This window comes from Platalea leucorodia (assembly GCF_965183815.1).
Source record: "Platalea leucorodia genome assembly, chromosome: 4".
Lineage (NCBI taxonomy): Eukaryota > Metazoa > Chordata > Aves > Pelecaniformes > Threskiornithidae > Platalea > Platalea leucorodia.
In genome coordinates this window covers 105,229,045-105,350,940 of record NC_138826.1, presented here as the reverse complement: position 1 = coordinate 105,350,940, position 121,896 = coordinate 105,229,045, and the positions used below count along the sequence as shown (strand labels likewise).

General features: G+C 41.2%; 1 protein-coding gene across 1 annotated transcript; it reads right to left on the bottom strand.

Annotated features, from left to right (window-relative positions):
• Positions 1 to 3,777: 3,777 nt before the first annotated feature.
• PLXNB2 (plexin B2) lies at positions 3,778 to 93,339 on the bottom strand. The gene is made up of 36 exons (XM_082308704.1): positions 93,220 to 93,339; positions 81,670 to 82,779; positions 79,763 to 79,945; positions 77,483 to 77,605; positions 73,592 to 73,692; positions 71,263 to 71,389; positions 69,370 to 69,520; positions 66,903 to 67,017; positions 66,072 to 66,174; positions 65,499 to 65,600; positions 59,852 to 59,944; positions 58,586 to 58,667; positions 54,081 to 54,253; positions 51,676 to 51,824; positions 48,547 to 48,655; positions 35,683 to 35,819; positions 34,892 to 35,059; positions 33,171 to 33,279; positions 31,200 to 31,427; positions 30,532 to 30,708; positions 29,932 to 30,071; positions 28,765 to 28,865; positions 26,238 to 26,467; positions 25,058 to 25,239; positions 24,249 to 24,315; positions 23,983 to 24,129; positions 20,474 to 20,630; positions 19,373 to 19,473; positions 18,387 to 18,471; positions 12,997 to 13,151; positions 11,041 to 11,201; positions 10,298 to 10,445; positions 9,730 to 9,794; positions 8,944 to 9,019; positions 6,881 to 6,955; positions 3,778 to 3,983 (listed from the first exon to the last, which is right to left on the bottom strand). Exons 2-36 carry the CDS (start codon positions 82,765 to 82,767, stop codon positions 3,879 to 3,881), a joined length of 5,523 nt encoding a protein of 1,840 aa, XP_082164830.1. The 5' UTR covers positions 82,768 to 82,779; positions 93,220 to 93,339; the 3' UTR covers positions 3,778 to 3,878.
• Between the last annotated feature and the right edge of the window lie 28,557 nt (positions 93,340 to 121,896).

Sequence of the window (121,896 nt, the reverse complement as noted above, 5' to 3'; positions counted from 1 at the left end):
CAGGCATCTTCCTATTAACTTCTGAAGGTGACTGTCTCATTGCTCTGACAGGTTACCTCTAGACAGAGGAAGAAAAAAAAAACCAAAAATTCCCCCATAAGCTTTTTCTAAGAGAAGACAACAGACTTGGAAGAAGTCTTAAAAGAAGGCAATCTTTGCTCAAGATCAAATTCTTTAGAGGGGACGCCCTCAGAGAACGGTTACACCATGTGCTTAGGTGCAAACGGGGAACCTGACTAGAACCGTAATTTATCCATCAGGGTAAATCGAGGTGTTGCAGCCCCAGGAAGCGTGTGAAAAGGGGTTTCCTGGTCACAGGCAGAGATTTTTTTTTTTTATGCCATGCCCATACTACCAGGGCACACTATGGTTGAAAATGGTTGCGTTACTAACAAGGCTTGAGAACCTGGAATGGTAAAGGACTGGCCACGAAATCTCATCAGTGCTGGTAAGTCCAGGGTAGCTGAATTCCAGGCTCAGAGCCATTTCAAGTCTTTATGCAGCTGGCTAAAAATCCTCCCATGTTACGGCAGTTTGGGACATTGTGAATTTATGAATTCCAGTTTGAGTTTCTGAATTCCGTGTACATTTTTGTTTATAGTGACGGTCTTCAAAAGGTTGCCGGAAAGGCCAGCTTTAGAGAGCGCGTGTAAACACGGCCCAGACTGAGCAGGCTGAGAAACACGTGTCCAACACAGCAGCCTGCAGAAGGGGGAGGCTCAAGTAACAGACTGATCAGAGAAACCATCTTGAGGAAGCACTATGCCTCACACGTGCAAGCTAGCCGAGGTCCCCTCCACCCATAACCGCTTGCTTATAAATCTATAGCATAGAGAGAGCGGCAAAAAGATCTACCAAGTGTCAGAGGGAAACTTGGCTCTAAGGAATAGAGAGTAGATTCCTGGCCAGAGACAAAACCCCAAATTCCTGTTCAGCTGGGCGACTTACTCCGTATTAGGCAAGCAGGGGCAGGGGCCTTGTCCCATCATCTGAGAGCTCTACTTGCTTGTTTGCCAGTGAGGAGACAAGGAAACCCTTTGGAGAGGCTGAAATCAGCAATGGGATTCAGACCTGCTGGTGGTGGTCGGCAGCCTGCACCCACCTCTGGGCTATGGCTGGGAGGTGTCCAAGGAAGGGAGTTTTGTTCACAGCTGCCGCTGTGGAGTAGAGTAGCTCCTGTTATGCAGCGAGAAGGTTCTTGTGCTCAAAGAGGTGCCCCTTAGAGGGGCTGCAGAGGGGATGAAAAGGAGGGAGACCCCCAGTGAGCCTTTTTTCTTTTATCTTGCAGATGAACCAGATGGCAGGAGCAGCAGAAACCAAAGGAGGAGCATGAAGCCTTTAAGAATCAGATTGCTAAAACGTAGGGAAAACTGAAGCCAAAAACTAGGCCTGGACAAAACAGAGCACCAGAGTGGAAAAACAAGCACAGGAGGAGCTTAGCCAAAAGGGGAAAGAATAAAATAAACCAGCTCAGTTCTTCAATTCAAATTGCAACTCTGTGCTTTCAGGAGAGGAGACTGAGAGAAACTGAAGAACTGGCATTAAGTCTCCTTTGTAGCTGCAGCTGCTCACGGTTATCTGCCGCCGTGTTCCCTGGCAGACGGCACTGCAGCACCGAAAGCCTGCAAATTTCCCGGGATGTAAAAAAGGGCACCAAAGAGAGACCAATGGATCCATCACGAACTCGCACACGCCTGCAGCTGCACTGCATCAAGTCACTGATGGTGGGGGACACGTAATGTTCCCTCTGAAAGCCCTGCTTGCTCAAGCAGGGCTTTCTGATCTGTCTGGAGAGATGCCGCTGAGCCTGTATTTTAATTGGCTTTCAGGTCCCAAGATGGATTTTCATCAGGCAAGAAGACCTCGCTAGGGGCTGTTGCACTACATCCTCTCTTCTCAGGAGTACGCTCATTTTTCAGAGCACATGCCCATAAAAAGGGCCTGATGTCAGGCTTACCATCTGCGGGATGTGCTGCGCTCCTCCATCACCAACCGCAGACTGACGGGCGCTGCTGCTCTGTCACCCCTGGAGGAAGCGTTACAAACCCCTTCCAGCACCCACCCCCCAATTCAGTAAAGATCCCGTGACACTTGGTGGAAAAAAACAACATTGTATTTGATTTACAATTAACAGGATTTACAAATAATGACAAAGAAACAGATTAGCCATGAAATTAGGATGCCTTTCTTGATGAAGGAGTAGCTGGCAAAGCACCTTTATGTAGAAGTCATGTACCTCAGTCCTACACAGTGTAAAATAACTTACAGCCCAGGCAGGTTCAGGAATGATTATACACAAACGCAAGAAGTCGAATACAAAACAAACCAAAAAACCCCCTCCCAGCCTACTGGGCAGGAAACCAGTTCTGGCGAGGCTTTTGATTTTTGGAAACTGAAGGAAAGGCCCACTGACAAATACGAGGAAATTTTCAAAAAGGGGGGAAAAAAATATCAACAAACAGTACAAGTCACTGTACGGCAACCTACTGGGCAGGGAGAGCGGGCAGCAGACACCGCGTTAGCGTGCTGAGGATCAGCAGAGTCCGGGCACTTGGCAGGACAACGAAGGAAGGAGTACAGATGGCAGCGCTTCATTAAAATGCTACTTTACTGCCAAAAACTTGCGAGACAAAGAGGAATAAAGTTCTCTGATGTGCAATACAGCAATTTAAGAAGACGTACCTAACTTTTCAATTTGTACGGAGCTTACCTATATTGTAAACACACACTTTCTGACAAGTTATTTCAATTGTCTTTGCTATGGGTTATGGTGTGTATTCAATCAAATGCAGCATTCCAAGGCTCAAAACTGAGTGGTTATCAATAGACGGGTATATGATTTTTCCAATATCATACTAGTATTTTACATCACAAATACAATAAAAACAAGTGATGGTATTTCTAGGACAGTTCCAAGATTCGAATAAAAAATCATCAGAACCATTCTAAAATAGGATATTATACATAATCAAACCATGTTAAACAGCACACTCTCGGCAAGCAGCTAATTACAAGCATTCTGCTGGTCATGTTTTTCACACAAAAGTAATTCAATAGCACATAAATATTTCTTTTTCTGATCTGCTTCTTTTTACAAAACCATTCATCAGATTCACAGAATTAGTACAAGTAAGGCACATTAGCATATATCATAAAACTCACAATAATAACAAAGAGTTGTAAAGATTTAAGGACTAATTCCTTCTTTGCAGTGATTTCTGGCTGAATGAGACATTATCAGTAGAACTCTCCTACATTGACATCACTCTTATTTCCGTCGCAGCCAACTGTGGTGGGTGCAATACTGTGCATCACCATGGACATAAATAATTAAATTAAGAACCGTGTGTGGTAGCAATTCCCACTCTCAGATCTCGCAGAGGAACCAGACAACGTTGTTCACGATGTTCATTATGAGCAGAGACTAAGTTTTAGAGCTATATGGAAGTCAATTTCCAGTTATCAAAATAAAAGGGGATATTGCATGTGTCTCTGTTATTGTTTTCCTAGTACAAATATTGCTTAACGTAGAAAGGATGCTGTAGTACTGAATTTACTTGCATAATGAATCCTAATTGCTGATGTCTCAGATTCTACTAAATTAAACGAACTACAGGTTTTCCTTCTTCCACCCCCCACCCTGCCCCCAACCAAAGGACTCTCTTTCCCACAGAAGATTCATTTACACACAACACAGCTTTTAATTAGAAGCATAATTTACAGTAAAAATTTTTTACATTACACCTCTGCTATCAAAAAACCATGAAATCTTTCATTTAAAGTTGTAATTATACATTAAAAAATAGAACACTATTTCCTTAACAGGAAGAATGAATTTGAACATCTTCAGATCAGATTTCTTTATTGCGGCTTTTGAGTCAAAGGTCAGTCACTTTATTCTCTAACGCAGCTGCTATTTGCTGTAAACGGAAGGCAAGCTGCATTTTTTGTGCAGCTGGATCCTCTTCAAGTGCATTTATAATCTGGAAGAAACAAACACAGAATGTTTAGAATCATTTAGCTTAAAATATACTACACAGTTCCCGGACCAAGTGTTTGATACTACTTTGGTTGTAAAGAGTCTTTTGCATTCACTCTGTACCAAAGATAGGTAGGCCTCGTTTTCTATTTTTACACAAAGGCAATAAAAATTATCGTCTCCATTTCTTTATCTGAGTTGCTGTAATGTTTCCCATTATGCTGGGATCCAAGCAAATTAATAGGTAGCACTTTATCTTGTGAAATACTACATTCTAAGATGGAGCAGACAGGGGGAAAAAACATCTTTATAGCTATTTAAGAAACAATGCTTTTACTTACAGTGCACCCTACAAGGCTTAAGGGTCAATTACCAGCAGTAATTAAGGCCCATCCCCATGAGCTTTGGTTATGGGAAGCTCCTGGGTGGTCCACGCACAGGCATTAGGTAGGGCAACGCAAGGTCTCTTGTGATGGCAATGTGATGAAGAAAATGGCCCGGCCACAGCGTCAGGGAGCTGCCAGCAGCTCCCCTTTGGCTCTCGCCAAGAAATGCTGAGACTCTGGCCCAGCACCACACAGCTCAGGAAGCAAAGAGCTCGTCAGAGGAGCCCCCCAGCATCCCGCACGCAGCCTCTGCTGTACGGAATACCTATGTAGGGAGGTATGACTCTAAGGCACAAGGGATTTGAAAACAAGAGCTAGAAAAGGTCAACTGTTATGAGAGGGCTTTTCTTCAAATAGAGTTTTTTAGGGCTTCTCAAGATCAAATTTCAAAGGTTTCGAAAGGTTTTCATTTCCACTGTCCTTTAGGGAAACTTTTCCACCAACTATTAGATTTCTCCATTAGGAGAATGTGTTACATGGCAAAACCGTTCCTTTTCTAGAACTGGCTTTATTAATAAAAGTCAGACACTGTAATCAAGCAGAAACCTTTAGCTCTGTTTAAATACTGTATAAACTTGCAAGTACAAGAACCGGAGAAATAGAGTTTGCCTGTCACTACCTGTGGTTCTTACTGCTTCTTGCAGATCATTCATTGACAGTGGGGATTGATGCAGTCAGTATCAATCTAGCCAATAATTTCACTTTGAAACTCAAATGCAATACCAGCCCTTCAAACACTGGGGCAAATTTGTTTAGAAATAATTATTTTAATGGATTTGTTTTTAAAGCGTGAAAACATTTTTACAAGACAGAGTTAATAAACACTTATTACAGTATTTAAATTGGGCCTAATTTAACTTGATATTGTTCCCCTAATTTAAACAATTACATCTAGCTGTAACTCCTCAAATCTAGAGTAAATAATTCATGATTATCTCTGCTGGTGAATATATCCTTCATCTAAATGTGGACAATTAGAATGTACCCACTTAGTCATTGTCAAGCCCTGCAGAGATGCAGAAGGTACAGCGCATGCTGGGAACCACTGCGTCAGTAATAAAGACAAGGGCAGCTGCAAAATGTTCCAATTTATGCAAATTAAAACATTTTCATGGAAAATAAATAAGCTTGATTAATTTTACTGAATGGTTCTTGACAGATTATCTCCATAACTCTGAATTAGCAGCCTTTTCATCAGATGCACCTTGTTGTTATACAGTGATGCGCATGAAAGGAAGAGCTGCAGCTATGCGCCGGGGTTTGCTGGCCTGCCACTGATGGAGTCCCACAGTCCCCACTGGTGGGACTCCCCCTGCGCCTGCCACCAAACGTGAAACCACGAGTGGCAGCAGGGACACGGAGGCGTGGAAGAATCAGCGCTTTACGCTTCATCTGTCACCCAGGGTCCCTGAGTGTTTCTGTAAGCGGTCAGGCCACAGATACATTCGGGAAGGTGTTGGAAGCCAGCTTGGTTAGCGCTGGGGATGAGGGCGAGGAAACCAACGCCGTCGGGTTGGCCTGCATTCCTCTGGCTGCTTCCCGTACAGACCCTTCATGGCAGGACTTCTCAGGCTGATTTGATTTTCCCTGCTTACATCTGGTTAAAAGCTGCGACAGGCTGGCTGCTCCCGTATAAAGCAGCTGCAGTGAAGCTGAGGATGAGACTCACTGCCTTTAGTGCGAAATATAAGTGAAAACATGAACTGTGCTGAGGTGCAAGACAAACCGAAGAGAGCTCACATGTGCTCTACTCCTTTTTGATTCAGCATCTGTTCTTACTTGGTTTGATTTAATTCTGAGAGTTTTCTGGAGGCATTCATTTCCATGGAAACCTTTGAATAAAAGTTTCCTTCTCTCTTTTTGTTTTCAGATTAAGTTTGGAGAGCCATAGCCACAGCCCAGCTACACTGGGATATTCTTTGTCCCCCTTTCCACAGGGTGTGAAAAACCTAAGAAACGTTTTGGACTGAATCTATGAGCTTCCTTTTGAATCAGGCTATATTCAACAGTTACTCTACTTTGGTTTACCTTGGGCAGGCACTTCATTTGGCACACCAAAAGAGGGACGGTAGCATGCATGGAAGTTTTAAGTGCATCTTAACTAATAAAAAAGGCATGGCCCCATTCCTACAAGCAAAACAAGTTTAATGGATTGTTACTAATTAAAAAAAACACTGGCTTGAAACCTGATATAGCTCTGACGACTACTTTTTCTTTGGTGCCATTCTTACGTCTTAATTCTTGGAAATTAGGATGGTAAAACTGAAGAGAAATGATTTTGAAATCTGTTTCTTTTTCAGATCTTGTTAAACTATCACTACCAAAACCAGATGGCCCATAATGAAATTGTTCATTTATAAGAACAGACCCTTGACCAGTGTAATTGCCTTTCTGTTCAGCATTGCTTTTACCTGATTATCCAGGGAATTCCAGAAGTTGTTCCTTTAGACTGATGTTAGCCTTCATAACTTTTTACCATTGATATTAAAAAACGAAAGCAAAAGCCTCAACTTACCTCATCATAGTATTTGTTAGTATACTGGTAGAGTTGGTGTAGAGCCACAAGTGTATTTAAGGAGTCGGTGTGTGCCTGTTAAACAACACAAGCGGGCAGCAAACGTGTCACAACATGATCACAGACAGCTGAAAGTTATGCACGTGCACAGCTGTTGGATACAGCATACAAGATTTCCAAATGCAAGCTCTGTGTCCTGTAACTTTTGTTAAATGACAGTTGGGGCAGAGAAAAGGGGTGAGAAAACTTTTGTTTGGTGATTTTTAGATGGAAGACTTTCCTGCTGGTGTTTTTCCAGCCTGCCCACAACTCTAACACGGGAGGTGGAAAATATTTTGAACTCTGAACGTCAAACCACAGACTGCAGCTCAAACATCTGTTAAAAACATGGCTATGTATAACTAAAGCATTTACTCAGTACAATCTACGTATTGTTAAGATATTAAGCACTGGTTCTGTCACTGTCATGGCTGTTTGAAATCCTTTCTCCAGCTCTTTTTAACTCTTTGAAATTATTCACACCTCACTACAGCAAAGGTGTAACTCATCAAGCACATGTACGTTTGAAAAAAGCCATCTGAATTACGAAGATGGAAAGGGGGGGGCGGAGAGAGACAGAGAAAAAGGACTTTAAATGAAGCAGCAGGAAATAACCCTTCCATTGCCTCTTCCTCCCTCCCCCCGACATTTAACTTCTTTAGTGAATGTGCTCTACCTGTCTAAACAGATGGTTTTCATTCAAACATACAGGATTCCAGTCTCTGGCTACACCTTTAGTTTTTTAAGTTAGTTAAGAAAATGAAGAACTGCAAAATATTGCTACTGGCATAAATGATTACCCAAGGCATAAAGCAGCAGAGAAACATCCATCTTTCCTTGCTCTATAAAAATGACTTCTAGAGCTGGTCAAAATTTGCAATGTTCGATCACTCCTTCCATAATAATTTTTATCATAATTTAAAATGTAAATAGAAAGGATCAACATATTCTGCTGATGTTAAAACACTCTATTGAATTTACTTTTAATCACTAAACATTTTAATTTTATATACATCTCAATTTGTGTAATAAATAAAGTGAACTGGAAAATGAAATGTTACCACAGATGAGTTTTGTAGTGAATGACTGACAATAGAAATGCTCTCATGAGGATGTTGATTTGCAAATGTTAGGTCCTAAGGCCACTGAAATAAACAAAACGCAAAAAATTCCCCAAACATCCTCCTTACGCTAGAACTCTTCAAGTAAATTAAGCAAATGAGCAAACCAGCCAGTAAGTACACTGTCTCTTTGCTCAGGCTAAACAACATCTTTTAAGACTGGTGAGGGCCCCTCCTGGTTCTCCAAGTTAAATCGAGTGCTTCGAAGGCACGAGCCTGCTCTAGCCAAGCTCAGCTGCAGAGCAGACAGGCTCTTTCGAGACTGAAGCAGGTTTTGTAGTCTTTGCTCCACCAGTCTCCAACCAGAGCCCCCAGCTAGCAACCACCCCCCTCTGCTCTTCTCCAGGAGAGGTAACCCCCAATAACCTATAAAGCCAAAAGAAAAAGTGCCGCTGAGCGAGCACATGGTGAGCTTCTCACATGCACGTTAAAGCAGAAGTATTGCCCTCATAGACAGCTCTAAAATAGGCTATACTTAACGTACGTGCCTCCTCTTTCATTTCTGGAATCTAATTTTTGCTGTGGTAGCACTCTGAATTCAGTCATTACTTGTTATCAGTATGATCAATGCTAAAAATCTTCTGTATGCTGTGGCGAGAAAACACAATTCAAGAGTGCTGTAATTTTTCCACAATGGATGTGAAAAAATCTGAACAGTTTGCTCTGGCACCTACATCACTCAGATAGATTAGTGATGATAACCATTCTGGGTTCCATTAATAATCAACATTTCAAAGGGCTGAAAGGCACGACTACACTAAACAGGAGTACTTCAGAGATTTATGAAATAACTCATTTGATGCTTGCACACACAAAAAACCCACTTGTTGAGTTAGAAAGCGAAGACAAACAGTGCTATACTTGGCTCCCATTTCAGGACAAGAAAATGGAATTTATTCTTACCCTAGAAATCTCTGCTAGATGGGTATTCATGTCCTGGTCACTAACTGGCACCATCTGACGAATACCTTTGTAGTAACTGCAACAGATGAAAACAGACTTTCCATTAGGTGAAATACATTGTGGTTTTCTGGTAATTCTGTTTTCAATTTCGCAATTATTTTAAACATCCTTCCTAATAATGCAGGAGATGCTCTGTCACAACAGGCCAATGATTCCTTTAGTAATCCTGCCTTCCAACAGTCATTAGTACCTTCACAACAGAGGCAAATCGTACCTGACTGTACAGGGCCATACCACAGGAAAGAAATCTGTTTGTAATTGCAGGTGGTCTTCAAACTTTTGAAGTCACCAGCTAGCAAGAGTTTTGTCCTGCGGCAGATCTTCCATGGTATTCACAGAATTGCCAATTAGTAAATTAATAAAGTCAGAGATGGATGAGAAAAAAATGTGTTTGTGAAAATATTTTCAGGATTTGATCTCTACTGAGTTATGGAAGTGCAGCATTGGTTAGGTAGATCGTATGCGTAACAACCACTGCAGAAAACGGCATGGTATTTTCTCCCGAATAAATCTATCCATCTCTCTGCACAGACACGAACACACACTGGGTCATAACGGAGCTCCGTTTCAACCCTGCCAACGCCACCACCAAGGGAATAGTTTAACATTCAGGCGTAAAATTTTTAACGTTTGACTGACTTTGACTACCTCAGCATTCGCTCTTCCTCTTACGCAGGTGTAAAGCCCTAACAACTCTGAATAAGCATGAAAAGAGTTTATACTTACTCTTCCACCATTTTCTTATAGTTAGAGATTTCTTTCGCGTAAAGTAACTTATTACTCGGAGAATCCTGAAAAATTTATAACAGAGAGAAACTTGGTTGATTTATGACCATCTCTAGGAAGCAAAAGAAAGTCAAGAACTTAAGATCAAGCCTTTATATTCACATGCACATGAGCTTTACAGATATTAACACTTGGATGCGTATTAACATTGGTGGGATTATTTGTCCTAAAAGGATGAAGTTTACATACGGCATTAGTGTTGAGTTTTACAAATATATCAATGCAAGATGATACTAAATTATTGGTAGACATGAAATAATCAGTTCTTAAACTTGCTTTTTATAAAAGCAGTTGCTATTTTCTCCTTTTTATAAATATCAACTGGCAGACTACACAGTAACACTGACATGTTCACCAACCTGTTAAGTGGTGAAATGCTAACTTCATTATAAAACTGAAAAGAAACTATCAAGGCTGTATCTCCTCAGAGAATGGGTATTGTCTATGAGGATGCCCTTTGTCTTGTCAGGCATGAGTGTAGTCAGGATGTAGAATGCAAATCACTTACTCTGCTTAATTTGTGCTCTGTTCTCGTGCAAGCATCCATGAAAGTCTGTGCAATGACTGACAAGGAAGCATCCACTACTTCATGAACATGAACATCAAAGATGAAATGGGGATTTTTCAGTATGTTTACCCAGAATCTGAGAGGCAGGCTGCAAAACAAGGAAAAAGATAAATAATCCTTTTTACACAATAGATGTTCTACAACAAGCAAATCACATGAAATTAAGTATGGGGTTTGCATTTTGATCTCCTCACAACAGTGAAGCTTAATTTTGTATTTCACCATTTATACAAGCTATCTGTTGTCTGGTCTCCATGTCTGAAAACCAAGCCTTTACATCTCTCACAGAAAAACTCATATGAGAAGAATCTCGAGTGCCCCAAAATAGCAAGAGAAGATGCCTGTGTGGTTAGAGAAACTACCCAAGTAGTATTTCATTAGATTTTGTGCTTTGACAGGTAAATCTAGTCCCATTTGCCTCTTGCTTTCCTCTTCTCTGAGGAAAGACAAAAACTAAAGTGGTCAATCTGCCAGTGACAACCCCATAGGTAGGCTGGTTTCATTTCTGCAGCTTCTAGGCTTACAGGGAATCCTTTGATCATATAAACATATTATCTCAATTAAAATGATTCTGAGAATTATAAATGAAATCTACTTTGATTTGTGGTAAGAGTACCAGTAGATACCTGGGAATTACACTCTCATTTCTCTGCAATACAAGTATTAGTCTGTTCATACTGTACCTGTTTGTTTTCCAGATATGAATGGTATCGTCATCCTTGATGTCATGTTTTTCTGCTTGCTCATCAAGAAAGTCAAAGAAGTATTTCACAGCTGGTGGCACCACGTGGTTCGAGTTCAGCACGCTATGAAAGAAGTCATCTACAAACTGCTGAAGTGTCCCCTGAAAGCAAATTTAAAAAAATCCATTACATTTGTGTTACAGGCTGAACTTCGTGCCATCCTAGAATCTTTTATTCCTATTGACACTAACATCCCGTAATCCCGTTGCAGTCACTGATGGCCTTCATCCGGAGGGCTAAGGGTACCGCGTGGCAAACACCAAGCAACTTCTTAGTGCAGTAGCCCTGCAAACTGCCACACAGCAAAGACCTTCTAGAGAACAATTTTATGTTCTAGCCTGAAAGGTGGCGACTTCACCAACTATTTTTCGGTTTGCACAGGAAGGTGTGCTTTCTGCTTGACAGAGGAACCAAAGAATGATAGAATAGAACAGAATCCTAGAATCGTTTGGGTTGGAAGGGACCTTTAAAGGTCATCTAGTCCAACCCCCCTGCAATGAGCAGGGACATCTTCAATTAGATCAGGTTGCTCACAGCCCTGTCCAAGAAGCAGAAACCGGTTGCTAAGTATACAATACATTTACACTTCAGGGTCGTTGTGCACATAAAATAATTGTTAGCCTTTTTTTTAATGGTTTTAACCTCCAGTTTCTCTGACTCCAGAGCACCATGCAATTTTTAGAAAGAGACTGAGAGGAAAAAGTACCAGTGAGTATTTGACTTTTTGTTTAAGGGCAAGCACTTTGGTCTCATCAGACACCCAGTCTGGCCCAGCTCCACTGGAGCCTCACGAGGAGTGAAGTGTCCCAGCAGGGCTGTGTGCTTGGTTGGATTCCTGCATCTGCCCGGACTTTAGAGACTGTGACCTCAGAGACTGTCCCCTTGTTTTAGAGATGACCCCATTGAGGCCACATGCAGTTCGCTCAGCTGGTTGGGCCTACGGGCACATTTGAAGGACTGCATCCTCTCTCTCACTGTCACTCCAGCTGTCAGCCTCAGAACAGGGCACGGACTGAGAAGGCAAGGAGCCCTAAGCCACCCTGCTGTCAGCAAGGACACACTGACAGCCCTGGGATTGTAGGGGTAGCTATGGTCCCAGCCATAACACCTCACGAGCTCTGTATGAGTTGGTAAAGATCCAGACTGGTAATGATCTATAAACTGGCTATTGGGAATAGAAAAGCAGTGGCTGCAAAGGAGTTATTAACAGAAGAGAGGGATGTAAGCATCTTGCTGGCTCTTTGTCCTGAGTCTACGTCATCTATGCACAGACTTTCCTTCACATCCACTTTCACACTTGGACAAATGGCCTGAGCTGGAGCCAGACCACTCCCATCTTCATGAGGAGCCTGGCTTTAGGGTCATTAAACACATTATTCTCAAGTCTTTCTGCAAGGAGGAATGCTTCGCAAAATTATTTTGCTTGTGATCCATTCTGCAGTATAAGCACTAAAAATACTCTAAAAGGACTATTATTATTTGAAAACATTTTTATTTTTCTAGGTTATACTGCAGTATTGGTCACACACAAGAACAGGGAAATACAAGGCTCTGTAACAGTTTATAAAGCATTTGGTTCAAAAGAAAACCCAATAAAGTATTATCTAAACAGGTGGCACAGAGGAGAATATCCATCTTTGTCTTGCAAGAAAAATCCTTATTTAACAGACACATAATCATGGTTCTCAGCTTTGATCAGGAGTTGTACTTTATCTCTTTTCCAGTAATGTTCCTTAGGGCATATTAATCACTTGAAGCCCTGAACACCAGCTTGTATGTACATGACACATATTCAAAATTGCAGCCAAATGCATGACTAATAGTTGCATCATTTTCTTTAGTTGTACCGCAAAAGCTATAGAAGTAAGGTGTAACTGTGGCACATCTGAGCCCTACCTTCACAGAAAGAAGTCTGGTCAGGTAGATTTCCGTAATAGCTTTGGTCCTCTCTTTTTCTTTCACGCTGCCCCGCTTCGATTTACCTTCATCTATTTCATCTACTGGCCGGACTAGATGCCAGACCTTATTTTCATCTTCCAGGAGTGCATGCCCTAGAAACAGTAATTGCAATAATTACAAAAAATGCCCCACACCCAAAACAGCAACACGAAAACATATGTAAGTATGTGTAAGATCTTTGTTCCCTGTCCTTAACATACCTGTCCTCTTGCCAAGAGGATCTAGATTTCTCTGTTCCCGTCCAACATATACAACTCAAGTACTAAGTGTTGAATAATACATAAGCTGAAAAAGCTTGCTTTTTGTCAAGAGCAAAGGGAGAGGAAGGAATCACGCAATAAGGAAACTCCTGTTTGGTCACGTAAGCATACTATGTGCATTTTTTGAAGTCCACACACTGAAGTACTCGACCCCTTTGTGAATTCTCGGAGACACGATCAAGTTACAGAAACTCAGCTACGTACTCCGGGTATGAGGCAAGATATTGTTGTAGCAGCTCTGGTGAATTTGGCAGTGGCAATTTAAGAATTTATCATCTCAACCTTTTTTCTAGGTATCACCATTACAATTTACATTTTTACCCTAACTGCTGAGTTCAAAGTATGGTACCTCAGTTCAAACCTGCCTTTATCAGCATTTGACCAGCACCACTTGACTTTGTAGCTGAAAGAAGGAAAAATGCATCCCTTTGCTGAGAGGATGCATGAGAATCTTTTGTTACAAACAGTTCTAAACAGTTCTAAAAGAGATGATACAATTGTTTTAACTTGCAATTAATATCCCTTGAAAAAAGATTCTGTGTCACAAACTTAGTTTCAAATCTCCTGGTTTTGCTTGCTCTTCCTTTAGTTTCTGAATTTTTATATCTACTTGGCATGGTCCCTAAAATCAATGGCGCTTTTCCAGTGGAAGTTACTGAATCAGTGCATTTAAAACCACTGACATCTTAAAAACTTTTCCCATAAAAATTGTGATTCAACCCTATTGCACAAATTATTTTGCATTACGGCTATGTTTTATGCTTTAATATACATATCTAACATAACCGAATCCCAGTTACAGCAGAAAATATCAGTTTCTAATTGCATGAATTTTGTCCTTTCAGATTTTTGACCACAGTAGTTTATTAACTAAGTTCCTAGGTACATTAAACTTACCAGCTTGCATGTATGTTCAATATTTTACATCACAGGGGAAAATAACATTTATGTGTAATCTGGCCAAGCCAACACTTCTGCTTGAATTTACTTTATATATCCTCATGAATAGCATTAGCTATGCAGTCTTCTGGGGCCTTTATTTCTTTTTAACCAGATAGGGAAAAAAATAAATCCCACATTAAATCATGTTGTCCTTTGAGAGTCCTGAATTTGACTTGGAAGTTCATGTGAATGAAGCAAGAAAGAAATAAAAGCTATCACTTTATTTTATTTTGAAGCAGCTGCGATTTCGCAATCAATACCATTTGTAGCAATCATCTGCCAGTACAGTAAGAACCACTGCTGGGCCTGCAGTCTGGAATTTTTTTTGCAATGCCTGTTCTTTACTTTTGTAAATTAATAGATCAAATCACGCAGTTAGAGCAGAAACTCTTTTCCAGCCTTACGTCAGTCACTTGGTACACTTCGGCTTCCTCCTTTGATTCAAAGGAATTTATCCTCTCTTTGCCCTCCTGATGGCCCAGTTTAACTTTGGAGAGAAGAGAAACAACCAAAGGGGTTTCCACTGAGATTACTGGCCCTTATGTGCAGCTTAATTTGGCCCGTGTTTGTTTAGCGACAACAGAATTGGCTACTAGTGAAATAGTAGTTATTTCCTAGGGAAGTAGGGATTAAGAGGCTACAGCTCAACCAGATGAACTTCTGCAAGACAAAGATGCCACTTCATTGCTAAAAATAGCAGGAAGAAAGAGGAACAGAAATTCAGAACATGGGACAACAAAACATGTCATGGTATGGTTGCTAAGAGAAAGTAACATTTCTATGAGATAATACTTTCCCCAATGCAAAAGTAGGAGGTGAAGAAAATAAAAGATAGGGGAAAACATCTCCTTTTTTATTGCAGTAGCCACATTATGCGTCAAGCTGTAAGCGGGGAGAAGACTGTGCCCACGGGGACAAATGCTGCGCCCCAAACACTTTGTCTTGGCCCTTGGGCATTCTTTGGCCAATATAAAATAACGCTGGGGGGGGTTAATGCCAAATATTGATGCAATGATTAATTATAGTGGTATGAACCATGATGGAGGCAAGGGAGATGGTTACAGGCAACGCAGCCCCTTTCCCCTCATGTGGCCTGCAGCAAATTAGCTTCCTTCCAGTCTCCTCCCGCCCTGTGAATATACCACTCCATAGAGGTGAAGGAAGGGCTGCCCTACACAGATCTGCTAATCAGTATTTCTGATCTGCAACCCTCTGTCTATTTTTATTCAGAATTAAAAAAGGAAAAAAAAAACAAAACAGAGAAAACCCCCAGAATAACAGAGCGTGTTGTTTTGGCTTATAGTTCAGTACAGAAATACTGGCATGAAATCATTGAAACCATTCTCCATCTTGATACAAATTAGTAATTGCATTTATTATTTCCAGAAGCAAAGGATGCTGCATTTTAATTTGTCACAACCTCCAGCTTCTAGTGTCTTCCTGTTAGAAGCTGTGAATCAAAAGCAGCATGGAAGCAATGCCAGGTTTTAGAGCAACATCTCTGAACATGGTTTTACATTTTTGTTCTGTGCAAAGCCTAGTACTTTGGCAGACAGTCAATGGCTTCAGCTGACACTTCTCAATGCAAAAGGTGCAAGTTAATGAGAGACTCTGAATAAAAGGAAAACCACTTCGTCACAAGCCTCATTCATAGAGCCGGGATAGGATTTCTATTTATTCCAACCCTGTAAATCCCTGTGTCATATAAATGTGTACGTGTGGGAGGGGAAGCCTGTGATCCTCTCCTCTCCTTTTTATACACATAGCATCTCACAAATCACTGTCGCTGCAGGCTCTCGCTTTGCACTAGCTTTGTAACATTTTATAGCTTTCCAAAAGAACAAATTGGCACCAAATAGCTCTGAGGACCCTTCAGCACTAAAGAAAATGGCCTAGCCTGGCATGAAACGCTGTCTTCCCAAATTTGTACACTACCACGGTGCAAGACAGGGTGTGGAGAAGAAACATGGTGGAAGTTGTCCTCACTCTGTACTTTGGGATCTGAATTCTCTCTGCAGATTTCTCTCTCACGTACAAGAGCCCTCATGTGACAGCACTATCCCCAGAAGTCTGCTTTTCCTTTACAATTTAGTATGCCACACATATAACTAAGGAGTTCATCTTGCAGTACAGATCATGTGTGTTCAAAGAGCTTCATCATACTGAATCACAGCTAAAGATATAATCATAGAGAAGGAGGAAAGAAAAAAGAAAACCCCAACAAAAAAAAGAAAACCACATGGTCTGGTCCTCTACTGCCTGCCACAAGGGTAGCGAGGTGGGGAGGATGAAGACTGGAAGCCCAGAACGGGAGACTGAACACCGCTCTGTGTTAAGAAAGCAAAGCAAGCTAAGGATGCCACCAGGCTCCATTCATGGTCCACTCCACTTCTTTAGAGCGGAGGCAACTATTGCCTCAGCAGTTATCTCAGCAATCAGTGCGACCACACTGAACAGGGGCTGGGAATCAGCTCCTCGCCTGGCTGCACTTCACTGCCCTCTGTATTAACCCAGATGGCTTTTTAAGTTAACATGCTGGGTTGGCACCTGCTGCGACAGAGTAGTCACCGCCTGGCCAATGGTGGCGGGCACTTGCAGTAAAGGGGTGAAAGGATGGCAGCAGAGGTGTAGCCATGACCATTAGCAGACCCTTCAAGGATGCTGGAAGAAGTCTCAACAGAAAGCATCCAGGAGAACAGAATAAAAAGTAAATGGCAAGTATTTCCGCCCGTCCTAATTTCCTGGCCAACACTCAACACAAAGTCTGCACATTTTTTTATTAAATAGCGATATATGTCAGAGCTATCAGCTGAGACCCATCTTCTTGAAAAATGTAAATTTCTGGCATATTATTTCTAATCTGTTTGACTGCCCAGCCCTTAAAACCTATTAAATCTAAGATTAGTAAATCTTTTTAAAGGAATGAAACTATTAGGTGAAGCAATGGCTTTTGCAATCAGTGCTAGACAGAAAAGCGTATCAATGAGTTCATAGAAGGAAGAATGATCTCAACAATTATCGTTCCATAAATCTACCTTCTACCTCATGTAAAATAACTGAACATAAGGATAAAAAAAAAAGAGAAACTGAACATTTGCAATGTAAAGGAAACACGTGTGACAAAGAACATAAATTTACAAGTAAATATTTCCATAAAAATCTGAGTGCATTGTAGGCTGTAATGGATATTGTGTCTCACGAGGTTTTGAGATAAAGGAAATTGGTCTAGACAGAATACTAACATGTAGAAGTAAAAGCTTTAAAAGATGGGTTGTAAGCTAACAGGTTGTCTTTTGTGTTGAGAAGTCCAGCATACTGTAGCAGACAGCAATATAAGAATTATGCAACAACTGCTTTAGTGATGTGAAAGAGAGGAAACATCATATGGAAATTCCTGACACTAACTTACAGCAGATTGCAAACCTCAAAAAGAAAAAAGGAATTGTGGAAAACGCTGCATCTAAAGAGATAACATGTATGGAATGAACAAAGCCAGCCAACAATCCCTGGAAAAACGAAGCTAGCATAGCTGGTAAAACATCACTCAAAGGGAGGGAGACACAAAATATGAACATAGAGAGATGAGTTTGCTAGGCAACATAGCTGTAAGAAATCCAATTAAAAAAATTATATCAGATCCATTATGTCACAGAGAGGGGAGCTGGTCTCTACTGTGGTTCATCTAGAACACTGCATTCCATTCTCAGTCTAATAAGAAGTGGAAGAAATTTGGAGAGGAAAGTAAGAAAAGGAAGAAGGAAGGAGAAAAAGAGCTAAAGCTTTGGAAAGAGGAAACGTATGGTTTGACTTTGGATGTAGTGGGATTAAGAAACAAAATATGAAAGGAAGTGTTTGCTAAGAGTGCTTTCTATTAAGCCAGGGTATGGACTTACAGCAATGATGGTTAAAGCCTCATTATTTAAGGCTTTTGTAATGAAGACAAAGAAAACCATTGCAAGTGTGCAGTGAGTAACATAAAACAAATAAGCCCTATATAGTCCGGTGGGGAATATCTAGCTCCACAGACAAGCTCGATAAACAAGATCCAGACAGCAGTGTCACTCTCTTTGTGTGGGTTTTGACTTTTAGTCATTTTGGGAGGTAGTGAAGCCACAAGATACTTACTTTCCCCTGGGACATCTTGCTGATTATCCTCTGGCTGCTGGGAAATTCCCATTTTTGATAAGATGAGCGTGGCACCATCTCGGACCTTTGAAAATACAAACACAGGGATGTTATTTGAAAGATGTGTGCACTGCTGAACCTCTTTCTTAACACCTAAACTGCAGTTTCTGTAATCTGTTGCAGGGAATCTAGACGCATGATTAATGGTGCCCTTCAAAGGCTTCTGGGGCAACTGGCTCTGCAATTCAGAACAGACTCCCTCCCCCTCCTTTAATAAGAGATCCCATCAACACCTCCTCTGAGAGTACTGACAATGCTAAAAGCATTTCCAAGACTTCAGTGGTTCCTCGATTTGGTGTGGGTGCCCTTTGTACAAAAATGAGGTTTATCATGAAGAATTGGACCTGTCTGTTTTCTGAGGGAAAACTAACTAACTTCTATCTTTCCTAATCAGGATATCTGTTGTTAGAAAGAAATAAGTAGCATACAAAGGGAAGATAAGTGGATTGGAAGTGCTTGGTAGAGTGCACAGTACGAAACCTAAAACAGACAGTACAAAACCATCAACATCTGCTCTCCTGACTGAGCTGTTGAACAAACCAGACCAACCCAAAATCTATTTAGCAGCAGAGCAAGGACAAAGATAATTCTCAGGGGTAGGAAGTGATAGAGAAAAGAAGAGATGAATACGAGGCCTAGCAAAAGGAGCTTTTGAATGTTTAAAGGGGAATTTGGATTTGGACACTGCGATGATGAGGAAAGCAAAGTGCTGGCATTTAGGTGACGTGTTTTTGGTAAGACATTTAGGCAGTATGTCTAGGCCTAGCCTTTCATGCTCCCAAGCTTTTACTGCCTAGACCCAGAGCTAGGGGGTTTTTTTGATTCTTTATGTAGCACAGAATTTTCTCTAAAAACAAATAAAGATTCTATTTATTACTAGAGAACAGTTAACAGATGCAAACAACTCCTCTGAGACACCTCCTTACATTATAATGCATTAGTGTGTTGATACGTTTCCATCTGCCATCTTTTTGGGATGTTAAATCCAAGTCTGAGAGGATCTGTGCAGTAGAACCTGGACGCCACTCTAAGGGGTAATTAAAATGAGAAAAAACAGTTTTTAACCATGTGCAAAAATAACTACTCCAAGAATGTTTAAGTTTAGAGACCTAGTGACGCATTGCGGAACATTAAGAGAAGTAATCTGGCACATGCCACGATGTGTGGTTTTTATTGCTTAATAATTTGGCCTTTATTCCAGAAGTTTGCATGAACTCTTCCTAACCATGCACATGACTTCTGATTATTTTCCACAGAAAGTTAAATTCCTTTGCATAGAATACTACAAATATATATAAGAACTGCTATCAGTCTAAAATAGAGGAGTAGGACTTTGTATGGAATAGAAAAGGCAATTTTAGGTAATTTATTAGGATTTTCTGAAGAGCAAGAATTGCATCCTCTACTTTCAGATTAAGGCAGTAATGAAGATATTGCAAAACTATTAATCGGAGCTTTTATTATGAGCTTATTAGGCTTTTTAAGTTACGTCTTTTTTTTTTTTTCTCAAGAAAAGAACCGCAATTTTGAAAGCCTTCAAGGAGGATGATTTTCAGAGGCTGGGTGGCTCATCATCTCCTAAAAGTGCAGCTCCTATAAGTTATAATTCTTTTGAATAACCATCATAAAGCAAGTCAAAATCAGTACCAGTTTCTGAAATTGCATCATTACTTCTCCATCAGTTAATTGTCCATGCTGTCATTATCACATTAATTAGTACCTGAGATACTGACTCTGTCAGACATGAATACATTTGTGCTAACAGTCATTAACAGGCTCTTTGCACACTAATGACAGTACACCCAAACTTTAAGAGTCAGGAAAAAGAACTCTGTAAGAAAGCATTAATTTTTAATGCATATTAAGATTGCTGCCAAATGCTGTATTTTTGCATCCATCTCAACATGAATTCAACTTTTAAAAAAAAAAAAACAAAACAATAAATTGCTTTTATAGACATTTTTGGGGAAAATACAAAATCGCACGTGTTTCACCTGCTCAATATAATGTCACAAGTAGCTACCTACCAAGAACTACACTCTCAGCTTTTGGCCACTGAGAACACGGCAGATTTCGATAGACTTGGTCTATTATCTTTTCCTTTACTTGTGATATAGTATCACAGTTCAGCACTTTCACAGGTATGGAATCGGTTCCTCCATCTTGCACATATACATTTACTGTCTGTAAAAAAAAGAATGTACATGGTTATTAAGACAAATCAGCACTGAATTACCTCGGAATCTGTTTTTCTAGGCGATTTAAATGCAAACAATATCTAAAATTCATTGTGCAATGACTATTGCACAGCAGCACACATTTGCAATGGGAGTATGGATTATTTGAGGGATCCTTCGCTGTTATGCAGCCAACCAGATATCGTAAATTCCAGCTAATTCCTCCCACTATGACAAAACAGAAAAGATGCAGAATAGATTTACTCATGTCTAATATGCTACTGTTATTGAGTCTTGGGAATTTATTAAAGAGGGATGCACAAGAACAAAGCAGCTGGACCACTGACTAGTTACATGCTTCTCATATAGCCTGGTAACCTGGAACATAGAAAAGCAAAAGTAATGCAGTGGCCAAACTTAACGAGTTCCCAATAATCATTTGAGCTGTACTTTGCTGGACTCCTAGAATACCGTGTGCTTTTGCCTTCCTTTATGCTGTGTTCATGGTTGTGGTTTTACTTCTCGAGTTGAGTGGACTAGGTCTGTACATGTGGTGATTTAACATGGCTCAACTGATGAGCAGTGACTTGTTCAGCTCCCATAACTTTACCTCCTGTGACCAGCTGTTCATTAGATATCTATAAATATGCACACACACACCTACACACACACACACACACACACATATATGTATATATAAAAGCCATTTGTATCATCTTTGGTGTTCAAAGACTTCATTTACTGCTTACTGTTGTCACAATAACTCTAATAGCTCCAGGAAATATACCTAAATAGTTTATGCTAGTTCTAAAATATTACTGTTTTCTGATAGTATTGACATGTTGTTGTTTTTTTTTTAATGTTAAAGAGAATTTCTTGAAAGCCTGTAATTTGCTAAATCTAGAGTGATTTTTTTAAAAGTAGCTTCGCTTTATAAGTGTCAGTTTTAATACAGACAAAAGCAAATGAGAAAACGATGGCCAGGAAACCTCCCCAGAAGGAAAAAACCCACCAAAACCAGATAGATGTTATGAAAAGCCTCTTTCACTAGCTGAATCGGTACAACAGCTCAGAGCCCTCGTGGATCTTTTGCCAGCCAGGTAGCTTTGGAGGCCGGGCACATCCGAAGCGTCGCAGCTCTCAGATACATATGGTCCTGCCAACCATAATGCCTGAATTTATCATCTAAAACCTCAGAAATAAACTTGCATGGCTGGTATTTTTAAACAGTGAAGAAAAGCTACGCCATACGGCAGTCAAATTAAACATGATTGCACTGTCCCTTGACAGAACTCTCAAACTAATCATGAGATTTCACCTTCCTTTTCCTATTAGCTTTATGGTAATTAGACATGATTTTGCTGCTGGTTCTGTATGCAGCACGTCAGTGTAACCAGTGATGCAAAACAGATTCATCTTTTAAATAAGAACAATTAGAGAGCAGACAACTGCTCTATACCATACTTTCCCACCGTGTCTCACTTTCAGGCAGAAGTGAACTAATTAACTCATGCTTTAACCTACCTTTGTGCACAAATGCTCCCTAACTGTTCATAGTTACCACAACAATGTCATCATCATGCCACAGATCCCAATAATTTATAGCAATAGTAACCCCCTTCATAATCTTTCATCATACATACACATACATATATCTCATCATCTTCCATGCATGCACACACATAAAATGTTTGTTTGATGGGAAGTCTGTAAATCTGGACCAAATACTGCTACTGTACAATGTTATAATGTTTAATATCTAGCTAGTATGCTTGTTGTGCCCACATCTGATTGCATACACAAATTTTCTGCTTTCACACTGCATTCATTTAGCTTAATTGCAGGCATTGGCTTTTTTTGTGAAAAGAAACAGATTGAATAAAGAATTATTGCCATTAAGTCTTAGACGATGTACACTGCAAGTAAATTTTGTTCTCCATATAGAAGAGAAAATACAACCAGCATTGCCAGTCAGTGTGGCTTCTATGGGTGGCACTTTCAGCTCAGATATGAAGATGACAACTCAACTAATCCCCAAAGTATCAATTGAACTTAAAATATTTCTTCTTGCCCAGCACACCCTTTTCCTCCCGGCAGTCTAGGTCACAGTCTAGTGATTCTGTGAGTGAAAGTCCTACAGCAATCTCCTCACATCAGCCCTCCCATCAGCATCCCTTCAGAATACACAAAATGGTGATTTTTTTTTTTTTTTTTTTTAAACCCGGACTTAATAAAGCTTTTTATTAAATTTCTCTTTCCACACTGCAGATATGTCACTGCATCTTTCTTAGTTGGAGACAACCACAAATGGCTCCTAACATGTCAATAAAAGAGAAATCAGAGAGGGGAAAAAAAAAAATCCTGTGTTGGTCTTTGAAGGACAATCTGTGCATCTTTGATATTCATTACACTTTATCATGAAGAAAACCAGCAAGACTGTCGGAAAGAGTAGAACTAGAATTTACGCTCCCTAAACAGCTAAAAAGTGGGCTGCTTCAGTTTTTTAAAAAGACAGTGAATCCATATGCTGGAGTCTGGTTGAAAAAATGGTGGAAATTTGTGGCAGTGAGCAGAATTAAGTCAAAGCAGAATTTGCAATAGAAGAGAACTGGACCATGGCACTGGTGATCAGATACAGGGGGTGGTGGAGCTCTGATGGGGAATTCCTGGGGGAGAGATGTCCACTTTATCCCACTTGAAGCATCTAACACGGGTCTCCAGAACTGCCTGTAAAGGCAGCTTCCCCTCACCACTGTAAGGAATTATTTCCTCAGGTAGAAATAAACCCCTTTCAATGCTAGTTGGGCTGCCCATGTTCGGGAGAGTTTGACTCACACAGGAAAAAGTGCAGAAATAGGTTCATAAAGTGTTTTGGAGATTGCAGAGCCATCTCACAGTACTGTAGAGGAGCTCATCCTGGTATACTAATAAAACAATCTCTAAAATGACGTTTGATATGCTGACGAGCAGTAATCACAAGGGAGAAAGACAACCCGAAGTTCAAGCATAATGTTAGTGCAAGAATTCTGCAAAAATCAATTGCCAGTTAATTTAGATGGGAAAAGGGAAGGAGCCAAACACCCCAAACACTGTTCAGACAGACTTTGAAAATTATGAAAGGGATTTACTGAAATGGATTCCACAGTGACAGGACTTGGATTTAATGCTGAGAAGATACTTTATAATTCTGTTTTTCTGCTTGGAGACTTGCTTTCATCAAACTATTGACAGTCCTGCCCGTGACCAGAATTTCTACGCAGATCGCAGTAGTCCAGAAAAGTATGTACAGACTTAACACCACAGGACTTAATTTTAAAAGAAAAAATGATTTTATAATATATCAATCATGCTCTGCTTACCAACTGTGTATACTCTACATCATCTCCCAGCAAGCCTGTGTCATTCAGTGTATACTTGGCTTTCTTTAGTACAGCATCCACTGGGCCTTTTTCTACCTGGTGTTTGATAGCCTTGAACAATTTATAAAGAGGCTCCCCGGCATTGTCCTGTTTAAAGCAAAGGAAATGAAATGAAATAAAGCAAAACCCAAAGATATACTCAATACAGTATGTTTAAGTATTATTGATTAAAAAAAACCCCACAGGCAACAGACTTCAACTCTTACCTTGAGGTACTGATATAAACAAATAGACATCCAGTTAGACAACATTCTCTCAACAACCGTTTCAGATCTGAAAAAAAAACCAACCCTGAGTATGGTAAGGGTACTTAATGACAAAGTTTTAAAGAAAAACATTGCTTTCTTGAAATATAATATTTTTACATGCTTAACTGCATGCACTCTCCTAATGCAATGATTTCCCTACAGAGTCTTGAGAGCATGTACTTGCTTTAGGATAAGTGCTTTGTATTGCTCATCATTCCCGGGTACCTTCAGCTCATTACTGAAAAGCACACATCCTTTATGCAAAATCGTAAATTGGGTCTGGCTGTAAGAGCTAAAAAATTAACCCAGTTGTGCAGTTACTGGGAAATAACCTACAGATTACAAAGCTACAACATGCACAGAGCAAGGTCTTTTGTAATTTATTTGGGATAACAACAGGGTTAAATACACTAGAGCAAGCCCTCACTGAATGCACAATGCGAGCTGATTATGTGTGCTCATTACGGAGATGATGTGTGGTATAAATGCTAGATCATTTGGAATAAAAATATATTAAAAAGTAAATGAAATGTTCAGTATTGTATTTTGAAGTAAGGTAGATGTTTCAGTAATCTTGATGCAGATTCTACACTACAGTATCTGAATAAGGAAATCTGTTGCCAGCAGTCCTGCCTGTGCCTTCCACAGCCATTCCTGGTGAGCTTGTCTTCCTAATATGCTTGGGCCAGGCTATTTCTGACTTTCACGGATAGTTGGCATTTTAATACAGTCCAAAGAACTACAGAAAATATGACAATCATTCAAACCTTCTTAGCATCAGCTTTGGGTTTTTGGCCACAACATACTGCTCCATCAGTTCCAAGAACAGTGTCCTCATGATGTCAGTATAGTATTCTAGTTTTCCATGTAAAGCAACTGTCAGTAAAGATGCAAAATACACTTTAGCTCGAGCAGAGAACTCCCTTTGGTTTTCCAGCGTGTGAATAAACTGAAATAGAAAACAAATGTAAAATCAAATCAGATGACAGGTTTCTGAAGAACCTCAACACTTATCTGCTCTAAGAAGACAAGCAATATTGTTTTAATATTAATCTCCTAAGCACAGAATGGAAAAATTTTCAGAAGTTTGAAAAAACTACTAAAAGAAAATGTTGCCTATAATTTGGTTTTAGATACACACACAATGTACTGGACTAACTGAATGAATGCTTATATACTTTAACTGAAGCCTTACCTAAAAAGAGTGCTTTAATTAAATGAAAAACGGTGTTCTGTGACAATTTTTAAAAGAGAAAATCAACTCCCTTCTCCCCCAAATTCCCAGTCCTTTCACATCAAATTACAAAGACACTAATCTAAGTAAACCTGGGAGCGCGCTCTCATCTGCCATAAACTGTAACACTACCATTGACTAGCTCAGCACTGGAGCGTCATTTAAAAAAAGAGAAAAACTTAGAAGCTTAAATCTATATTTAGGTGTCTGACAATCAGCTTCAGTTTTTGAGAGTGAGCAATTAGAAGTCTCTTCAGAGCTGCTGTGAGCACTCATCAGTCTTGATGAACAGGCCACTTGAGGAGTCGCTGCCTCTCTGGGACAGAGACCCAGCAGATGGCTGCCTGCAGGTGACGCCCGTGATGAACCAGGATGGAATCAGCATTCTCCAATCATGTTTCTTAAAACGCTAAACCAAACTTCTAACAGCAATTTTTATGCTAGATTGGGTAATATCTGTTTTCCTACAGCCACTGCAATGTTGACTAATTCCATGCTACTTGACCTGGCACAGAAATATGAACTTGCCCCTCCGCCCCACCAGGAAGCTCCGGCTGTGATGCCACACATCTGCAACAGTTACTGGGGAACCAGAACTGTATGAAAATCACTTACTTTTAATAATTTTGTTTCAGTTCTGCTTGCAAACCTACTGTCTTGCACACACAGGTATGCCTAGCTAAGAGAGAAGGTGAATCTACTTCAGTACTCACATTAATGAGAAATGATTTGCTATTGAGGAGGTTGGAGAACTGGTTCAAAGCCTGCTCCACAGTCTGCCGCCTGGCCTCAGGAATATCCAGCTTCCCCGTAATCATCACATCTTTCTCTCCGTCTTTGGAGGGCAAGAAGAAGACTCTGTCCGTGTAGGTTTTGTAGTCCAGTACTGGAATTCCAGCTTCATTGATATCATTTGTATGATCCTCCATCTCTATCATTAGATCTGGAATATGCAATACAGTTTAAAGGTTCATTTAAAAAAAGCCTGCAGCTTTTTTAGGCAACACGATCTCTTTGGGTGCCTTGTAATGGAGGAAAAGCAAGTCAACACCAAAAACTCTATTTCATCTCACATTTTCTCTTGCTATTTTTACCAATTATTCTGTTAACTATGACCATAGCTAATCCTATGGTGACATGAGGATAACTGCCTTTAGCGCAGATGGTTTCCTTGTTGCTGCCTATCTGAAAAAGAGCCTTAATGGACGTCTGGGTGAGTTCATAGATATGAATGTAGGATTGTAGCACAGAGCCAAAAGAAGACACGGCAATATTGTTTACTTTTGATGTTTTTTTTGTTTTGTTTTTTGTTCCCCCCCCGCACATTCTATTCCCTCTGAGTCTAGGTAGTAATAAAAGTTATTTTAAAAAACACATAGCAATCAAGGAAAGAAAGAAAGTGTAAAGCACGCTAATTTAATTGGAAGGAAGGGGATGGCAGGAAGGAAGAAGGTTCAATGGTTCACTGAAATTGATGGAAACATTTCTGTGGGACTCAAAAGCTCTGAAGTTCTGAAAAGGGACAACAATTAGGGAATCATCCTTTGCAGCAGCTATTCTAGCTGAAGGCTTTCCAAATACCCAATATTGCTGATTGACTAGAATACTCTGTTAATTAGTATAGTGACCTATTGTCTCAGCAATTTTATTGCTCTTATTCATTCATTTACCTCTTTGTTTTATAGCATTCAGGAAAGCTGAGGGAGAAAGCATCTTGTGGTTTCCAGCTTTGTGGTATTTGTACTTCCTCCCTGATGTCCCTTTCCTTGGCTATCTTTGGTCCCATGTATTTTAGACTGCACTTTGTCCTGTTGACATTACAGTTTCACAGCATGGATCCAGAACATGTTTTCACTTGAGTGTTTCATTTTACTGTCAGCCAAGGTGGATGCAGTTTAGGAACTGGATTACTCCTTGGATGTGCATTCTCCTTCCCCATTGTTTGTGCTTGGTGGAGCAGAGAGGAAACCTTCAACCCAACAGGCAGCAGGAGTCTGTAGCCCCTACTAGGAGTGTCAGCAAGAGAAAGGCACGTTCTCCTTTCAGAAACGGGTATGAAGTTCCATGGGAGAGGTGGCGAGAGGGAGGGCTGTTAACCTTGATCAATCCTCTCACAGTTCAAAATGCAATTTGAAATGAAGCCCATGTGGGAATAGTTCTTGATTCGAACATTTGCCTCTGGTTTGTGTCCAGAACTTGGAAGGAGTTGGTTTTCCAGAGAAAGCAAGCTGGTACAAGAAAAGAACATCCTGTCCCAGAAATGCCAGAAAAACAAGACTGGGAGAGGCTTCCCGCATGGCCAAAATCCTTGAGATACCATGAGCTTCTTAAATTAATTTCAAACTCTAACCTGAAATTGCTGTTTAATTCAATCCTGCTTTTTAGCCACTGTCAATATGAAATAATCTATTTCTCTTTAGAAATAAAACGTGGGATTTTTTTTAGCAGATATTATTTCAACATGACCCAACAGCAAGTATAATTCAGATAACGAGGTGACATTTCATGGTAATCATTTAGGCCAATATTTGCAATGTTTGCACTCAGATGCCTAATTTAAGCGTTGCAACGAATAGTTCAACATGTAGAAATGCTGAGCCTTCACACCTCCTGCTGCTTTCCCTGGGATGATGCCTCTACATTTACACAGAACAATTAGCTAGCTCCTCAAATCAAGCTTAAGATTCTCCCACGATAAACAGGGCAAAATGCTATTTCTTTCCTGCGAGCTTGCCAAATTATCGCTTTGTATGCTGATTGCTGCAAATAAATTTTGCAGCTCTGTATGTGCGCATACTTGGCACATACAGCCATTGTGCTAAATACTAAGTGCACGGTTAGTCACTATAAAACATTCTTTCCTCCGTATCAATGGCCACTCACATTAACGGCTATAAGTAACCCCAATCTTGACTAGTTTCTATTTCCCAGCTGCTAACTCTGTGCCTCCTTTAGACTAAAACTATCCATTTCCTTTAATAACCTCAGGTCCTTGTTTTATTTTATTTACGGCTTTCATATATAATAACAAAATATCTGCTATATGTCAATGTCAGTAATCAAGACTACTAAGATCTACTAATTATTTGTCAGTAATCAAGACTACTAAGATCTACTAATTATTTGTTCCCAGAAGACAGTTTTAGCAAGTTTAGCAAGTTTTAGCAAGTTAGCACTATTGCTCCAGCCCATCTTCTGATTGCTCAAGAGGACCCACAGGAGTGCAAATATCTGTCATACCTGTGAATTCCTTCTTGCACCGGTCTCTGACACTCTCCTCCAGGCCTTCAAGTTGTGATTTAATTTTTTCATACTCTCGTTCTGCTTGTTGGCTCTTGCGTCTTTATGGAATAGAGGTAAGATTTTAAAACAGTTACAAACTGCAAAAGTGAATAATTTGCAGCAGCTCTGAGTGGGAAACCAAGGGACTGGAGGACATTTTCCTGGTTTTGATTTCTTTTTAAACACTAGCAGCAGAAAGAGAATGGAGGAGGAGAACAGCAACTGTGAACCAAGTCTTCATTCTGTGTAAATCAACCTGGTACCATCACGGGCCTGCTGCTTCAGAGCACACTTGGGCCAGTGATTTAAAATCCAATAAGCAGTAGCTACAAATACTTTCAATCACGTATTAAGTACAGAAACTCAATTGGTATGTACTGAACAAAGATTGCTTGCAACATGTCCTGCACTGGCTCTGAGCCACCCTGGAGTGCATCTGGGTCTGAACTGAGAAGGTTGCAGGAGGGCCACGAGAACATCAGTGCTGTACAGCACATACTTCAGCATTGCTTCGGCTATATTGATATGCACCGTAAGAGTGAAATCCACCCCCTCCTGAGGGCAGTATGAGGCCCTCATTACTAACCTTAAAACTGAGCTGAGTAGGTCTTAAGTGAAATACAGACATTGTTCTGGCCCTTTGTGAAGCATGAATTTCACTATTAATCATGAAATTTGTGTGTGGGTAACACTTATCTCAGCTGGAAAGGCCAAAATGACCCCTTAGCCAAATCCATCGAGCTCAGACCTACAGTGCTGACTGAGGCAGCATAAATGCTGATGGATATGTATATGGAATACGTTATCTCCTTCACAAGAGGCACTTTAGCTGCCATTTCAAGAATGTATGTGTGCAACTCACTCTGCAATCGTGCGCTTGGTAAGCCTGGGACCAATTGTTGTGCTTATGTATAAAGGATGGATTGGGCTGACTGACAACAAGGAATTTGGTGTGCGTGAGAGGAATAAATTGGTGCTCATACATATTTCCAGCTGTAACTGCCTTCCTTAACTCTGCAGCTCATAAAAAAGATGGAAGATAATTTCTGTAGACTGAGCTGAAAACAATCAGGTAGTACCTTGAAAGCTTTAGGACAGTAAAAGCACCTAATTAAAGGAACTTACCTGTAACAGATGATAGAGAAGCCGATGATTGCTATCATAGGAATAAGAACCAGTGGCAAAATAAGATTCAGTGGGATGTCACTCACACGTGTATCATATTCTACCCTCCCAAGGATCCATTCCCGGAGTCCAAATTTCACCTAATTAGATAAGCACAGACATTTGTCTCAAAAAGTGCAAAGGGACAGTGGTTCACTTCTCAGTTGTACTCTAAATTCTTAGCAATTCTCACTAAGTGAATTTCTAGCTCAAATTGCCAAACAAAGGAAACATTTCTGAATATTTTATACTGAATTTAGGTCACTAGCACTTTATTCCATGATGTAATTTTATTTTGCTTAGCAGAGGAAGAAAAATCCCCAGCCTGTCTAGCTACAATTTTACATTCCTATGTAATGAAGGTAGAAGGCATTTGGCAGCTTGGGACTGCTCTTTACGTGACGTCTTCTATAGAGCAGGCAGAAGCTGGAGGAAGAAAGAACTGCAAGGAGTTTCTTCATGGTACTACAACAACTTTGGAGAACAAATTACTTCAATTAAGAAGCACTGTATCAGTGTCACTTACAGATGATATTAAATTCTATTGAAAAGGTAACCTACAATGAATTCAGGAAGGTTATTGATGGTATCTCTCTTCTGTCGTTTCTTTGGTTGAGGCTGTACTTCTGGTGGCTCACAATATAAATCCGTTTCAGTTAGTGTTTTTATGTTGCAAGGCTCATCACCCACAAAGGCCTGGGCCTCATCTATGGTCATGGCTTTGTTCAGGTTACTGCCCTAGACAGAAAATACAAGGCTAAGTCATCATCGCAAAGTCTTGGGAGACAAGAAGTCCTGAGTTAGAACTTTCCATTTGGATAATTTTTAGCAGCAGATGTGATTTGCACTGCAGCGTACAGAAGAGCAGAGGGGTTGGGGATTATGCAGTTCCTCTCCTTTCTTTCCTGGTGTGAGAAGAGATGTCCTTGGGACAGTCCTCCAGTCCTTGGGAGCTCTATGGCAGAGGGCATTTCCAAATGCTAGGCTCAGCAGCTGGGGGCATCTCCAGGAAACCCAAAGCATGGCTAAAAAGATAGCAACTGTCTCTGAGAAGGGGAGGGGGGAGGAAAGGGGAGCTGACAATGTTCATCATCTAGCGGAGGTAAGGGACTCTACCAAGCATTTTGGCTATAGTGCCAAACAACTGTTAGGGGTTTGAGAAAGGAAGGAAAAATTCCATACATGCTTCAAGGACAAAATGAGCAACCACCGTGTCTTGGCAAGTTTACCTTTGCATTAATAAGTTTGTTGACTTGTTTTTTGATGCCATCTGTGAAGTTTTCAAAGGTTGGGTCTGCAACATAGGCAAAGGAGTGGGTCTCATTTTTTACAACCAAATGATAATGATCCATTAGAATAATTGTGGTAATGTTATAGTTTTCTGGGTCTTCCACTATTGGCGGGGAAGAAAAAACCACCGTGGTTTCATTGAGTCTTGTAACAAGCTTTCCATCAAACTGTAAGAAACAGGACGAGAAGAACATGCACATTTTAGAGTTTGACTCATTCCTGTACATAACTGTTGATAACTTTAGACTGTAGAAATAAAACCACTGGATTTATATCCTCTCCATACAGCAGAAATAACATAGTATGAGGTATTTTCTGAAAAGAAAATGAAACAAATTTGTTGATGGGAATAAATTGTTGATTCATTATGTTCTAGCAGCTGCCTGCAGAAAAAGCTTAGGCTACAGATCAGTTTCCATTGCCTCCAAATTCTGCGGCTCTGGACCACACTGGGCTGATATCGTTAAATTGCTCTAAGATGAAGAGGTTAACGTGGCAGCTTTAATCAAGATCGTCTTCTGTACCATTAAGTATCTCACGTAGATTCTTTTCTACTGACACTGTAAAATACATCGTTGAAATTCAATACAATCACTAAGTGAAATTTTGGAATAAAATTTACCAATTGTCAAGCAACTGCTCAAGGTAGCAACTCAGTTAACCTGTCTTCCACCCCCAATTACACAAATGTTTTCATCCTAGAAACTCCTTCAGTCATTCAGTAACATCAACCACAGCCAACAACACTAATAGGAACCCTCAACATTTCTTCTGTCACCACCTCAGTTTCTCACTTTGAGAAACACAATTTCATAGCTTCTCCCCCACATTTCTGGTATTGCCATATAAGTGGAAGCAAAACAAAAGACTAGAAAAGTTTCCAGTCTTAACCAAGAATGTGTGCTGTACATAATGCCAACTTAAGCTAATGTGCTGAGAAGCTGCTGAGCACACATAAGGATGGGAGTAAGAAATGTTGATAAACACTATCAAGGATGCTCAATAGACTTTGAGATTGTCCTGGGAGTTAAGGTTATCAAGATAATTACATCTTGCAGTTTCTGGCCTAAGAAATGTAGGTGGTTTTCCTCTTAAAATTTTTAAGGATAGGGTTCTGATGGACCCAAATCCAGCTGGCTTTGAAATACTCTAAAAGTTGAATCATGCATATAATACAAAACATGCACATTACCAACTCTATGGATCACAAGACAGTCTTAAATTGGAGAGCCAGCCTTAGAAAAAGTCTTACAACATTCTTACTGCAAGATCACTTTTAAGTCCTCAATCATTGCATTAAATTGTGATCTTCATTAGAAGAGTGGAAAATTGAGACTATGGGTAATGTCAGTTGTTTTTAACATGAGATGCAAGAAGGACTTTTTTTTTTTTTTAATGTTATTTTTCACAAGTTTTTGTGAACATGCTATAGGTGGAATATGCATGAAGTGAGAAAGAAAAGACAACTTGGTTCACTGAGGTGTGAGAAAATAAAAGGCATTGACTGTGCAAAGCTGAGCACTCAGCATTGTCTGGATTTGGGACCTGTTTTAGGCAAATCTCTAAAGGTTGCAGGGGGAGAAGAAGGGAAAAGATAAAGAAAAAATAAACACTTTCAAATTCTGAAATACATCCACTTTACCACTCAAAGCTTAATTATTCTATCCTTATTCATACTGAATGAAAATAATTTTAAAGCAGAAGATTGCAAGGTATAAGTGAATGTAAGTCAAGATGGTAGAAGTAGGCTCTTCTTCCACGGAAACCCTGCACAGACCCAGAAATCCATTCAAACCTTATTCCACTCCAAGCCCAGTGAAGTCCAGTGGGCAAACTTAAATGCATTTTTTGAACAGATTATATGTTATGCATCCAGTGTCATGCCTTTGGGGGGAAAGAAAGAAAATTACCCTTTTCAGATTCAGTTTCCCTGCTTCTGGACGTTCTGCATATACCACCAACGAGAAAGTCTGGATGAGCTCAAACCCGGTTCCAGTTACTGTAATGTTTCTCCCTCCACTGAAAGGCAGAATTAAAAAAGAAGTCAAGTCATTGGCAAACTACCATAGCTATAGACTGCTTTATCCTGTGCTGCTACTGCTTCCACTGAAAACAGCTACCTAATGCCTATATGACAATTAGATATCCTACACAAAAGACTTCTGTTAAAACTATTGATGACCGCAGCAATTAAAAGCAGCAATGTCAACTTCAAACTCATTTTAAAACAGTAGACTAAAAAAGTACAAATTGCTTTGTCAGTATTCGTGGCTGTTCATTGATGCCTATCTTTGTGTGCTTTACTTCTCCAGCGTTTTTATTAAAAACACTCCACCTACCACACACACAGAGACAAAGGTGAGAGTGTTTTTTCCACAGGTCTGTAGGGACCTGGCTTTTTATTCCCTTTCATTTGCAAGACATTGTTTAAAAAATAATGCATTCGCATAAGAAGAATACATGCAAGTTGCCAGTGGGAATTAAAGTCATCAAAGTAACATGGATTTAGAGGGATAGCAATCCTCAAAGCAATCCATTAAAGTAAGCTTCAGTTTATACAGAGGAAAAAAAGAAGTCTCTTAAATTCCCTGGGGTAAATCACTATTGATCTACCAAAAAACCCCTTCAGGCCCCAAAACCACCCAAACCAAAATCAAAAGCAAGTATTAAAAACAAATCCTATTTTACATAAGTGACTACTCAATATTCAAGGAGGCAGGTACCAATTTCTCTAGAAGTCACAGCCAATTTTATTTTTAATGTCCTCTTTGTAAGGTTGTGATTTTACACTTCTTTTTACTGAAAGAAAGTGAAAACATCATGATCTCTCTCTGCCAACTGTCCTCCACAAGGCAGAAAGACCAGAATATTAGGGAACAGCAGAGACCAACGTGAGCCAAGGCCACAAGTTTGTCCCTGTATTGGTCACAGAATGACTCTCAAAACCAGAGGTATGCTACTAGGACATTTATACAGACGATTTGCCATTTTGCTGCAAATATAAGAGTGGCATACATTTCTTTGGTTTCACAATTAGTACTAGGTGAGCTTTTTTCCAGAAGGAGCAGCTACCAAATGGGGTGTTAATGAATACCACCATAGAAGACAGCATACGTTTTAAAAGCCTTATTGAACCCTTATCTAGATTTCCTAAAGAGATGCTTTTTCTCCTCATGGGATAAAGAGATGACAAGCCATAACCTTCCTCTCTTTCCAGCTTACTTATTAAAAGCTGAACAGAAGAACTGTTCGAAATCTTTTCTATCACTTTCAGATGACGATCTCTCCTTTAGACAGGATAAGGATTTGTAACGTAAAGATCATGTTGCCTGACATCATGCTGAAACCCTTCAAATCTCTTTCTTCGAGACATCTTCATTTAAAAGAAACTCATTACCTTTTCTGGTTTCAGGATTTACCTTTGAAGTGGGGATTAAAGTTTGGAAGTAAACAGAATACTTTCAAGCATCAGCTGCGGTTAAGAAAAATCACAAACTCTACATATCTGAATGTGTGCATGGCTAGAGTACAGGAGTTTTTATTTCAAACAGTTCTGTATGTAATAGGTTTATTATGTATTACAAATATTTTAACCCAATTGTAAATGAAGTTATGAAAAACATTTAATTACCTGCTGAAGCTATTTACTGGCAGGAACTTGGTGACAGTAGGGTTCTCACTGTATGAAAACCGCCCTGGTACACTAACTGTCGTGCCCCCATAGTCCATTTTGACTTCAACAGCTTCAACCTTGCTATTAGGTCCTGTAATACAAACGATCTCATCTGCAAATTCAGTGCTAGATTGGAGAAGAAAAAGAAGAGGAAACATCTTCAGTTACTAACATTATGGTGATTTGTATTCTTTATGGTAGTACCCCAGAAGGGCTCTGTTTTTGCTAGGCACTGAGTAGTTATGAGAGGAGACAACTCTTTCTCTAGATCACTTAGGATCTTTAAAAAAGATATAGGATATGAAAAGGAATAGTGTACAAACACAAGAACAATGCAATGTCAGCACATTTCATTTTCGGGGTGGGGAGAGAAGGGCAGCAATTAATAAAAGGAAAAAGAAGTGAGAGGAACAAGCCAAGGGGCACTAGAAGATTAAGATTTTATATGGAACCACTGAGGAGATGCTGAGCAAAAGCAGGGGTGGGTTTAGAGCAGCCAGTCAAGCAAAGAAAGCAGAAACTGGAAGATTTTGTGGATATCTGAGTTCTCCTACTTTGGTTGTTTTTACAGCTGCCTCTTCCAGCTGGAGTCTCTGAGAGTTTCTGTCTGAACGTTACGTGCAGAGCTCCATTGCATGGGATGAGTCACAAAGAGATAGACAATGGATTTGTGTAATTTCTAAAGGCCAGAAAAGGTCGGTGCTTTGTTAGGATACAGCTCTGTATTGTTAATTACACAGGGTACGTACACATTGCAAGGCTGGCTACCGACTGAAACTTGAACATCCTTCCTGGAACCAGTGGCCAGGTTTGTACCAGTGATGGTAAGCATGGTTCCACCCGCTTGTGGACCACTTTCAGGTCTTATTCCAGAAGGATGAGGTTCCTGCAAAGAGAAGATGGTCAAACTAATTAAGTAAAATAAAATTTATACCAGTATTAATTGGTATAGTAGCTAACAGAAGTTTAATATTACTACCTGAAAAATAATAAAATTAAAATAACGATGGACAATTCTTCTAAAATAAAACAAAATCTTTCATTATTCATGCTAAAGGAAGAAGTAACAGATGATGTGAACGTACTTATGTTTTTTCCATACTGTATTTTACAAGGCTTTATATGAATTTGTATCTTCTATATGCAATATGTAGAGTTAGCTGCCATTAAGTTTGTGAGAGCTTCCTGTTGGATTTTCTGTATTTTAAGTTTTCTCTCTTCTTTATGGATGACTCTATCTTAACCTTTCCTCACCTGTTCCTACACCCTGTGTCAGCAACAGGAGAGACAGAGCAAGGTTTCCAAAACTGGTACCGAACAGAAGAAATATTCATATTCCATTTGTCGCTTATGGCTCTTAATTGCAGTATAATCGGTATCCCTTTCTTGAGCAATGAAGCTTGCAAAGAAGGAAAATCAGAAAATGCTAAACTTTTCCTTGAGCACCTAGAATCTTGGAGAGGATTCTTAAAATCAATTGAAATAAGCAGACATGCTTGAAATTGTTACGAAGTTTGTTGAAAATATAAATTTCTCAAATAAGTTCCCTCCTTTTGTTCTCAATTCAGTCTTTGTTTCTGTGATTGTATTCCGGGAGCTATGACAAATACTGTAAATTAACAGTGAGGGCTTTTCATGAACAGTGTGATTTAATTACTTCATCTCTAAGTAGTCCCTGCTTCCAGTTGAGAAAAGCATCCTTATTCAGGACAAGGCTGAAGCTGCTGAATCAAGAGGATGACCAAAGCCACGCAAGCTGCGTGAGATGGGTTACCAGCTGGCTCCAGGCGAGCGCTGCCTGCCGACTCCGTGGCCTGGCCACGCCTGTGGGGCACGGGCTGCCAGGATGGCGGCAGACGTGCCGCAGCCCTCGCACCGGGGCGATGGCTGTTGTGCCTGCAGGCAGCAAGGTGGTCCCACGCAGCCAGCTGCCACGTGCACCGCCACGGGATGCCGGGTTCAAGCATGTGGCAGGGGCATTGCTACAAGGGACGCTGCATTTGCTAAAGCATACCAGATCAATGGCTTAGGTAGGCTGGGAACAGGTAATGCCTCTTCTGATGTATAACTGTGCTGCTTCATCCAAATTCAAACTCAGGCTTTCCTTAAATGAGTCTAATAAGCAATAAGTTTATTTCCCAAACTCATGTATGTTTGTAAATCACATCTGCTCTCCTCCTCTTGCATAATCTTGCTAAAATGGTTGACTGATAATAAAGTCCAGGCTTGGGGCTATTCCATATGAAACATATGCGAATAAAGGAAGAGCAAAGAAGTTTGAAAACTTCCCTTGCTGATGAAGGTTTCCCTGATCACCATCACACTGCACTCATCTCCCACTCTAAGGACGAAAAGCCCTACTCAGAAACAGACAGCAGCCAGCCCACACCTTACTAGTCATGCAGCAAAAACCTTTCCCCCATGTCGTTTTGCTCAGGCACAGACTGCCACCTCTGTGACAGCTTACAGCTAGAAATCTGAGGGCCCACGAACGGCAGGGAGGAGGGGGACTGATGTACCTCAGTTGGGTTCAAAGCTCGGTGAGCCATCGACAGGTTTTTAACAAGCAGCAGGAATCCATAAAAATGCATTCAACTGACCTCATGGTTACTTTACAAACTTGTTTTACTGAAGCACAGATATTATAGAACTCCGTACTTGCTGTGCTTGTTTTATACTTTCATGTCTGAGCAACTTCCCTCCGAAGGAATGCATCATTGTTCAGCACACTTCACAAATCCACGATGACAACTGTAATTTGCTCTCAAGTCATTGAGCTTTAGGAATCTGCTTTAACACTAATTGGGTGTCAATTGCTTTTCTTTCCTGAGAGAAATCTGTTTGTAAACCCTTCACTCCTCAAGATGCACGTCGCTGCAGCATATGACTGCTCTCATGTGTTAACCTTTGATTTCGTTTTAATTTAATACATCACTTGGGCTACAAGATTTTATGTAGGGAAGTGATTCAAAGTCATTTTAAATCATTTTCTAAGCAAAAAGAAGCCTTGATTCAATATAACGGAGTTGACTAAAACTTGCTCACTTCGGTCTATGCAACCCTCTCTATGCATACTCTTCTTTGGATTTAATTGCTTGCTGATTTAAGCTAAATTGAAATAAGTCATGCTATGGTAAACAAAAAGTTTGAGGGGGCCAGTTTTAAAAATCACACTTGAAGTTTAAATTAACACAAGTCTAGACATGCACTTCACAGAAAAACTCATTTGTGCTTTTTTGTAACACAATTCTGTTGCTAAAAAATTACAATCAAAATTGTATATAAAATACACAGTCAATAAATAGTTTATAAAAATGTATCAAATACAAGTATCAAATACAAGTGTAACCTTACCACATGGACAGAAAACCATACCTTTTATTAACTTCAAATTAAATCTTAATTGCTATAAATCGTTAAGCATGTTGGACCTCCGTATCATCTGCAGTAAAAATCCACAGCAATGATTAGCTGCATAACATGCCTGGGATAGCTTTCAGATGAAAGTATCCCCCAAGAACCGCTAAGGAATCAGTATAGACAAATTTGTTATCCCTGAACCTCAGAAAAACTATTTAAAACTCATAGCCTTTTCCCTAAATACTACCTCCACTGAAAGCCTAGCCACTAAGGACAGCCTTAGGAAGGAAAAGAACAAGAAACCCCTTAAAGCCAAGCCTTTAAGCAGAGACTTAGGAAAGAAAGGAAGAAGAAAAGGTTTCTGAAGCATCACACACCACTGTTCTCTGTAACCTCAGCATAAAAAATGAAAGGAAGCTTGCTGAGAACAACTGCTAGACAGCAGTATTCCTTTTTTCCTGCAAAAATGTGAAATAATTGCCCTGTTAAAGCTCTTCTGGGTTATCTGATGGGTAACTTTGGCAGGGCGTCAGCTGGCTCTGTTGCTAACAACCAGTAGACATCGAGTGAGTCATGAACTTGAAGCAGAACCATCCAGCACCATTTTCTGTGGGGGACCTTTCAGTGGTGGCCTACGTTTGCCTCCCTAGGAATAGGGATGTATAGGTAACCAAACAGCAAAGTTACCTCTGAATAACACAGCTGCAAGGGGGAAGTGAAACAAGTATCTGTTCTGTTTTCCCCAGAAACTGGTTTTTCCTTAGCAAGACTCCAACTCTGCTGGAAGTTAAAGCCCAGCCATGCCAGACAGAAGAACACGCCACCCACACCTCACCCCATCCACGGCGCAGGAACATTTCGGCTGCACTTGAGGCTGAATGGAAATCTGAGGCCAAGAACCACCCTGGGAGCTAACACAGGTAGCAGCCAAAGAGGAGGTGGAACAGTTATGTTTAACCCTTATATTCTCTTTAATCATTGATCTTGCAGCAGTTCCTCAAAGGACTATTTTAAAAAGGCTTAATTCAAAGTATTCATATTTAGCGTATTTAAAAGTAATTTTGCAAATACCAAGAGCTCTCCAGAGACCAAATAATGTGGATGTCTCATAAAGATGATCTAATAAGAAGCTGAACTGTGCTCTGTGTGCAGAGGAATTCTTCGGCATGACTGCTAAGACAAAGCATCATATAGTAACACTTTGTTACTGTAAACTTGTCAGGAAAATGATTTGATTAATTTTAACTTGCTATTTTCTGTTTCACATTTTCCCCCTTTCCCTTCCTCTTAAGGACCTGCCAGAAAAAATAAGTAGTTAAAATAAATTCTTAAGAATTTTAACAATTTTAATAACCATTTTATTGCAAAAGCAATGTGCTATGAGCAAGTTTTAGTGCTCTTCTAAAATATTCATGGATGGCTCAAAGAGCAAAGCTACATCAGCCCACCTGGTGGTCTTCTTAAGAGTACCAATAAAGAAAAAAAAATTGGGTCATCCAAATGCTCAACCAGAAAGCATTTTTCAAAAATGCAATTAGGTAGATAAGATCAGCAGAAGAACGATATTTCACTGAATGCCAAGATGATTTGAAAAAGTACCATCAGTGGTGGTACAAGCCTTCAACGAGAATCGTGTTACCTAAGGAGAAGGTAGCCCCTTCCCATGGCTGACATGGCACTCGCCAGTGGAACAGAGAGGTTCAGACTCTTGGAAGCTGCCAGGTCTAGGCTTACACAGTCTTAGCTTAGGCAGTCTAGCAAAGCTGCACCTTACCCACAGCTCTACGTTGCTTACCACAGTCCTGCATGAGATTCCTTCTCCTTGCAGAAGAAAATGAGGGGCAAAGGGCAAATCCTTCACTGCAAACGTTGTTTGAGGGATAATAAAAATGCTGCTTTTACCAAGAGGCAACCCCCCTTTAATTTGGACTCAATCCTGAGCAATACTGAATGTTCAGCCATTACAAACAGCACCGATAAACCTAGGACCTCAAGTGCTGTGAGATCAGTGATGCCACCTTTTCCAGATCCCCTCAAGGGTTTCTTCTCTCCTTGTTTCTGCCCTTTTCTCATTTCAGTCTCTGAAACAGAAGTACACCTACCGTCATAATAAATAACCCGCTTTCATTTTAACTCTCTGCACCTCAGGATCTTTGTTAGCTCAGTCAGAAGGTGCCCAGGGGAAGTCACACTTTCTGTAACATCACAGCACGGTGCACCACTATAACATCACACCGCAGCGCTCAGTGCAATTATGATGTTAAGCAGAACATTTGATTATGTGTCTTATATGGAATTTGGAGCAGTCTTGTAATAATTCTTCTGGAAAACGTCAGCCCTTGTGAGGACTTGGCAATACTTCATTTCTCATGGACACAGTAAAATTTAAACAACCCTGCAAACGCTAATTTAACCCTTGTTTTATAATTCCTTAAAGTGTAGAAAATCATAATTCATGCATATTTCAGTCTTTTTCTTATTTTGCTTGAAATGGAGGAGTGTTTTTTCTGGTCCATACTTCTCCTTTTGTCACCGGGAAAATATTGTTCATGTCTTCCAGGTAGTTTAATGTCTGAGCATAAATATTTTCTGCAATAACAGGCTACCTCATTATGTGGGGTTTTTGATAGTCTAGTTTAAAAAAGCCTGTTCCAATGTCTGTCAGTTGTTCAGTGGCCTGCTTCTTGGCGAGGCTGGTAAGCCGTCTCCCAGCAGAGGGACTTCCCACTGCTGGGACTCCCCACCACCTTACGCTCTCATGATCATGCCCTGTGTTTGTAGGAAGTGGATTTGCAGTTTTGGTAAAACATATGCACATCCACAGCTATGCTATTCAGAATAAAATACAATAGAATAGTTCAGTTGGAAGCGACCTACACCGATCATATAGTCCAACTTGTCAACAGGTGTAACTTCCTCCCTACTGCATCGTTCATCCTGAAGAAATAATTTGATCTCAACAGGATTTCTTGCTTGTAGGTCCAAGCAGATTGTAGCTTGTCAGTCATGGGAAATTTGAGCATTTTACATATCTTACATACAAACCTTCCTTAAATCCTACTTAGGTGTGAAAATGTTGAGTTCGAGATCTCAAAGTCCACCTGCAACCCAACTTTCCCATGTTGTACCAGACTGCTGGGTTAGTACTCCTGAACTGATAAGCAGCTTTCCCAGCACTTTGATAACCATTAGGCAGCTTTGCTGGAAGGATAATAATGCTACGAATAGGTTCTCTCTTCTGTTTTATAACTGATGTTGGTGCCCATCCCATTGATATGGTCTACCTAAAAGCAGTGGTTGTCTGCTCTGATTTGAAACAGTGAGACAATGGCAATTTCTAAGTCCTTCTACGTTGCTTATGGTATGTAACATTCAAATAGTGCTAGTTTGTTTGGCAGCAAATTCATTTATTCTCTTTGGGATACCAATTAATTCCCTTACGTGGCATTCGCATTCCTGCGGGCCACTGCCTTATCTTTGCATCAGGGACTAAACTGAGCTTCACAAACTATATTTTTTGGTTTCGCCTCACAGTAATGTCAGAGTCTTGCAACTGTATGTCCTCTGAGGTGCTTTGTGCTTCGTCAGCACAGAGGTACCGGAAAAAAAAATAGTACTGGCAAACCAGCCTGCACTGGCCCCAGTATGTATATGACTTCACACTCAGGCCATTTTCCAGTGTCCTGTTTTCTCCATCGCAGCCAGAAGTCTTTCCTTTGCTTGCTCTGTTTGTATCCTTTGCCTCCTAATTACAAGTCTGTTCACAGAAATGCTGATATATTTTTCATTGTAATTTCATGCTTTCTGCGTGCTAGAGGGTAAATTATCTCCATGTCTGTTCCACTTATAATCACATTTAGATGCGAACTTACTTATTAGCAGTGTACATGACTGCTGCTCTTACACAGCTACTGCAGACCCTCTGAGCATTCGCATTTCAGCTCTTACATTTCTTCATCCTGTTTATTAATCTAGAATGAACTTTTTGGTCTTTAATATTTTATGACTTGCAGTTAGTCTTTTTGCACAGTTAGGAAGGTGATCTCTTCTTTCTTCAGGTTTCTGATGATTACAATTTTAGTAAAAGATACCTTTTACAGCCTGAAAATGCTTTCAGAGAGCTCCCAGCATTTTAGATCTCTGTGGTCTGCTGGTGTCAAATCAAAGCACAGCTTTTACCTGGCTAACAGTGGGGTTACTGCTATTCTCCTTTTTTTATCCAGCTTCTTTGCAATTTTCCCATTAAAGATATGCAGGAGCAAAAGAGAACCATTCCCCCAGTTTCTTTTTCACTCACTCAACTTGCATTCAGGATCTGATCTGCCAGGCTGATTCATGTTCTTTTTCACTCAGTTTGTTTGCTTTGCAGCTTTCCTGGTTTACACCGTCATGTCCAGCCAACTCACTTCTGGTCCCTTGCACAGTATTCAAGAACAAGAGGAGTGTGCTCCTGTGGAGCATCACCTAGGTTCTGCATGTCTTCTTTTTTCATTTCTCTACTTTTCCACTCGTCTGTCACCAAGCACATCCTCAACTTTTTGTATTCCTGGGCATGACTCTCTAAATAGGGATACTATCTACTATAATATACATCTGTGGTAGGCAGTTTCTAGCCCAAGAACTACACCACTGAGATAAAAGTGCTTGCCCTTTATCCTTCACTAATGCAGAAAATCAAAGAGAGAAACAACCAGCCACCAAGGAGGCTACTGGTGGATCACAAGAGGGGCCAGAAATTCAGGAACAGTTGGAAGGCAACTGAAGAGAGGAGCCTAACGGAGATGCAAAGAAACCTTGGCATGAAGTCTACGCTTCAGAGGGGGATGCTGGAGAAAACACAACCATGCCAGACCACAAGCAGAGAGGCAACTGGGGAGGGAGAAGAGGATGGTGGCAGAGTATATCCCTGTGATGCTGTGAGAGATGCCAGCTGCAGCACAAGGGGAAACCAGCAACAGATGGATGTGTTCAAATGGACATGATGGGCAGCAAATGGCAAAGCCACCTAAACTCCCTTCTGCCAGCTCCTGTAGGCGGTGACCTCTGGTTGGGGGTTTGCCTTTGATGCAAGCGCACATCTTCACAAGTAGGAATGGGCTTTTGTGCTTCCACACAAGCAGAGCACAGGGATGCTGTGTCAAGGACCCAATGACAGTGTGCACACACATGGATAAGATTTTCACAAATGTACAGAGCACATTATTGCTCTGCATTTATCTCATCCATCCTTTCCTCCACAAGCAACCTTTCCCTTTCCTCATCCTGGTCCCAGCTCCAATAAGTTCTGGCTCTTGAAGTAGGTCTGTAAAACAACTAATTTGTTACCAAAATTATCTGCCCTGCACTGAAAGCCAAATTATTCTGCCAACCCTTGCATATAATGCACACAAAAATTAAAGGCATTAAAGGCATAGCCCATGAAGTGCCGTAGACTCCAGCCACCTTCTTGGAGGTCAAAATGTCATTTCATGGACTATAAAGGTAACTGCAGGAGCTAAATTAAGCTTCTGAACGAGGCATGCAAGTCATTAGGAACTGCTCTTTCCCCCTCCGCTTCCCTCCTTTCTCAGACTCAAGGGAGCCTGCTTCTTGTTTCTTCAGACAAGCCACCCACTCACAGGATATTCAACCAGAGAATTTCCATTGCGCGCTCTTGGCAGCCTGGCGTTCACCGCAGTGGCTGACCTGACCCACCAGCTTGCCTCGTCACAGCATCCACAACACAAGCCAGGCTTCAGTTCCTGGGTTATTTCTGCAACGGCAGAGAAGTGAGCTGAGTCCTGCCTTTCTGGGGCTGCTTTGTCCAAACCTCACACCATGTGAGCTGATCAAATGCTTCCAGCTGCTCCAGGTGCCCAGGCAGAGCATTTGCCTGGCAATGCATGTCGTGTGCCTGCTGTGGATGGGATGCTTATGCAAAGGGTTGATATTTTAAACAACTGTATTTTTTTGACTGCAGGCAGCATCTTTTTATCGTGAGGCAGACATCACATGATTTTCTGAAAAGACTGCAGAGCCTTGCTGACAGGTTTGATGGAGAAATGGAAGCATGCATGACTAGAAAGTCTGCATTATCATACAGTCAGTGTTCACTGGCAGCTTTCAAGCAGAACCATGAGCACTGGATGGTGGGACATGTATTTAAGTGCATAGCTCAGATGACAGAGAACTAAGTCTAATAATATCCACATGAGGAAGGGCCAACCGCTAAAACTCTCAGCCACCCAGGAGTTCTCCTGGCCCCTATGCAGGCTGACACACAAACAAGATGTGCTCCAGGACTCAAGAATAAAATAAGATCCTCTGGAAACAATTCCAGACTGCTGTGGATGTGTGGTTTATCAGCATCAATCATAACGGCAACAAGTACGTAATACCCCCCTTGCAAAAACCCACCCCAAACCCCCAACTACAGTGTAAAATGCATGTGTTGAGGTAAAGACTCAGGGAGAAAAATCAAGGAGTGAGCTAAAACCCTCCACAAAAGCCTTGTGGCACTAATGGCACTGCACTGGTGAAAGCTCCCAGGCCAACTGCTTGAAACATCAAGAAGAAAAGCAGAGGATGGATGGAGGTAAGAGGAAACTGCCAAGGTGGGAGTAGATTAAAGTGGAAGAGTGCACCTTGTTAAATATAACTGTGCTGTTCAGGTTCACATTCAAACTTCCAGTATGGTGAATAGTCATGTTCATGTTTGTTTTCAGATCAGACTCTAATTTATCCCCCTTTCTTCCTCTTTTTCGTTATTCACCTCATCTCGTTTAGGTAAATAGACTTCCTGATTTACTAAAAGTCATTATTTCCAAGCCAGTCCCTAAACTACCTTCAGCACCTCAGAAACGTATTACACTTTTGCAAGGCTCTACCTCTAATTTCACCATCTTATATTTATTTGAGCTTTCTGAAACCATAAAGTCTTTATAACCTGCACAGCCTAAAACTCACAGAACTGCTCTTGCAAACAGATGCTGGAGATCTCAGAACCAGCTGCAAGCTCTCGTTCTGGTGGCTCAAGTCTGAAGAGGAGGTATTCTGAGAAAGGAATCATGCTTGTATGGGATCAGCAAATCTGGGCCATATACCTAAGAAAAGCTCAACTCCTTCCTTTGATACTGCTTCTTGCTGTCATAGTAACAAGCAAATCAGATAAAATTAACAACAAATGAAAAAGCAGGACTGGCCTTTAGCCGTGTTACTGCTCCACCTGCTTAGAGACCAGCAAAGCTGTCAGTGCTCCAGATGTACTGCATAGCTGGATATGAAAATTTAGCATCACTTCATTTCTATTTCACTAAACAGGAGAATGGTTATTGCCTGATCCTGCTTATAGTGAAACAACAGAAATGTCAGTAGAGGAGAACTGAGTTACTAGAATTTAATTTCACTGGAATGGCTGGACTTGAACAGCACTCAGGTTGGATAGAGAAATCGTGGTGGGTAGGGGGAAGCGGAGCTTTCTTTCATTTCCTGTTATGCAGCAAATATAAATGAGCTGTTTACTGCACAGCACAGACTCTTGTGGACCAGGGCATTTTAGTTCAGAAATAATTCTAAATTGAAACCATGGCTTCTCTTTTACCTGGATTTTTGACCCATTTAATGGAGGTCTCATGCATTCCTTGGCTCAGAAATGTGCTGTGCAGGCAGACGGGGCAGAAGCATGACTCTGAGCCCTACGTTGTGCTGACTATTGATCCTCATCAATCCAGCTTTAAAAATGCATCTCATTGTTCAGACTGGGTATCAACAAGAGCCAAATGTCGTAGTACTTATAGACTCATAGAATGGTTTGGGTTGGAAGGGACCTTCAAAGATCATCTAGTCCAACCCCCTTGCCATGGGCAAGGACATCTTTCACGAGATCACGTTGCTCAAAGCCCCATCCAGCCTGGCCTTGAACACTTCCAATAATGGGGCAGCCACAAGTTCTCTGGGCAACCTGTTCTAGTGTCTCACCACCCTCATAAAAAAAATTCTTCCTTATATGCAATCTACTTGATAACTGACTATGTGCTTTTGCTGGTAGACACTAGTCACATGTACAAGGCTGAGACTGTGGGGAGTATGGTGACACCGCCAGTGTACATAGACACACTGGGCTGAGCGGCTGCATTGCCTCCTTGTGCACTTCTGCCCTTTGCCACCACACACCGCATTTAGAGCTGTCATTGCAAAAGCTGAAACTATTGTGCTTCAGGTGATCAGAGCACACAGTAAAAACAGTGAGAATTACCAGCAGGAGGGCAGCCAGACAATGTGCCAAAGCAAGGGGGAAATACAGAATATAAAATTTATTTCAGGAAGGCTCTTGGAAAGAAGATTATTTTCTTTCCTTTGTATATACTGAATAGAAAAGGTTTTAAACAAAGCACAGATTTTGCATGTCTGCTGAAAGAAGTCACCAAAGAACTGCCTGAAAACAACAGTGAAACAAGATTGTAGCTTTTAAGACAACGTCAACTGATGCGATTGTCTGCCCTGATCGTCTGTTCTCATGCCACAAGCGCTTGTGTCACACTTGTAGAGGTGCACGTGAACACAACGCCCCTGTACTGACTTTAATCCTACTGCTGTCCACAGTTGGCTTAATTTTCTCGTGGAACAAAGAGAAATGAAACTAGAAACTAATTTCACCATCAAGGCATGAACTGTATTACTTGCCATGGCTTTGCATTTTGTAAATAGAGTGCCCGTGGAAAGATTATTTGCAGTAAATAAAAATGCTCTTTATTGGCAGTTAGCTTAGGTATCCGATATTTCAGTAACCTCCATGCAGGCAGAGATTGGCCCAGAGGAAGTCTTGGACTTGCAGGAAAACCTCCACCTGGATGACGCCTGTGCACGGCAGCTTCTCCTAGCGCCGGGTGATCAAGAATCTTTCCCTTAAGTAGCCAAAAGTGGTGGCTGCTTATCTCGCTTCCCAGATGGGCTGAGCAGGGAATCACACCAGAACAAGTTCACAGGCTTCAAAGCCTACATGGGGGATTCAGATTACATTTCAACACACCCGGTAACTTCTTCATGTGGTTTTCATGCAAACCATGGGAGAAGCATAGGAGAACTGGTGTAAAACATACCCCACACAATGGGTTCATGTCAAAATCTCATTTCATGTAGGCCATGTCATAGCCTCTGTCCTAGAGACCACAAACACATAAACACAGGAGATTATGTTGTTCTTCTCTGGTTAAGACAAATGAGATCGACAAATAAAGACTTAATTATAACCTACATTTCCACAAAGGAACAGAGGACATTTTCAAGCAAAAAGGGTGTTTTTATGGAAAAATTATGGAAAAAACACTCCTAGCCTCTTTTGCAAAAACAAGAATATCCTTTTCTCAGTTGAGTGTCATTCTTGACTTATTCCACCTCTTACTGCTGACTCCTTTTCTTTCCTTCTCACAAGATAGCAAGAATTAATGAGACACAAGTTTAAATAAGGGAGAAGATAAAAGCCTAACCCACCCTTTATGTTTCATAGATTTACAGTTTATAGCTGTAATTTTAAGTATCAATATGAAGACAGAGATTATTTAAACCTCTCAACTATCACAGGCTCTTATAAATTTTGAAGACCTCATAGATACAGATAAAGCTACTTGCTGCTGAAACCACAGGCTAGACCAGCCATAACCTAGGGCCACATTTAGGGTAAAGCAATTAAGACACAAATGAAATTCTCCTTCATAGTGACACTGAAAACAAAGCACATGTGCAATATGAACACACATCACGCTGTCTGTGGCTCTGCATGCCATATTTTTGAATGAAATAAATTATTAATTCCTTACTTATTCTTCAGCTGCTCTGCATCCATTCTTGTAATTAAGAACATTGGCTAGACTAAACATAGTGATTTAAATAGTGCACCAACTGTGTGTCTAAAGAATACCTAACGTTTTGCAGTGCTGATTTTTTTATATTCAATAGTGACACTTAAGAGACATTGTGTCACTCCTGAATGAGTTTATTACAGTTTCTTCTCTAACACATCTTTTTAACTTCAATTGCAAACAACATCATCCTATTTTGAGACTCTGGATCTATTGATCAGAACAGATTTTTGGTACACCCTTTGTATAAAGAAATGCTCGAGCTAAGTGTTTTCTAACATACTTGAATGACAGTGCTATTGATGAAACAAAGTTTGTAAGGCAAACACAAGCCACTCTGGGCTTAACAGGTAAACTTCTAACTTAAGTCAGTCATGCACAAGGTATAGAACAGATCTCTGAAAAAAATGCACTTACCTGGTATGTAAACAGCACTTTACTTGGTGATTTACCTAATTTTCCGTTGATGTTAACTTCAATTTGACCTTGTTTTGGTTCATTCATTGGTCCAACTTGACATACAATCCTAGCAAGAAAGTATGTAAGTTTGTCTGTTAGAAGTAACAGCTGCAATACCAGTGCAATGCATGTGAGCTACTGCACACACCGTCAACAAAAGCACTAACTTTGCTTTATCCTACACAAGGTACTTGAACACTGCCTCAGATTCCCAGCAAAACCACCCAAGAATAGTTTAATCTCCTATCTAAAGGTAGGTAAAGCTGAAACCTGAGCACCGTATACAGCAACTACTTAGCAGTTAGTTAGTAGAGGTGCCTTCTACAGAAGACTCAAAATCAGCCCAGAAGTCAGAGTAACCTCTTCAACCCTACACAAGGTTTTCACTGGACCTGGCGATGTCCAAAAATCAAAGAACACCCCCACCACCCACCTTGATGTGAGAATCAGACTGTCAGCTATCTTATAACTGTGTATTTTAGCTGCTGATACTTTTGTTGTGCATCCTGCTATCTTTCAGCTTTAAACTACTGTATTTTCACACTTAACGATCAAAATCCCTTTAGAATTACTGTTCTCTGAAAAGAAATCCTCTGATAACCCTTGCAAAATCAGAGGTCAAGGAACACTGGCTGTGAAAACACTGCCTTAACTAACACTGCTGCTGAGTGACAGCACGGATGTTTAAATTTTTATTTCAAACAGGTGATCCGCAGAATATAAGCATGAAAATGCAATAAGGATTTAACACACTTGAAAACTGGGACAAATGCTTAATGGAGAGCTGATAATACAGTTAGATAAGGAGGTATACAATGTTTGCAGCCTGCACAGGCAGACAGTTTCATATAGGACACACCCTAAGGATCACTGCTCATTTCCTTCGCTCTTTCCCTTAGCAGTGCTTAATAGCATTATTGCTGTTCTTCCTCAAGCAGTGCATGACTGCTTAAAAAAAACACCTCATATAGAAAAAAAACCACAACAACCCCAAATTACTGGGTATAATGTACTTAAATTGGGACTTATAATAAAAGGATTGTCCAGTCCCTTTGCAGATCACTCCAGACTTTTCTGCCTGGGTACTGGCAAATGGACAAAATTCTCTAAATTCTTGCATGTCCTGGCATGTGTATGGCTGCCTGAGTCTGTTCCTCATCATCTCTCTACTGTATTCTTGGAAGTTGTATCTTCTTGTCAGGCAGAAACAGGAAACGGTGCCTTTGGAGGAATTTCTACCATATGTCAAGCTAGGGAAAGCAGTCGGGGGCCAGGGCCGGGGGGGGGTGTGTGCAGTAAACGCCGTACTGTGGTTAGCTGAGATTTTAATTGAGAAAAGTTCCCTCCCTTCCTCAGCGTTGGCATTGCCTCCCTTCCCCCACGTTACTAATGGAAAACTACAAAGAATGAGAACAGGACTTCTCAAAAGCCAGCAATTAAATCACTGCAGAGCCAGAAAGCAGCCTTAAGTGCCTTAAATTTCACCGGTCTCCTGCCCATGGAAGCAACTGTCTCCTAAAAATGACTAGCTTTTTACTGCAGAAGGATACAGGAGCAAAACTAGGCACTTTTTCTTTTTTAGTAAATTAAATAAAAGAAGGTGGTAATAAAACAAAAGAATGGAGGAAGGTAAAGACAGAAAATTAGATACCTATTTGGAGATTTTGAGTAACTTCTTTTTCAGGGCTTCCCTAATGGAGAACATCCTTCAAAACCCCCTAATTTGTTGATAAATGACACTGTGCAAGTTGCATTTGTTCTCACCCATTACCACACTGACAGAGCTTAGGAAACCAGTAATGTTGCTATGATACAAGGAACCAGTCATCTCAGTTCTGGCTCCTTTCCATGTATTTAAAAATATCAAAAAGCTTTAGAAAAAGCCAAGAGGCTGGGGAAATTCTTGTAAGGCTCTGCTGCAATTCAGTGCAGCTTTTGCAAACACTGAAAATAGGGAATGGGAAAAGATGACTGTAAAAGAGTTGGGAATTTTGTAGATGGTGATGCACATGTAATGCAGGAGTGATGGCGATGGATTTGGGAAGCAGTAAGAGATATATAGCTATACATACATTCTTAAGTCCTAGCGACCTGGGAAGCTTCTAAATGCCTGATCCACAAACTGACGAAAGCTAAGCATTTTTCAAAAGCTAAAATAATCACTTAGGTATCTTCACAATCCCTTTCAAAACATGCCACAGAAACAGCAAAAAGTTACTGTATTACAATTTAAATTAACTGAAGGGAAAGAAAGCCAATGTTTCAACTGCAACTTTAAATATCAAAAGTGAATGAAAGAAAAATCACACTGCTTAAAATATGTCATTACTCTTAATATTACTACTGAACCTTCATGCTATGCTTTTTATCAGCTAATATCAAAAGGGTATTTCCCTCTTGAAATTAGATGCTTGATATAATCTGTAGTAAACACCTAGATACCTAAAAGAATTTAGGCACTTTGTTTTGATTCTTGGCACTGCTTAAGAGTGTGACAAGCAATCCGCAAAACATCTACCAACCTGCTTAGGCAATTCAACATCCATGGACTTGTTGGCTCTGCGATGAAACTTAAGTCATCTAAAGCTAAACCAAAACTCTGGGCTCCCTCCCTGCCCCTAGGAAAGAAACTTTGTGGCTGGACTAAAACAAAAAGTTTTAAGCTTCCTCTTGCTTTGCCTACTTTCCCATAAATCTTGTATGCTTGGCTGCATTGCGGTTCAGATTTAGCAAAGATTTTAATGACTAGATGCACACCTAGAATGCCTTTAATTTAAAAACAAATAAATAGTCTTGAGATACCTGCAGTAATAGTTTATGAAAACTTTTCAAACAAACAAGGAAAAAAAAAAATCAATCAATCAGAAGCAGGATGGTAGTACACTATTGTAAATTTGTTGCTGTATTAGAATCTATAACAATTTTAAATAAACCCAGACATGTTACTATGAAACATTACAGGTGTATCACACTAGTTCTTCCTTCTATTGATAATCTTTTACAACCACTGGAAGATCATCTTCCCCTGAAAATGCACAGAAGTTCCTTTTTTCTTCTAAAGTCTTGTGAAAAATACCCAGCAATTACCTTGTGGAAACAGAATAGAATTCCTCTCTGAAAAGACATTCCTTGTCTGCCACTGTTATATTTTTTACATCTTCTGCTTTTATTCCCAAATTAGATCCCATTATGGTCAAAAGAATTCCACCACTTAGTGGTCCAGTTTTTGGCTCAATCTGTGATGCATGAGGGAAAGTAAAAAAAAAAAAAAGCAAAATTAAATACTGCAGTGACCATGTTGCTTTTCCATATTATTTAAAGCTACTTGGACTTACCCGTACTTGAAATGCAAAAGATGTTTCTTGTAGGACCCCCACAAAAACATGCCATGTAACTTTTTAATGTTAATTAAACATTTGCTAGCTCAGAACCAGTATTAATCAGGTGCAGATGTTGTGTCTCCTGTGGCAGACTGCTATGTAAAACCTCTTGCCTGGTGTTTACTCTGTTTTAAGTTTGCTTCTTCCACTAAAGCACTGTGATTTTGAAAAGCAAATGGATTGGGGTCCTCTCACAATCATTCCATGGAGCTTTTCCAGCATTTCTTTGCCATGATTTTCTCCCTTTAGGTTCACGTCAGAACAGTGCACCTTCCTAATACACAGTGCTGCCCCACATAGTGTCTTCAAAAGTTCCTCTAGTCCCCTGATCTTCCTTACTGCATCAAATGGTAGGATGTTGCAGTACATGGGCTGATGCTAACTAAATAATTTGCAATTAAAATGAGGACTGAGAAAATCCTGCAGTTGCAATGGACTTCTCAGGTTGAAATATGGCCCGAACAGGCACTTGAATTCTGAGTATTTGTTGGGAGACTAACCTGCTTTCCTATGTAATAATTGGAGCACCTCTAGCACAACCTTTTCAGGTCTTCAGCCTTGGAGGGCTGCAAGTTTACCATCAAGAAGAAGGAGGTTGCACAGTCCCAAATGCAGTAATTGGAAGCCAAACAAACACAGCTTCTGAATGTCTGCTCCATCAAAATCTTTCTTAGATCTAAGCAAGTCTGAGCACAGAGACATGGCTGCTGCTGCTTGCTGCCCAGCCCAGCTCCAGAATCACTTGCTCTGTTTTCCCACTGGTTCAACTTCCTAAAACCTCTGCCCACTGGCCATCCCTTTGCACTCAACTCATAAATAAAACTAGCTGAAAAATGACTCAACAGTTGGTGTAGATGTTTCCAAATATTTTGTTCAAATCTGAAGCGAACAAAAGCTTTGAAAAAACAAATATTTTAGTATTTAGTATTAAAACCACAACATGTACAAACAATATCCCAGGTGAAAACACATTTATTTTTCTTAATTTTCTTTTTCCTTCCCACTCAAATCATCTTTATCTGGGCAAAACTATTACACCAGTATTCTTCTCCACACTTGCTGTCGAGATTTCAGGGTATTTGCCTTCTTTGGCAGACTTCAACTGTTTACCTGCCATTTCTTCCTAGATACACCATCCTGGCCAACCTCATCCAGCATGCTGTCGGTCTGCCTGTACGCACACTGCACCTCTAACTGCGCAGCTTCAGGAGATTCAGCGTCTCTACCAATTTGAGCCACGGGTTTCAGAATTAAACAGTTGAAACATCCCAGTTACGACTCTCAACCCCTGCCACACAGTTACCACATTTGTGACAGCTTTGGGTACGTTCTCATCAAACGGTGTTTCAAAGTACTGATACCACTGTTGCAGCAATTTAGATTTGCCCAGTGGAAGTACATATCACTCTTTTCTCCACAATTATGCCCAGAAAAACAGCATTTGGCTTGTTGCTGAAAAGGACAAGGATTTATCACTTCTTGCTTTAGCTACTGGTCCACCAAGGTGGACAATGCTCGTCCCTTGCCCTGGGTGAACACTCCAACCACAGAGTCAGTCAGGGATGCACATTTGGCCACTCTGACTTCTTACATTCAACTTCTACAGCCTTGGGTTTGATTCCGGTCTGGACTGGAAAATATCACTGACACCTGGAAAACACATTGTGACACAGAAACAACCTGCTCCCTTATTAAATACTATTTAAAAGTCTAGTCTGAAGCCTGTCAATGAGCCTACTAAGTGCTTGTAGGTCCAGGAGCAGTGAACCTCTCTTATAGACTTATTAGAAGTAGAAAGGACTTCAGGAGAGAAAAAAAATCCATGCTAATTCCCAAGAATCATGTGCCACATTTAAGCGTACACTGCTAGCCCAGCTTCTGGCACGGTGAGGACAAGGCTTGAAAAACAAGGAGTCTCAAAGACTCCATTCAGTCTCTTATTTTGAGTCTTTACAAATCTCTCACACACATCACTACTGGCATTATTTCCTTGCAGCTATTTCAGAGGCTTACTTAACACCCTAGGAAAAAACTGCCTTTCAGTATGAGCTTGCTTGGATGCTTTCTCCTGAAAAATAATACACTGGTAGGGAGACAAAAAAGCAATCTTACGCGAGTGATTTCTGGATGAGGACACGTGTCGGTGGGAGGAACGCGACAGAGTTTTTCATAAACGCACTTGCTGGGCTTGCCATCTTCTTCACACCAGACACACTTATAGTCGCGATGGGCCGCGAGGCATAAGCTGCAGTCGTTTCGTCCGTAAGAGCAGTTGTACAGAGTCACTGAAATATGAACAGTAAATACACTTAGACATTTTCCTCTGTTTTACAGATATTCAGTGTGTTATAGGAAGGAAAACTAAATCTAGGTACAAAGCCTGCCTGTTGCTCAGTTGAGTCATGTGAAGAATATGCACACTCTATAGTTAACCCTTGAATGATGCTGAGAGAAAACTGTATTTTGCCCTGTATGGAAAAACCTGAAATCTATCCATGTGCAGAGTAGGAATAAACTATCAAGTAGAACCCAAATGCATTTTTGTCACTCAGGCATTGTCAAAATATTTAAGTACACAGTCCTTTCTTTGATTATCCTCAATGAATCTGCCTATACAACTGTTCAAAGACTAGTTCAAACAAACAGGTCCTCCTGGCGTACTACAAGTCAGACATGGAAGGGTATAAACTCTGTATGGGTGTCGGTAGGGACAGACATCAGCTGGCATGGGACCTCTGCCAGTTGTGTATTTAAAGAAAGAGAGCTGCCTTTGTTGGCCATTTCCAGGACATTTGGGCCTTTCCAAAATCATCGCTAAAGCCTGAACCAAATAGAAAGTTAACACTTACTGAAGTGTTATCCTTTGTTCAAGTTAATACCTCTTCATTTCTCCATTCTTCACTATTTTCTTGCTTTTGTTTTCTCTTTTGTCTTGAATTGCTGTCCCGATGTACGCCTTAATCCTTCTGTAGTGGGGTTTAATTCTAGTTTTTCTGAGCCAAGAAATCAGGTCTGACAGTCATGCCTCCCTTACTGATGAACCACGCACCAACTGTCCCAGAAGCTTGTTTTGGCCCCCATCAATCTCTAGCATGATGCACAGTCACTGAACAAAACTAATTTTCCCAAATAGATACAAAGCCTTGAGACATAGCTGGGTGGCTCAGCACCATAAGGAAAGCCTGGGCTTGCAAGAAAACATTTGGAGATGCACTTGAGAGCCAGCCCAGAAGAAACTTGACTGAAAAGATGCCACATGTTTCTCTAGGGAAAGCATGCAAGTTGCACAGATTACTCAGCGTGTGAGTGCTGTTCTTCCCTGGGAAGGGGAGCTGATTATTGTAAAGAGGGCAACTTCTTGCTCCCTCCTTTTCTGCTTCTTCCCTTCATCCCTGCTTCTCTCTATTTTTGGCTGCTCTTCTTCTGGCCATGCAGCCTCACCCTCTGGCACCAAGTCTCTGGCACGTGTTGAGTCTTCTTGTAAATCAACTTAACTTACCAGAACAGCAGAAAACTATCCAGGTTTCCTCCTGTGCTCTTTCAAGAGTTAAATGTGCTCACAAATGGGAGTGGGCAGTACAAGACAGAGACTCAATGTCTCCCCTTTCCAGTAGTGATAAGCTGTTTTATGTGCTCATTAAGTCTCAAGAAATGGTACCCTTCGTGACACTGGGTTTTTTTTCAAAGGAGTTTTATCCTTAAAAATGCAGGAAGCAAAGCAAAGTAAACAGAGGTGATCAGATGTGGGCAAGAGAGACGTGGATAAATCCCTTTGAGACTGCATATGGTAAAGGCCATCAAAAATGTCTATTTAAAGAAAGCTTTTATTCTCAGAGGAGCAGGACTCTAGGAAGGACACCAGCCAAAGCACCTTCCAGTCACTAACATTTTAATGCACTTGATATCTTTCTAGATAACAGCAGCAGCAGTAGCTTTTTAAATCTAATTCCATGAGGCTACCATGTCAGATTCCTACCGAAATGAAAAAGTAAAATGAGAATGCTGGTTTTCCATTATTTTTCAGCAGTGCCCTTATTCCCCTGCCAGGCATGAACAATATTACAGATGCCTAAAGCTTGCCTACAGCCTCTCTGCCACTTGCATGAGAGCATACACCCTCATAAGGGCAGTTTTTCTCTAAATGATGCATATTTAAAAACCTTGGCATTCAATTTCACAGCTAGTCTTTAGTAGAATAACATGTTTTTATTCTTTCCCTTCCACTGAGGAGATAATGCAATGATGAAGGCTGGTTTTAACCCTTCTTACATCTAATCAGCATATCCACTTGATTTCAAGTACGAGCACAAATGCAGTCGAGACATCATTGGAGGTGTATGCAAAGCCGAGGGACTTTGGCATTTTTAAGAATGAATCGATGAGAAAGAACATCCATTTGATTCAACCCTTATCTTGAATTCTCAAGGAATCGATCAGCACAAAGCAGGAGTAGCATCATTTGCTGCACAGACTGAGCACATCAATACAGAAGTCACTGAGCAACAAATATAGCCCAAGCACTGTTTTTAACAGTTTATGTGTTAACTATTCACTCTGTATGTTGGATGTGAATGTAATGCTGGGGAAGAGCACCAGACTGACAGCCCTGGTGCGTTGCTGCTTGCTTTTATAAGCAGAAGACACGGTGCGGGCAGCAGCAAGGGAAAGTTTCCTTGTGTCTACGCTGCAAATTGCTTTTGCAGGAACCAGATTGCTTTCTTAATCCAGCACTCTGAAAGGCTGCTACTGCACAAGGACTTGAGCAGGTAATATTGTTAAACAAATCTTCCCCTTGCCTTCCTAAACCCTGCATTTCCCACCCACACGGCCACATGGCCACCTGATAGAGCATGGGAATATGCTTACTGAATTACTTCATTATCCTTCATCAGCTGGACAGGGACTTTCATCCCATCCCTCAGTAAACAATGTCAGTGCTGCAATGTCTTGACGTCCCTCACATCCAGTTGCATAAATGCAATGGAGAAAGCTACGGCCTTAAAGCATTAAACACTCCCCCTGTTCACTGATCAGCTCATTAAATGTACCAGCAGCAAGCCACTCATTAGATTCAGGCTCTTATCCATCACCTTGAGATACCAGCTGTGAAATCATTGATAAAAAGGACAAAGGATAAAAGGGATATATTGGATTTCATACTGTTCAGAACCCCTGATGGCTTGAGATGTAAAAACGCTATCGTAACTTAGTATTCACTAAGTGTTATACAAAGAAAGGGTTCTTTCACTGGCAGGTTCAAAGGTGCTTCTCAGCAGCAACCATATACCCAAAGCCAATTCTTTTCAAGATGCATAAAAAACATCACGCTCCGGATTTCATATGGCAAGGAATTTTAAAAGCAGGAGAGAATTTGGATTAAAAAAATCCCTTTTATAATAAAAAGAGACATTTGTTGATAATTTTTCAATTCCTTTCTTGCAAGGGTTCTGTATTTCAATTTGAATGAGAACATTTCTTTAATAATTTATCTTCTTCTTTTTTTCTATGTTTTTCCCAGGCTGGGAAAAAAGATGTTGGGAATATTTGGTCAAAATTCTGCAGTTTTAAACACTACAGCCTTTGGAATGGAAATTAAGACAGTGTCAGATTGTAATGCGACCTCCTCGTAACATTCATGCCAGGTCCTCTTTTAAGTGCTTTCAACACTGCACACAGACCCACAGGGAAAAATCTTCTAGAAACACACTTCTATGCTACCAATAAGAAAGGGAATAAATTTAAATATTGTACAGATGGAAAAATATGGTCTGAAGATTTAATTGGCAGGGGAAATTACTTGGGGGCAGTATTAGTTTTCCTGACGTTGTCTCATCACACAAGTAATGTGTGTTGCCTCGCAGTTTTTGCAAGATTATGACTTAAACTTCAGTCCAAAGGAGTGTAAGGTATGTCCCAGCTCCCAAATACTGCTTGACTGATTTTGATGGAGCTTCGTCACCTCAGCTTAGGACTAGGCTCACAGACATAATTCCTTCATTGTTGTACATTGAAAGAAATAAAAATAAAGAAATAAGCAATTTATATCAGAGACCAAGTCTTTGTGCTATAAAACTCAATATAGTTTTTGTTGCCATAGAAATTAATGAATAAGTAATCAGCTGAAAGCACACCGAATGTTTCTGTGCGTTGCTGATTGCCAGCAGACATAAAGACTGCAGAACCTGTCCGAGCTGAGACCCAGCCGAAAGTTGAGATTTCAGGTGAAGTCCATACGAGTGGCAGTGAAAAGGATCCCCTTTCTGCTATCGGAGGTGGCAAGTCCATTGGGGAAGGCGAAATGGCCATTGAAAAAACATAAACCAAACTACTTAAGTCTGTTCGAACTGTGAAGCTTCGCTTATAAGACTGCCCTTCAGAGCAAATGCAAACTTGAAAATAATGGTAGCATATTTAAAACAGCCTTTAATACATACGACACTGATGTTTAATTCATGAGTTTAGTATTAGTAACTTTTGATCTGTCAGATTTAATTGTTTCACCCAAACCAGTAAAACCTACAAAGGTAACATTCTTATTCACATGACTCCAAATTAGGAAGGAATAGATTTCTGTTTACTGTAATTAACCTCCCTTTAATCCCGTATTTCATACTTACCCATCAGTTTGCTGTCAATCTTGACCTTATCTGTTCTTATGTATAAGTTAAGCTGTAGGGTTTCATTTGCACTATAGGAGAACTGGAAAAGATGACACGATAGAGATATTTATACCTTCATTTGGCAAGGTTAATTTCATGCGTTTTCTATGATTCTCAGTAATCAGAGCTGTGAAGGTTTTAGACACTATCCCAAACCTTATGGTCTTTTTTTCATCTTGGCCAAATACATTTATAGCAGAATGTTTTAATGAACCTAATCCTTCACAATCAAAATTTTCAAGTATCAAGGGACAGCAATATCTGAATACCCGCTTTTCATTAATTTAATTTAGATTTGGTTTTAAGTATCTAAGTAGCAAAGGTACTGTTCAGATTCAGTAAGTATAGCTGCTGACCCTGCTGAGTTCTCCCTTCCCACACCATCTGGCCCCATTACTTCTGTAGACACGGCAGACTTGCACCACATGGAGGGGAAATCTCTTGCATCTTTTGCAGTGCAACCCCCTCGTTATAGCCAAAGCACAAGGTTCACATGCTCCAAGACAGGAGCTTCTGCTCAGTTTGAAAGACAGCAGCAATAACAACTGGTGGGAAAGAAAAAGAGCAAAGAAAAATACAATGGCTTTATAAAGCAAATGCTTTGTGCTAGGCTCAAATGTGGCACAAATGCTAATTAGTTCTCAAAACTACTCTGTTAGCAAGCCTATAAGACATAAAGGTTAAAGTCAGCATAACATTTGTGAGTCCAACTTTCAGCTTGATAAATAGACTATTTTGTTGAATATTATTTCCTTTCTCTGTAAAATAAACCAGAGCGAAAGAAGCATAGCTAGTAAGTAGCCAAATGACACCATACTGTTACCATTCCCATTTTTACAGATGTAAAATGGGAAAGATAATGAATTGGAGAGGGAGACCTCTGAAATTCTCATCTTCTATCCTCAGTGATTTCATCAGATTGCATAAAAAGTGAAGAATAAAAGAGGAATGGTCCTGAATTCCTCCAGGGACAGTTCAATGAATCCATGGATTTCATAGATAGAGAAATAAAGGAAAAAGATCGAGGGCTTTGAGGGGTAGACCCCAGGAGCTCCGAGCCAAAGCTGCTGCCTTTGACTGCTACTGCCAAAGGAGAATCTCCATCAGAGCTGACTATCTTCTCTCAGGGAAACCAATATTATCCCTATATTTCTGGACACATGTGGCCACTGGAACTATAAGAACTGAATACATTTGGCAGGTGAATAATATTTTTGCATTTACCTCTTTACTCATGAATGAAAATTCTTCTTCAGCTGATTTATCAACAGGAGCTTCGAATTGAAATTGTCTGTTTCCAACTACAAATGTTTTATCCTATGGAAGAGAAAAGTTCAGCTTAAAATTTGTACAGCATCACCAAGTGTAATAAAATATCACCAGGCAATATCCTGTTCAGCACTGGAACTATAAGACCAAGTGGGGAAGGCTAACCAGTTAAATTAATCTCCTGAAAACAAAGCTAGTGAAACATCGAGCCAGCACAATCTGCTGCTTTGCTGCACCTTTCCAACATTCCTTAAAGGTGGAAGCACTAGAGCAGTGCAAATAAAGCAAGAACATATCTAGCACTCCATTTCAGGGAACAATAAGAAAAAAGCCAAGAGATGTGAATACTGGATGGCTTCACACATCAGATGTGTTATTAACAGAGCTGTGTGAGTTCTGCCCTTTAAGGTTTTCTCTGTAGGGATCCTGGGCAGAGCAGGAATGCAAGAATTACATGGGAAACCAGAATGAACATCTCTCAGACCTTGCTGGCTTTGTTTCTCCTGCCTCACCACGACTCCAGCTGTGTTTTCACAGGACAGTCTTTGATGGCAGCAGCAGCTTAAGGCTATTCCTGCCTCCTAGACACCTTCTTCCCCCTCTCTTCTCCCTAGGCCCTAAATCCATTCATTCCTGCCTTTAGGCTGCATCACATATCGATCTGCGCTGCACTGGCAAAACTCTCAGCTCGGTTGTTCTGTCATTCGATCTAGGAACTGAGCTGGCTAAAAACCAAACACACCACCCCATGACACTGTTTCTGTGCTGGGTCATTCTCCCACTCTGGCCCACAGCACAGATGTGCAAACAGCTTTGCCAGAAGAACCAGAGAAAGAAATAAGTAGCAAGGACATTTTCAGGTAGTAATGTTGGTAAAGACTTAGGAAATCAGAGCCCACTGGGGGACAAGACCACCTTCACCTTTTTAGAATGACTGAATACCTTGGGTTGGAAGGGACCTTCAAAGATCACCTAGTCCAACCCCCCTGCCATGGGCAGGGACATCTTTCACTAGATCATGTTGCTCAAAGCCCCATCCAACCTGGCCTTCAACACTTCCAATGATGGGGCAGCCACAACTTCTCTGAGCAACCTGTTCCAATGTCTCACCACCCTCATTGAAAGAATTTCTTCCTTATGTCTGGTCTAAACGTACCCTCTTTCAGTTTAAAACCACTGCCCCTTGTCCTGTCACTATAGGCCTTGATAAAAAGTCTCTCTCAGTCTTTCTTATACATCGAAAGGCCGCAATAAGGTCTTCCTGGAGCCTTCTCTTCTCCAGGCTGAATAACCCCAACTCTCTCACCCTGTCTTCCTAGCAGAGGTGCTCCAGCACTCTCATCATTTTTGTGGCCCTCCTCTGGACCTGCTCCAACAGGTCCATGTCTTTCCGGTGCTGAGGGCTCCAGAGCTGGATGCAGTACTCCAGGTGGGGTCTCACCAGAGTGGAGTAGATGGGCAGAATCACCTCCCTTGACCTGCTGGCCACACTATTTTGTGCAGCCCCAGATACAACTGGCTCTTTGGGCTGCAAGTGCACGTTGCTGGCTCATATCTAATTCTTCATTCACCAGTATCCCCAAGTCCTTCTCCACAGGGCTGCTCTCAATTCATTCATCCCCCAACCTGTATTGCTATTGGGGATTGCCCCGACCCAGGTGCAGGACCTTGAACTTGGCCTTGTTGAACTTCACGAGAACTTCACTTTGATGTCTTCTGTGGATGTAAAGAACTAGTCCCTGCTTTTGTCCAGAACCGCTTGAGTCTTGGAGTAAATGGCAAAAAAATGATGGTTACTTGATTCCTCTTTCCTTCTCCAAGGTTTAGTAAGTTGTCTCCAGCTGTCATCTAAGTTTTGCGTATGAGGATCTTATCCTATTTCTTTGTAGCTACTTCTTCAATGCTGGAATCACTGGTAATTCACAGGCCACTAGGTTTATCTAGTCAGCGCAATGGAAACTTTTCCTATTGCACCCTCACTCTGACAGGTTGGGTAGCAGACACAAGAGCCCACCAAGGTTTGGGGCTGAGGTGGAGCACATGCTTTAACCAGGCAAAGGGCCTGAATCCAGTCTCTGGGAGGTTTATGTTATATTGGGGAACAGACCTTTTACTACTTCCTTCTCAGAAGTTGCATATCGAAAATAAGCTACTGACTGAGCTCTGAAAAGCCTTTCCTGAAAGTTTTACAGCCCATTCTGCTTTACAGAAAACCCCTACATACTCCAAGTTTTAAAGCACCTTACAAATCTCTTTTTTGAGAAATGCTGCCTCGCTTTCCCTACTCTACATCTCAATATATCATATATTTTTCAAAAGTGTTCAAATTCTGCTCCTGCTGCATAAGGCTTTCCCACACAGTTAACAGAAGGCGCTGGGAGAGGAGGCGAGCTTTGGTGTATGTGACAGCTGCCACCTGGAGTGAACTGAAATCAGGAGTTGCTGTACCAGGCTCTTGAGCAGAAGGCCACAGAGCTCACACTCAGCAGTCTGGGTGCAAGAAGAGTCATGTAGCAAACACTGGGAAATAGGTTACACATCAGACACACATGACAAAGACAAATCCAAATGGGAAATTACTTTTAATGAAAATCTTTGGAGGGCTAATAAGCTTATCTTGATGCTGGTACATCTGTCTCTTCTACTGTGCCAGTCTTTCAAGGACTCAGCTGGAGAATGCCCCTCAGAAGTTGCATGCAATATGACTGATCAGTACTAAACTTTCCTCTCACCTGCTTGTCCTTGTTGAGGCTATTCCCAAGAGAAAAACAACAGCTTGGATTTACTTCTCTTTCCTTCTGAAATTCTTTCAGAGGAGGGAGGGGCAGAAAAACAGCCAACAGCTTCTCCTCTTTTAGTCTATTTCCCTCCAGTGGAAGCACTCATGAGGAGATTTATTCATTATACTGTAAGTGTTCACAAGTTAAGAGGCGTACACAAAAAGTGTGAGCTTATTCTTCCACCCTCAGTTCTGCAATAGCAGTTTTAGAAGCCATCCACATCTCTTACTCACTGGATAGGCCCAAACCTTCACTGCTAATCTCCGCCTAGAAACAGAGATGCTTATATGTATGATATTGGCTAGTGCACTTAGTCACCCATGATTAGGTAGGTTGTACACCACCCCTTAAAGCAAAGCACAGATTAAACTGAGATAATAGAGCTTCAATTGAATAGTAGTTCAAAGTGACAACAGAACATTCATTCTTGCTGATTCACTTTTTCTAAGCAAGAATTTAGGCGAGGAAAATGGATATATACCAACGTTCCAATCAATAAAGACCTTAAATGTGCTCATAGCTGCATGACTGCTACCTCCAAACACACTGCAATACCCAGCATATCCTGTGGCAAAATCGTTACACATGAGAAGCCACATGCTATTTTGCCTTTGGGCTGTGGGCCAACTCCTACAAAATATCCATCCATGGCTTCTCCTGAGACATCCTGCCCTCCACAAGATGTTTACCGAAGGCTGAGTGTAAGTTATGCCTTTACTCAAGTGAACTTCTAGTAACCGAAGTTATTGCTTCAGATAGCATGACCCCACAGGCATGAGTGCCTGTAGGATTACAACTATTCCATGCCTTATTTGTCTGTTTTCACATATACTTAGAGGTCTGTGTGTACAGCTGTAGTCATTGGGTGCCTATTCAAGTCCTGGCACTGAAGGCATTATTGTTTTGGCTTAAAAATGCACCTCTGTACCAGGATATATGGGGCTGCTCCCGTGACAGAGATGACATTCCCACATGGCTCTCACCTAAGAAAAATTATTCTGACATCATTTGACATTCATTGCTTTCCAGCATCTTTCCAGCCAAGGGCCTATGCATTCATCTTACTTCTTACAGAGACTTCAATTCCATGTAAGTCTTCCCAGTTCCAAGTTAAATAAATGCATACTAGGTCTGGTCTGTAGGCAAACTGTTAAACACTGTTACCCATGACACAGCATTCAATCCACAGGACATGTCTGCCTTTGTTAAATGTAATTAATACCTCACAGAAGAAAAAAAGGGCAGAAGCATTTTCATTCCCTTTTCTCTACTAGTCATTCAGAAAGATAAAAGTGCTTATTCACAGAATGATAAACTAGATGAAGGAGTTTTTGGATTCCTGCTGCTGTTTCTCCTCCTTGGAGGAAAAGGTCCCTCTAGATGTCAAATTCAGCACATCTAGATTATGCATCTGCCCTGAATTTGTTCTCGAGAGAGAATGGGCTCTTCCACTTATATCAAGGGAGCAGGGAAAGATTTTCCTCTCGTACAGAAAAACAGCTCTTCATAATGCTAAACAAAAGAAATGTGAGTAAATTCTCTGGAATACTTTTCCATTTTTAGCAAAGGGAGCTGTGGCCTTTAGGTCAAGTGCTGTGTCCCACATCTTGCATATAGCCAGACATCCTACCAGGGACCAGTCCTGGCATCTTGGAGAACAGATCAAATTCACCGAATTGCTTTTCTTTGTTTACATATATTTTAAGGTCTTGAAGCAAGAATGTTTATTTTTGAACATATGTTTGTATAGCATGGTCTTGATACATGTATAGTGTAGTGATACACAGCATGGTCTTCATATGATTGTAGTGCTTACAGGTTGCTTTTCACCCTTCTCTGAATACTCTTCTTACATTGTTACTCTCCAGACCTGTTTACCCTTTTCCATCCCTTGCAGGCATAGCAGAGGTGATAGAAGGACTTTGTAAGCTATACAGCACTTCAATTTGGCAAAGGAAAGAAAAAAACCTCAAAAAACAAGAGCCTTCTTTCCCTTGATAGATGGCTGGTAGGTAAAGCAATCGATGCCATCTCCAGCGTATCTATCATCAATTCGCATTTACACAAAGACAACACAGAAAAAAACAATGGAAACTAAGAACAAAACTAAGAAGTGTTTTTTCAGCTTCTTTTTTATCAAACTAACAATAACATTTTATGCATTGTCTAGGTTATAAAACAATTAAAAGCTTGGACTCAAACTCTGGCTTCTTAGAAGCTTTGTAATTTACTTTCTGGAAGGAAGTACTGAGAAAGAGAAGCCTTTGTTACAGCTGAGAAAATACCTGATCTTCTGATCTTCTGGTTTGACGGTCACACACACACACAAAAAAAAAAAAAAAAAGCGCAAAAGATTGTTTTATTAAAACTAAGAAACATTTAATTTCTGAGTGCATTTTTTTTGTTTGAAAAGTGAAAACTGAATTAAGCACACCAAGTGATGTCATTCTAGAACAAAAAAAGTATTTAATTAGAAAAAAGGTATGAAACATTCACAATTCCTAAATCTCCTCTCATTTCATTAGATGAAAAATAATTGCCAAGTGTTTCAGTAGGTCCAACTTACATTCTTTAACAGCCCCCCCCCGCCCCCCCCCCCCCCCCATTTAGTAGTGAAAATATTTTGCCCAGTTCTGATTCTCTCTTGGTGATGACTCTACCACAGTAAACAATATTATATCAAACTTGAATATAATTCAATTTTCAATTCTTTAAAAACAAGCAGGATCTCCAAGGAACACAAACTAATGCTTTAGTTTAGGGGTGTGGCTGCAGTTTAAGTGGAATTCAAATGACAGCTAGCTTTGAATTAATCTTCTTACCTGATAATAAGCTAGATGTCTTCCCTCAAAATACACCCTTGTTTGGTACTCCATAGGTATTATTGGACGATTTGGGTTTAGAAACTGCGGGCATTCTTCTTCCTGGGGACAGAAATATTTTATACATTATTCCAAAGAAAAAGTCTTATCACAACAAGCTCCAGTGGCCTTTGGACAATGGAATGATTGTTCTGAAGAACTTAATGCTTAAAATACAGTGACAGATTTGATTACACCCTTTCAAATTAGACATGCTAAAAATGACTGCAGCATATGTCAAAGCTGTGGGTGATTATCTTTCCCAGCCTTGAAATCTTGTTCCTCCCATTGAAGCGAAATAGTAAAAGGAACAAAAATATCCTTTCAGGAGTTATTCAGTCTCACTGCCCCTCCTCAGTCACACCCTTAAATTCCCACCCCCGCACTGTCACTAAAGAAAAAATCTTACACTTCTGGAGTTAACTTTAGAATCATTTTTAAATCCGTAATTCAACCAACTGATATGAGAGTAAAAGCAAAGAAAATATTGAAGTGTTCTAATAAAAACCTAATAATCTTATTTTTAAACATTACCATATTTTGTTTAATCACATCCTGTACTGAAGAGGACTCTTCACAGATATGTCTCTTCCAGTCCCACTGGCAATTCCATCTATTGCTTGCACAGGAATAGCATCTACAAATATAACATGATAGTCATGACAAACTGTCAGGCTTTTTCCCCCATTGACAAAAAAAGTAAATGAAATTCCGTCTTTATTCATGGAGGGTAGATCAATCTGTTACAGTGTCCTTACTATATTAAGCTGAAAACTTCATAGTAAGAACAGTTCAAGAACCCCAAAAAGCTATTTTCTCCCTTAAATATTTGAACAAGGATGAGAAATCTACAGCATCTCGCACAAACTTTGAAAGCAAGTCTGAGAGGACTGGAAATGATCTTGATCAACCTCCATACGTAAGACGGAACAAAGTGGGGTTTGGGCTGGCTGCGCCTGCCCTGGGGCAGCAACATCTTGAGCAGGGCAGGTGATGGGGGCAGAGTCAGCTTTGATGGTCCCACTCGAACGCACTGCAACCCAAAGCACCAATCTAACGTTTGAGGGAACAAGTAGGTAAGCAGATGTCCACAGAGCTCATCTGCAATGGCAATCCAATGAACTGGCCTTTAATTATATGTGCCATAAATATTCCCATTCCACATGGTTTATGTTACCGGCTCACCTGGTGCCCTTCAACCATTTATCAACTCCATTAAAATCTAAGAAAAAGGATTTGGACACTGGCAAATTTTGAGAGTGCCAAAGGCTTAATTATGAAATGATTGAGTAACTCAGCTACTAGTTACCTGAAACACCATGCTACAGGGTATAAACACCTAAGTTAAGAAGCTGAAATACTTACGGCTGATTTTCAAAAAGATACATTGCTTCTTCACAGTCATAAAAAGGGTAAGTATGTGATGCAAAAAATATCTTTTTCTTTCCAAAGGTTAACTGAAGTGGAACTGAAACATGATCTATCACAAAAGAAAAAAAAATTATCTAAGTGGTTGTTGAATTCTTTAGCTCTTGAGCTGAAGGATACAATGATAATACTTTTATTATTTTACAGGACATAAGCAAATATTTAACTATACTGTTGACACTCTGGATCTCATGACCTGTTATACTTCAGATCTACAAGATCTGTTTTGTCTTTTTAAGCTTTGCAAATTTTTCAGCACATGGTTGTCAGAAGAAAAGCAGAGATGGGATAAAGGGAAGAAGCAGAATTATAGAATAGCTTTGTTTTACAAAAGTGTTTCTCAGCGGTGCTTTCATCATGCTAGAATTTTAAAGAGTCTAGAAGAATAAGGAAAAACTGAATAAGGAGATAATTGAACACAGATGAAAACTGGCACGAGAACAGTCATTTTAAATAAAACATTTTCTTAAATATGAATATGTCTGCATGTAAAATTACTTGTTTCATTTGTGGATTAAAACTGTCATCGTCATGTGAATTAAAGCAAGTGATCTTTGTGGTTAATGCCCAACAGTGCTTGCAACGCTAAGTTACCACAGGCACTTGTGATCTTCAGTTTGCCGTACATGACTTCTCCACAAATGTACTTCTTGTCTGGATCATTACTGAACTAAGAGTGGAAAATTTATCTTCAGAAACGGGTGCTTTCCTCAGTGAAGCTGTTTGAAATACCTTTTGCAGAAATCATTAAGCCCTTATGACAAGCTATTTCACAAGCTATTGGACAATTTCAAACTCTCCTTCCCTTGAACAGGTTCTTCAAAGAAGCTGCTTGGCTGGACAGTGACCCCTGCACTGGGTCCCCTTGACTATTTCAGACTGGTAGGAATGCCAGGGGATTTCCTAACAACAGGACTGTGAAAAAGCATCCTTCCTCTCTAGAAATGTCCTATTCCTTTTGGAACCAACCACAACTAAAGTAACCCAGACTTTTCCAAACTCAATAGGTTTCCTTAACAGTAAGTGGATGGCGCAGGACTTTTTGTCACATGCTGCCGGAAACCACTGCTTGGGTTTGTAACTGTCTGCCTTCTGCTGAAGTGTCCGCCAAGCTTCTGAGCATCTTTATATTACTTTTGAACATCTTTTCAGATGGATCCCTGTCCGACCAACTCAGAGATGCATATTATTTCTAGGTGACTTGGTTACTCTAATGCCATCCCTGACAAGCTTCTAGTCTCACATTTTATGCTAGAAGACATCAAGATGTCATGTGTATCAACCCGGTCGCTTTATGTCCTGCTTTACAAAATATTTAGGGAATGTGAATTGGCCCTAAATAACGGAGTGCTGCTTTAACACTTAGCATAATCTGATACTGTGACACACCCCAGCTAGATTAAAACTTAAGAGTGAGATTTTACCATCATTACTCTTCCTGCAACTAAAACTGGATTCTGACCTGTTTCAGCCTTAAGAGAATTGAAACTTATCTTGAAAAGTGCTTCCAAGTACCTCTTTGACAGCTCATGGCTGTTGCGATACATATAAAAGGGTTATCCTCAGGGGTACCTCAGCAAGCTGCAAGAGCACCCTTTTTTCTTTTTTGTGTGTGGGTTTTTTTGTGGGTTTTTTTGTTGTTGTTTTGGTTTTTTTTCTTTTTGTTTTTTAAACTTGATATGTAATACACTGTGCTGTGTAACTAGTTTTATTCCATGTGTTTATGCATCAAGAGGCATGACCTTAAAGCATGAATAAAGCACTATCTAGGAAACAGCACAAGAATTATGGTTGGCAACATACCTTAAGCATATAATCAGTGGTTCAGAACAATGACACAGCCTTTAATTACACGATCACATATTTTTCCACTGGACTTACTATTGCAGAAGCTGGAGGGCACACAGTAGAAGAGGCAGAAGACTTTATGAGAGAAAGGACAACCTTGTGACATGGACCAGAAAACAAGCCACTGAACTACAGCAAAACTAAGAGCAAAACCAAGACATCAGAGATGAACAACTTCACATCTGAAGTGCATATGTGGCTCTTCTGGCTGCACAACTCAGAGTGATTAGGATAAGATTAGAGAAGCTGAGTTTCGTTTGTTTGGGACACAGAATAGCACCTCTCTGGCTCCTTGTCTATGCCTCCTGTTCCAGGTTCCTGGTAGAAACACTGGGAATGCTACAGCTTGTAAATACAGTGATGGAAAAAGTTTGAGCAAACCTTTTTTTTTTTTTTCAAATGTTTGAATGGACAAAGTTCAGCAGTAGACTATTTGGGGAAAGGGACTGGAAGAGGAAAAGAACTTGTATGCGGCTCATATAAGAGAATCACATTAGAAGCAGCAGGCTGTGTTCTTTCCTCTTACTATACATGAAGGGTAGCAATATTTCTTTACCTTGACCTTTTGGTGTTGGAGGTATTATATCGGGCGGATCACAGATAATAACCCCTTCTTTCAATTGAGCGGAGTGGGTTGTTTCACCAAATGTACAGAAAACCTCATCACTCTCAGTCAAAGCTGGCAATGGACTTACAGTCAGTTCCACCTGGAAACAAAATTTAAAAAAGATAAAATATTTGAAAGAAGCAAACGAAGACCAGTAAGATTTATGGCCAGAGAATTTCAACTGCTCTTTTTTTTTTGGCCAGCAGTGCTATTTTGTCTAGTATCACAGAAGATCGTTATCCTTTTCAATTTTTATTTCTTCCCTTCTGTTAATCTTTTCTTTTTATACCTCTACTAATTTTTCCAGGCTGGGTGTATGTTGAATTAGACCGGTCCAAAAACCTCTTGTCCTGTCAGTGCATTAGATCAGAACAAAAATGTCTGCACAAACACACCCAAAGCCTTTTATTCTTGTCCTCAGCATCCAGTTTAGCAACAGTAAACAGTGGTTAACACTTAAATCCTGACAAACTTAATTAAAATTACATTAACCTTAGGTTTTACTAGTGAATAATGAAACCAAGGCTGGATGGGCTGGAAAAGCTGGAGTTTGAAAGGGCTGAACAGAAAAGTGGCTTCCTCAAGACTGAATGTACATGCAAGAAAGCCACTGAGATCTATCATTACTGCTAAAAAAGGATTTCTGAAAGAGTGATGGTGAGATCTTAACCTCCTTGAGGAAATTATCAATATGGAGTGCATGTGAGTAACTAAAAGCAAAATAAAATGGGAAAATTTAGCAAGGAAAGTGGAAAAAATTGAAATTAAATTTTGGATGCTGTCCTTGATTTCATGCTTCAGGTGTGTTAATTATACACTTCAACTTTTTCCATTTTGTATTGCCAGTAGAAATGACAATCATCTCTTTCACACTGAAACCAGTCCACTATGTTACAAGCTGCAATGTTCTTTGGTGAGTAAAGGAATCATGAGGAGACAGCAGCATTAGTGATGGCACAGGCAGCATGTAAACGCTCGTTTGAAGTTGGGTTTGGTTTTTGTTTTTAAGTATTTTGGCCTCAGATGCTGATGTGAGACACCAGAGACTTGTCAACATAAGTTGACAAAATCTGAACTAAGAGAAGGTGTGGATTTTAAGTAGACTAGTTACACTCTACTAACATTTTTATTCAACATAAAAATGGCCTTAACACAATTCTGTTTACATCATTTAGGAATGGAATTAAACTGACTTGAATTGAAGTCTCTTTCTCATTAAGAGGGATTAAAAACCATTTTACTGATTTCACTTGCTGAGCACCCCCAGGAAGCCCTCAGTCTGCACTGGCATGCTCCGTTTGGAGTTAGAGCAAGCTATGACAAGTCTGGTCACACTCTGAACACTCAGTTTTGTTGCCACAGAGTCATTCTGCACGCTGAATTTGCCTTCTCCATGTACCCAGACTTCGCTGTGTAGGCAAATCCACCACTGATTTTAAAGCAACAGCTTATGGCTTCGCTGCTTACTTAAGTTTATGCTCAAGCAAGCTGAAAGGGCAGCATGAAATCTCCACTATCAATTTCTCTTTATGGGTTACACAACATTGTGCAACACTTTCATAATATTCAGATAAGTGTAAGTGCTTTATCATCCATACTAGTGCATCATTTTGGTTTACAGAGAAGGTCAAAAAGAGCATTTCTTAGAAGAAAACATGAACTGCAACCTGCAAAAACAGCAGGCAAGAAAGAGCGCTGTGAGAAACACCAGAGACTGAGATACCCAAAACACTATCCTATTCCTAGTCACCACTGTGCATAAAGAAATGCAGATATTCATCTTCCTGGTAGTCACATCACTGTGCTTTAAGAACATGTAGGGAAAGCACTTTCTTGTCATACCTTTGCAGGGGCTCTGCGACTCATATTTAGAGGGTTTGCACTAATGATAGTCATGCATGTGCCACTTGGACTCCATAGCCAGTGGTTCTCCTTATCAGCTGCTCCACAGTCTGCCTTCTTTGTGCACCTGACAAAACAGGAACAAAAACCAAAGCAAAGCAATATTATAGCTGGACTCTGCTTTCTCTGAACTACACAACAATTTCAGGATTAGAGACTGAAATTACAACACAAGATGACTGGGAATTTGCTTTAATATTGACTATTCAGGTTGCCAATAGACAACTTCTAATAGAATAAGTGGAGGAATAAGTATTGATGGTTTGAGATGTCAAAAGCAAGTGGGGAAACATATATCTATAATATTTTGGACACCACCTTGGATTAGACAACCCAAACTCACACAGAGGCAGTAATATTTAGCACAGGAGCCATCAGGCAATGAAGCCATTGCCTTATCATCTGAAACCAGACCAATTAATCTTCATTGTAATATAGAACAAACTCCTGAATGAGTGAGTGGGCACCGTCTAATTTTTCTGCAGGTCAAGTGGCAGACAGCTATGCGTTGCTAGTAAAAAGGCACCCGATGCATGAGAGTACAAACGCCATCGAGGAGTATCGCTGGGGACACACAGGCTTGTGGAGAGCTGCTGTGAAACCCTAGCACTAGATGTGTTACTTTCATAGCGAATGTTTTCACTAACTCCTGCCACTATCTAAGACCTCTCTCTGCCAGTGCACCATTACCATTATGGGGAGAGAACAGCAGTTTTGCAGCCTCACCAAAAATATTGGGAGATCTTCCCAGCTCACGTAGAAGAAGGACAGAAAGAAGACATGCTGCAGTGCAGAAGCTGCACAGGCGGCTACAAAAGCTTGTTGAAGTGTGTGTGGGGACAGTCTCATGCATATTCTTTCCATTCTGTGCAAAGTTTAGGAGAAAATGCTGTAGGATCTCTGGCTGCTGTAGCAGAAGATTATTAACTCATCGGGGGCTTTAACACGGTGCGGTTGCGGCGCAGTTTGGTCAACCCTGTCCTTAAAGATACCATTTACATACAGAGTCTACGTTCATAGAACATATCCCTAAACACACTATTAAGTGCTGTGTGTGATGATGAGACAGAACTTGCTGCAGATGAGAAAAACATTAGAAATTAAATGCTTTTTTTACCTCATTGGAAATAAATACTAGCAAATGCAAAAATTCATGTTTGCCTGTTCTCAGAGACCATTAATACTTTGAGATATTGAGGTCAGTGGTCATATCAGAAACCTGAAGGGAAATCTAGGGAAAATTGCCTTTTATATGATATATGACACAGCCTTCAACTCCCAGCAGCCCAGGAGGAGTTGGAGGTGTATATTCCAAATCCCCAGGTTTCATCCACAGCAACTGAAACCCAGGCTGGAAGAGTTGCAGTATATTACATAAACCTGCATGCACCGCATAAGTTTCTCCGCTGCGCTCCATATTAAGCTACACATCAGGCTGATAGGTAACTTAATGTGATAGTTCACATTTTCAGACAGGAAGCTAGAAGCCTGAAATTCATCTGCATACTATAATTAAATAGCCCCTTTGTTCCAACAGCAAGTACTTAGAATCACGAATTCCCAACTGCTCATGCCAAGGGGTTAATTAACTTAGTAGTCAAAAAGAGAGCTGCAGGACCGCTCTTCCCTCTCGCCACTCCAATCAATGAAGAGCGCAAAGAAGAGACATTCCAGAGCTGTTCAGTGCTGTCCTAGTTTACATGTGCTTGAATATTAATTCAGTTAACCTCTGCAGATAGCCAGCCAAATGCCACTTTCTGCTCTCCTACAGTTAGGTGAGGGTTCAGTGTAGCTACATGTCTTGATAGAAGACATTTATATAAAAACAGCGTTTGAGCTATATACTTTATTTCAGACATGAACAGTTTTTTCTCTTATGCTCTGTTTTACACTTTCCTGCTCTACTTAAAATGTATGCTATATTTTCTGAATTTTAAATAGGAGCACTCTTTTAATTCCTGGGAGAACATTTGACTGTACAGTTCAGAGAGTGATAATACATGCAGTTAGAAGATGTATACTGATTTTCAGTACCAGCAGAAAAGTATACATTTTCCCAAATTAATTGAATCTGCAGAAGTCAATGAGGACTTATTTGTGTGCACAGAAGATTGATATCAATGTCTGCATGAGAAAATTAAATCACTATCAGGAGCATAAGGCTGAGTACAAAAAGCTGGGATTGCTATGCCAAGCAGTAACCCACAGCACACACCAAAATTTGAGCTATTCCACTGCCTGCACCTGAGAAAACACCGGCAGCACTCACCTGCCCTCTCTCACGCACCAGCCGCAGTACGGATCCCTCGCTTGAGTACACTTCTCACAGTCCGAATATTTGTGGCAGTCCTGCACAGGTAGCCGATGCACCTGGAAAACCAAAAGTGAGGCAAACCGTAAGGGATCTGAAGAAGACACAAGGAGATGGGAACGTTTGTGGACAGGATTGTACAGCGCTGTTGCCTGTGGCAGCAGAAGACATGACCCTGTACTATTATGGTCAGAGCTCAGTTTGATTTTAAGAAAATCCATACAATACCAGAGTGTGGTTATCCCCCCCTTAACAAAGTCCAAATTTACACACTTTTCCTACTCTTTTTCTCCCCAATATTCTGTAATCTCTCTCCAAAGTAATGTAGGACATTGTTATAATCAAGAATCATGAGCAAGTCTCCAAAAATTGAGCTTTTCAGTCCCTCCAGTTATGTTACTTCTGGAATCCGCATTACAGCAGCCACTGCAGAACAGGAACTGCATGAACCACTCTCCAAATTCAAGAAACAGCTACTGCAGGACAGATGATACTTTCGAAAGGCTAACTTGGTACTGGATAGATAATTTTTTTAAACAGAATATCCTCCCATCCATATCGCTAGCACGGAGATGAAATCGTTTGGAAATGTGACCGTCAGGGGCACTTTTAGCCAGAAGGCATCTCAGAAAGTCTGCAAGCGTGAGAGAGCCAAGGCGCTTCGGGTTACTGCACTTCTCCATGCATAAGCCTCCACCATGCAATACACTCATGAAAGAAAATGGAAATAATTATGACAGGAAGGAGCAGGGAAAAAAAGCATCATCACTTCTCATGTCTCAGTCCCCCAGTAAATATATGGCTTTTGGTTTTGATTTCCTTTAATGCTGAGAATAAACAATTTTGTCTTTCTTTGGTGCACAGAAAAAGGAGCCAGCACACAACCATCCCTTTTAGTTATGCTGCTGAAATGATGCAAGAGAAGAACGGGACATACGCCTTCCTGTCGATGACTACGTTTTACTTTTAAAGAGTGCAAAATTCTAGCAACAGTAACTCTGAGATGTAAGCTTTCTTTTTTCTACCTTATTCTCTCATTTAAAACAACTGGCAATTACAAAGCTATTTTGAAAGCCCGAGTTTGGCCTTTTCTTTCACATTGAGGGAGTTCAGTCTGACTCAGTTAAGGAAAGTGTTAATATTGGGTGGTTTTCTTGCATTTATTAATAGAGAAGTTTACCTTTTCAGCATTCTTTTCTTCCACAGATTCTTACCTAACTGAAGCTGAGTTACTGGCACTCTGTTTCACTAACTGGTACCCATGAGTAATTTAATATCCAGTGACAAAGTATTTATTTCATAATTCTAGCAGTCAGAAACAAGCCCTAGAGATTGCCATCTCTGCAAGTTTTATGTAAACTTAATGGATTTAAAAAAAAAAATAGCAGCTCCATTTACAGCCAGCTTCAAAATGTAGAGAAACTAATTTTAGAGATTTTCTAATTGGCACTTTTAATCAAAGAGACTGGTAAAAGTTAAAACAAGCAAAGCTAGTGGTTGTGGTAAGTGATCACCACAGGCTTCTGCCGTTCTCCCAATATGGTACGTACCATAAGGAATCTGGGATCCTACCAGTGATGTTCACTTGTAATGAACCAGCATCAGCATGGCAGGGGTGGTACGCTCCTTTCCAAGTCCCCCAAGAAGCTGCAAGGGGTTTCTCCTCTCTCTGCCCAAGCTCTGGGAGCAGAGCAGGGAGGAGGGGGCTGACTTTAGAAACCATTTGCTCCAAGCCACCCACTGCTATTGACACAGCAGCAGAAGCTAGGAGGAGAAGGGGGAGGAGAAGTGAAACAGGAAAGCAAGAGCTTATTTCTCACGATGGCTCTTAACCTCAGTATCGTTATTTCCTATATTTCTCTCGATCTGATTTCTTTTTAAACGCTGCTTCAAGTTATCACCCACCACATCATCACTTTCACTTTGCTCAAGTGCTTACAGAGCCCAAGCAATTCATTTCCAAATGCTGAGGCAGGCGGCATCTCCCAGGCAGCTTAGCATTAAGCACACCTATCAGTGCAGCTAGCCTGCCCTTTATTGTTTACCTTATTTTAAATAACTCTAAACCATTTTAACTCCCAGGAAAGGGTTCTGATATCTCTATTACCACAGCTCCCAGCTGTGCTTAACCCAGAAGTGCATGTTTCAGCATTTATTCTTCTCCCCTTGCTTATGCCGCTTCGTTTCTCCCAGCTCCAAAGGCCTCCATTCTCCTCCTGTCTGTCTGCTTCTAAAAGTGGGTGGGACAGCTTATTGTAATTAACACCTGGAGATGACAGTAATGTAATGCCATTACAGAGCTCCCAGCTTTAGTTATTCATATTTAAGCTGAACAGGTTTTGTAAAAGAAAACTATTATTCACATTATTCAGAAACCACAGTGTCTACGAGAGCTACTAGGAAAAGATTAAATTGAAACCCTTTCTTATGCAGAAATTTTTCACTTTCCAAATTTAAACATTTTGTAGAGATGGAATTATTTTTTTGCAATTTTTCTCTGAAAAATTTGACTGTGGCCTTTCTAAATTCTACCAGTTCAAGCAGACTGTCACCAGAAAACTTGTCTTCCTTCGAGGTTGCTGCCATCCTTTACACTGCTCTGCAGCTCACGCCATAGCCTGGTGGGGACCTCAGGGCTTTTAAGCAATGGGCCAGCTTGTCAAACAGGGTGCCAGGCTGCCCAGGCTTTTGTGGACACGTTGAAGTTTGGAGTTCTGTTCCAAATCTGAACAGAAGCCAAATGAGAAGCATCAACTAGTCCAAAAAAAAAAAATGAAGTAACCTCTTTCACACAGTGTCATGTTATTAAATGCTTTATCAGCCACTTACCTAGCACTTTTTCCACTGTGGCTTCTAGCCTGAAAACCTTGAGCTAGAATATAACATTCCTGCAGCAGGAATTTGTATCAATCCTTTTTTAAAACAGACAAAGAACATTCTTCTCGCACTGTTTTCCCCAAATACTCTCCTTTCACAGCCTCTGCTCAATCTCCCTGTGTTACTACTGCCGGAGCTTTTTGCACATCCCATTCTGTGTCACTGTCAGTGCTGCAGATGGTCGCAGCCTGTCACCCACCCTGTCCCGGAGAGCTGCTGAACCACACGTTTGAGGCTGGCAGCTCCAGCTACCACAAAGAGAAGTGTCAGAAGAGGGTTACAGCTGGAGGTGAAGGAGAAATCTGGCATCCCTCTCATCTATTTGCTTCTTTTTCTTCCTTTCTTTACAAACCTCCATTGTGCCTCACCTGCCAGCACAGGGAAGGGGAACCTAGAAGAGACTGCCTGTGCCTTTTGTAGCAAAGTCCAACCTTTCCTGCTGCACTTGCTCAGTTCTAGCAGAAGCTTGAACAGAAGTGTTTCCCAAAGTTGTAATTCTCTCCATTGCTTCTTAGTTTTTGACAGTAAGACCCATGAAAATTCCTGGCAGCTTTACAGATGTGTAAATGCTATTACGTCATCTGCCAGCATCCTAAATCCTGAAGTACTCTTGAAAAGGACCAATAGCAGCTAGAGCATTCACTGGTACCCCACAGACACCACACCGAGCACTAGGGCTGCCTGACCCTGTGGTGTACTGGTGTCAAACATCTCAACTTCATCCTTCTCACAGACCCCATAAGAGAGCTTTAGAGGTGAACTCACTTCCCATTCCCAATTGTTAAGCATCAAGGATATAACAGTTCTCCAAGTCACAACAATCGAGTCCATCAGCTTGGACTTGAGAAAGGTCTTCATATGCACAGAGCTGGGGGAGCCCCACCAAAATGGGAACAACTGAGAAACGTACAAATCTCAGGTAAAGTTGCAGTGAAAGTGGACCTGGTCCTTAATACAAGCAGGACACATTACCTTGTCTGTGGTCATCACGTAGAGATTTTCTTGGGTTTGGTCAAGGACAAGGTCATTCTTTATGGGTTTGTTTAGCTCAATAGTAAGAGAGCTGTACTCAGTTGCAGTGGATGACAGGAACACCTATTTCATGGAAGAAAGAAAGAAAGGTGGTTAATGTTGGCTTTTTTTTCCCAAATATCATTATATCTGGCTACTGCCCTAAAAGACAATAAAAAATATTTCTATAAATACATTAACAACAAAAGAAGGGCTAAGGACAACCTCCATCCTTTATTGGATGGGGGGAGAAACACAGTCACAAGGGATGAGGAAAAGGCTGAGGTACTTAATGCCTTCTTTGCCTCAGTCTTTTATAGTCAGACCAATTGTTCTCGGGGTACCCAGCCGCCTGAGCTGGAAGACAGGGACGGGGAGCAGAATGAAGCCCCCATAATCCAAGAGGAAATGGTTAGTGACCTGCTACACCATGTAGACACACACACAAGTCTATGGGGCCGGATGGGAGCCACCCAAGGGTACCGAGGCAGTTGGTGGAAGTGCTCACCAAGCCACTTTCCATCATCTACCAGCAGTCCTGGCTAACTGGGGAGGTTCCAGTCGACTGGAGGTTAGCAAATGTGATGCCCATCTACAAGAAGGGCCGGAAGGAGGATCTAGGGAACGACAGGCCTGTCAGCCTGACCTTGGTGCCAGGGAAGGTTATGGAGCAGATCATCTTGAGTGCCACCACACGGCACGTACAGGACAACCAGGGGATCAGGCCCAGTCAGCATGGGCTTACGATAGGCAGGTCCTGCTTAACTAACCTAATCTCCTTCTATGACAAGGTGACCCACTTAGTAGATGAGGGAAAGGCTGTGGATGTTGTCTACCTGGACTTTAGTAAAGCCTTTGACACCATTTCCCACAGCAATCTCCTGAAGAAACTGGCTGCTAATGACTTGGATGGGCGTACACTTTGCTGGGTAAAAAAGTGGCTGGATGGCTGGACCCAAAGAGTTTTGGTGAATGGAGTTAAATCCAGTTGGTGGTTGGTTGCAAGCGGTGTTCCCCAGGGCTCAGTATTGGGGCCATTCCTGTTGAACATCTTTATCAATAATCTGGATGAGATATAGAGATATAGAGATGGATCTATATAACTACCTAAAAGGAGGTTGTAGCGAGGTGGGGGTTGGTCTCTTCTCTCAAGTAACAAGTGATAGGACGAGAGGAAATGGCCTCAAGCAGCGCCAGGGGAGGTTTAGATTGGATATCAGGAAAAATTTCTCCACCGAAAGGGTTATCAAGCACTGGAACAGGCTGCCCAGGGAAGTGGTTGAGTCCCCATCCCTGGAGGTATTTAAAAGACGGGTAGACGTGGTGCTTGGGGACATGGTTTAGTGGTAAACTTGGCAGTGATAGGTTTATGGTTGGACTCAATGATCTTAAGGGTCTTTTCCAACCTAAATGATTCTGTGATTCTATGATTAATGAAAATCCTGTGTTTACTCAAGTTCACAAATTCACATTAGGGAAAACATTTCAATTTGAAGTATATGGCATCAAAAGCAGTAAGCAAAGCGTAAAAGACATGAAAAGAAATTGCTCACTGCTCACAACAGGTAATATTTGTATTGGGTTTTTGGTAAATACTGATTTATTTTAGCACTGTAAAATTAAAATTCTCAACTCGGAGCCTTGCACTTGAAGGTGTTCAAATTTGTTGTCTTCCCTTATGGTAACCAACAATTTCAGCTTCAAATTTCAAACCACGTAGTGGCACATAGCCATCACTCCACTTCAAGCAAAAGAAGAAGGTGTTTGGTATTGCAGTCTTGACATTTTAACACCACAAACACATGAACCCTTGAGCTCTACACCACACAGTCAGAACTTAGCAGAGCTCCAGCTTGGGCTTTGTACTGCCATCTCTATTCACTGAATGGCCAGAATGATTACAAAATGAAAAGTTGCTCTTAAACTAGTATGGGCTTGAATAGAGATAAGGCTAGAGCAGCTGTTACATTTCCGAAGGCTGTTTATACAGGGCTCTCAGTAGGTATCTAATCCTTCGGGAAAAGTGTCATTCAGACGATGCTAATTCAGCCTGTGTATCAGAAAGCTGAGGTACATCAGAAATAACGTGGTTTTTCTTTGAAATTAAAAATACCAACCTCCAAGAGAATTTGCTCATGGTATGCGATCTTATAAATCCCATTTACTTTTAGAGTACAAGTATGCTATCACTACAGTTCGCGACCTTTTAAACACATTTGTCTTTTAACTCTGATTTGTTACCTTAAGAATTTTACCATCTGATGTTCCCAGAAAGGCCACGGTATGCCCGTTCTCCACAGCCACAGTGACAGCCGTGAGATTCATCCCTTCTTTTTGTAGTACCGGCTTCTCTATAACACCATTCTTACTTCCCAAAAGGTACGGCAAGTGTTCAGAGCCACAGGGGAAATTTTTGCTTGCATTCTAATAAGGAATAGCAATACAGAGCGATGTTAAACATTCAGATCACTAATTCCTAGCTAAGAATGAAGTGCAACCCTATTACCAGACAGTATAATACCCCTCAGACATAGAAGAGCAGAAAGAGAGAAATGGATTATCTGGCCATTTTCCCCCAGCCAACAGGCAGCAATCAGAAAGCAGCCTGCTAATTGCAAACTGCTTCAATGCTTTCACTTTCCAGGAGACATGGGGAGAGAAAATTTTTTGTTTCTCTTTCATTATAGCAGCACAGTTTAAAAAATAACCAGTTTATTTAATTAAAAGGAACATGTCATATAGATTGGGTTGACCAATTTTGTGTTGAAGACTGTTTTTTTAATGCTGTTTTGTTTGTTAATTTGCTGCTATCCATTGAAAAGCAACCCACTGGCAACCGCCTTGTGAAATTCAACACGTTCCCTCTTCACTATGCTTTAATCCTGAGCTGCAGGGAGTGGCACCAGAAGCAAGTTCATTCACACCTTGCCTTTCCTGCTATATTTGGTAACGAGACTGTCTTTCTAATTTGAAATCCACACCTCATTTTTGCCGGATGCCACGGCCACTCCACTTGTTGCATTCAGGATTTCTATGTTTGATGCTCACCTCAGACGCTGGATACTGCAGTGAGTAACACTGGTGTTTGGAAGCAAAGAGTGTTCTTTTGGCTTCTTATCAGTGCTAGTGACCTACCGTGTGGGAGAGGGCTGTGGTTTCATGAGATGAAGGATTCTGGGTCAATACCAACATAAGGTATTCCCATGCCCCATCTCTTCAGCTGTTCACTCCTACCCCTGGACTGTAGCGCACCACTTCTCAAGCTGTGCTCAAACACGTGCTTATGCAGGTGTGTAACTTGCTCAGGTTGGGGAATTAAGACATCCTCCTAAAAGCTGGCTGAGTTATTTTTAAGATGATTCAATTCCTCAACCCAGTTTAGGGTTGGCTGCAGTAACGAATGGGATGCACAAGTAGGGCTTGGGAATAGCTTGAGTGGTGGGGGCAAAACGTCATCAAGTCAACAGAGATGCTGACAACTGCCTCTCAGAGGTGCAGCCATAAATTGAAGAACAGTAGCTGGAGAGGTGTAACAGTGCCCTCCAAAAACCTTATAGACAAGGTAATGACAAGCCATAAAAAGAAAAGGAAGATGGCCATCATGCTATGGAAGTATTTTGAGCCAGAGCAAAATATGAACACCACCTGAATATAAGAAACATGAGTATTTCCAGTTATCTGAAAATTCAAATCCAAGTGAGAAACAACACTGAACTCCAGATATCACCTACAAGACTCTTAATACCATTTAAAAACATTACAAATATGTTGGCTGAGACCAGAATTGCCTACAGTGATCATCTGGAAGCTGATCATGGGCGTAACAAATCACTGTATTTGACTCAGTAATTTCCTTACCAGGAGGAACCCTTTAAAAGAAATGAATTTATGAAACCAATATTCATCTTTCAGAAGCAATCAAATCCTCTTTAAAAGACTCAAAATTATGACTATCTTGCCACTTCTTGCTTGACCTGTTCCACAAACCCCCAAACCACATTTCATTTCTACAGTGAATCCAGCTACTGAGTTTTCAATCATCTAATCTGACTATAGTTTAGCTCAAAGCCACCCAAAAACATGCAGTTGTGCATTTTCTACTAATTCTAAAACAGATCCTAAACCATCAGTTTTAGAACTGATATTACCAGTCCATGTGATGCACACGGGTTTTCTGTTGCAAAAAGTTTGTAAAATGAGCTGGTATTCTTTTTAGTGTAGCAATCGTTCCGGTTTTTTTCCATCTTTTCATTGATGTGCCGCAAGGAAAACACACACATGGCAGATTTTAGAGAGCCGTTATCTTTGTTTACTTTGCTGAAGAGTGCAAGAAGAACTTTGTCGTCTGAGACAGTATCTGTAGTTTGTCTCTGCTGAGCCATGCTCTCAGCCAGCTCTTCTCCTGGTGTAGTGACATAAGCAGAATGGCAGTGGTCGTAGGCACCATCATCATCTTTGCAACCCAAGTCCATTTCAAAGTAGGAATAATAATGGGCATCATCTTTGCACAGACGCGCAATCAGTGTGCGGTTATTGACGGGCTGTTTCTCTTGCTGATTAAAAATAAAATAAACATAATTTTTATCCTCAAAGACTGCCACAAATTGTTGTGTGCTTGACGAGTGATAAGCTGACTTAACAGCTGCTGAGTCTGTATACATTTCAAAAATGTCTTTTCCATCCCTTTCGTAGAGCTGCCGAGTGCTGATTATTATCCCATTATCATTTGGTCCATTCCCTTTCCCAACAAACAGCACTCGGTCGTTATTCAAGGAAGTGATCAATCCCACAGTCGATACATTCTCATCGTTGCTTGCTACAAAGGACTTTTCTCCACTAGTGTCTACATAATGCTTCACATTGCTAATGTCGTCTAGATCTCTGATGGCACAGATTCCCTTAAAAAGGCTTCCACACACCACAATTGTTTTATCCGCCTTGTTCAGCAACAGTAATTTGTTATAATTGTCAGTCAGTACTGCCTCTTTACATTGATTTTCATCAATGGGAGGTGTGCACTTTTTGTTGTCCTTTCTTGGACCTGTTTCTATAAACCTTCTTACATCCAGGTTTTCTGTAAGCTGATACAGAGCATTTACCACTCCCAGATAGATTATCCCAGTGTCATTATCCACTGTTAGGTGATTTAGCTCTGTAGCACTCTGAAAAAATTTCAGTTCCTCAGTTCTGGATAAGGTGACGCAGAAACAGCTCAAAATGCTCAGTGTCCAGATCCATAAAGCCATTTCTATTAACACCTAAAAAGGGAAAGAAAAGAAGAACATGAAACCTATTGAAAAATAAAATCTACACAAAATTCAGCAACATGAAGGGTTTTTTTTCTTTCATGATTTCAGACACAAATACACTTATACATGTGTAGACATCATGAAGATTATGGAAAGCCTCAAATCCTGTTAATTGCCTAGCAATTTAATATGTTGGGGAAGGATTAAACAAAGTCATATGTCTAATTGATTATCATATAACCAATTAGACAATCAATCCTGTGCTACAGCACAATGAGAACAACAGGCAATTTGAAACAACACAGAGTGCCAAGAAGTGGTAGTGCTTCTTCAGACAGTTTTATACTGTGTGAATTATTTATTGCTGAGATTTTAAAAATAAGCTGGAGGATCCCAGTGTTTCGGGTGGCTCCTCCTTAACAGAGGGGGAGAATTTACATACAAGTGTTTGAGACATTTGGTGTTGCAGGACTTTGCTCAGAAAGGGAAAAAACCTTCCATTGACTACAAGTAAGTCTGGATCTGGCTGCTGATGCTCTTCGAGAATGCGTTACACTAATCCTTCATCAGGAGCCCTTAATATGCAACGTTGCCTCTGACTGCTGGTATGCATTACAGTCCAACACTTACAATTCACTTGAGCACTGCAACGTAATAGTTTCAAATCTGTCTTAAGAACATCACTTAAGAGTTTTATGGGCTTAAGATTCTGTTACTGGCGTTTTTCCCCAGAATTTTTACTTCCCAAGCAGATCGTATGGCTGTTTGGAATTAGACAAAGACCTTCTGAAACTTATAAGAAGGACTGTAATTTCAACCTGAAGAGTTAAGTGAGGAGGCAAGTCCCAACTGGCTTCCTCATCACAAAACATTTTGTCAATGTTTTCTGCAAGTGTTTAGTTCTGAGAGCAGAAAACAGAAGGTGGCATGCTTGGACACACCAATGTTAGGGGGAAAAGATAAATACTGTTTGGAGGAAGTACTGAAAAACAATTATGATCCACAGTATTTTCATTTTCAAAGTTAGCCATCTGACTCAATAGTCTGATGAGGAAAGAACCTGTAAACTTAGAAGGAATCTCAAGTTAAATCTGAATATATCTGGAACTGTGAATAGAAAGGAAAAAAAAAAAAAAAAGCCCAGAAAAGACAAGAGAAACAAGGGCCACCAGGATGATCAAGGGTCTGGGAAGCCTGCCATGTAAGGATAGGCTGAGAGTGCTGGGTTTGTTCAGCCTTGAGAAAAGGAGGCTTAGAGGTGATCTCATCGCCATGTACCAGTACTTAAAGGGGAGCTATGAAGAAGATCGAGACTCCCTTTCTACAAGGAGTCACATGGTGAGGACAAGGGGTAACGGGTACAAGTTACTCCCAGGGAGATTCCGACTGGACACGAGAGGAAAATTTTTCACAATGAGAACAGTCAACCATTGGAATAATCTCCCCAGCGAAGTGGTTGACTCCGCTACGCTGAACATGTTTAAGACTCAGCTGGACGTGGTGCTGGGTCATCTTGTCTGGATTGTGGTAGAAGGGTTGGACCACATGATCCTTGAGGTCCCTTCCAACCTGGTATTCTATGATTCTATGAAACCTTTAACAAAGTAATCTAACAGGCAAAAGCCTCGTAGGAGGCGGAAAACAGCATACAATGCCAAAATGAGGAACTGAAAAAAAAAAAAAAGAAAAATAATAAAAATAATAATAAAGGAACCATGCTCCTGTGTCAGATACAGCTTCTGTTTTGCCAGCAGCAATAGACTTCGGTGGGATGTGAAAGAGAATTGCCTGAATCATCATTTATACTGGATAACCAAGGTTAAATGTCAACAACTGGGCTGCAAAAGTTTGAGCAGGGACGGAAGGACTCTTGTTGTGAGCACAAGCCATCTGCCAGATCCCCAAACCACCCCGGCATCGCCAGCAATGCAGAAAGACAACTCCTGCCCTCCAGCATTGACTGCATTTTGCTTCTCTACGGAGAAAATGCATGTGCAACAGTGAGAACAGTTTTTCTAAAAGCAGAGTGATTCTAACTTCTAAAAACCCAAAAACCTACTAAATGTAACTCAGGGTAATAATGAAGGCAAAATAAAAGGCTAACTTCCATCTTGCTTTGCTAAAGCTCCTATGTACCAAACTGAGTAACTAACTGTAAAATGAGGTCAAAGAAGAGACAGTACGCTACTGACAGCACAAGCCTGACTTTTAATGATAGGCTGACCTCATATGGCAGTGACCAAGAAAAGGCTAAGAATTACAACCCATTCTTCAGACACACGGACTTCAGTGCGTGCCTTGCAATGTAATGAAGTGTTGGACCTCTCTACAACAACCTTAGACCTGCTCTAAGGAACCCAGAAGAATTCTGATATTATTTGTCAGAAACTCCTCTTTTTCTTCCTGCTCCCAAGGACCTCAATTTTCCAAACAAGCTTTGATCCCAGCTAACATCTCTGTTGCTAAATGGTATGTCATAATGCATGTCATCTAGTTTCAAGTATTTTCCCTTACAGTTATCCGCAATGAAATAAAAAAACCCAAATTGACATACTACTGCAATGTCGCTTCATAAAAGTTTTATCATTCTACTATCTATTGCACAAGGATCAAACGCCGAAGAATTCAGATTCATTGTTCCTGTTTTTCCCACAAGGTAATTATTGTTAGATTATGATCATCTCTGCTCTCAGTCAAAAAAAGCCATAAATAGCTATACTTATAAAATATGCCTCAAATGAATGGAAAGTAATTTATTGTACCTTAATTTCTGTACTCAGTTCACCTCCATGTCCATTTGTTTCAGTGGATTAATAAAATATTTTGTCCATTTATGGCACCCAGCTTAATGAGACAGAGGCTGCATTTGCAATACACCTGCCTCCATCCCACAGGCAGAACAAAGAGTCTTGCTGGTTCATGCCAGAGCCAGGATTTAAGGAAAAGTACATTTTGCACCTCTAAATCAGACTCTAACAGGAGTAATTCATCTCTCTGTACAAAAATGGCTAATGCTTCCTCCCTACTATTTCCTGCCTCGTTTACTTATCAATTTTTTTACTTAAATTATTCAGAACTACATGCATTCTCCATTAATTCTGCCTTTTTTTTTTTCTCTCCCCTGGCATTTACTCCCTGCCATCCTGGTCTCATGCCAAACACCATCAGATCATCTCAGACCTCCATGCAAGGTAACAGTTCTTCATTCTCTGTACCTATTGGTTTCATTTCCCAACCCCCCTTCAAACAGTAAACAAAAATTAAACATGCTATGGAAAAGATCCAGAACTAAATTCCCACACACTTCTCAAATACCAGGCTTAAGGAAAGAAAAAAGCAAACAAAATGAAATGAGATGCACTACAACCACAGCTCATTCTCACCTGATCTTAACTTAATCGGGAAGTAGCAGCTGGAGGAATCCTGCTAGGACCAGCTGATGTGGTAGGACTTACAGGGCTGCTATTAACACAGATGCCCTACTGAGTTAGGTGCTATGGAAATGTATCAAGGAACAGTTTCCTGCTGTGAAAAACTTCTGTTTTAAATGAACAAGTCATGGAAACACAAGAGAAAATGAGTAAGAAGCCCAGGCTGGAGCATGGAATCCGAGATTTTCAGCACAGCAAACGTATTTCCAATGGCTTAATCACACACTTTAATTACACATGGGCCTGTGTGGCTTACTCAAAGTCATGCCCTGGTCCTGAGACCTGACATGCACCCTCTGACCTCAGTTTGCACTTAGTTTTAAGCCCTTGGCAGACTCAGAATAAAAGAAGCCCAACAGAGCAGTTGACCACATAATTTTTTTCTCTCTCTCAAAGTCTTGTCTCCATCCTGCCTCTTGCTCCCTGCTCCCCATGATATCATTAGAAAAATCTTTACCACTCTCCCATCAAGATTACCTGAATTGCAAAGTCATTTCCTTTTGGATTCCTCCATTTTTCATCATTGCCTTCCCTACCCCTTCCCCCATCTCAAAACATACTCCTCTCCTGATTCATATACCTTACAGACAACTGAACGTGATTTTGATGAGTATCCTAGAAGGATGGTGGTAATAATAAACACACTCAGAAAGCAGAAAAGATGTATTATAAAAAGGTGCATGTTAATTAAAAACAAAGTGTGGACAACATACAGCCCCTCCCCAGTCTCTCAGAGACACGACAGGTGACAAGGAAAGTGGGACGGCAGCAACCAAACACTTTAAAAGAAACCCACCCAAAAAAAGCATCTTGCCGCTTGCAAGAAATACGAAATTCTAGAAGTTACGTGCAGGAAACACAGAGCACCCAGGAGAACGCTTCATACACGGGAACTGCCACAAAGTGACACCGTGCTGGAGCGACACAGCTACCGGAGCTCTGCCCAACTGCTAGATCAATTTTAATTTAACCCATAACTTTATGTCTTTCTACTCAAGCAAGACCAATAACCTTAAGTAACAGTCTTCTTTAAAAGGCATGCAGAAAAAAAGAGCATCTACAATCTACAAGCACAAAGTGAGTTTCAAATTGCCTTCACACTATTATAAATACCCTTAAGAATTAGCACTAGCAACATGCTGAGATGGATGTGGCCGGTGTTTTCCTCCTTCACTGCACAATCCTCTGCTGTACCTGTATACAGGAATCTTCAGCTTTTCAGCCATCCCCAGTCACTTTTCTTTAGCCTTCAATATAACTTTAGCTTTATGTTACTTATTTTCTTACGTTCATTTCAGCTGAAGTGAGAGAGTACCAAATTTTGCCTGAAATTGGAATAACTGAGAACTAAAACAAGCGTTATTCCCAAAAACCATGGACAAGAAAGTCTTCAGCAAAGGAATAATCTCAGCAGTTTAGCTTCTGTGGTGTTTTCACAGAGTTGTTCTTCACTAACCATATACATACACAGTGAATTAAACTGTTACCTCGTCTCATCCAGACAAAGTTTTGTTACTTGAAATTCTGGGTCTAGAGACAAATGCTTCTGCCAAGAGAGGCAGGTACTGATACACTTTAACGGCATGCGATGCAGAGAACTGTGGTTCTCTCTGCAAACTATCCCCTTACCAGGGAGACCCCAAAAGATCCAAAAGACCATAAAATTGGAAAAAAAAATTGTAAAAAGACCCAAAACCTGCAACATAAAAAAGGTAAAAATCCTAAGAATGTCCCCAAATGGCATAGACATTTGGGGAAAGAGGAATGGGAAGAAATTTCTGTCCTCCTTCATTTTGAGTAACTTTGCTTTTAGCTTCTGATAGGTTTTCCACAAGTCAAAAAGAATTCAGCTTTAATTTTTAAGCTCAAAGGAATTCAGAACAGAAACTGGAGAATGTGTGTGAGGCAGGAGATGAGCAGATTTTCAGTTTGGATTTCAAAGCTTCTACTTCTGTGAGAACTGTAGGTAAACATGAGCACTCTCCTCCCCAGCTATAGCTTTTATTACTGTTTTCTAAAACCAATGAACGATGGAGCTCGCTGGTTCAGAGAAGGAATCACCTGGAAAAACACTCTGTAGGATTCAAACCTGTCTCCTAAGAGCACGGCAACACGCTGGAAAGGCTTTGGAGAGAGAAGAATGACTTCTTTTGTAGACTATGGCATTAGTAGAACCACTGAGAATAGTGACCATTGTGGTGGGTGTCCATCCCTTTAGTTGTGATGGTTTGCTATTAGCAGATGGGACCTGTGGGTCAGTGAGCTGCGGGAGGTCACTTTGCAGAGAATGAAAAACCAATATCCATTTCATTAGAAGTTGTGATAGCCTGTACTAACCAAACATAAAAGGAGTCATTTCCTTCTCTTTCACTGCTCCTCAAAACACAATTTGCTAAAATGTAGGGCGTCTTCATATGGGACAAACCATCCCATCTGGTCAAACTGCTGGAAAAGTGGCAAAAAATGGACAAATACTTACAATACAGACTCTAGTTCTGATGTGGAAGACAAACGTTTTGCTTGCTTTCACAAGGCAAATTCTCAATTTTCTTACATTTTTTGAATAACTTTCAATAATATAAGGTTTCTTTTTTAATATGTGTAATAGTTATACTGATATGGATCTTCTTTCACAAGGACTGCTTGGAAATCATGGATTTGCCAAGGAAATCATGAATGTTGCGCCCTCAGTCCCTGTGCATTCTGCAGGTGTTTTTCTGCAATCCCTGGGTAAAACAAATGGAAAACAGACGGAACCGCAAACGCAGGTTACCGAAAACCAGGGTTTCCTATACCATGGTTTCATCTGGCAAGGATGAGCTGTGGTGGGTTGATGCTGGCTGGACACCAGGTGCCCACCAAAGCCGCTCTATCACTTCCCTCTCCTCAGCTGGACAGTGGGGGGGAAAATACAATGAAAGGCTTGTGGGTCAAGATAAGGGCAGGGAGAGATCACTCACCAATTACAGTCACGGGCAAAACAGACTCGACTTGGGGAAATTAGCTTAATTTATTACCGATCCAATCAGAGTAGGGTAATGAGAAATAAAACCAAATCTTAAAACACCTTCCCCCCACTCCTCCCTTCTTCTCGGGCTTAACTTTGCTCCCGATTTCTCCACCTCCTCCCCCACAAGTGGCGCAGGGGGACGGGGAAAGGGGGTTGTGGTCAGTTCATCACACACTGTCTCTGCTGCTCCTTCCTCCTCAGGGGGAGGACTCCTCACACTCTTCCCCTCCAGCGTGGGGTCCCTCCCACGGGAGACAGTCCTCCATGAACTGCTCCAACGTGAGTCCTTCCCACGGTCTGCAGTTCTTCACGAACTGCTCCAGCCTGAGTCCCCCATGGGGTCACAGCCTCCTTTGGGCATCCACCTGCTCTGGCGTGGGGTCCTCCAAGGGGCTGCAGGTGGATATCTGCTCCAGCATTAACCTCCATGGGCTGCAGGGCGACAGCCTGCCTCACCATGGTCTTCACCACGGGCTGCAGGGGAATCTTTGCTCCGGCGCCTGGAGCACCTCCTCCCCTTCCTTCTTCTCTGACCTGGGTGTCTGCAGAGTTGTTCCTCTCACATATTCTCACTCCTCTCCCAGCTGCTGTTGCACATTATTTTTTTCCCCTTCTTAAATATGTTATCCCAGAGGTGCTATCACCATCACTGATGGGCTCAGCCTTGGCCAGTGACGGGTATGTTTTGGAGCCAGCTGGCATTGCCTCTTTCGGACATGGGGGAAGCTTCCAGCAGCTTCTCACAGAGACCACCTCTGTAGTCCCCCTGCTCCAAAACCTTGCTACACAAACCGAATACACCTATACCATGGTTTTAACTGGCAAGAATGAGCTGTACTCCAGAGTAAATCTATCTCTCGTGCCTGCAGCATCAGCAGACGCCAGCAGTGACTGGGAGAGGAGAGCGTGTACTGGACGGTTCCTCTGGGAAAGCGGCAACGGGCAAGAAGATCCTTACATCACTCTGGAGACTCTCATCTTTCAGAAGATCTGAGGTATCAGCAGCAAAAAGAGCTCAGATAACTCACTCCCTGAGAGAGTCCATTAACTTGAGTGGACACTGAGGCATCCCACAGCCTGGTTAGCTGGGAGCTCAAGGGCAAAGGGAGGCATTTGAAAGGGTGAAGCAGTGCTGCATGAACAAGGCCACCCAAAGAGAAATGTAAGGACTTCTCTTGACCTTTACTTACAACGTCATCCCCATCAAGCTTCCCACAAAGGCAGAAGATGAGTTTTGAGAATCTGTACCAAAGATTACTAAACCTTGCTCATGTCTCACAGTCTCCAAGGGGGTAAGGAGGGGATTAAACAGGGGATCTCATCCAGCTCCAGTACCTCTGGCAACTACAGTAAAACAGTATTGCCACACACAAACAGGCTGGCATCCCAAACAGAAATTTTTTCCTGTCCCAACATGAAAAATGTTTCTCCAGGCATTGTAATTGAATTAACAGCTGAGGAGCATAACTATTCTTCACAGTAGGTCCTGTATCCACCAGCATCCCAGCATCTCCACACCAAGGACTCTCATGAACTTGGTGCAAAATCGGCAGGATTGAGTCACAAGTTTAAGTGAGGCAAACAGCTAGCAAATTCAGAGTTCACATTAATATTATGTCATTAGCTTCAAGCTAAACAAATAACACTATTAGTAGTCTGAATCAAAACCTTTCATCCGTGCATACCTGAACTCCAAAGTATTTAATATTCTGATCCAGGTCCAAATTCAGAGCAAGAGGGAGCAACATGAGTCTTAATTTTTCAACTAGGAGTCGCTCAAAAGAGCATTAACAACAGGTAATGAGACTCAGAAAATGCATACTTACGTATTTTGCGATCGCACTCAAGAATTTCCAATAATGTGCTGTCTCTGCAACATCAGCAAGTAAACAAAAAAGAAGAGTAGCGCTTTGCAGATTTATATGCAGTCTCAGAAGCAGAGCCATGCTACACAAAGCTGAACTCTAATGAATTCCCTGGTTTATTACAGCCAGACCTGCCAGCGTTTTGATTTTGAAAACCTTTTATACCATGGATTCTGCCATAGTTCAAGGGTGGGTTTTTTGCTGCTCTTAGGAATCAAAACAAAAATTCTCTTAAGTGAAAGTATCTTCAAGAGTTCATAGTGCCAAGTAGCTTTAAAAAAAGTCAATAAAAATAGCTGCTGTGGAAAGACCTCATTCCACAGTATTAGCTACCAGCAATTACAGAGTATAAACCAGTCTGAGACACGGGCAGCTCATGCCAGAAAGGTCTTTTCAAATCCTAATTTTTATTATTGTATTTTTTATTATGAAGACAAGCGTTCATATTATCACCTCAAATAGGAAGGTTGCACATACACAATCCAGCCCCACTGATGCAGGCAGGAGCACACACAGGGAAGAGAAACACTGCATGAGAAGGCCTGCTGCGTTCCTGCCCTCCTGGACCACACCTCCCTTTCAGTTTGGCCTTCTACATTCATCCCTCCATCTTTTTTGCGTTCTCTCAGTAGAAATGAAGCACCCATTTTAATGAGGCCTCGCTTTCTCAGCGTTACAAAGATGTAGTTGATCCGCAAGAAAAGCAGCCGAGTGACATGTTTAAAAACAAGCAGCTGACTCGGCAGGAATCTGAACCCACAGAATCCCCTCTTTGACCTGCTTCATGGTTTTGTTAAAACCACGAGGTCTCCCAGCTAACAAAAATTTAAGTTTTTATTTTTTTTCCAAGCCTCATTGAACGCTAAGCCCAGTGATGCCATATGGACCAACACCCAGCTGCATCAGTCTGCAGTCAGCACAGACCCCTCCAGACACTCCCGAAATCACTTAGAGACACTTTCACGCTCCCTGATCCTGCAAACAGCCAAATCTAATTTGACCCTAAGTGTAAATACCTGCCGCAGCGTCTGAGCTGCCCGAGCTTCAAGGGGGGATGGCTCCCTGCAGCAACTGCTGTGCAAGGTGGCCACAGAAGCCCGGCAGAAGCCAGGGACTACCCCACGCCTGTCCGCCAGCTCTGCGCAAGCCGTGGGTTATTTTACCCATTCTGCAACTCGGGAAAACTTTTTTGTTTTCTTTTATCTGAGGGACCACCAGAAAATGAGAGTGAGCCTGGAGCATGGGAAGGAAAACCCAGGGAGTTAGGATAGCTTTAATTTGCTGGCTTTCCCTGCACTAATAAGGGTATTATGGCACAAGGAAAAAAATGCATTTATACTGATAGTAAAAGGACTCTGTGTCACCAGCTCCACACTACAACAACGAATTGCTTGTTTTCAGTGCTAAGGTCATCTTCAAGGACTGGTTTCGGACTTCCCCTGGAAGAAACAAGAAAGGAGGCGGATTTTTTTCCAGTGTGGGGGAATCTGAGCATGACCATGTGGAAACAAACACAAACTATTTCGGCTCCTTCCTTGCCAGAACCAGTTCTTCCTTGTAATTAACCATTAATCACACACACACAAAATAATCTAATCAAAAGGATGACATTTCCAGCATGTGTGATGCTTTCCTTTCCCTACAGATTGCACAAATGAAACTTGAGAGGTCACAGGCCGGCGATTCATCTCCCCCTCCTCCTCAAAACAGAAGCACCAAACTGCTCTCTGGATGTCCAACGCAGCCGCAGCCTTTTGCGGCACACCAGCCCGCTTCAGCGGCAGCTTGAACCCGCACATAGCCCTTGCTGACTTGAGCACAGTGAGAGGAGAGGAGCTGGAAAAAGCCAGGGATTTCCTCACTGCGATACGGCTGTACAGGATGGCACACAGACTTTCAAAGCTAAAGTGGCATTTTGGCACGAGGCAGAGCCATGATGTTTTTCCTCCTGTTAACATTATAATGTTATAGGACTTAATAGAAGAACCATGTATAAGCTGCAATGATAAGGCTGTATGAAATGTATCCCATAAATCAGTGGGATAAATCAATTCTAACACATAAATCAATGAAACACAAATATGGCAAGTAATTCATAAAGCCCCATGCAACAAAATCCCTTCCTTCTAATTCTACCTCTCACTTGGTGGTGTTTGCTGTGTGATACCCTGTCTCACCATCATGCTGTCTTCTTATTCTTCCGTTCCTCCTGATTTTGTTTTCCCATTTGGGTTTAACAGATTCCTGCGTTATTCATTTTAATGTAGTTATCTGGCTGTGCCAGCAATTTACCCAGAACTTCTGAGAGGTGGGACAGAAGCTCTATGAAAATGGGAAGCTGTCAACCGCACTAAATGGAGTACTACGATATATATTGTACTGAGGCAGCTGATAATGCAAACCACAAAGAAAGAGAGGCAGAGGAGGATGGGGAAAATTCTTGAAAGGGAAAGTTTACTGAATGTCAGGAGCCAAGAAACACATAGCTGAGGAATGGAGAATTTTCCTGGCTTCTGCTGCTGGAGATAAATCGCAGGGGTTCGTCTGGTTCGTCTTTCTTCAAATTCTTTAAACTTTCATTTGGATCATTTGTATGTCCAGGGTGGTGTTGCTCATTTTGATTGCTTTGAGATTAAAGTGGTTTGGTTTTTTTTTTTTCCTCTCTGCCCTTCAAATTAATGTTCATGACAGTTTTTAAAAAGCCTTTTTATTTTTCCTCCCTTACACATCTTTTCACATCTTCTTACAGCTCCTCCTTCCCCCACCTTCTTCTTTTCTTTTCTTTTCTTCTCTTCTCAGGCACAGCCTCCAAGTTTTCCTCTCCTATGACTGCTGCTACTACAGCTTGAATACTCTTGTGGAAAGTCTCTGATGACAAGGCAGGAGGTAGAAGAAAAAAAAGGGAGGGGAAAAAAAAAAGAACAAGAACCTCAGGTGATTTTCAGAACTTGATGGGGAGCTCAGACATACTCACTACCTCATTGACTTCCTATCTCTTTTCAAACCTTATCTGGAAATGCCTCTTTTGTTTCTTGACTGCTTTTTCCTCCTCTTTTGCTTCCTCCTGCTTTTTCAGAGGAAAGAAAAATATAGCGAGACGTGCTTAACTTCATGACACCTGCTGATCAATGTTCACTCCAGCTTGAGGAGGAGGGAACGTAGGCACAGAAGTGACGGTGCCGGGTGAACTGGTGTCCTGCCACAGGGAGCCAAGAAGAGGTAGCGGTACGTGGTGCAGGTGAAGCAGCACAGTAGAAACAACAAACTCGGGGGGCTGCTTCTGCTCACAGACAGATAACTCCTGCAGCTGAGAAGGGAGCCAGGAGATGGGGAGATGCATGACAAGAGGGCAGAAACAGCTTGGAGAAGCAGAAGAGAAGCGTAGCAAGAAAGGGCACATGGTAAATATCTGGAGAAGCTTTTAAGGTAGCGGGGAGATGAGTGAAATAGAATCCACAAGAAAGAGGGCTTGCAGGAAACTGAACATGCTAAAATAAATGCCATACACAGTATAAAGGGTTAAGCACTGGAGATGCAAACAAATATAGAATGGGCTGTGTGCTACCAAGTCGCATTTGATTGCACTTATTCATTTATCCACTGTGGCTTTTGGCTGCTGCAGGCGAGAAAAGACAAAACAGAATTGCAGCGTTTTGACTGGTGTTTACCTTTTCCTGTTTGGTTGGTTGGTTGGTTTGTTTTGTTTTGTTTTGTTTTTTTAAATAAACACGTGAGGCTCATCTAAATGAATGGAGTGTCCCTGGCTCTAACAGAGCAGTGCTGGCTTGCACTGATCCAATCTACCCAGACAGACATTGTGTGCACTTCTTCTATGTTTCTATTCATTATATTTCACTCCAAATTTATACAGCCAGTTAACCAGTAATTTGCACGGACCTGACAGCAGCATCTACCTGTGCCTGTCTATTTAAGGGCCTGTTGGCAAAAGCATTATAAAATCCCCTTTTTATGGATGCATAACACAGTCATAAAATGTGTTTTCCTAGTTTCAGAACTGTCCAACGCAATTTAATCTCCAGGAGCACTTTATTTCAAAAAAGGAGCATGATACAACGCGTGATGAAAATATATTACTGGCCATTTCACACCAGTCCCTGCCTAATCCCTCCAAAATAGAGGTCCTTCCTTTAAAATTACAAGTCCTCAGCCACACTGAATGCAATGCTACAATCTCCGTAGCGCGGCTCTAACACATGTGGGACAGATGTGAATAAAACCAGCCAGTTTGTGTAGACAGGCTCAGGACCTACTCCAGCTGAACCTACCAACCAGGCCAGGAGCTGTCTATGGCCTGCGTTGAGGGCTCTAACGGGATTTAGGTGATGCATAAGCTTGCAAAAAATCACAGAATGGTTTGGGTTGGAAGGGACCTTCAAAGATCATCTAGTCCAACCCCCTTGCCATGGGCAGGGACACCTTTCACTAGACCAGGTTGCTCAAAGCCCCATCCAACCTGGCCTTCAACACTTCCAATGATGGGGCAGCCACAACTTCTCTGGGCAACCTGTTCCAGTGTCTCACCACCCTCATTGAAAGAATTTCTTCCTTATGTCCGATCTAAACATACCCTCTTTCAGTTTAAAACCACTGCCCCTTGTCCTGTCACTACAGACCCTGGTAAAAAGCCTCTCTCCATCGTTCTTGTAAGCCCCCTTTAAGTATTGAACAGGCCACTCCCATGCAGAGAGCAATTTTTACTTGGAAATGCATCTATCCAGTAAGTGCACATATATGTATGGTCTTTTCCTTTCTGCCCTGAAAAAAAACATAGGCCTAAATCCCACAATTTGTCCCTATAATTACTGGTCCCAGATTTACAATTTTCTCCTGACTCCTCAAAGGCTTTCAAGAACCACAAGTCATGCTCCTAAAGATCAGAGATTGCAAGTTGAGACGCATGGAAGAAAATAGCAACAGACAAGCAGACCAGCCCTTCCACTACTATCAATAACAACCCATGGTTTGGGGGATTTATTTATCTACCTGCTGATTTTGCAATCAAACCATTCTCAAATTGTATTTTAACCTAAAATAACTGCAAGACTTGGAAACATACCTTTAAAGAAAAAAAAAAAGGGGGCGGGGGGGGGGGAAGCACTGTTTGTGCTGTAAATAAAGCATCTGTTTTCGGTTTCCTAACACTCAGAGTTGACTCTTCCTAAAAGTTGGTAACTCTAAACCCTCTCTGTCCTTGACTGACGAGCTGGGCTAACCACGCTCAAATAAAGGAGCGGCATTTTTCACGCTTCTGGCAGCACAGCACGTCTTTAACTTATTGCTTAAATAAGTGCTGCCAAGGCATCCCTATGAAAAAGCACACAACAAAAGATGCAAACCCACGAGTAAAGCCATGCAAACTCTTACTACTTTCTTACCAGAGGAGCTGCAGGACAAGCTGGGCACAGCATTTGCCTCACACACAGTTCTGCCTATGGAGACCCCATTTCCTGACCCCATTTCGTTTTGATGTTTGCATAAATACAAAAGTATGCCCTGTGAAACAGCCAATGCTAACAAATGGAAAACAGGTCTTGATCGAAACTACTGGCTTCCTACGGACCTGACATAAAATGCCAGGTATGGTCCCGGTGACAAGACCGAGGCCACCTGCTCCCCAGTCTTGTAGCCTCTGCTGCTGCTGCAGGGCACAGTTGAATTCTGGTTGTAACAAGATGAGTTTCTTCTGCGTGTTTGTAGCAGGACGGAGAGGCCACTGCAAGGCTGCTCGGCAGCTGGTGGGAACATTTTTCTTCTCACTGGTAAGTGCATTTCGACACATGAGTTAGTAGAGCCAGTAAGGGCCAGCTACATTATACAAGGCAAATACAGAGCAGTGTAAATCCTCCTCCTTGCATGACCAGTTTCATCCCACAATCCTAATTATTCAGGCAGCCTCCAAAGACTTCTGTTGGGCAGCTTTTGTCATGCATCTTCTCAGTTCTTAGGCTAAATGTTTCTTTTATGGCACCCACTGATGTGGTTAAAGGTCTAATCCAAGTATATTTTACAATGTTTGCTTTGTATGTGGGGTACTTCAGTATATATATATATATTTCAAATTTGAATTTACAGTGGCCGCTCAATGTATTTAGAAATTTTGTACAGTAGATAAACTCTAATTTCAAACACAGCCTGCACACTTTCTAACAGAGTATATATATCTAGGAAAGTCTTCAAACATGATCACCATGCATAAACACTTTTCTTTAACTGTTTGAAAGCAAATAACATGAAAATTTATAGGGCTACATCAAGACATAAAGTTTATAGCACTGATGTGTACAGATAATAGGAAATATGCCTCAAAGCATGACATCATTGAAAACAGAATCTGCATTCCCCTGCAAACAACTGAAGGACACTCAGAATGACAGTGTTTAATATATATATTCTGAAGCATTTATTTGGATAGTCTTATTTCCAAGCAACCAGGATGCATTAGCTCAGTTGTTTTAGGAGCACTTCTGATTTTACGTATGGTGCATAAGGAAAGAACAAACTGTTATTGCAATAGCTGAAGACTGTGAGTTTTTGTTCAGGCTGTGTATCTCACGACAGAAGTCCTTCTATAGACTCAAGTAAAAAGGAACAATTTTATGGCCTCGTTTATCCCACAAAATATTCTCCCTAATCCTTGTAAAAATACACTTCATGCTAATCCTTCTGCCTGAAAGCATTTTTGCAGACAACTTTGAACATTTCTATCACATTTTATTAGCTTTAAGCTGATCTAATTTTTCTAATTTTCATCAGGTTTATTAGGATCTGTCTAGATATCCGATTTGTATAGTTGATCTGGTTTTATATAAAACCCTCAAACTGGTACATTTTAATTTCCCAAGCAGACATCTGTCTTCATCTGCATCTTGTAAAGTACTAAGTACCTTCTTGGCCCTTAATTAATTAGGAGCAATGACCTACACATCAGGTAGTAATAGCATCCAATTAGTGGAAATGTATGATGCTTGCAAAGTATTATCAGTCATATCACAGTAGAGAGATATTTGCCCGTTCATGCTGCATGCCCGGGATGTGATGTACCAGCAATCTGTAGCCATGCCAGAGTGCAACACTAGACTAGCTAGCACAAGACTAAAAATTCCTACCCCTTGGCCTGGTCTCTTCAAAGTGAATTTCTAAAGACATTCAGATGCTAATATTTTGTGCACTTATGACTGCCATCAGAAACATTGTATCTCCAAGCTTTAACTATGCCTACCATCGAGCTTATGACAGTAAGAGGTTTGTTCAACATGTGAAGCTAGAACCTGCTGGGCACAGGAGAGCTTTGAAGCATTGGAAACTCCCCTGTGCAAGAGTTTGCCCTTCCAAAACAAACCTAGAAACCAGTCCCAGGGGCCAGAAATCCCATTTCTACCCCTGGAAATTGCAGTATGACCGAGTCCTCAACAAGAGACAAATTTCTGACAGGTTTTTGCTGCACATGAACAGAGCCTGTGGAGTCACATCAGAGGATGCGACTTTGTCGCTGGACTAGTTCTGGATCAGCATCCGTACAAAGCTGGAGTTCATTCAGGCTGAGTACACTGCCATTTGATACAGTTCACGTGACTGGCAAGCGAACTCCTCATACCGATTCAAAGAAAGATGGCACGGAAAAGGGTTGGTGCCAAAAGATGGAACTACACTAGACCAGGGGCTCGAGCAAGAAGGTTACTCCACCATGAAGCTGAGCAAGTTGAAGCCTCAATACTTCAGTCTCCAGGCTGCAAGACTGGGGTACAGTAGTTTTATTCCTTTGCAAAGCATGTGTGAAAAACATTACATAAAATGAGAAGTCACCTCACGGCAAGATTTAAAAAGCCAAAACAAACACCCAGAAAGCTCCAGTACATTGCTAAAATTAGCCACAGTATTAAACTTTCCTTGAAGTTTTGGGTAAACATTTTCAGACAGAAAATTCATACGCATTTCAGACAGAAATGTGTCTCTCTACTTAGTTTTCAAATCGCAGTGTCTATAAAGGACAGCCACTGCCCTTCGGCTGGTCCCTGCTCACAGCGACTAAGGGAAGGCCTGAATTCCACCACCGTGTCTCCAGCTCTGCTACATCATGCGGATAAGGATGGAGCCAGGACTCTGCCGCTCGCTCCGGCCTCCATCGCCACCACGTTTGCTGCACAGTAACATGGTGGGCAGGACTCCCATGCAGGCAAAACAAGGGTTTTTAACAATGGCCTCTTGGCCTCAGGTCTAACCATACATGGTCATTAAAAAATGGCAAGCAAGAGCACTAATTCCGTGCATTTAGAAAGAACTACGGTTATGCAGTAGGGAAACTATCATGCAAATTAGTCCATGTTGCCCAGTATGTGCCCAGCCACCCTACTCTCCCTGCTAACTTGATGTTTGAAAGCACCCCCTGTCACCAAAATGCCAAGAAATTCTCAGTCTCACCCACTGATTTTAGTGAAAGCACTAAATGGCCTTTAGAGAAAAAAAGACAACACATTTTTAGCCCCAGCTTTCAGAGGTTTGCACTGCTTTTCCTATGGTGTGGTATCTAGCAGGCTGTAAAAGTACAGTTAGATGAGCACGCTTGTTTAGGTTTAAAATTTATCTATACTTATTTGTCTCATTTGGCTTTTAAATAAGGTTTTGAAATAATACACTTAAATGCTTTTAATTCAATAGTTAACATTTAGATTTGTTTAGGCTGACTATAAATATTTATTTAGATGTAGTTAGGCTTATGTCAAGTAAGAGTATTCAAGTAAATTGATATAATCATTCAGTAACATTAAACCAACTTGGGAATTCAAACAAGCCTTTGAAAAGTAAAAGCATTAAGAGTGCACAAAGATTTGCAGAAAAGAATGAAACAAGAACATGGTGAGAAGAAGTAATTTACTTTTTAACTCTCTTGAGAAACTGGCCAACCTCTGGGACATCCCCCCTGCCCCGAGTACAACCACCCAGAAGATACAGCTATAGGGAAACTGCTCACTAAGTGGAATGGGGATATAAATTGCCTGTGTTTGGGTGCATTTGTTATTTCATTGAAATAATTGATCCCTGATGCTAAAGATAGTAACACCGGTGGGATTCAAATACTCCAGACATTCATGAAATCTCTCTCGCTCTCTGGCAATGGATTTAAACTGTCTCTACTCCCACTGCACAGTGCCTTTAGCAAGAAAAGCAGTGGTTTAATATTAAAGCACTGCAAATGTTCAAACTGAGGAGGTTATAATTCAAAGAGCAAAGCAAGGTCACCTTGCTCAGTCTCACCAGTATGTAAAGCATGTTCACTGCCACAGGAAGAGCCAGGGGAGGGGGCCGAATCCCTACCTCCATACACAAAAGAAAAAAAAAATCCAAGACAACTACACCACTGATTTCAGAGGCCACTGCTTGATCTGAGTACATCTGGAAAAAATGCACCAGCTCCATCAGGTGATTAAACAAACATCTCCCCTCTCAAAAATAGCTCTGCTCAGCAGGACCATTGTTTGCTTATTTGAAAAAGTTCCTCAACTTGTAATGTCTTTTTCATATCCTTCCAGTCTAGGTCAAATCCTGAGAACAAGTTTAAGAACTGCTGACAAAGCAGTCTGCCATACTTCGTGTTGGACAGCTGATTTCACTGTACCAGGCACCTGAAACACCAGGGTCTCAATCTGACAGCCGCATCCCCTAGTCCCTCCTGCACAGCAAGCACAGACAGAGAGCTCAAGGAAGTGCATTGAGTATCTTACCGATGACCCAAACGTAATGTTTTATTAAGGCTTTATTCACATTTAAGCAGTAGTGTGACAGGGGAAAAAAAAAAAAAACAAAACCTACTTGGAAGGGACAACCACCTTTGTCTACAAGAATCAATGGTCCTTACCCCCTCCGGCACTGCATCAGTATGGGATGGCCATAAACCTGTGGTAGATGCATATGGAGCAATATCTTCATTTCTCATACAAGCCAGGCCTCTCCCTTTTATATATTCTGAAGTACTATAACAATATTCATACACAACTCCCACAGTGGTCTAGGTAGCTTGACAGGGATCAGCACTTTTATTAATAAGGCTTTGTTTAAACTTACTGGAACTGCTATTTGATTTATGAAGTCCTTTGCAAGCTTCAGTGATTTGCACAAAATCACTATGATCTGCACATAGGAATTGCTTCACCCAGCCCTGAATAAGTCGGGTGACACAGTAGCTATTGTCCTAGCATCACCAACCCTACCCAACAACATCTTTTGACATATGACCTTGTCCAATTAAATAAACAGAGCAATTTAGATAGGCAGAAGGTAATTAGGGCTGGATGGTGGCCAGCTCACTGAAGCAGGAGTACCATTCTTTGAAAAAAGCTTTATGTTGTTTAGCAAAGTTTAATGACTGGAAGCTTTCAAGAGCTTTGCACTATACTGCATCCAGCGATGAAACATCCAAGCGTATGTCACTCCCTTCATACCACAGTGGGCGACAGTCGGGAGGTCTTGGGCAAGACTGCTTCTTTCAAAAAGATGTTTGGAAATAAATGGCTTTCTAACCCACTTCTTTTTAGCCTTAATCACCTATATCTTAATTGGACCCTATTTATTTGAACCAAGAATAGGTAAATAAGGAATCAGGACTGTGCTGCTACTTTCACATCATCTTTTTTCCTTTCATCCTGGGGAATTGCCAAATCCCATTTCTTATGGAAGAATTTAAATTGTTTTTCACTATCCCTGACTTACTTGCCAGGGGCTTTTTTTTTTAATGGAAGACAGAGTAGGAAGAAAGAGGACAGTGAATAATAGCGAGAGATAACTTAGAAATAACTCACTTCCTAATGGCTCCATGACAATTACTAGAAAAACTACATTTCTGTGTGGTAAAGCCTTGATGCCAGAGCCCAGTGACAGCAGAGGGAAGAAAAAGGTCTTTGCTCTTCTGTGTGGAGCTGGATACCCAAAGACATTTCCTTTTTGTGTATTTAAACTCATCTTTTTTCTGTATAAACATGAGATCTATCGCATGGTTGTTTCCCACTGAGACAGGTTCTCAAGCAAGCCTATGCCAGCGCCCTCCCCCCCTTCCCCCCACCCACCCAAAGGACTTCACCACAAAAAATCCCTGACCTCTTCCAGAGGGAACAGGATGTAGCAAGAATGAAGGGCCTCATCCTGTCTGAGCATCCTTTCAAATCCCAGCCACCAGTTGGCCCTACACTGAGCTTTTTGTTCCGGGCATGTCTAAAGGAGGTCTGAGTTTAGCCTGCTCTGGTAAGTCACTCTTCAAAAGCCTTTTTTAGCCTGCCTAATTGCACTGGAACTTTTATATTCAAGCTGCTGGAGTTAAAAATCTCTTCTAATTTTCTTTATTTGGACAGGACTTCAGAATCATTACAGAATCAGCTTTATAGAATCATAAAATGGTTTGGGTTGGAAGGGAGCTTTAAAGATCATCTAGTCCACCCCCCCTGCCATGGGCAGGGACATCTTTTACTAGATCAGGTTGCTCAAAGCTGTGTCCAGCCTGACCTTGAACAATTCCAATGATGGAGCATCCACAACTTCTCTGGGCAACCTGTTCCAGTGCCTCACCACCCTCATCGTAAAGAATTTCTTCCTTATGTCGAATCAAACCCTACGCTCTTTCTGTTTAAAACTATTGTCCCTTGTCCTGTCACTATAGGCCTTGGTAAAAAAATCTTTCTCCATCTTTCGTATAAACCCCCTGTATATATTGAAAGGCCGCAAAAAGGTCTCCCCGGAGCCTTCTCTTCTCCAGGCTGAACAACCCCAACTCTCTCAGCCGTTCTTCATAGGAGAGGTGTTCCACCCCTCCGACCATTTTCATGGCTCTCCTCTGGACCCACTCTAACAGGGCCTTGTCTTTCTTGTACTGTGGGCCCCAGAGCTGGATGAGATACTCAAGCTGGGGTGCCTTTTGAATGATGCTTCCTCATTTCTAATAACATCTCTGACCCACAGTGCAGATACTCCACTTGTCTTTCCCATCCCTGGCCATTCAAAAAACCACCTGCTGTGGTGGTGCTGCTGTGGCCATTCAAAAAACCACCCTGTGCTTACAGCACATCCCTCATCCCTGCTTGAACGCCTGTGGGTGCGAGCCCTCCCCAAACACATGTTCAGTTTACACGTTTTTTAATAACACTCCAGTATAAGCTAACAGCTGCCACGAGCAAGTATCCAGTTCTGACTCTTGAAATGATTTTGGTAAACGTCTTTTTTTCCCACTCAGGTATGGGTTAGACTCATTAGACAGAAGCTTCCTGTTCAAACAAGCAGCCCTTCCCCGTCCATTGTCACACCTCAACAAGAACGGTATTTAAGCAACGTAGGTACTATTAAAGAGTTGAGATTCCATCCAATTAAACACCGCTACAAGAAGAAAATTATCCTTTTAACAGATTACTAACAGCACACTGGCTTCTGTTGTCCACATGGGATCTTGAAAATTGACTGGCTGCGTGGAGCTCGACATTTTATACTACTTTAGTGCAGAAACGGAGCAGAATTAGGAAACAATTATTGATAAGTATGCAACTGTGGCACCATAAAAGCCCCATGGGTAAGACCAATCTAAGGAGAAAGAAATGAAAAAAACAGCTTTCACGTTTTTCCTTTTTTTTCTTGTTTGCCCAGTTGGAAATTCATTCCCTGCTGTTTCATATTTCCTATACTGATTAAAAGTGTTACCTACTGCATTATTCTCTTCAAGGCCTGGATTTGCTAGGTGAAAGCATCATTAGAAACAACAGGGCTGAGGTAGGGAAACAGGGCTGAATTGAAGAATTCTTTCACTATATAAGCAGCAAAATGTATTTTTCCAAATAACTTTTTATATATACAGCAGAAATTGCTTTTCCACCTCAAAGTCGAGACACATTCGAATAATGATTTACTGCAAGAACCTCAAGGATAAGACATTTACATTTTTAGGAACAAGCAGACTTGTAACAAACAATACTGGGTATTAATCCTGGTCAGCACCTAAAGCTGGTTTTCTGGGAAAGCTTCTGAAGATCGTTTTTGCCCTCCTTTCTCTGCAGAGTCCTCAGGAACTGGCAGAATTGCGTACTGCATACCTGAAGAGAGCTATACATCTCAGGACAGGAAAGGAATCAGAAGCCTCTTTGAGCTAAACCTCTCAACTTTCTCATCTAGGAGAAACTCTTCTATAAAGCATCAGCTCTTTGACCATTATTCCAGTAATTGTGTTTTAGAGGTGAAAGGAGCAGGCTGGTTCTCTACTTTGTTGTTTCTGCCTAGCAGAGGTGAGCAGTAAGCAACTGTGCCATTAGTGTGCTCAAAAATGTAAACAATCTAATTTTAGTGAGAATGGCAAAGGAAGATAAATACACTGGATTTGATTAATGCTGATGCTAGAAGTTGTAGTAGGAAGTCAGCACTTCTTAAAACTTTGTTCGTGCTGAGATTCCATGAGCTCCCAGTCATTTTAGCCTGTTTACATTATGCATTCTGGCAGCGTGGTGACCCACATAACCTCCACATTTTTCTCTTAGAGTTACAGTTAAAAAATAGGGCTCAGGTACAACATTTTTTGACTTATGGCATCCCTGTCAACTGCATTTGGAGTTCAGGGGTTGCCTAGAACCACATGACTGCCAATAAATGCTTTTTTTAACATTAAGTTTTTAAAAGTCTTATCTCGATGAAATCTTGGGAATGAGATTCTTTCAAAATGCACAAATATGCTTTTTCAGTCTTGTTTTTAAAATATGAACTTTAAATAGACAAACAGGAAATTAAAATAACCCATGAACTTTGTTTCTCTTCAGTCAACCTCTTTAAGAGTGCTGGACTCTCTGGCCAGCATTTACAGGAATGTTTCAACACCTCTTAATCTGCTGAAGTTATACTCTCTATAAATGGGTTAAAATATGTGGCATTGCTTATATTTTACCGCTTCTTTCAAAGAGGCATGTGTGAGTTTATTTAATCAATTGGCCTTAGAAGGAAATTGGCCAATTTATTCCATGTTAATGGTTACATGTTGAAATAAGCCATTCTTAGTCCTATAATGACAAAAAATGAAAGTGGCATTCCTAAGGCTTCTTTGTCATACCAGAATGCCGTTCTCCTAACTTCTGCCCACGTACACCATTAGTTTTCTATTTTTTTTCCCTAAATTCCCCAAAATTCTGGATTCTACAGAAGATGAACTACCTTCACCTTGTCAGCACTCAGTGGCTCTGCTCTTTTTCTCATGCTCAAGCCTGTCTGGGAAGCTCAGACTAAACATTATTATACTTATCTCCAGTAGAAGCTCAGTCCAGGATTTCGGGCACTTAAGCCCAGCAGTGGGGATCTCTGCACTTAGATGCCGGAGCCACCTACGTTCCAGAAGAAATGCACACCCTTGGCTGGACGGAGCGGAGGACGGGAGCATGCGGATAACGCTGTGGTGTTTGTACAGTAGCTCCATAACATGAACACTTTTTTTAGGAATTAGAAAATCTCAGTTCAGGCTGCTGAGTGCATCTGCACCCATTGCTCTCATGCTTTGCTACCAGATGCCTTTGCTCAGAGAGGAGCTCCTTGATCCAGTGCTGTACAAGAAAAGCCTCTACATTTGTAGAAACAGATTGAGGGAAACCTGACTTCTAGGGCACTGAGCTGCATGGGTGATTTGGGCTCTCTGGAGCAGGACCAGCTTGTGCCTTTTACCCAGTGATGAATGCAAAATGTGTAACTCATTTTCAGAGCAGGAATCTGAGCTCCCGTCTTCCCCCTGCTGCTTCTGCCCACTCAGGGAAGGTGGGTGCCCATGTCCTGCTCCCCACGCACGCTCCCTCCCCAGGCCAGGAGCTTTCAATTCTTTTTTCTGCCAAGTTAGAAAGGGCGAGGAAAGGGAGGAGTGGGCACACCCGCAGCCTCCTCTTCATTGTCCTAATGGGAAGGGGGGTTGGTTTTGATGTCTTAACCCCCCCCTTTCTCAGGCTGAGGAATGCAACGAACCCAGATCCTACACTTCTTCAGAACGGATGTAAAGGAAAGGGCACCAGTATCCGCATTGTGTTCCTGGTCCAGTGCATTTCAAAAGAAGAGAGAGTGAGCCTTGCTCCATTTTCTCCTAAAGAACAGCACTGGAGACCTGATTGTGCAAGGGTCTGGGCTGTGAAACTAAGTTTAATATGGTATCAGCCTCTATGCATCCACAAATGGGACTGGGAAAACCCCTAGAAAGGAAGGTTTCAAATACATTTTTCTCCTAAGCATTCCTTGCCAACTATTTTAGGCATTCCTGCTCTGCATCCTGCTTGTTCATGAATTGTGCTCTCACGGGCTTAGCGCTCCCCGTGCAGTAACTGGAAGCAGAGCTACCTTATTCAAGGCTGCTGATCACATTTGAATTAGTCACTGCTCTGAGCATTACAAGCCCACGTCCTTCTGGTGGTCTAGCCTTACGGCTGGTGGGCTGAGATAGTACTTTAAAAAAGAAAAAAAAAGGAAAAAAGAAAGAAAAACCCACCAAAAAACCCCTCCATGTACTGGGATATGCTATACTTCTTATTTCAGTAATATAAAACAAAACTCCAATGTCACACTTCCCCTGTCAGAACACAACCTAGAGCCCCTAATTCTTGTCTCAGAAGGCAATATACTTTTATCCAGTTTCTGTTATTTCCTGCTGCTGGAGAGAACGAATTCTCTCCCAACCGCTGCCGTGAAATACTCATCTATAAAATAACTCCTCCTTAAATGTTTTCTTTTTCTCCTGAAAAAGGATTTGAGAACAGCAGGGATACAAGCACTCACCTCTTTTAAACTCTGCATCATAATCTTTATGACATGTTTTATCATCAACCATCTTTAAGCTTTTACCAGGATAACAATCTTTGCCTTTGCAATGGCTCCCACAGTAGTCTTGAGTGAAAATGGGGAGAGCTAAGATGTAGGAGACTAATATTAGAATTATATGGAATAAAAAAAGAGGGTTTACAGTCTGCTGAGGGAAATCTCAGCGGTAAGCTATGAAAATGCTGGATGCTACTGCTGTACATCAGCGAACAATATCCAGAGTTCCTCAATTTACATAGGAAACATTTTTAATAGGCATGGTACCCAAAGCTCTTGGCCACCAATTCCATCCCTCTCGCAGCTCCCGAATAAGTCCGCAAGTCCACAGATCATCAGGGCTTTCGTAGGGATAACGGCGGTGAAGCCTGGCGCCTGCAGTGTGCATTTTTCGGAGCGTTGCCATGGTGATCTCCAGCACGCTCATCCCCTGAGAGCTCAGCTCAAAATTCAGAGGGAACCAAAGCAGGACAAAGAAATGACACCCAAGCAAAAGCAACAGGGAAATTACGCATAATAAGCATACATACACACTTTCGTATGGAAGCTTTCAGAAAATAGTTATTTTTAGAACTGAGCGGTCTGTAGGAAAGAAGCGCAGTCTTCATAGTCCCTAGTCTAAACCAGGATGGTCTAGGGAATAAAACCAAGAATTTCTAACCCTGTCTCAGCTTATGGATCACTATTTGGCACAGGGTAAATCCTCAGCCTCTCTACTGCAAAAATCCTGATTTGTACAGTAAGGACAGAGGACAAGGGATAACTAAGGAGATAAAAATATTGAGATGCCTTTAATAATGTGACACTATAGAGCAGCAACAGATCACTAGATAACCAAAATCTGTCATTTACTTTTTAGAACATTACATTTCATCATTCCATGAAAACAGTTAATACAACAATTCTTAAGTATTTGAGCAATTTAAATTTTCACCAAATACTTTACATCATCTGTTGGTCCTTATGGCAGTTATGCTTTCTTACTGCATTCTCAACAAAAGGGAATTACATTTGTGTGAACGTGAAAGCAACACTCTGTCAAGTGATGTACGGTCTCGATATATAGTTGAGAAATCTGTTGTATGGTGCTTTCACTCCTGCCCTACAGAAGTGCTGTGTTATAGTGGCCATACACATAGAAATAAACCAGCAAGAAGAGACACCAAAATTCAAAATCTGGGCCATGTCAGATACGCCACAGTCCAGAAATAATACTAAATGAGAGTCAATCGATGTTTCGCCATTAGGCAGCATGTTTCAGTCAGAGCTTATTACCAGACACCGCCAGGCCCTTTTGTGCCTAAAAGAGCTCCGAGATCAGTTAATCCCACACAGCTTGATGCTCAGCCACTTGTGTATGGTAGTTTCTTTTCCCAAAATACATGATATTCTTTTTGTTCCTACCTGGGCTTCTTATTACTGTTACAACAGACTTTGTTAGTCCTCTTCAGGTCATCATCTACTAGATCTTCACGTAAATACTTAATCACATTATGAAAAGCTGCCTCCTCCCGAATGAGCATGGAGCACTTCAGTCAGATCTGCTTTAACTTCCATCAAACCTTTCTGGGTTGGTCCAGCACTAACCACTTCAAAGTCTTGCTCCATCCCTGCTTACAAAATTTGGTGTGCAGTCTGTCACTTATGACCACAGGCAGCGCTTTACCTGCTGCCTTTGGACCAGTGCCTGATGCTCATCACCATGGAAGGTCACCTGCTGAGAGGATGTTCACGGAGGTTTGGTTTCTTCAGCATAGTCACGTTCTCACAGTCCCGTTGACAATTGACATAGAAAGGGTCACGCGGAGTAAATTGCCTGAGTATCCGTTTGTTTGATGCACAAGAGTTTACTCAATACACACGCCTCTCCTCACTCAGGTCCCTCGGTTAGTCTTTCTCTGCTGTCCACTCATCGAGTGAATTCTCTGTGCTTCCCCAGGCTGTCACCTCCCTGGTTTTCAAACTAGCGCAGGACCAACAACTGCTGGCTGGAGGAAGGGCTGAGGGAGAGACCCAACTACAATCTTTGGTATTTATCATCTTATCTTTAGCTCCTTCTCTCCCAAAGGGTGCTGACACCTGCCTCCCTGTATTTTAAGCTATCTTGATCCCCTTTAACAGTGACTGATTCATTTCCAGCATATACTGGTATTTCTGCTCAATTGCAGGGAAAGAACTTGAACTTTAACAAGATCCCTACAAAATCACTGATTGCAGTAGGCATAATATTATGGTTCTTATGTGCTCATACCTTGATCCCTTCAGGGAAGAGGTTTTATTTACCACGAATAATGATGAAGGCTGACAGGCAGCCTTCAAATCAAAGCGCAAGCCAGAAAATGTCTGATTACTCCCGGAAACAGCATTTAACAGCTTAACTTAGTCTTTATTTAGATATTATTTTGCATATTTCACCCATAATGAAAGCAAACTTGTCATGAACAAAATCATTTGGTAATCTAATTTATCAAGATCACTCACACACTGACAGACAAGAATTGTAATAAAATTTGCACTTGTGAGATCAATTTGTACTAATTTCCATCTCCTAGATGCTTACGCCTTTTCCAGGGCCGGTGAATGGAAAATTGAGACCACAGTGCAATTCCAACCACTTCCAGAAAACATAGTTGTAGCCTGTAATGTGCATCTGCTTAGGGAATTTACTTAAAAGGCTCTACTTTCCTTACTGTAACAGCATGCACTCTACCACCCACTACTTGTATGACAATATTTTACAAGGATACTGCAAATCTTTAAAGCATGGGGAAGAATTAACTACACAGGGGCTGTCAGATATTTACCTTGCCCAAGAACGTTAGATGTATTAGATTAATGCCAAAGACAATAAATGTAGTTCAACTTCAGTGAAGGAGTTGGCAGAACAAGACAAGAAGCATCACTGCAGAGATGCTTGCCTCAAAATCATGTGTCGCAAAACATCAAATGTGCTCCCCCCGCCCCTTCCCTTTCCTCTCCCCAGTTATTCAGCAATTGGAGTCACAGGCAAGGCTCCTGTCAGCTGCTTAACAGACACATGAGGAAGATGACAGCACGCCTAATACCCCACTGGTGACACCTTCTTTTTCCTCTACTGTCCCACAAGGTCAGAGTTCCAGTTTTATCTAGTGAATCTGACAGCAAGCAGCTTGCCCCTCTCTCCACAGGTTGTCCTGGAATTCATTTCAAAGAAAGATCTTGGGTAAATGTTATACTTTGCCTAACATCTGGGCAGAACAGTTGATACCTATTTCATCACTAGAGAGAATCTACGTTGCCTGTAAGTGCAGTCCCTTGCTCTGAAAGGAAAGTCTCTGCTTTGGGCTGGTACTGGCATGCAAGAGGTGGTGAGAAGACACTCATGGAGCTGCTCCAGCAGGAATTACCCATTTTTCAGCTCCTGGCCAGGTTAGTTTTCAACTCTTGCTTAGGCTTGAGGTTTGGTTGCACCCATACTTATGTCACTCATGGAAGTGGCAGAAATAAGCAGCTAGAGGAGATGCGAGAACGAACCTACCTTGTTTGGCAACAGCGTGGACTGGTACCCAATGAAGTGACTGTATAAACATGTCCTGACACAATTTAAGTAAAACACCTTCAGTAGGTTTCCTACAACTGGAGAAAGAAACGCTGCCTCTCACCTTGTCAAAGACAACAGACAGACAGGCTTGCTGGGAGAGGATGTTACCTCCGCTCATTCTTCTTTTGTGAGAATAAATGCCTGCTTTTGTATAAGACAACTTTTTTCAGGGTACCGCATTTGCTTACAATAATGTTAGCATATTCAGTTTTATTCAAGTCGTGCAAAATAGATGTATTTGGATCATTTTCCTTCCTTTATTTTTTTCTTTCCATTCCCCATCTACATCATTTATTTGTTCTTTTCCTCCTGGTCCTATATATACTTCAAAGACATATTTTCAAAGAACAATTAATCTCAGCATAGCTTGCCCCCCAGCTGTAAAAGCTTTGCTCACATATACCTCCCTTAGGAGAGATAACTTCTTTGCATAGAGCTCCTTTAGGCAACATCTGTAACCATGCAAACAGGTAGAACGTTCCCATGTGGGGCAGCTCAAGAAGGAAGCATACACATCCTGCAAAGCAAACCCAGGGTAGCACCACAAATATTTATACGCCAGATAAAATCCATATCCTGCAGCTTGGACCACTATAAACAAACGCTATCAAATATATCTTTCAAGTCAATCAACCGAAGAATTCACATATGGATGGACGGCCTGATTTGAGTTCACCCAAGGGTATGAAAAACTTGGGAATGCAATGAATCAGCTCATCCCTGGGTTATTGACCACACACACCTTCCCTTCCTAGCACCATCCTGGCGTTTGAACAGAATCTCGTTGGCTTTGCGACCAAGCAGACCTCTCTACAGTCATTCCACTTCTGGATGCTTCTGACGAAGCATTGGCAGTCAATGCCACTGCAGAGCAGAGACCAGGCTAGCCCAGTTTCTCCTGTACAGAACAATATAGCTCATGCTTTCTGAAGATGCTGGCTGTAAGAAATGCTAAAGGACTTCAGGAATCTGCTCCACCACCCTTGATGTCAGCTGTACTGTATGTTCCTGCTCGTTACAGTGGAAACAGTATTGTGACCCTTTTTTCCCCCTCTATGAGTACCCTGAGCCAAATGGCCAGTAGCCTGTGGTGGAGACTTTTGGATGTGGAACTGATGCAGAGGATGCCGAAGTCAAAACTGTGACCCAGCTTTCTGTTCTTAGTGAGGGTCCCCCAGCATCCCCTGCGGTGTCCTCAGGACTTCTCTGACATGCAGTAAGAGGATCTCAGCAGAAAACACCTCAAGAAAGGAAGGCAAGAAGAGGGTGTCAGAGCATAAATCCCCATAACATTGCCTATAACAGGTACCATGATTTGTGAAGTCATCATTTCCACAGGAGGGGAAAAAAATATTTTTTTTTTTTAGAAATGAAGTTAAGAGCTCTGTGTTTATATATGAAAAATAACCAGCCAGAGCTCTCAAAGCAACATACACCTTCTGCCTCCTCAGTGCAACCAGCACCATCATTCTTCCTCCAGGTTAAAAAAAAAAAAAACGAAAACAAAAGAACAAGCTCTAAAACCCACGCTTTTTGAAAACATAGGTCTAGCTTTGAAGAAAACTGTGGCAGGTCCCTTCAGTTGTCTGCAAATTTCCAGACACATTTTAAAGAAAACACTAGCTGTGTATAAACACAAGAATTGCAATGTTTCGCAAACTCAGAAGTTCCCAAGAACTGTAATTTAATGCAATTCATTTAACTAGTCACAAATTAAACTGATGCAATTTTAAGGAAAACCAGCAAGGATAAACAAGACTGTATTTTGTGTATCCCTGGAAGACTTCTGTTTACGAAATCATTGGCTTACTGACTGACAATGAGAAATCTCCTACCTAAAACTAGATATTTTTACATCTCGACATTACTTCATGACATTGTGCTTGATTGAGTGCCGCAGTACCAAGACACTAGAATACTGTCTAGCTGTCCAAAGGAACTGCTGTTTTTAAATATAATGTCTTTTGCACGTACTGCATTAACTGAATCAAATAAGGTTGAGGCTTGCCTTGAATTTAGCCCTAAAAAATTATTAAGCAGACGAGTATTTAATTCTTACTTTTATCCTTGTTAAATCCTTTAATTAAATATAATATTAATTGAACTAAAGATTATTATAGAGATTTTTCTCAACTAATACATGTAAACGCATTAAAGCAGGGAGAAAAACAAAACAAGAACACAAGCTGGGCTTATAAACAGATTCATATAATCAACATTAAAAAAGTAACACCCTGAGAGCAGAGGGCATTTTTTCATGTTTGCTAGCACAAAAGTAACAGCAAAGGTTAAGAGCAGTGGAGGTGGTGTATTCCATACAAATCAACACGTTAATGCAAATGATTTCGATTTAGCAAAGCGACATACAAGTTCACCTAAGACAAATGCTTAAACAACATCATTGCTATCATAAAGCAAGGGGATGCAGGGCAGGAATGGAGCTGAAGTCCTCAAACTGCTAGCTACGAAGAGACCCGTAATGCCCCTGCAGCCAGGCTGTTCCAGCACCAAACCCAGGGGGATCAGCAGCATGAAGGATTCAAATGGGCTTTTGCAGAAGCCCTGGTTCGAAAGCCCTGGAGTGAAAGCCCCGTGCAGGGAGCTGGGAGCGGCACGGGCCGCTGCGCCAGCCTGTGGGGCAGAAGGGAGCTGTGGGGCAGCTGAGGTGAGGGGGGTGGCACTGCCCTGCCTCCCCCAGGGAGATGCCCCCAAAGCCCTGTTCCCTGGGTTCTACAGGCTCGGAGTGTGGGTGAAAAATTAATTAGACCTGAACCGAATGGGGCCTCCTAAAATTGTTCATTTATTAGTAAAGGCACAGTTGCTACAGGCATAGCATTCAGAGGCTTCCCCTGCACCAACAAGCAGACAGCAGCAAGATCATGAGCAAGAAAAGCAGCAGAACAGTGCCCTTATCTGTGCCTGTTCACACTCATATTGTTCACACTAGTATTGTTCACTCACCTAAAATTAAAAAGAAGGGGGGTGAGGAGGTAGATTTCACCGACTCCAACATCGGCAGTACCATGAAAGGGCTCACTTTGGCCAGGAATCAAAGGTTTATGGAGACAAAGCTAATGTAGCATCCACGAATGACAGGAAAAATGATACTCAAACTCCAGAATCAATGCTAGAGTCAATGCTAACAACTGATTTGCAGGAGTTCCCTCTAAGTCCTTAATGCATTTCTTTTTCTAAGCGAGGACAATTATCAATTTTTTTTGCCAGACACAGCAAGAAATGTGGTGCCAATATTCTCACTTCTGTGAGAATACTGAATAATACCCCAAACGGGCATCACAACCTGCTTACTCTGTAAAATCCTGTGGGCTGACACACCGAGTTGAGAGTGTTACAGGCATCCATCCACCTCCCAGTCCCACTGTGGATTAGAAGGAAGAAATCTGTTACAACGTGGGTGATAACCAAGCAGTTGTATTCACCAACCTTTACAGGAGGAAAAGGAGGACAGTTTAGGCTGTTACCTTTGACAGAAATTTCTCAGTGAATCTCCTCCCTGCATCTCCCCAAAATTGAGATAACCCCAAAACGTCAAATTCAGCTTTAGCAGGACAAAAAACTGATGCGAAGCCCTATTTTACTGCACCCAGCTTTTCTACTCAGTTTTGCTAGGCTTGGGTAAACTGCTTTTTGCTTTCTCTTGATCTCCGCGGGATGCAGCAGCCCTTGCCAAAAATAACTATGTTTTAATTTTGCTTCACAATTCCCTTGCAGAGGTCTGCACTGTTTTAATGCTGTAGCATCACGTATCCTTTTAATCCCTGCCTACACATTTTAACATTTCAAACACATGATTATTTATAAACGAAAAGCCACCAGGGCTTTGGTGAGGTAAAGTGGTTTAGTGGGGACTGAAACTGGGGAGGGGGGAGAGGGGAGGGTGAATCATCATTTTCTGGTTTTAATCCTCCACTCCTCTGTTTTGGGCTTTGTTATTAGCAGTAGCGCTTATTCACTTTGAGCAGGGCCAAGACAGCAAACAAGTCCTCTGAATTTGAAAGCCGAACAATTCCAACTCCTAATTCAGCTGTGCACGCCTGCTCCAGGCTGTTCAATCCCTTGAGACCCCTTTTTGTAGCCTAGGTTTTTCCCTCCTTTAAGTGCCAACCCATCGACGGCCTTTGGCTGGGGTTTTGTCCGTTCCCACCTGCTCCTGCAAGAGGGAGAACAGACCGGGACAGAATGACGCCATCCTTAAGTTTTGTGCCGTATTCAGGGCTGGGCATTGCCACACCGAATGGAGCAAACAGGTTACAAAAACTGTTTGCACAGACAAAGCAAGGCACTTGAACACTACCACTGCTCCAACTAAAACACCACTTGGAAACAAGTTGCACTGCATACTGAAGGGGAGACAGCATTTGTTCAAAAGCCCCTCTCCTTTTTGGTCGTTGTTCAACAGAGCAGCAAAAAGTTTGTCCTCCTGCCCAATTATACCACTCTGCTGATGCTGTAACAAAAGGAGAAAGAGCCATGACAGAAATAACAAGGTAACCTGCATCTCTAATGGAAGCAACAGCAGGAGGTAGAAAAATTAACTGCCATCACACACCATTTTTCTTCCCACTTCAAGCACCCTCTCCCTCTCTAAACACTCCTCCTATATGCACCTTCCTGCAAAAAAAATCTCTAAAGACCAACCTTCCCAAGCCCATCTATACCTCACACTTTTTGCAGCTGCACTGAGAAACAACCCTTTGCCATAAGCTACGAGAGCTGGGCACTGCAGGAGCCCGAGTCCAGCCTGGGAATCAACAGCATGCAGGTTCCAGCTCTAGACTTTTTAGGGATGCTTAAGCTTGGAAAAAGCCTTAAGTGTGGATGCCTCAGGTTCAGCTGCCATACCCACGTTTCTGTACCAAAATACTTCCACTCGGTTTCAAAACTGTGAATACTCTCGAGCTCCAAGTATAAATTAGGACAACTAAGAATATGCAGAACCTCTGAGAATTAGACAAGTTATTTCAGTAAATTAACCAGGTAGCAACTGTGAAAATGCTGATGTTAGACAGTATTTCAGCTTCCTGGCCTATAAATGGATATAATTTTTACTTACCTGACAGGTGTGTCACGAGAATTAGCTAATATTGACACTTTGATCTTTAAAATGGTTTGCCAAGTATTAATTAAGGAAGGATCATTTTGCATTTAAAATAGCTAGTATTTTGAAGTTGAATTTGTCTCCATCCCTCTCCTAAAATGGTAAAGAATCTACTGTTTGTTTTTCTACATATTGCTCAGGAGATTGTTTTGGAGAAATATGAGAAAGACTGACTGACATGCAGATCTATGTTTCAAGGAAGATGAATGGATACCTGTAAATAAAAAGCTGTGTTTTGTTGCAAGAATCTTCTCTCCCTTAGGTCTTGCAGCCAGACCTGTAGACTTAGGTCAAATGTTACTGAATGTAGAGAGAAACGACACCTCCATCCCCCAAGAAATCACCTTTTTATAAAAACTAACCTACTAGTATTTTTTACAAGGCAGGTCTCAAAGTGAAGTATGAGAAGTTCATAACACGTTGCAGATATTTAAGTACTGCATCTACTGGTAAAGCGTGGCCTCATTTCTCCATAGAGCGAAAGGTGCTAACATATGGGCAAAACTCTACTACAGTTTCATCTGTAGCCCGTGATATCAAATATGTCCAAAGCTGCACGATGCTTTTGTTAGATGGGTAATCCATGTAGGTTTCTGCCAGAGAAAGATGAAGAGCCAAGGCTTGCCCGTGGAGCCAGCTCTCTCCCAGCCATCCCGTGCTCAATAATAAAGGCAGGACTTTCACCATGGGCACTCTTGTCTCAAAGATCTAGCAGCAAAGCCATGACATTTGGCCTTTACATGGCCCAGTGAATATAAACCCAGATTAGAGGGAAATAAAAGACTGTACTTGATAGCATATGGGGAAACAGCAGCAGAAGTTTCCAAATAAGCTGCTCTGCACACCCCAGAGAGATCATTATGGAGGGCTTTCCTGTGGTTGCTACTGCTGGCGGTTACAACCTGACCTGGTGTCACAGGCTACTCGTGCTGGCAGTGCAGAGACATCATGTCCCCTGGAGCTGCAGTATTTTCCTTACTGTCAGCCAGGCAACACAGCGAAGACAGAGCCAAAGGGAAAGAAAAAAAGACGGGACACAGGTACTGGAAGAGATGCCAGAAAGCACAAGCATGAAGATAGATGCAACCCCTGTGTAGTCCCCCCTGAACGCCCTTTAGGGTCTCAGGGTGACAACAGCAGAAATTCTGTGAGAACATTTTGCAAAGCCCATGCCTGGTTCTCACTAGCTGCCCAAGACACGCAGAAGATGCTGAACAAACGTTACCCGATGTTTCAGTGACTTAAGTCCTATGGATCCAAAGATGAGTCTTAGAGATGATTCTGGGGACTCAAGTCTGATTGACTGGCATATCTAGAAAAAACTAGAATTGAAGTCCTTATGCGAATCCTTCACAATAGTCTCCATGATGGGAGACTTTTTCCCCTGTTCCCCTGCCTCATTTCATGCACAGCATAGACATTACTTAATGAACTAGCAACTCTTCAATATTTATTTTTCTCCTCATTATCCAGTGTGGCTCTATGCCTTATTTACCATGCTATCCAAACACTGCTGAGAATTATTTATAGCATTCATGATATAGGAGCCAAGTTCTTATAAACAACAATTAATTTTACAATACCTAGCTGGATTCTGAAACCAAGGTGGACGTTTTCAGAATGGACACTGTTTTTGAGCAACTACTTTACAATCCTAGAAGTCTAAAAAGCATCTCCATAGACTTCCCAGAAAGGACCTGCCTACCAGCAAGCAGAGCTTAGTGACAGCACATTACATGACGTGGTCCTCACCCTTCACAAGGGTGTTTGAACCAGGCTATTTATGGTGCCAGTGCATACATTTTACATAAGTAATACTGTTGAGAACAGTGAACAAAACACTCAATGCTACATTAAGAACTTGTTCCAGGGATCTCAGATTACAAGATGTGCAGTGAGAACCTAACTTTGGTATCTAATTAGGGGTGGGTGTTCTTGCCCCCCACCCTACGCACTTTCCTGCCTGTGCTCTACTCGACAGTGCCTGCTCCTGATTCCCTAAGTACACACTCCCTTCTCCTTACAGTCACTGCCTCAAGATTATTTTGATGTTTCATCAGTATAATGCAATACAGTTAGCAGCTTAACATCCCCTCCAGTCCGTTTTGCATTTTTCCTAGCATTTTGCTATTTTTTTTAAGGGGAATCCACCCGCCTCGCTCTCCCCATCTCCTTTCTCCTCTTCACCAGGTGAAGAAACACAGCAAATCAACATTTCACTGGATTCCTCCAGCATCCCAACTTTGGCTTTCAGCTCTTTGAAAGGTCACTCCAGAAGTTTGTTGGAAGAGAATGAGGAAGAGGAAGTTTCTGCAAGTTTATTCCACTTTCTGGCTTTATGGGTAACCAAAGCCAAAATCCTACCAGCTATCCTACCAAACCATTAGAATGTATTCAACCCCGAATTTCAGATTTAATTTTCAGTTTTGACTAAACAAAAAATTTTTAATAAGTATCTCTGGATGCACTACACATCAGAATAGATGACTGTAAGAGAAGGTGCTGGATTTCATAGTTTCAGGGCTCCACCTCCCGTTTGTGACTGACTGCAGGCCAAGCCACTGCTCCTCTTGGTTCCCATTAAGTGCTTTGTTCCCTCCCTTGGGCTCTGCTGACTTTTTATATAGAATCATAGAATTATTAAGGTTGGAAAGGACCTCTGAGATCATCAAGTCCAACCTGTTAAACCTAACCGCCTGGTCCACCTCTAAACCATGTCCCTAAGCACCATATCCACATGTTTTTTGAATACTTCCAGGGACTGTGATTGCACCACTCCCCTGGGCAGTCTGTTCCAATGCCTAACCACTCTCTCCTTGAAGAAATTTTTCCTAATATGTAACCTAAATCTCCCCTGGCACAACTTAAGCCCATTTCCTCTTGTCCTATCACTTGTTACTTGGGAGAAGAGACCGACCTGCACCTCACTACAACCTCCTTTCAGGTAGTTGTAGAGGAATGTCTCCATAGCCACTTCTGTGATACAAAACCAAAAGCAGATATGGAAGGATATTTTCTCCTCTCCACAGAAACCTTTTAATTTGGTGTTACTGTAAAAATCCCAGCCAACGTGAGGCCAATTCATTTTTGAAAATTATTCAAGTTTAGAAGGATAGATCTATAATCTTAATGTCAGATAGCTGCAAGAGCCAGATCAAGAAGAAGGTTTCCATTTAGGAGCTCAGTCTACACATGCACAAAATTAAAATACCAGAAAAATAACATCTATTGGAGATCATATTTATTTTTACATCAAGGACAAAGTGCTAGTATCCATCTCTCCACAAGGATGTGTTTATTCCTCTACCAGTTTCATGACCAGCTAATAATCATGTTGTCAACAGTATACGACTCAACTTCCTGAAATACAGCTCTACTTCATGTCTTTTATTTGTTTTCACATACATACATATATGAAATGACATTTTAACTGGGAAGATATCTTCTACAGTTCAAGCCATACTCAAATGGCACTCTCCTGCTAAACAGGCACTTTTAAAAAACTACAAACAAATGAAACCCAAATATTCTGCTTATTTCACAAAAAATGGGAACTGAAGCTAACAGTACCTCTTCTCAAGTTTCCCAGGAGAAACAGATGAAGATTGAGTTGGTGAGAATAATGTGAAAGCAACTCAAGAAAAACTTCTACATGTACAAACTCGTCACACACATGTGGAGTTGTCCAAGCAGTGCCACTGGCCTGAACAAGGTCACTCAAGATGTACTTTTAGGACCCTGAAGCAACTAAAGTGACTGGTCCCAGTAAATACCTTCAAACTTTGTTTTGTTTTGCTCAATACACACCGGAATGTTTTAAGGATTTTATTTTATACCTTATACGCCTATATAAGTTTCAAACTGGGCCAGATATCAGTAATGTAGAAAGTCAATGCACAGCCTAGTCTGTAAATCTTTAGCTTAGGTACAACGTTGTCAAATCTGAGGACCTTCATTCCAAGCAACCCCATATCAGTGGACAACTCTATATAAACCAGACAGCATTTTGCAGTGTTCCTGCAGTATCTCACTGTTTCAGTACTATTGGTCAGTTAGTAATTTTAGAAGACAAGTTTATAAAAGTCCAAAGACTAAAATTAAAACTGTCCCAGCTTGTTAGACATTTAAGACAGGATCACTGTCCTATTTGACATCTAAGTAATGAATTCTGTACTTTATCCAGCATTTGGAAAGGCTTAGTTGACTGCTTCCAAACTCCTCAGGCAGGCTCTGGGAAATGGAAGGTGAGATCGTGGGAAAAATGCAATATGAAAAAATCCTGGAACGAGTCCGTGGCAGCTAGAAGTTCATGACTATCACTAGCCTGCACACCAGAGCCACTCAAAGCCTCCTGGGGTACGACTTGCAGAGATATGGCTTTGCTTCACACACAAATATGTATGTACATATACACATGTGCACGCATACAGTTAGGGAGTTCATGTTATTATGAAATACAGCTAGGGAAAGCAATTACTTTAAGAAAAATAATGGGGTATTCACCAGCAAAGTAACAGTTTCAAAAGGGTCTAGAAAATGAACCAAAGCTCTTACTGTTAGAGAACTATTGACTCCAGGTTTGAAAAAGTGACCTCAAGTGAGCAATGATGCACTTAGCCTGGAACTTGCAGCCACTGTATTTCACTCTAAATTGAATTGCCAATCCACAGTGCAATCATCTTCTACTATAAACTCACATCTTTGGGGCAAGTATACAGAAAAATACTATATACTGGCCGCATTATTCCAAGTTAGACTAAATTCCTCTGGAAATTGAAAACATGTCTGCATTACAGAATTTAAGGATCCCCATGGGTATTTATACAGGGGTAGTGTTATTTTTTTTTTCCTTTTAAGGGCACTTAGTTGACAACTTCATGTTGACATCTTTCCTGCAAACAGTTCCTGCAAATAAATAATAGCATGTGGCCCCGTTAAAAGCATTTAGGTATGCATAGCCTACAGACCCATACTGAAAACCACGTAACAGACATTTTATACCTCACGCACATATGGACAATGCTCAGATCCAGCATTCTTGCCATACTAAAAGTGGTCTTTTTGGTAAATTAGGCTGCCAATTTAGCATGATTTATAATATCACCAATGCCAATGGGTTGCAAACATAAATAATTGACATGTGCTGTGAAATACTTACATTCACTTTTCCACTAAGTCTTCTTCACTACAATCAAGTTATTTTCCAGGACAGTGTTTAATCTTCTTACTAAATAAAAGAAGGCAGCAATTAAAAATATATTCGTATGCATTAAGCTATGCTCAATCACCTTAAATTTATGAACTTTAAAATACAGCATCCCATAAAGTTGTAATTTGTTTATATATAGTCAATTTTATTACATTTTAAACACAACTTTAGCACGCCATAACTTTCAATCCTGAGGCTAAACGGGGCAATGTTCTATATTTCAATAGCTGCTTGGATAATAAATCAGATGGACAGTTGCTCACAGATGTACAACTAATTACTGAAGAACTGAGAGCTCAACTGATATATTACCAGAAAGAATGCCTGGCATTACAGATGGGGTATTGTATGATTTGGCACTCCTCTAGCTAGAGCTTGAACACGCTCTTATCAATGGCAGAACTCAGCACCTCCCACGATCAAACATTTAAGAATGGAAGAGAAACAGTGTCTGTCCCTCTAGGGAATGATAAAATACCATCTGATATTCTTTAACATCACTGTATATGCCAAAAAGTGATAAAAAAGGGTTCACGTAGATTGTTCAACATGAATGTGAAGATGACAACTGTCCTCGAAAAAATATCCCAGTCAATAGACGTAGCGAGTGCTAAATGCCCCAACCTGTTTCTTACACACAGTTATTTCTCAGTTACTTTTTAGCAAAGCATGCGATGCCCACTCAAACAGTTTGCAGCAAATTGCGACGCACGCACTAAAAGATTACTACATGGCAGTTCCCAGGGGAGAGAGACCCGAACACTTGGCAAAATTCACCACCTTTTCTCCAAAGCCATCTCATCTCAGCTGAACCCGACTTTGAGACTTGCATAACACTGGCTCCCCAGGGAGGTAAGACACAAACATCAGCAGGGCTTTTATTTTCCCTTCATGTGCCTTGAGGCTGCCCAGTACTAAACCAAGTTTATTTTGTTCATGATTTAATTTCTTGTTTGCATTCCCCATATCTAGTTTCTGTGGTAACATGTTCTTTAAGACTATGTGCATTCATCTCTTCCCAGGGAAAAGCTGTTTGAGGGAACCTACACCCTCACTGGGTGGAGGATGAACATGGATACTCAGCAAAATCGTGAGA

What these genes read in the sequence shown, in the direction of transcription:
- PLXNB2 (XM_082308704.1), bottom strand. Translation starts at nt 82,767, where the DNA reads ATGGCTTTATGGATCTGGACACTGAGCATTTTGAGCTGTTTCTGCGTC. An exon ending in ATGTGATTAAACAAAATATG is followed by an intron (nt 65,601 to 66,071) that starts GTAATGTTTAAA and finishes TTCTGTCCCCAG; the next exon opens with GAAGAAGAATGCCCGCAGTT. An exon ending in GCAAATCATTTCTCATTAAT is followed by an intron (nt 25,240 to 26,237) that starts GTGAGTACTGAA and finishes TTTCTATTTCAG; the next exon opens with TTTATTCACACGCTGGAAAA.